Source organism: Sminthopsis crassicaudata, chromosome 5 (genome assembly GCF_048593235.1).
Source record: "Sminthopsis crassicaudata isolate SCR6 chromosome 5, ASM4859323v1, whole genome shotgun sequence".
Taxonomy (NCBI): Eukaryota; Metazoa; Chordata; class Mammalia; order Dasyuromorphia; family Dasyuridae; genus Sminthopsis; species Sminthopsis crassicaudata.
This window is the reverse complement of record NC_133621.1, coordinates 198,523,681-198,652,422: the sequence shown is the minus strand read 5'-3', so window position 1 is coordinate 198,652,422 and position 128,742 is coordinate 198,523,681. Positions and strand designations below refer to the sequence as shown.

General features: G+C 36.3%; 2 protein-coding genes across 8 annotated transcripts; both read left to right on the top strand.

Moving 5' to 3' along the window:
* The first annotated feature begins 8,506 nt into the window (after window positions 1-8,506).
* On the top strand, window positions 8,507-87,726 carry ADA2 (adenosine deaminase 2). 3 transcript variants are annotated; one of them, XM_074269410.1, is made up of 11 exons: window positions 19,260-19,333; window positions 51,956-52,146; window positions 54,994-55,315; window positions 56,724-56,949; window positions 57,762-57,972; window positions 74,817-74,944; window positions 76,657-76,747; window positions 78,432-78,540; window positions 81,063-81,220; window positions 84,393-84,595; window positions 84,789-87,726. In XM_074269410.1, the coding sequence occupies exons 2-11, from the start codon at window positions 52,060-52,062 to the stop codon at window positions 84,889-84,891; spliced, it is 1,638 nt and encodes a 545-aa protein (XP_074125511.1). In that variant the 5' UTR covers window positions 19,260-19,333; window positions 51,956-52,059; the 3' UTR covers window positions 84,892-87,726. The 3 variants fall into 3 exon arrangements, with proteins under 3 accessions (XP_074125514.1, XP_074125513.1, XP_074125511.1); XM_074269413.1 differs by lacking the exons at window positions 19,260-19,333; window positions 51,956-52,146 and adding an exon at window positions 8,507-8,635; XM_074269412.1 differs by lacking the exon at window positions 51,956-52,146 and having other exon boundaries at window positions 19,203-19,333.
* Window positions 87,727-97,513: 9,787 nt separating this feature from the next.
* Window positions 97,514-113,921, top strand: HDHD5 (haloacid dehalogenase like hydrolase domain containing 5). Of its 5 annotated transcripts, none has more exons than XM_074269405.1 (8): window positions 97,514-97,753; window positions 103,071-103,274; window positions 105,495-105,607; window positions 109,253-109,346; window positions 110,355-110,388; window positions 111,032-111,206; window positions 112,723-112,911; window positions 113,081-113,921. In XM_074269405.1, exons 1-8 carry the CDS (start codon window positions 97,625-97,627, stop codon window positions 113,391-113,393), a joined length of 1,251 nt encoding a protein of 416 aa, XP_074125506.1. In that variant the 5' UTR covers window positions 97,514-97,624; the 3' UTR covers window positions 113,394-113,921. The 5 variants fall into 5 exon arrangements, with proteins under 5 accessions (XP_074125506.1, XP_074125510.1, XP_074125507.1 ...); XM_074269409.1 differs by having other exon boundaries at window positions 97,546-97,753; window positions 103,038-103,274; XM_074269406.1 differs by lacking the exon at window positions 97,514-97,753 and adding an exon at window positions 97,777-98,307.
* The last annotated feature ends 14,821 nt before the right edge of the window (window positions 113,922-128,742 follow it).

The following is a 128,742-nucleotide window of genomic DNA, read 5'->3' as shown; positions in this document are numbered from 1 at the left end:
CTCTCAATTACATATCAAAACAATTTTCAACATATATTTAAAACATTGGATTCCAAATTATCTCCCTCCATCTGTCCCTCCCTACAATCCTGATTGAGAAAGCAAATAATTTGATATATATTATACATATGTAATCATGCAAAGAATTTCCATATTGGTCATATTGTAAAAGAAAACAGATGAAAATAAAAACCCAAGAAAAGTAAATTAAAAAAAAAAAACCTATGCTTCAAACTGTAATCAGCCTCCATCAGTTCTTTCTCTGGCAATAAAGAGCATTTTTCATAGGCCCTTTAGAGTTGTTTTGGATCATTGTGTTGTTGAAAATAGCTAAGTCATTTACAACTGATGTTCTTACAGTATTGCTGTACATGCACAGTATTCTCCTGGTTCTACTCATTTCACTTTGCATCAATTCATGTCAGTCTTTCCAGGTTTTTTTGAAAACATTTCCCTTATTTTATTATTTCTTATATCACAATAGTATTCCATCACAATCATATACCACAAATTGTTCAGCCTGTATGCATATATATGCATATATTGTATTTAGCATATACTTTAACACATTTAACATGTATTGGTCTATCTGCCATCTGGGGGAAGGAGGGGAAAAATTGGAACAAAAGGCTTTGCAATTGTCAATGCTGAAAAATTACCCATGTACATATCTTGTAAATAAAAAGCTATAATCAAAACAAAAAACAAATTGTTCAGCCATTTCTCAATTCGTGGCCACCAGAAAAAAAGCTGCTATAAATAGTAACTATAAATAGCAGAGTTCCAAACTGTTCTACATAAAGGTTGAATCAGTTCACAATTCCACCACACAGTGCATTAGTGTCTCAATTTTCCCACATCTCCTCCAACATTTATCATTCTTCTTTTCTGTCCTATTAGTCAACCTAATAACTATGAAGTAGTACTTCAGTGTTGTTTTAATTTGCCTTTAATATTGTTTAATTTGATTTAATTTTTCCAATCATTAGTGATTTAGAGCATTTAAAATATGATTATAATATATTTAAACATGCATTGGAATACTTGCCATCTAGGGGAGGGGGTGGGGAGAAGGAGGGAAAAATTGGAACAGAAGGTTTTGCAAGGTCAGTGTTGAAAAATTACCCATGCATATGTTTTGTAAATAAAAAGCTATAATAAAAATATGGTTATAAATAGCTTTGATTACTTCATCTGAAAGCTGTTCATATTTTTGGATCACTTGTCAATTGGAGGAATAGCTCTTATTTTCATAAATTTAACTCATTTTTCTATATATTTGAGAAATGAGACCTTTATCAGAGAAACTTGTTTAGAAAATTTTTTATAGTTATGATTGATAACTATTTCCTTCCATTCTGTTTTTTTCTGTTTATTCTATTCTTTCTCCTTTCACCCTCTCCCTCCTCAAAAGTGTTTTGCTCTGACTCCCCTAATCCACTTTCCTTTCTATGAGCATCCCCCCCTTCTCTCGTCCCTTTCCCTTCCTACCTTCCTGGAGGGTATTTAGATTTCGATGATACTCAATTGAATGTGTAAGTTTACTACTCTTGTGGCTTGTGCTCTGGTCTGAGAATGACCACAAGCACTCTTTTCTGCCCTGGACTGTGATGAAGCTCCACAAGTTCTGGTTTGTTAGTGCTCCTTCTCATCCAGGGACTGCTACCCAGTACTGAGACCTGGGTCGGATTGTGAACAAAGCACCAAAGTCCTGCCTCAGTGCTAGCAAAGAGAGCCCCTCTAGTCTCCTTCTGACCCCTTATATATATGTCTGTAGGCTGAGCCCTCTGGAAACAGCTATTGCAGCTGCTGATTCATTCACTCCCAACGGCTACTCTTGGTTTGCTGGGGCTCCACTCCCCCCACTGTGATTGACTTTTTCTGTCAAACTTTTAAATAGTCTTAGGCTGGTCAATTATTTCACCACATCTTTTGTGGAATTTGTTTTAGGTTATTATTTAAAGATCTTTGGAGGGGTTTGGTAAGAAGAGCTCAGTTCTGCCATCTTGGCTCTACCCTCCAGATTCTTAATGTTAGAAAAAAGAAACTCTGGGCAAGTAGAGAAAATGTGCTTGCCTTTGCTCCTTTCTCAGAAGTTAATAGCTAAAAAAAGTCAGCCCCTTCTTTTCTGTTCTTTCCTTTGGTCTTTTCCCTACCCCCCAGCTTTAGCTCCAGGAAATAAAACTGCTGAGAATTCTCCTCTCCAGTCTTCCCCAAAGAATTGCAAAAGGCTGGAGCCTCTGCCAGCCTAATTAAGCTGGCTAATGAGTAGCTAAGTAGAAAGGGATAAAAGAATCAGGTGGCTTTAAGGCTGGGACAGTCTCTGTGTGTGTGTTTGTTGGGGTGAGACTGGGTGGTTTGCTGATGATGGTGGTAGTGCAATATATTACTGGTAATATATATTACTGGTATTACTGGTTAAAGAAAATTTTTTTCTCATAAACATAGGGAGCCGATAGTGTTTCCTGAAAGCAGCTGATTATAGGGCCCTAAAGTAAGCTAGTAAGAACACTATTTTAAAGGGCAGGTTGACTTGAGCACCCTGATGAATGACTTTGGGAATGTAGCCCGCTGAACTGGATACTAGCCCAGACACTGGGGCAGATGCTTTCGATTTACAGGGCTGTGATGTCCTTGGTGATTTCACAGAATTCCCAGTCTCTGGGGTTTAGGTTTCATTCGAAGGATAAGATTATATAATACTTGTTAGATCGCAGAGTCAGGAAGTCTTAGCTGAACTCTGATTCTTCCCAATCCTCCTCTTCCAAAGGTGTTAAAAATGTACTATGGAATATATTACATGCTCCAGAAAAAAGGTTTGTGGGAAGAGCTGGGGCTCCAGTAGAAAGCACTTGTCCTTCTCTTTTTCAGATGGGTCATTTGGCTCTACATACAGAGTCAGCATTTTCAGAGAAATTTAGCAGTGAATCAAGATAAAAATTAAAAAATATGAAGCCATACTCCCAGCCTAGCAACTCTTAGCTATAAAACAAAATATGCACATGATCTTTCTCTTTTACATATATATCCATAGTTTTCTAGTCTAGTTATGTTTATTAGCGAAGGCTGGGGAGGCAGTAGTATGGTGAAAGCAGTATTGGATTGGTGATGAGGATTTCTGGTTTCTAGTGCTAGTTCTATAGCCACCTGAGGTATGATGTTAAGTAAGTTACTGAGGCTCACAAGGAAGAGGTTTGGTTTGGGTTTGGATTGAACCAAATTGGATCCTGTCAACATCCCTATGAAGTAAGTGTTATTATTTCCTCATTATAGTATTATCTCATTTTGGAGATACACTGAAATAAAGAGAGATTAAGTAACTTAGAAGTCAAAAACCAGGATATCGGTTCATAGTCAATAAGGATTTATTAAGCACCTGCTCTGTGTCACAGTGCTAAGTACTTTGGATCAAAAAAAGTAAAAAATAGACTATCTGATCTCAAGGAGCTTACAGTGTAGGGGAAAACAATATGCACACAACTCTTCAGACAAGATAAACTCAAAATATACCGGATATAAATAACAGAGGGAAGGCAAGCGCCCTTAATCTAAGAAAACATTAGAGAGTAGGATTTTAACTAGGATTTGAAGAAAACCTGAAAGGCAGGAGATAGATATTAGGAAAAAAGAGAATTTCAGGCATGGAAAAAACCATTGTAGAGTGTCTTCTGAGAGGAAGGGCAAGGAGACCAGAGTCAGTGAATTGTAGAGCTTGTTGGGGAGGGGGCTGGATTACGAAGGACTTGGAATGTGAAAGAGAAGATTTTATATTTGATCTTGGAGATTATGGGGAGTGTAATCCTACTGAATAGGAAGAGTGACATGGTCAGGATCTGTGTTTGAGGAAGGTCAGTTTGACATCTTAATGTAGGTTCTTTGGAGTGAGGAGAGATTTGAGGCAGAACACCAAATATCAGGTTATTGAAATTATCCTGGCATGATTTAATGGGGGCCTATATCAGTGTGGAAGTGTCAGAGGAATGAAGGCTTCTACAAGAGATGTTTTGAAAATAGAAATTAACAGGATGATTTCAGAGAGGCCTGGAGAGACTTACATGAGCAGAACCAGGAGATCATTATATATTTCAACAACAAGACTATACAATAATCAATTCTGATGGAATGAGATGATTCAGGCCAGTTCCCATGATCTTTGAGGAAGAGAACCATCTACATCCAGAAAGGGGATTTGGGAACTGAGTGTGGACCACAACATAATATTTTCACTTTTTTGTTGTTTGCTTGCTTTTTGTTCTCTTTCTTATTATTTTCCTTTTTGATCTGATTTTTCTTATGCAGCATGATATTTGTGGAACTATATATAGAAGAATTGCACATGTTTAGCATATTTTGGAAGACTTGCCATCCAAGGGAGGATGTGGGGAAAGGGAGGGAAAAATTTAGAATACAAGATTCTGTAAGGATGAATGTTGAAAATTACCTATGCATGTCTTTTAAAAATAAAAAAAACTTTAATTAAAAAAAAGAAAGTAGAAATTAATAGGATTTGGCAATGATTAGATATGATGGAAAGAGTGAAAAGTTGAAGATGACATTAAGTTGCAAGCTTGAGTTACTGGGAGGATAGTGATATACTCAGTAATAATTGGGCAGTTAGGAAGAAGGAAGAGCCTGGGGAGAAATGATTAATGGTAAGTAATTTCAATTTTGGACATGTATTTTAAGATGTCTACAAGATATCCAATCTCAGATGTCCTGTAAGTAGCTGGAAATGTGAGACTAGAGATCAGGGCAGAAGTTAGGGCTGGATAAGTAGATCTGAGGATAATCTTCATAGAGATGATAATTGAATTCACCAAGTGAAATAGCATAGAATGAAAAAAGAAGGTCTAACAGCTTTGGGGAGATATGATATAGATGAATGTGCTGAAAAGGTTGCTGGGCACCAATCACATAGATAGGAGGAGGACCAGGAAAAAAGTATCAATAAGAGAATGATCAAATGTCAAAGTATCACAGAAAAGTCAAGAAATACATGGACTGAGAAAAGTCCTTTGAGTTGGGTGATTAAGAGATCATTGGTAATTTGGAGAAAACAATTTCAGCTGAATGATGAGTTCAGAAGTCAGATTGAGAGCTTTCTCTAGAAGTCTGATTACAAAAGGAAGCAGAGATATATGGATCAAGCGAGAGATTTTGAGCAGGGGGAAGACACTGTCCTGTTTGTAGGCAGTAGATAGTAATCAGATGAGTTGGAATGACAAAAGATTAGTGAAAGAGTAGGGAATGATAGAGGAGGATAATTTTCTAGAGAAGAGGGGATGCAATGGTATCCCTTATGCAAGGAGAAGGGCAATCTGTTCATGTGGAATGGGTAAAGGAGGATATAAAGGAGAAAGCATTTCAGTGATATGAGATAAGGAGAAGAGAAGAGGAAGCTCTTAGTGAATGATCTTATCTCAGAAAAATATAGAAACAATTTTCATAACTAAGAAGAGAAGGGGAAAATGACTCAGGAGAGATTTGATTTGGAAAAGATAAAGTGGTAGGTGGAATAGAGAATTGATTAAGGAGGTATAAACAATGAGGTTATATGACATATATTAGTAATAGAGACAGGTAGTCCTATTTTGTGATTCTTTTTTTCCCCAGCTTTTAAAGTTGTTGTTTTTAAATAATAGCTTTTTATTTTCAAAATATATGCAAAGATAGCTTTCAACATTCATCCTTGCAAAATCTTGTCTTCCTTTCCCTCACCCTTCCCTTAGACAGTAAATCTAAAATATGTTAAACGTGTACAATTCTTCTATAATCTTTCCACATTTATCGTGTTGCACAAAAAAGTGTAAAAAAGTAAGAAAGAAAACAAAAAGCAAGCAAACTACAACAAAAAAGTGAAAACACTAGGTTGTGAAGCATACTTAGTCCCCATAATTCTCTCTCTGGATGCAGATGGCTCTCTGAGTTGTGATTTTTTTCTAATTGCATTTAGCATCTTGTGAATAGAATTGATGTCAATTGATGGTAGAAGTAATTTAAAGTTAGGTTTGGCAGGGCAAGATTTTCAAAAAGATAGAGATCAGGTTATGTAGAGAAGAGGACAGGATAAGATTGAACTGGTTCACCAATGGATCAAAATGGGTAAAAGAAGATTTGCAGGGAAGATAAATCTAGAAAAGAATTGAGGGTTGGAAGGATTAGAGGCCATAGTAAGGAATGAAGAACAGGGTCACTCTGCTTTACAAGTGAAAAAAATATAGACTGTGATCAGATGACAAAATTTCTTGAGTTCATAAACATGGAAGTGAAATACTTGTGAGGGATGACAAGATCAAAAGTATAATATCTCTGTGCAGAGTTAAAATGATATGGTAAGATTCTTTCCTATGATCATGGTCAGGAGTTGGGGAAAAGAAAAAGAGTATGAGTCAAGCATTGAACTTATTGAGGAAGGAAGACTGGACTGGAGGTCAATAGATAATAGCTACCTTATTCCTAGATGGAATAGTTAAATGTGGATTGAGTAAATCTCTTTCTGTCTTTTAAAGAAAATTTTGATTTTAGTTTAAATATTTCTCAATTACATTACATTTTTAACATTTAAAAATTGAGTTCTAAATTCTCTCTTCTTTCTGCCCCTCTTCTATCCTTGAGGCAAGCAATACAATATTGATTATACATGTGAAATCATGTAAAATGTACTTCTGAATTAGTCATATTGTAAAAGAAAACAAAAAAATCCAAGAAAAATAAAGTGAAAAAATTTTGCTTCAATTTGCCCTCAAAGCAGATCAGTTCTCTCTATGGAGGTGGAAATTTTTCCTTTGAAATTGTCTTGATTGACCTCTGATCTCCTATTTCCAACTGGGTATTGAATATCTGGAATTGGATCAGTCTTGATCAGAGTAGCTAAGACTTTTACAGTGAACATTGTTACCATATTGATGTTTCTGTGTACAGTGTTTTCCTGGTTCTGCTCATTTTGCTTTGCATCAATTCATCTGCTCAATTTTACTTTGCGTCAATAAATGCAATTCATCATCAATAAAACTTACCAGATTTTTTTGAATTTTATATACAATGGTATTTCATTGTAATTATTTATCACAACCTGTTTAGTCATTTCTCAATTGATGGGCATCCCCTAATTTCCAATCTCTAGAATCTCTAGAGAGGAAAGATTACTAAATCATGGAGATAGAAGTAGAGACTGAAGTCTCAATGGAGAACAGGGAGTATTTTGGGTTTGGGAGTGGTTAATAGGGGAGGAGACAACTAAATAAAAATGCAACCGATGCTGGAAAAGGTTGTCAGAGCTGTCATCCATCTGGAGGGAGCCAAGTGTCAATGAATACAAGATGATGATGGAGTATAAAAGAAAAAAAATGATATGAGACTAAGTTTGCCATCTATGGAGCAGACATTCCTAAGGGTACAATATCCTAGAGGTTTGGTATTATAGAGGCATCTCAGGATGTTAAGCAACAGTGTGCAGTTGGGAAAGATGAAGGGGCAAAAAGAATTTCCCCTTCCTCCCCTCCAAGTCAGGCAGGAAATTGATGCACCTACTTCCCCACAGATCCACTTAGAGAATAGAGAGACCTTAGATTTGTTCTAGTTCCAATCATCCTATTTTACAGATGGGGAAACTGAAGCCTGGAGAAATGAAATTACTTATCCAATGTCACATGGGTAAGTAATAGTGGCAGACTCCAAATTCAGGACTTTTAACCACTTTACCACATTGCTTCACTATATTTGGAATGTCCCATGTTAATATTACCAGAAAAATAATTTCTCTTGGATGAAACTCTGAAGCAGAGCTGGGTCCTGCACATAACCTTGCATACCACAGGAACTAGAAGGTTTTGGGTAATACTATTGATTCTGCTTAGCTCGTACCTAATTCTGAAATTAATATTTTTCCACTTTCCAATTATACCCCATTTTCATGTTGTATGCTTATTATTTTAACTCCCTAGTTAGCCAAGGTAACAGGGAGTGCTCCTGAGTTTTATCTATGTCTTCTATATTTCACATCATTTCCTATTTCCTTTCTCTCCATTCTCTTTGCCTTTTAGAAAGAAGGCAATCCTATTACTAAAAAAAAAAAATTAAAAACAATCAAACCAACCTTCCTTTCCCCCTTTTCTCCTTTCTGCTGTTCCTGGTGGGTAGGAGCGCTCAGAATGCAAAGTCAGAATCTGTGGCTCAGAAGCCTTGTCTAAAGGCTTCTCTAAAAAGGCAGCCAGGCTGTTACACTCAGAATTTCTGGTCCCTGCAGCCAGCAGCCAGCCCCCCTAGACTTGGAAGGACTGTACCAACAGGACAGGGAGATCTGACAATAAAATAGCTCCTCTGGACTCTGTTTAGCCCTCTGGCAAACAGCTGCTAAGTAGCCTGGTCCAGAAGCCCCCTGTCACTTAGTCCTGCCACTTCTGTACCAGATGGGTGGAGCTGGGAGTTCCTTGGAAAGTGTAATCTGAGTTTAAAAAAAAAAAAAAAAAAAAAAAAGAACTCATAATTCCTGAGGATACAGAATCTGAAACCTGAGACTCGACTAGGGAGTCCTTTCACAGAGGGAGGGAGAAAGAGGAAGAAAGAAAGAGAAAAAAAGGGTTAAAGAGAGTCTAAATTCCGTGGTCAGCACAAAGAGCTGAGCACAGCTTGAACCGTGAGTACTTTTAGTGTCTCCATAGTTATTTATTTGCCTTGTGTGAACCAAGAGAATCCACTACCTATTGGGGGAGAGCAAATTCAACTTTGAGGAGGCTTGGCTCCATTTAGGAATTTGCCTGCTGCAAGCCCACCTTCTCCCACTACTTCAGTTTTCCCCTGACTAAGTGAAAAGAATCCCCATCCTGCCTTGCAACCCTCCCCTCCCCCGTTACAGAGCCATTGTGAATGAGGATGAAACATTTTGTTCCATGGGTAACATAATTCATTCAACAGCAAAAATATTAAATGAACAAAGCAGACATCCTCTATAATTAATCTATATGTGACTAGAGAAATAATTGACTAGGATGACTTGAAAGGGATGATTTTCAACAGTAAATTGAGACCCATTTTTACATAATAGTTTTTTTTTCCTATTTAGGAGTAGTAGTAAATTTTCTATTTAGGAGTAGTAGTAAATTTTCCAATTTGGTTTACCAAATACTTGTGTAACAGGCTTTGCCATTGGAAAAAGTGCTAGACACTGTAATTTGAGAAATAAAAAAAGCATATGACACACTCCCCACTCTCAGCAAGCATGCAGGTGGGTTGGGAGAGCAAGAATTACCTACATTAGACAGTTGGGATGGAGAATGAAATAATGCTGAGAATCTGCTGAAATCATTGGTTAGCTTACTCAACCTCTCGTTGCCCAAGCCAACTCTTTAAGACCTTAAGCTACTAATATACTGGTGGAGGGATTCTCCATACCAAAGAATTCCTTTTATTTTTGAAAAATCTGAGCAAAAATGACAAAGAAATTATCAATTAAAAATTATCAAAGGCCAAAATTGTAGGGTATAGTCAATAAGTACCATGCGTAATCAGAAATTTCTGGCTAGATGGAGAGGGAAGGCATGAAAGCCATCCTGTAGACATCATATTCCCTCTTCCAAGGAGGTAGGAGTTCCTCTAAAGGCTGCTATCTTTCTCTGTAGACTCTGGGCCAGAAGGGTTTCTTGAGTAAGTTTACAAAAACAAGGGCTAATGTAAATACATTTTTGTCTTTGTATCCCAGCACTGGTCATATAAGAGGCAGTTAATAAATGTTTGTTGATTTGTTGCATCCCTGTGCAAATCTATAAGCAAATATATGTGAATATCTAATTGGGTCAAAAATTACAAAAGCATAAGATGAAATAGAAAATAGTTTAATAGTAATAATTGCAAATATTTATATAGAGCTTACTATATGCTAGGCAGCATACTAAGCTGTTTTTATAATTATTGTCTCATTTGAGCCTCACAAAGACCCTGGGAAGTAAGTATTTTTATCATTCCCATTTTACAGGTGAGGAAACTGAAGTGAACTATGATTAAGTATCTTGTTTAGGGTCATACATCTAGTAAGCATGGCCAGATTTGAGCTTAGAACTTCCTGACTAGTGCTTTATCCACTGTACTACCTGAATGTCTAAATTTTTATTTATTTATGAATAGTACAAAAACTTTTTTGTGCTCACTGAAATATTAATCAATTAATCAACAAGCATTGTGCTTACTAGGTGCTGTGCAACATTCTAAAATAGTATAATTTAATTTTGGTAGTATTGTCATTTTTATTTTATTAGCACAACCTAGCCATGAGCACTGAATATTTCTTCGGATGTTTAGATTGTTTTTAAAAATTCTTTTTTAATTTTTTGTGATTGAAACTATACAAATCTTACATGCTTTGATAAATTGATCCTTAGATTTTTAAAAATGTATTTTGTAGCTTTTTAGAATGAGGTCTCCTTTTCTATGATTGCTTCTTGTGTTTTGTTATTAGTGAAATATAGGTACTAACTGATCTTTAAAGTTTTGATAGAATTCTCCTATAGATCTTATCAGGTTCAGGAGTGATTTCTTTGTTAGGTCTTTTATAGTTAGATCTGTTTTTTTTTTTCTGAGATTGGATTATTTAAGATTTCCATCTAGTCTGATAATTTATATATATATATATATATATGTGTGTGTGTGTGTGTGTGTATATATATATATATATATATATATATATATATGTGTGTGTGTGTGTGTATATATATATATATATACATACATATATATGTGATATATATGTATATATATATAATATACATATGGCATTTCTGTACTTTTGTGTTCTCAGTTTTGTTAGCATATAAACTACATGATACTCATCTCAATATGGAATCATATCTGATTAGCAAGGGCAGAATATGGGCAACTTAAAGAAAGTGTTCAGACTCCTATCTATTTGGAGGAGTTCTGATTTTTTTTTTGAATACCTTTGGGTGGCCAAGAAGTTTTGTTAAGGGGAATAGATCCCACTTATGTTCTTTGTTACCTTTTAGGGAAAAATAATCTTATTGTGGGGACAGGGGAATGCAGGAACTCTGTTGTGGGGGAAATATGTGTTATTCACCACTTTAACTCTTGAGTCCTCATAGATATTTCTATTTACATAAACTATTCACTAGCAATGGCCAATTTTTTATGTATTAAATATCACTTCATTTGCATAATTCGCAAATTGTTTTTCAAAATTGTCATACTAATTCACCGTTCCACCAACAAATGCACCAGTATGCCCACCGTACCACAATCCCCTTCAATATTGTTACCATCTTATGTTATCTTTGCCAATTTACCAGATGTGAGGTGAATCTTAGGGTGTTTTTTTGATTTGTATTTGCCATTCTTTAGGAAACTATTTGTATTTTTTTGATTATTTATGTATTAAGGAATGACTTTTGTTCTCTGTCTCTATTTCTGTATCTGTCTCTCAGTTATCTGGATATCTTAGATTCCAAATCTTTTATCTGAGAAATTTAATACAATGACATTTTTCTCATTCAACCTTTTCCCTCCCTTATCCTAGATGCATTGACTTTGTGCAGAAGCTTTTCAGTTTCATGTAATTATAGTTATCCATTTTCTCTTTCATAATTCTCCATACTCCTTGATGATTATGACTTTATCTTCTAGTAATTTGGAACTATGTTCAAAGTGCTATAAAAACTGTATATACCCTTTGATCCAGCAGTTTCTTTACTAGATATGTATCCCAAAGAGATCATAAAAGAGGGAAATGGATCTGCATGTGCAAAAATATTTGTAGCAGCGGTTTTGTAGTGGCAAGGAACTGGAAATTGAGTAGCTGTCCATCAGTTGGGGAATGGCTGAATAAGTTATGGTACGTGAATGTTGGAATATTATTGTTTTTATAAGAAATGATGAGCAGGCTAATTTTAGAAAAACCTGGAAAGACTTATATGAACTGATGCTAAGTGAAGTGAGCAGAACCAGGAAAACATTGTATGCAATAACAGCAAGATTATGTGATGATCAACTGTGATGGACTTGACTCTTCTCAACAATGTGATGATTCAAGTTAATTCCAATAGATTTGGGATGGAAAATGCTATCTGCATCCAGAGAGAACTATGGAGACTGAATGTGGATCAAAGCCCAGTATTTTCACCTTTGTTGTTGTTGTTGTTTATTTGATTTTTTCTTTTCTGTATTTTTTTCCCTTTTGATATGCTTTTTCTCCCACAACATGACAAATATGGAAATTTATTTAATAGGATTGCACATATTTAATCTATATCAGATTGCTTGTTGTTTTAGGGAGAGGGGAGATAAGGGAGAGAGAGAGAAAAATTTAGAATACAAAGTTTTTTTAAATAAAAAGTTAAAGATTTTATTTTCAAAACATGTATAGATAATTTTCAACATTTCACCTTTGTAAAACCTTATGTTCCAAAATTTTTTTCCTTCTCTTCCCCCTATCCCTTCCCATAGAGAGTAAGTAATCTAATATGCAATTCTTCTATACATATTAGAATAAAAAATCCTACAAAAGAAATGTTGAAAACTATTATTTCATCAAGTTCTATAAAGTATCTTTGAAAATTAAATTAACTTTGGTAGTTTTGCCATTTTTATTATATTAGCATAACTCAGCTCTAATGACTGACTATCCCATAGCTACTTAAGTTATGCTTTAATTTTTAAAAAATCTTTTAAAAATTGCTTTGTAATTGAATCTATGCAAGTATTTTATGTGATTTAGTAGATTGATCCCTAAATCCCTTTATGCATTTGTAGTTATTTTTGAATTGGATTTCCCTTTAAATTATTGATTCAGATTTTATTATTATATGGAATTATTTTAGTCTTGTTATTATATGGAAATGCCTGGTTTTTATGAATTCATTTTGTAGCCTGGAATTTTGCTCAAGTCATTATCTCAATTAGTATCTTTTATGTTTCCTTAGGGTTTATTTTCTTTTTAAAAAATAATAATAACTTTTTATTTTTCAAAATACATGCAAAGATAATTTTCAACATTCACCTTTACAAAACTTTGTGTTCTAAATTTTTCTTCCTCTCTCTTCCCTATACCTCTCCCCTAGATAGCAAGTAATCCAGTATAGGTTAAACATGTGCAATTCTTCTAAATATAGTTACATATTTATCATGCTACACAAGAAAAGTCAGATCTAAAGAGAAAAAAAAATGAGAAAGAAGTAAAACAAGTGAGTCAACAACAATAACAAAGGTGAAAATACTATGTTGGCTTCACATTCAGTCCCCATAGTCCTCTCTCTGTATGCAGATGATTCTCTCTATCACAAGTATATTGGAGTTGGTTCCTTAAGATTTTCTAAGTAAACCTTTATGTCATCAGGAAATAGTTTCAGCAAGTTGAGATAATATTTTCTTTTTCTTTCCTTTTAAAAACTATCTTTAAGGTTTTAGTTCTTTCTTTTGTCTTATGGAAATTGTTAACATTTGTAGAATTATATCAAATAATAGTGGGGGAGTGTACATCTTTCCTTTACCAAGATATTTATTAGGAAAGTTTCTAGCATGCCCTCATTCTATGTGATACTTGCTTTTGGTTAATGTTTAATAAAGTCCCTTTATGCGTATATGTATATATATATATATATATATATATATATATATATATATATATATATATCTTTATTTATTTTTGAATTGAATTGTTAATTTAATTTAATTTTTAAAAAATTAAAGCTTTTTTAAATTTCAAAATATGTACATGGATAATTTCCAACATTCCTCTTACAAAATCTTGTATACTAATTTTTTCCCTCCTTTCCCCCATCCCCTCCTCTATATTGCAAGTAATGCAATATATGTTAAACATGTGCATTTTTTTCTATATATATTTCCACAAATATCATTCTACACAAGAAAAATCAGATCAAAAAGAAAAAAATGAGAAGGAAAACAAAATGCAAGTAAACAACCACAAAAATAGTGAAAATACTATGTTGTGATCCACACTCAGTTGCCACCATCCTCTCTCTGGATGCAGATGGCTCTCTTTATCACAAAACCATTTTATGCCTATATTTTATAATTTTTTAAAAATATATAATGATTGTTGTACTTTGTCAAAGACTTTTCCTATACTTATTGACATAATCAAATGATTTTGGATATTCTGATTTTTAATATTATCCCCTTTTCATTTTATCTGTTCTCTTTTAGTCTTTCCTGAGAGATTACAGGAATTATTTTTCCTTCATTATTTATCATTGACTTGATTAGGGTGTATGACTCATTCTCTGCTATTTTCTCCTTCCCCTCTTTCCTTTTCTAGTCCTTCCCATCCTTTAATGTAGTCCCCCACACATAAAAACAAAACAAAACTGAAAAACCAAATAAAAAACCACATTTATTCACCTGTAGGCACAGTGTTGTGAGGTTTAGCCCATTTTCTTTTCAGGCTTTTTCCTCTATCAATATTTTGCATTCCAGAGAAATTTTCTTCTTCCAGATTATCCATTATTTTTGTATATTTATATTCCCAATTTGTTGTTCTCTCTTTTGTTTCTTTGGAAATATTTACTATCATGGATTCAGGTTTTTCCTATTATGTCAATTATTTCTGCTGGCAAGCTAGAAATGCTGCTTTCATGATTCTTATTTCTCTCTGGAACCATTTGGGAACGTTTTGTGCTTCCATGGCATCTTGAGTTAGAAATTGATGGGGCAGCTAGATGAAGTCATGAGTATCTGAGTTCAAGTTTGACCTCAGAGACTAAACACATCTTAGCTATGTGACCCTGTGCAAGTCACTTAACACTTAAGCCTGGCCAAAAAAAACCCAAAAAAGAAATTAATTTCCTTTGTTTTTTCATATTTATTCAGAGATAATTGGACACATTTTTATGTCCCAAAGGACATCTTCTTTTCCATTTTCAATATTCTCAAAGTATATTTATCTGATTATATTCAAGATTTTTAACTCAATTTCCTTCTTCTAGAGATTTTTGATAATTTCAATCTCTCCCCCCTTTATTATTATTTCTATTTTCTTATATTTATTTATATTGCTTACTTTCTGATTCCTTCTCCTTTGATAATGTATACCTGAGTATTAGATCACAAAGCTATTTGGGACTCTCCCATATTAGGTAATTCACTTTTCATAGACTGCCCCAAGTGACTTCTGGAGAGACAGAACTGGCTTTGGCTGGATTTCAGTCTCCTTTCTTTCTGACCTTGAGAAGAGTCCCACAGGTGATGACACTGGGCTCCAGTTCCCTCTGCTTTGTAGTTTTCTCTGGCTGAACACTGCTGCATAGCATCCTCAGGGACAGCAATTTCCCACTTTCCCATACCATCATATCCTTTGAAAAGTGCCAAGTGCTTAGATGTGGAATTGACAAGTTGCTTTTTGTCTTAGAATGGAAGGGGCAAGAGCAGGGGTGGGGTGGGATGTTGGTAGAGACTGTAGCAGCAGCAAGGCAATTGTAGCAAATCGAAAAGCATAGACTGATAGATTCCAAATGAAGCCCTGTCAGAATGTGGGATGGGATGAGCATGGGTGAGCTGATATGAGTTCATTAGGTAACAAAATTGCCTCTATAGGTTCTTGGTGTCTAATAGCCTGTCGGTGATTATGATTATGCAATCACTTCAGTCAAGTCTGACCCTTTGTGGTTCCATTTTTTTTGTTTTTTTGTAAATATACGGAAATGGCAAACAGGGTTAAGTGACTTGCCCAAGATCACACAATTAGAATGAATTTGATGCTTGATTTTCCAAACCTGGAGCTTTTGCCATTGTGCCAACCTGTGTCTGTTTAGACAGCTGCAATTGCTTTACTTCTTTTCATAATCCTTTTTTTTAGAGAGTTTTGAGAAGTTTTGTGGATCAGAGAAAACGTCTAGCACTGTAACATTACTGGTCATATGGTCCTTGTTGTTGCAGGTCATGTAAAAGACACCAACAGTTCTTGGCTATGTGGCCAGTGGGAGAAAGCTACTCCCAAGCCACGACAGAGAAAAATGTGATGTCTATGCATGTTCTGTCCTGCAGGCACCTAAAGCAGTTCCCCAGGGACTTCTACATGGATAGTGCCTTCTTAAGTAGTCTGTACATGATCCTTCATCACAACGGTATTTTTATAACCATTTTACACATGGGGAAATTGATATTCAAAAAAGCTAATTATCTTGCCCATAGTTCTGAACCAAATAAATTGAGGAAATTAAAACTCAATTCTAGATCTTCTGGTCACCAAATGCAGGGTTCATTCCATTACAGCACCTAGGGATTGACAAATTATAACTCACAGGCCAAATTTAGCCTGTTTTCTGTTTTCCCATTGCCTGCAAAGCTATTAAAAAACAAAACAAATAAAATGCAAAACATCCTCAGCTGATGGTTCATACAGAAACAGGTGACAGGCTAGATTTGGCCCATGGGCAGTAGTTTGCCAATCCTGGCAATATGTTATACTGCTTCTTTTACATAAATAGTAATATAAATTCTTAAGAGAGAGACAGAATAGCAAATTTTATATCACAAATAGATCCACTTGAAGAAACTAATGATGGGATTTTTTTTTTTAATTAAGACCTAATTGCTATCTAGGCACACATAGTAGGTATGATATCATTGGAAAAATTCCAACCCCTCTAGCATATCTGCTCTTTGGCCCCCAGATCACATTATGGCTTTTGGTAGGGGCTCCTTAGGGAGGGTGTTTCTTGCCAGTACAGCATCCTGTGAGTAACAACATTGCTTTCCTCTCTGTTCATTTGGGTGGGACACAGTGAGTCACAAGATGAGTAGCCATGAGTAAGTAGTCCCAAATCCCTTATCTCATTACATTATCTTTTCTCCTAAATCCATTCCTTTTCTAAATTCCTAAATTACTGGGGAGAATGCCACTATCTTCCCAGTCATCCAAGTTCAGCTTTAACTTTTCTTTTTTTTCCCAATCTACACATCCAATAATTTACCTTATTTTGTCTCTTTTCCCTCCATTTCACTTACATCTGTCTCCTCTACTCACAGATACCATCATACTTCAGGTCCCCATCAGCTTTATCATTTGGACTCTTGCAATAATCTGCTAATTGACTTTGCTGAATTAAATTGTTCTGTTCTATACAGCTGCCAAAATGATTTTCCTAAATTACAAACCTCATCATATCAGTCCACTGCTTTAATAAATTCTAATAATTCCATAATGATCCTAGGATCGGATATTAAAATTTTCTATTTTTGTATAAGTTTTACAAAGTACATAATCATCAGTGTATTACATAAATATATTCATATTGGGTGTATATGTTTAAAAGTTTTTAACCGATATAGGTGTACTATCAAAAATCTTTGAACCACTGTCTTGGGCATTTTGGAATAGTAGTACTTGAATATATGAGAAGCTTGTTGGGGGGTATGGGAATATTTGATAAATAATCATTTTATCTTACTAAAAGTGATCTTTTTATATTAGTTCTTATGTATATAGTATGCCCTGAGATTTATTTCTTTTTAACACTGAAGGGGCAATATGGGAAAATTTGCTAAAAGTCAAGGGGCACAGGACCTGAAAAAATTTGGGAACCTCTGCTTTAGCTACATCAGTGGGGCCTACTACTGACTGGCACTAGGGACCTATTAAATAGCAACAATTGAGAGCTTCTGACTCCCAGACCTCAAGTCTGTTGTGACAACCTATATTTTGAAAAAGGATTTAATTAGTAGGGTGTGAGGAAGGGAGGGGGGACAGAGCCAGAGAGAGGGGGGAGGGAGAGACAGGGGGAGGGAGAGACAGAGAGAGAGAGAGAGACAGAGAGACAGAGAGAGAGAGACAGAGAGAGAGAGAGACAGAGAGACAGAGAGAAGAAAAAAGAGACACAGAGACAGATGAGAGAGAGAGAGAGGGAGGGAGGGGGAGAGAGAGAGAGAGAGAGAGAGAGAGAGAGAGAGAGAGAGAGAGAGAGAGAGAGAGAGAGAGAGAGAGAGAGAGAGAGAGAGAGAGAGAGAGAAGGAGAGAGAGAGAGACAGACACAGTCAGAGACAAATGAGAGAGAAGAAAAAAGAGACACAGAGACAGATAGAGACAGAGACAGAGAGAGACAGAGACAGACAGAGAAGAAAAAAGAGACACAGAGACAGATGAGAGAGAGAGAGAAAGAGAGAGAGAGGGAGGGAGGGAGGGAGGGAGGAAGGGAGAGAGAGAGAGAGAGAGAGAGAGAGAGAGAGAGAGAGAGAGAGAGAGAGAGAGAGAGAGAGAGAGAGAGAGAGAGAGAGAGAGAGAGAGAGACAAGGAGAGAGACAGAGAGAGACACAGTCAGAGACAAATGAGAGAGAGAAGAAAAAAGAGACACAGAGACAGATAGAGAGAGAGAGACAGAGAGAGAGAGAGAGAGAAGAAAAAAGAGACACAGAGACAGATGAGAGAGAGAGAGAGAGGGAGGGAGGGAGGGAGAGAGAGAGAGAGAGAGAGAGAGAGAGAGAGAGAGAGAGAGAGAGAGAGAGAGAGAGAGAGAGAGAGAGAGAGAAGAAAAAAAAGAGACAGAGAGAAGAAAAAAAGAGACAGAGAAAGACAGAGAGAGAGACACACACACAGAGACACAGATGAGAGAGATAGAGAGACAGAGACAGTCAGAGACAGAGACAGATGAGAGAGAGAGACAGAGACAGTCAGAGACAGAGACAGTCAGAGGGAGGGAGAGAGCGTGGAGCCCGCACTTCAGGGCGTGAAGCACTTCTCAGTCCCAGCTAGCCTGAAGCCTCTGAGACTCTGACCTCCTTTCTAAGACTCCTGTACCCTCTCCTTCCGGGATGGCTCCCCTCCCTTTTTGCTGTGTCTGGCCGGCTCGGTAGCTAGGAGCCCCGCCGGGCTGGAGCTGGCCTCCTGCACCGTGCTGTATTAACCCCTTCCGTCCTTCCCGAGCCCGGAGCCCCGGAACAAGGGCTGGGCACGGCGGCGGATAATCGGGCAGGGGGATGCCGTGAGTGGGTTCCCGGGACCGGGTCACTTTGGGGAGGAGGCACAAGTGTGTTGCTGGAAGGGGGCTCAGCGAGAGGAGGCCGGGGCGCAGACAGATCCGTGAGCGGCTCCTCGGTGGCCTGGGGGAGGAGCGCGGAAGGCCCGGGAGCGTCGCGGAGGGAGGGGATGTCAGCTGCCGCCGCCGCTCCGGGAATTTGGCTGGAGGGACGGACTGAGCGCGGGAGTAAGCCGAAGAGGGTGGGACTTGGGGGGGGTATCCCGGGCGGGGAGGGAGCAGGTGGTAGTTGTTTTTCTGCTCAGCTGTTTGTGTCCAGGAGCCCGAGAGAGACAGAAGCAGCTGGGAGGAGAACAAACAGCCCAGCCAGGGGCCCGTTGGTCTTTCTGCCTTTGCCACAGGTTCGTAAAGCAAAGCAAAACTACGGAGAATGATTGATGTAGGTAAAGCCCCGCGCGCTCCCCAGCGGAGCTCCTTTCTGATGCATATGCCGGCCGGAGCCCACGCGAGCACCAGGCGGGGCGGCCTCCCCACGTGCCCCGCTCTGTGCTGAGGGGCCCCGGCCGGGCGTCCCTCCGAGTGCCCGCGGCCCCCGAGTTAAACCTTGCCGCCTGCCCCAGGCTGGCCAATAGAAACCAAGGGGGGTAGTCGCAGTCCCTCCGCTGCCAGAGTCCCCGAGCTCTTCCTTTCATCCCGGCCCGACTCGGATTTGTTCCGCGAAGAGGCGGAGCCCTGGGCTGCTCCCCTCGGCCCCCTTCATGCCCCAGGGCTCGGCTTTCGTTCAGCCTTTTGTGACGAGGGAGGGCCCGCTCTGCGGGCCGGGGCGTTTTCCACGCCGGGCTCGGGAAACACGCGGACCGGGCTGCGCACGTCTTTCACCCCCTGGGCGGCGGCGCTGCGTAATTAGGGCGTAATCTCACTTTGCCCCGCGGCTTTCTCAGCCTCATTTATTCTTGTTTGTTTAAACCAGAGCACTTGCGGAGCTTCCACCGTGTGGAAGGCCGTTCCTTCACCCTCTTCCCGGGAGGAGAACCAGAATCTCCCCAGACCTTACCCTTTGCTCGGCACGTGTGTGCCCTCGTCTGTTTCTGTTCTTTGTCCGTCCCTGTCTCTCCAATCCAAGAAGCACAAAGCCAGGGCTCTCTGCTGACGAAGGCTCTGGGCCTGCCGGTCCGGGACGGCTGAGGACGGAAAACGCCCCTTAGAGGAGCCTGCGGGGCAGTCTTTGGCTGCCTCCCTCCCCTGCCGCCAGTCAGGCTTGTGCTCTCCCAGCGGTCTCTCTCCCGCTTTGGAAAAAGTGGAGGGGAGGTCATAACGCACCCGTGAAGGCGCACATCCTCAGAGTGTGGGCCAGGGTGATGGGGGCGGAGATAAAGGGACCGGGAGATAGTGAGCATGAGACTTGGAACGCTGGACAGACCGTAAGATGGCCTGGAAAAAGCAGGCTAGACCGGGGTCCGGACACGGAGCCTCGGATCCGCTCGCACGTATCTAGTGGCTTTGGGCAGGCCTTTCTGGGGGCGAACTCTTCTTCCCTATAACACGAGGTGTTGAAGTGTGTGCTCTTTAATGTCTTTTTCAGACCTTCATTCTAATGGCTTTCCAGAGTTTAATTTCCTCGTTTAAGCTACCCTGGATGGAATTGACTTTCTCAGAGACTTAGTGATCCAGTCACATTATCACAGCCAAGCATGGAGACGGAGGTGCCCAAACAGCTCTCCTTAGGCTATAGTGACGTGGGAGCATTGAAAATAATTGTCAGCTATTTTGCAAGCTCAATTGTGTTCTTCTGTAATCAGTTTAGGAAGTTTTCCTCCTGTGGTTCACAGTCCTCCCGAGATTAGCAGTACCATGAACCACAGTGGTTCAGGAAATCTTTCCTAAACCATCTTCCATGACTTTTCTTCCACTCTCAACCGAACCTTTTGAAGGAATGTATCCTAGTAGTAAAAAAGCCAACTTTGAAGTCAGAGGACCTGATTCTGGGACTTATTACCTGGGTGACCTTGGAAAAACCTCCTGTATCTATAAAATGAAGGGACTGAAGGATCTGCATTCAAATCCTAAATGACCTTGTGTGACTCTGGGGGTCTTGAGCCTCAGATCCCTCACCTATTTTTTTTATTTTTATAATTTTTTTGACAGTATATATGCACGAGTAATTTTTTATAACATTATTCCTTGTATTCATTTTTCCAAATTATCCCCTCCCTTTTCTAGATGACAGACAATCCCATACATTTTACGTGTTACAGTATAACCTAGATACAACATATGTGTGTAAATCCAATTTTCTTGTTGCACATTAAGTATTAGATTCCGAAGGTATAAGTAACCTGGATCCCTCACCTATTAACAAGGGACATGCATTAGATGACCTTTGATATCTTTTCTGCCCTCCTCTCACTTAATAGTACTTTTTTAAAAATCACATGCAAAGCTAGATTTCAACATGCACTTTTTTTTAAAGAGTTGAACAATTTATTTATGTATTTATATTTTAATAGTTTTTATTTACCAGATAGATGCATGGGTAATTTTACAACATTGACAATTGCCTTTTGTTCTAATTTTCCCCTCCTTCCCCCTCCCAGGTTGGCAGATCAACCAATACAGGTTAAATATCAACATTCACTTTTATAAGATTTTGAATTTTTTTTCTCTTTGCCTAACCTCCCATTTTTTTTCCCTCTCCCTAAGATAATAAACAACCTGATATAGGTTATACATAACCAATGATAATAAACATATTTCCACATTAGTCATGGGTGAGAAAAGAATCAGAACAAAAAGGAAAAAACACAAGAAACAAAAAAGAAACAAAATGTAGAAATAATATGCTTTGATTTGCATTCGGATTCCATATTTCTTTCTATGGGTGTGGGCAGCATTTTCCATCATAGAATTATCTTGGGTCATTGTATTGTTGAGAAGAACTAAGTTTATTTTAGTTGATTATCCCACAGGATTGCTGTTATTGTGTACAATGTTCTCCTCATTCTGCTCACTTCACTCAGCATCAGTTCTTGTAAGTCTTTTCAGGTTTTTCTGAAATCTACTTGCTCATCATTTTTTTCTTTTCTTTTAATAACAGCTTTTTATTTTTCTGAATACATGCAAAGATAGTTTTTAACATTCACTTTTACAAAACCTTGTGTTCCAAATTTTCTCCCTCCATCCTTCCCTTATCCTGGACAGCAAGCAATCCAATGTAGGTTAAACAATTCTTCTAAAGATATTTCTATATTTATCATGCTGCTCAAGAAAAATCAAATCAAAAGAGAAAAAAAAAACCTGAGAGAAAGAAAAGCAAGCAACCAAACAACCAAAGAAAAAGGTGAAAATACTATGATTTGATCTACATACAGTCTCCATAATTTTCTCTCTAGATTCAGATGGCTCTTTTCAGTTGATCATCACATAATCTTCTTGTTGCTATGTACAATGTTCTTTTGGTACTACTCACTTCACTAAGCATCAGTTTATGTAAGGCTGTTCTGAAATCAGCCTGCTCATCATCTTTTATAGAATAATATTCCATTACATTCATATACCACAACTTGTTCAGCCATTCCTCAAGTGATAGATATCACCTCAATTTCCAATTCTTTGCCACCACAAAAAGAGTTGCCATAAATATTTTTGTACTTGTGGGTCCTTTTAAATTTTTTTCATCTTTTTGGGAAACAGACGTACCTAATAGTGGTATTACTGGACCAAAAGGTATGCATAATTTTATAGCCCTTTGGGAACATTTCCAAATTATTATCCTGAATGTTTGGATCACTTCAAAACACTATCAACAATATATTTTATAGATCTTAATTTATAATACTATGATAAACTATTTAACTTTGGATCAATGATCTATTTGTCCCAGAATATGGATATGTCACAAAGGATACAAAAGTACATGACAACGATTCCTGAACTTATATGTTTATTATATCTTTATTAGGGAGAAAATCATGTACAAAGCAATTAGAATACATTGCAAGATAGCTTTTTCTTGGAATCTAAAGGAAGTGTAGTCAAACTTGACCTGAAAGCTGAGAATGATTTTTAATTTTTAAATATTTTAGCTCACTGCCTTGTGGGATTCAGAGTGAGTAGTAGACTGTCAACCCTTGACCTAGAAAAATCTATATTGTAAGGCATTTTATATGAATGGCATGATATACACATATACAGTGAATTTTTGCAAATTTATTTTATTTTACTGAGATTTTCATGCTTGTATTGTTATAAATATTTCACATTATGCTATTGTTGCATTTCTTCTTCCTGCATATATTATAAAGTATATATGCTTTTTGTTCTGTATATCCCCAAAGTCTTAATAATTTCAGAAGTATAAATGCCTCAAATTTAGCAAAACATCATTTGGAAGTTTAATTGTTTTATTTGTTACACTTATTTAGTTCTGTAATTTAAAAAAAATAACAAATTTTTAATTTTAATAAGATGGATCACCCTGTCATTATGCATTGTGTGTGTGAGAGTTTCTGGATGACACTTTCTCAGACTGGTAGATTAGCAGAGGATGCCCTCTTGCTTGGCCACCTCTGTCATCTGATCTGTTTCCATTAGACTTTATTTTAGTGAGTCATGTCAAAACTGTCATCCATGTATCAAAACCTCTTTCTTTGGATGATCATTAGGCTAGGATTACAAATGCAGTCCTTTCAGTCACCGAACAGCAGCTGACTAGAGTAATATATAGCACAAGATGGTGTATATGTTGAATTTTAATAAGGAATGTCAATCTTTTTAAAAATTTTAAATAAGTGATCTTTTAGATTTTTTTTGGTAAGTTTATGGCTTTTGTACTCCTGCAGTTATATAAAGCTTAAAACTGCATTAAGACATTTAAACATCCTATATTTTAAACACTTAATTTGTCAAGGAGGGCTTTGCATTGTGATATTTTGTTATATATAATATTAAAGTATATTTAATTTTTACTAATCATTTTCTAGAAACCAAAAAGTATTTTGCATGTAGGGAGAAATGTAACATCAGTGTCAAACGCCTTCTGCAGAAACTATCTTTAAAGGCTAGTACAATCTTGAGGAAAGTTGTAGTTTAACTTTTATCTGCAGACTATTAACTGTCATGGCTGGAGAGATTATGTGAAGTACAAAGAGAAGTATAGATTGATAGAGTAAACTTATCTTTGAGAAAGATTGAAGAAATCTCCTGAGGGATTGAACTCATGCTGTGAAGAAGGTATCCTAAAGAGAGAGAATTCTTGAGAGCCTTTGACTGCCTCTTGAGAGAGCTGAATGATAGGACTGCTTTTCCAGAGTTGAGGGAAAATTAGCAGTTGTCATATTTGTTATCTTTCTCACTGTGATACATAGTTGAAATATTAAATATGTCTGTTTTATTTGTTACAGTATTAATTGTATTACCAGAAATGTTGATGTTTATTTAAGCCTGTAAAACTGATGTCTGGCCATCATCTTAAGAAATAGTCTTTCAAAAATTATTTCTTACAGGAAAAGAAATTGTTTCCCCCCAGTTTAAATAATAAACTAGAAACTTATAACTATTTAGTGAGAGAAATTCCTATTAATTTGTGAAGAAAAGAGAGAAAAATATCCTTTAATTGTCCTTGATCCCAGGATCAGAATTAACAAGGAAATGAACCAGGAATAAATAGAGAGGGGATAAGAATTGATTTTGTTGTCAACTATCATGATGCATAATCTGACAATAGGCTACACATGGGGCAATGGATAAAACCCTGTTAAAATCAGACAAAAGGGATTACTGAGTTATGGTGGTACAGGAAGAGGCTGCAAGTGACAATGGGGATGAAAAATTATTTTAATTCTTTTGCCTTGAATGGGGAAATGGGGTAGTGATAGTGATGGTAGTATATGAATAAAACTGAAATCAGCACTGGAAAATGTGGCCAGGAAAATATTATTAGGAGGAAACCAGGTCTCAGTGGATATAGGATTATAGGAGTAAAAAAGGAGAAGATTTAAGGTGAAAGCTAGTTTGTTACCTGTGGGACAGGCACTTCAGAAAAACCCTTAGAATAGCAGAGAAGACCTGGAGGGGGACAATGGGGAGAGGGGAGATAGTTAGAGGAGAATAAGAACAAGGGAGTTGGTAAAAAGTGATGGACAATGAGGTTCAAACACTGATAGCTGAGAGTTCAGAATCATTGGAAAGTGGAAAATATGACAAAGTGGGAATATGCTAATTATTTAGGAATAAATCCAGGGAGATTATCATCTGGACAGGGTCAGTCAGCTAATGTAGAGAATAAAACAAGCCAGAGGATAAACCAGTAGTAGAGAGTGAACAGCATGACTAGGTCATCTCAAGAAATGGAAATTCCCTGGCAGAAACTCACCAATCAATGAGTGACTGAATTACAGAGACTCACCAGTCATTGACTTCAGGATAAAGTCACCCTGATAAATCAGTTAGAGATGTATAGGTGGAAAAGGGAGTTAAGGAATGGGAGGATACCTTTGTAGGTATCTGGTATGTAACTGGTGTTCAGTTGGGTGATAGGAAATGACCAATGAAAAGATTATTAGATTTGTTTTTTCTATTTCTTCTTGTCTTGTAAAATCATTCACTTTTGTTTAATCCATTATAATTTTCAGGGAATGTGTTACTAGGTTAAGGTTGCTAATTTTTCCTCCTAAATCTTTCCTTTAGTACTCTCTTTTTCAGTTATTTCTTCTAGGGCTCTCATTTCATTTATAATATTGCTTTTAACTTTTTTTTTTTAAACAAATGTTTTGCTTTATTCCTTATCAGAAATTCTAGTTGACCTTATGGCCAAGCTGTATTTTTCTCTTAGTTTTTGTAAGTTATTATTTTTTTCTGTGTTTATGCCTTGGGTGTCCCTGTCTCAAAAGCAGATCTTTATTATCTGTGTTTTTTGCTTGTTTATTATTTCTTTGGGCCTTATTTCCTAAATTGGGATTTTGTTTATGGGCCAGATTCTGCATACTTTTGAGGGAATATTGGGATTTGGATAATCTGTATCCCTTTTATCAAGGTTCTGCAAGGATTTCAGAGGTGGCTTAGGCCAGAGAGTTGCAACATTTAGTAGGCTGTAAATAGTTTGATTTTAGGCATATTCTGATTACTGCCCTTTAGGACTGAGCATGAGTAGTTTCTAGACTCGTATAGGTAACACAACAACATGTTTGTCTTTGAGTGGAATTTCAGTAGAATGTTGTTGGACCCATTCTTATCAACTTGTAAGGTTCTTTAGGGTGAATTTGTGATCTTGGGGCTGGAAAAATGACCCACTGTGATTACTCCTTGGATTTACTGATCAAGCACTCTCATTAAATCATTTTTGTAGTAGATGTGTGAGAAAATGGTGTTCGACTTCTCCATCTTTGCCAATTTCTCTTGAATTTCTTATATTTGTTGTTTCTTATTGTATAATAATATATGATTACATTTATGTTATATAACTTCTTATTCTGATCCTTTAAAACAAGAATATACTCTACCATCATCAGAAAAAGGAAAATTTGGAGGAGGATGGATTTAGGGAAAATGAGTTCAGTGGTAGACATTTTGAATTTAAGGTGCCAGCAGGACATAGATAAACAGTTTCAACAGGATTTGGAGGTTTAGGATTGGAATTTAGGAAAGAAGTTAAGGCTAGATATATAACTTTGAGAATCATTTAATCATTTGTATGGAGGAGATAATTGAACTCAGGAAAGCAGATGAGATTGCTAAATGAGAAAAGAAAAAGAAATAGAATAGGTGTATATTCGGGCCTAGAGAATGGGATTTGGATGATGAACCAGCAAATATGAGGTCAGCCATAGAGGAGGAGAATCAGGAGAAAATTAGTTAAAGAGGCCAAGGATTAGAGAGTACTTAGCAAAGAGGGGCGTGAGCCACTGTGTCTGAAGGAAGGGTCTAGAGAATGAGAATCCAGAAAAGGCCATTTAATTTAGCAATTCAATTCACCAATCATTTACTGAGTATCTGTTTTGTGCATAGCTTTCAACACTCATTTTGATAAGATTTAGAATTCCAAATTTTTTTTCTCCCTCTATCCCTTACTTCTCCCTTCTTCAAGACTGTAAGCAATTTGTGCAATTATATATGCATGGCTTTACGTTAGGTATCAGAACCTGCAAAGAAATAGACAGTTCTCTCCTCTTAAGGAGTTTACATTTTATTAGGGGGAATAAATATACATATACAAATACATATATATTTACATATATATAATATAATTTGAGGAGTAAGTGAGCACTCATATTTAGATGGAAAGAGTTCACTAAGAAGGTACCACCTAAACCAATCCTTTGAAAAAAATCTACAAATTATTTTATTTTATTTCATCATATTATAGCTTTTTATTTACAAGATATATGCATGGGTAATTTTTCAGCATTGACAGTTGCGAAACCTTTTGTTCCAATTTTTCCCCTTTCCCTCCACCCCCTCCCCCAGATGGCAGGTTGACCAATACATATTAAATATATTAAAGTATATTTTAAATATAATATATGTATACATGTCCATACAGTTATCTACAAATTCTTAAAAAAAAATTTGAGTAGTATTTTATTTTCTGAAACTCATGCAAAAATAATTATCAACATTCACTTCTGCAAGACTTTGTGTTCCAAATTTTTCTTCTCTCTCTTTCCTGCCTTCTTCTCAAGACAGCAAGCAATCTGATGTAGGTTAAATATTTGTAGTTCTTTTAAACATATTTCCATATTTATCATGCTGTACAAAAAAAATCAGACAAAAAGGGGAAAAAAACCATGAGAAAGAAAAAAAAAACAAATAAAAAAGAGATGAAAGTAGTATGCTTTGTTCAACATTCAGTCTCCATAGTTTTCTCTCTAGAATGCAGATGGCATTTACCATTCCAGCTCTTGGAATTGCCTTGAATCATTGCATTACTAATAAAAGCCAAGTCCATCACAGTTGATCATCCCATAATCTTGTTATTAGTGTGTACAGTGTTATTCTGGTTCTGCTCACTTCACTCAGCATCAGAATCTAGAAATTCTAATAGGTGGAGGAAAAAGAGGGAACTTTCCAGGCAAGGACAAGATTACGTATGAAGACATGTATCCAAGACAATTTGGAGACTAGCTAGTCGGCCAGTTTGGTTACAGCACTCCATATATAAAAGAGTACATCATAAGTCTAAAAAAACAGTTTTGGAATTTTCCCCAAGATTTGGAAAGTTTCAGATGCTAGGTAGATTAATCTGAATTTTATCATAAAAGAAATAGGGAGTGACTGAATATTTTTGAGTAGGGGGGGTGATATTTTCAGATTTTTTTCTTAGGATGATTGTTAGTAACTGTATAGAGGATATGTTAGGGAAAAGAGATGCTGAAGTTGGGAAAACTAATTAGGAGGCTGATGCTATAGTACAAAATAGAAGTGATGAGGGTTTGAACTAGAATCTTGTTATTAGAGAGAAAGGGAAAGATAATGAGGAGTTAGAATGAGATATGGAGGGAGAGGGGAGAGTAATGGATGATTCAAAGGTTTTGAACATGGGAGACTCAAAGGACGATAGGATTCTCGGCAGCAATAGAAAAGTTAGTTGGGAGATAAGGAGTACCATTTAAGTCATGTTGAGATTGAAATGTTAATGGGGGTTAGGTGGCTCAATGGACAGAGCACCAGCCTTGAATTCTGGAGGACCCGAGTTCAAATCAGGTCTCAGACACTTAACACTTCCTAGCTGTGTGACCCTGGGCAAGTCACTTAATCCCAGCCTCAGGGAAAAAAAAAAAAAAAAAAAGAAATGTTAATGGGACATCTTGGTGGACTTATTTACCAGGCAATTAGTGATACATAATTGGAGTCCAGAAGAAAGATTTGAGAGTCATATGCTTACACATGCTTATTAAATTAAAGTGGGTTAGATTACTAAGAGAGAAAGGAAACATAAAAAAAAGGAAAACCATACTTAGTGAGAGGCAGATGGATTCAGCAGAGGAGACAAGAAAGAAATATCTAGACAAGGAGGAAAAGCAAGAGACAGAAGTATTATTGAAGCTAAAGGAAGAGAAAGCCTTGAGTGAGGAAGATTGGGGGTACAATTTTGCCTCTGACATATTTTGGCTGTGTGATCCTGGGCATATTGCTTAACCTTTCAGGGTTATGCAATAATCGGAGTTTTTTTTTTTTTTCCCTGACAGTTCTCCTTATCAATGAAATCATAGATCCAGTAAATAAAAATCCGCAAAGAGGTCAAGTTGGAAGAGAACTGAGAAAAAACCTCCTTAAAACAGTTTTGTTAACCTTGGAAAGAGCAATTTCAGTTGAATGTTATTATTCAAGGCCAGGTTTCAAGGGATTTGACAATCAACAGGAGTGAGGAATTGGGGACAAATAACATATATGTCTTTTTCTAGTAGTTTGGCTATCAAGAAGAGATACAGGATTGCTTAATGAAAAGAAAGTCAGCCTTGAAATCAGTTTACAGAGAAGGTACCAACCTACGCTGGTAGAGAAAGTTCCTCATGGGGAGCTCCCATTTCCAATGAAATGATAGGTTTAATCTCTATCACTTGGCTATTTCTTCCCCCACCCCAACTCTCCCCCTCTTTTTTTGGCCTGGCACATAGTAAGTGCTTAATCTTGTTTCCTGCCTGCCTAATATTTAGAGTTCTAAGAAATCTTGTCATTTTATAGATGTAGAAACTGAGATCCATCTACTGGTCATTTTTGGACCACTGTCAGCTAGCCAATTTCCCTTACAAAATGTGTTATGCAACCCTTTGACCCAGCAGTGCCACTAATGGGTCTGTATCCAAAGGAAATCATAAAGAAAAGGACGTACATGTGCAAAAATGTTTATGGCAGCTCTTTTTGTGATAGCAAAGAATTGGAAAATGAGTAGATGCCCATCAATTGAGGAATGAATAAGCTGTGGTATATGAAGGTAATGTTCTATTGTTCTATAAAAATAATAAATAAGCTTATTTTGGAAAGGCCTGGAAAGATTTACATGAACTGATGCTGAGCAAAACAAACAGAACCAGGAATACATTGTATATGGTAATAGCATGATTGTGCGATGATCAACTATGAAAGACTTGATTCTTCTCAGAACTTCAATGATCCAAGGCAATTCCAATAAATTTTGAATAGAAAACACCATTTGCATCCAGAAAAAGAACTATGGAGAATGAATGTAAGTTAACACATGATATGTTCAATCCTTTTTTCTGTTTTTTTCTTTCTTGTGGTTTTTCTTTTATTCTGATTTTTCTCCCCCAACATGTTTCATGTATTTAAAAAAGTTAACATACATGTATAACCAGAAAAAATAATTTTTAAAAAATGTGATATGCATACCCAGAAAGTATTCCAGATGTGACTTGAGCAATGGGACTATTGTATGTAAAGTACTTTATAAACTTTAAAGCCCAGATGAATTTTGACTACCTCTGGCATTATCAGAAGGTGTTCAGTGCAATTGTGTTCTCCTATTTCTTTTTCTTTCATTCTTTGCTGAAGCAAGTGAATTGCCCAGGATCACACAGCCAGGAAGTGTTAAGTTTCTGAGATTAGATTTGAATTCAGGTCCTTCTGACTTTAGGGCTGATGCTCTATCTAGTTGCCCTCTATGTTCTCCTATTCTAAAAATTAGAACTCTCTAGACCTTGTAGAGCAATACTACTGGCCTGATTCAATATTGATTCAGGATTATAAAAACAGAATATATCTTCCTTTCCATCTGACCCTCCAATCTCTATTTCATATAATTTTATAAGTAGTTCACATTCTAGCCACATACATGGATCTGGCACTTTCAAATAGATATTCTAGTAGTGCCCAGACTGATTATTACCCACCAATTTTCCCAACCACACTTATCATGGTATGGGAAGAAGAATAAGGGTAAAGAATTATGGGTTTGAGATTTGCCAACAATTAACTATAGGCAAGCACTTGAAGAAAATGGAGTTGGATTTGGTAGAAGAAACATTAAGGTTTAGACCTGCTATCCTCTCTATCTCACCCAACTGGCTGAGTTTTATGACAGTGGATAGTCTCATCATTTTCCTCTCTACTTGAATTTAATCATCTTTCTGGCATCTTCATGGCTTTTTCTTTGCTCCAGTTCTCTCTGTGATCAGCAGTTTTTCAGACATTTGTAAACTTTTGACTCACTGGGAGTTCCTAGCCTCTTGGAAGGCAATCTGTTCCCAGTTATATTTATGTCTAGTTTAGAATGCCAGGTAAAACCTGTAAAAACTACCGAACTATGTACCTTTGTTCAAAATCTCATTCTGTTTCTGACTTTCTTATGTTGCTTTATTCTGTTCTTGGATCCAGACCTGGATGGTGGTTGAACAGATCATCTTTGTAATCTTAGGCAAATAAATCGCTCCATCTCTTTGGACCTTGGTTTCTTCATTTTTTTAAGTAAGGAAGCTGGGCTAATTGATTTCCAAGATCCCTTCCAACTCTAAATCTAAGATGCTGTAAAATATTTTGGAAAAGACAAAATATGACCGGTATAGTGAGGTATTTGAGACAAGAACCTGGAGATATAAATTTTAGGGATAAATTTTCAAAGTGTTCAAATGTCAAAACCTCAACAAAAAAAATCCTTGTAAATTGATTGATTAAATTTATTCTAAGCAGTCCTTGTGCTGAAGTTCCTGTTCCCTTTCATATGAGAAAATATTTCTCAATAAACCAAGGATACCATTCTGAAATTTTTGTTTTGAAGGTGACCATAATTCTTGAATGACTCAGAAAGACAAAATAATCACTTAGGCTAAAAATGGGCCATGCCCTTTTGGTGTTTTAAATAGCTAAGCCTTTCTGAGAGTTTTAGAGAAATTCAGGTGAGTGCAGTCAAAGAATTACTAATGGAGACATCTGTGCAGAAGAAATTCTCTCCCCCTCCCTCGTTCTGTAGGTAGAGCCAATAGTTAGAGAGTTGGACAGAATGGAGACAGTCCAGATAAACAAAAATATAGAGCAGTGGTCCTCAAACTTTTAAAATAGGGGGCCAGTTCCCTGTCCCTCAGATTGTTGGAGGGCCGGAATATAGTAAAAATAAAAACTCACACTCTGTCTCCGCCCCTCCCATTTGCCATAACTGGTGGGCCGCATAAACGTCCTCAGATGCTGTAGTTTGAGAACCCCTGGTATAGAGATATAGCCATTTAAGAGAAGAAACAACTTCAAGAATCAGGACTTTTGGCAACAGAAAAGAAAGTCAGTTTGGGATTCAAGAAAGTGGTAAGCCTGGTAATTATGAGTCAAGCTGAGTTCAATCTAAGGATCCCTTCAGCAAAGATGTGTCCCCCAAGGGGGAGCTTTGTGAGGACTCCACGGGCAAGAAAGAGTATTAGATTCTTGTGAGATTGGAATTATAAACTGCTTCTGCTACATGAGTCTCATTGACATTATACTTTATGTACCTACTTTCCTAGGGATTTTGGCCTTTATTGATGAGAGTGTTCACCTCAGATTTATAAAGGTATGGAGGAATGTTTTGTTGCTAAGCGTTAATTGTATCTGATAGCTGATTAACATTAAGGAGAAAAACACTGATGGGTTTCATGAGCTATTGTTTTAGATGAGTAACCCCATAGATCACCCGTAGAATCCAAGATCTTAGTTTCCTCTGGGGATCAAACCTGTGAGAAAAAGTTTAAGTTGGAGAAGTTACATTTGTATTATTCTGTCTTTCCTACTTCTAAACTCTTTCCTATAGATTAATGGGGATCCAACATTTCGATTCCCTTTACCAGACAGAAGCCAAGGTGGAAACCTGAAGGAAGCCCTTAAATAGAGGTACTTAGCCATCAGGATTAGGAAATTAAGATCTCTGGCCCCAGAATCACGTGCCCATACACTTTCGTGCTGTGGAGTTGTATATTAAATGAATGGATTTGGGCTTGTTTGTTTGTTTTGTTTTGTTTTGTTTTGTTTTTTTCAGTGTCATCACTCATGGATTAAAACGGGAGGATTCTCCAACAACAACAACAAAAAATCATGTTTGAGGTCTCACTGCTTCTTCTGTAACTGTAGATCTGTTTAACTTTTGCCATGGCAACATTGTTATAGGTTCCCAAATAATGATACTAAAGCTAGATGGTGCAGAGGATAGAGTTCCGGCCCGACTCAGGCACTTATTAGCTATGTGATGCTGGGTGAGTCTACTTAACCCTGTTTGTCTCAGTTTCCTTATCTGTAAAATCACTGGAGAAGGAAATGGCAAACCACTCTAATATCTTTGCCAAGAAGACCCCAAGTGGAGCCAGGAATACCGTGACATGAAAACAGCTGAACAACAGCCACAAGAAAGTGGGAGAATTTGAGGATTAAGCTCCACGTGGTTGCAGTATACCACAGGCTTAAGCTCATATTCTCAATACTTTTTGATATATCTTTCAGGCATTAAAATGTTGAAGGGTCAGCACCCAGAAGCTATTCATCTTTGGGTGGTGGAGAATGGCTCTGAGACTGGATAGTTCAGTTTGAGGTGGAAGGGAATAAATGACTGCTTTGAACAAAGATAAATTTGGTTCAAAGGTCAGTGTAAATAAACAAGGATGGTACTAATTCTTGGAATAAGTTCAAAAGGGCCTCAGGAAAGCACCAGGGAGATCCAAGAGTAGATTTCAGGAACTTCAAATTAAGGAGCCAAAATAACCAGGATCAGTGGTCAGATATTGATTGAGAGATTGGGACACAAGGATAGGACTCCAGTCTTATTAACCTGAATTAGGGCAGAAAAAGCAGTATCTGATTAAATGTGAAGAAGAAAATGACTAAGTGTGAATATTCTTCACAACTTTCTTGAGTATAGCACTGGGATTTGCCCGTGAAGGGGTATAGAAAACAGAGTAGAAAGGAACACACAAACACAAGACAAGAGGATTGGAGGTAGGGACAGCTGGCAAGATCATTATGACTGTGTTCAGTACTTCCTTTATCCCTTAAAGGAATAAAGTCATTTTCTGTGGGGGACTCAGATATATACTCATTGCCTTTAGATAGACCCGATGTGTCTGAATCCACTTCCCTCACTGACTCGGCAGATGTCAGATCTTGGAGCAAGGTGGAGACCCTTGGAATCTCAGCTTTTATTAGCAGCCATGACCCTAATTCCAACCCTTACTTTAGATTATCCACTTAAGTTTCCTCCCCTTAAAAACAAACACATTTTTCTTAGTTTTTCTTTGTCAATTAAAATTATAACTTTTTAAAACATATTCCTTTATCTTTCCTTCCTCATATAGCTATTCCTTATATCAATTATAAAAGAAGAAAGAAACAAAACAAAACAATCATCTTGTCTGACAGTATATACAACATCAGAGGAAGGAGCTATCTGACTTGGTGTTTAGAATGCTGGACTGAGTCAGGAAGAGCTGAGTTCAAATCAAGCCTTAGATACTAGTTCTGTGATCTTGAGCAAATCAATGGATGTTTGGCTCAGATTCTTTATCTATAAAGTAAAAATGATAATTGAATCTATCTTTTTAGAGTTTTTGTAAGGATAAAATCAGAGAATATTTATAAGGGTAAAACCCAAGAGTACTATATAAATGTTAGCCATGATGAGGATGTACTTCTTCAGCTCTTCCTATGGTTTTTGTAATTACATATCTGCCCTTGTTTTTCTAAAAGCCTTCTTTAACTCTGTACAAGTCCACATTTTGGCCACCATCCAGTAATGTGGCCTCTTTAGGGTTTTCATTTCTCATTCTCATATTTCCTTTACTGTATTCTACTTCAGGAATTCAAAATAGAAATCTGTATGTTAGCAGCAAAGGGAGCGTCCTTTTTGAGTTCTAGGATAACTTTTAAAATACTTAACACCTCATTTATTTCAGCACAGATACCTCTTATTTCTTTTTCTGGAAGAAAGGTGGTTAGGAGGTGATAGATGATAACCGATGGTCAGTTTTAGCTAAGTCACAGTAAACCCCTGTGTTCCTACCATTGCCATGACTGAATTGCCATCTTTCCTTCTTTCTGTCTATCTCTACTTGAATTGTATCTAGCCTTAAAGGACCATCTCTTCTGTCAAGTAAGTTTTCCTTCACTTTTGAAGTCTATAATTAGACATTTCATAGCATTGAACTTCCATGACATTTATCCTATTGCTTTCTATTGCTAATTATTTTTTTTATGAGCATAGTTCCTTGAGGGAAGGGACTGTGTTTTTTATATTTTTTAAGACACACAGACCCAACAAGGGGCTCAATAAATCAATATTGATTCAATGGTATAATTCAAAGCAAAGTCAATAACTTTAAGAAATAATATTGGAATTGAATAATAATAAAGAAGTAATTGTGGTAAAGATGGGTAAGAAAATGGAAAGAAATAGAAAAGTTGGATATCTTATTCCAGAAATATTTCAGAAATAATAGTGGCAACAAAGCTAAAGGAGAGAGATGGGTAAGTACCCTGAAAATCTATAAAGGGGGTTGTTGTTTGTGAATAGAGAATCAGAATGCCTGGAGTATATTCTGAGAATACCTGCAAAGAGATCAATGTCACCAGGCCACATAATATGTGGTGAGGAGAAAGGGATAAGATTAGAGGATTAGGGGGTAAAATTAGGAGGGACTTTGAATGCCTAGCAGAAGATTTTATATTTGTTCCTTTTAGTGATTAGGTACCAACTATAGTTTATTGAATGGAAGGGTGGAGGTGGTGTATGTAACAGAGTCAGAAGTGCTTTAGGAAGATAAATCTGATAGTCAAACTGGACTGGAGTGGGGGGAGACTTGAGGCAGGGAGACCCACCAGCAGATGGTTGGTAATGGGAGTGAGTATATTTGTAGTACATTTGAGTAATTCATTTTTAGGCATGAATAAAAGAAATAATATAACTCATGTACCAAACAGGCCTACAAAAAGTGAGCCACTTATTATTATGGTGTTAGATAGAAAAGGACTATTAAAACACGTAGAGGAAAGTAAAGGAACTTGATGTTCATGTGCTGTATAAGAGGAATCAATATTGATAATGATATAGATGATGTCATAAATTTTAGGAATGTCTGAAAATCCTTTACTTGCATTTAGAACAGAATAGCCAATTTTAAAAATCTATCTATTTTTTGAATACTTTCAGACTATGAAACTCATAAACCACTGGAGCTAAATAACCATAGCAATTCCCTAACTTAGATTTTCAATATTTGGGAATCATGAGGAAATTCAGTGATTGTGTTAAGGCACCCAATTTCTCTGAGTCCATTCATTTACAAATGAGTCATCATAGTATGAAAATAATCCTTGATTTCAAAAAGTAAAGCCCATAAACTATAAGTTCTGGCAGATGCTGCTATCTCCAAAAGGCTTAATTTTTGGTTAAGATAGTGACAAAGATGGGCCTAGCCTACCCAGCTCCTATATCAAATACCCTAGCAAAGATTTAAATGAATACCACAAGTTTATGATCCCATGCTCCATAGAAGGAAAGAGTAATAATAAAGTGGGGGATGATAAGATTATTGCAATACGCTTCCTCAGTAAAGTTAAAAATGAGAAGAAAAACTCAAGGTTATAGATCCAAATCAGACTTCATGCGAAGTACAGACACAAGAGCCAGTTGGCAGAATGTCACTTACTACCTTGTTCTAGGTCAGCGATCCAGGGCGGACTGAAGAGGGAACTTGCTTCTAGAAAAAGTGTTCCAGGATAAAGAATGGTTTCAGGTCCTAGGCTGAATACTGAATTAGAAAAAAAAAAAATCAGAAGCCAGGAGCAGTATGTGACTGAAATCCCAGGAGCAGAGTAAGGTTTCAGTTTCTAGTTAGCCTAGTCTGAAGCCTAATGAAGAACAACAGACTAAAAGAAAGACTAAATTTTTGTCACTGAATCAGCAGGATTTTCCAGTTGACTGTTAGCATCTGACTACAATACTCGTCTACTGACATTTCAAAGTAGGCAAGCCCATATGCCAGTTGCTCAGACCTAAACCAAAGTCGGAATTTAGAAAGCTCAGATCAGGGGATTAACAATTAGACTTACCCTTAATAGGACCTTTTTGGCAGTACTGAATGCTTTCAGCTTCCCAACCTGAGATGTCCTTGAGATGGCTAGAGTCGTACTTAATATCTTAAGAAATCATTAACAAAACCTAGAACAGGTCTTCCCTACAAAAGTGCTCAAAGCCCAGCCCTAATATAAAGTCTCAAGTAAGGCAGTAAACTGAAAGAATGAGGAAAAAAAAAGAATCAATCATAAAAAGCTGTCATGGGAAGTTCAAGACACAAATCCAGAAGAGAATGATTCCAAAACATCTGAAAGCAAAGCCTCAAAATAAAATACAGCTTGAATACAAATAAAGTTAGAATTTCTGGAAGACAAAAGTTTTTAACATTTAAAAACATTTTTATAAATGAAATGAAAATGCTGGAGGAAGAGACAGAAAATAAATGAGAGCTATAGAACAAAGATTGGAAAAATGAGTCAACAGTGTGGAATAAGAGGTACAAAATCTTAACTCAAAGCAATAAAGTCCCTTGAATTACACTAGATTGAATAGAAGCCAATGACTTTATGAGCTAACAAGAAATGTTAAAACAAAGAGAAAAGACTAGAAAAAAATTTAAATTTCTCATATCAAAAACACAATTGACCTGGAAAACAGATCAAGGAGAATTTAATGATAATTAGATTTTTGAAAACAATGACCAAAAAACCTGTACATAAATTTTTAAGAAATTATAAAAGAAAACTTTCAGGGTCTTTTAAAATCAGAGGGCAAAGTGAATAATGAAAGAATCCATGAGTCACTCTTGGAAAAAACCTCCAAACTCCCAGTTCAAGGAAAAATTAAAATTACAGCTCGTAGAGAAAGAATTTAAAGATCAAGGATCACATATCCTTTAGCAACCTTTACTGTAAGGAAGTAGAGAACTTTTGGGATATGATATTCCAGAATGTATAGAATGTAAGTTTAAAACCAAGAATAACTTATTCAGGATAAAATGGAGTATCAGTCTTACAAGGGAAAAGGGGTCTTTAAAGAAATAGAGGAGAAGTAAAAATTGTTTTTAAAATAGTCAATGAAGAAATTTTTCACTTATTTTCTTGGTTACAACAGAGATTTTGTTTTTCTTTTTCAACAGGGGAGATAGGGGGGGATGAGAAGACAGATTTTTGCTGATTAAAAAGAAGAAAATTTAATGAAAAAGAGAGAAGTAGTATAGTTAAAGGAGGGTAGAAAAGAAGGACAGATCATAAAGAAAAAAAGTATAAAATCAGTGTTTGATCTAACATATCTAACGTGTATTGGTCAACCTGCCATTTTGGGGGGGTGGCGAAGAGGGGAAAAATTAGAACAAAAGGGTTGGCAATTGTCATTACCCATGCATATATCTGGTAAATAAAAACTATTAAAAGAAAAAAAAAAAGAATCAGTGTTTGAGATCTGGGCTCAATGAAGTGAGGGCAAGCAGAAGAAAGGGGATAAGACCACTTTAATTATTGATTATTAATGTTGTTTCTATTAATTTTCTTTCCATAAATGAAAAAATAAACAGAATCTAAACCAGGTTGTTTTCCAGAAACATACTTGAAGCATAAATATTCATGCAGAAATAAAAAGAGAGGCTGGTACAGAATTTATGCCTCAGGTAAATTTTTTTTAAATTTTTTTTATTCATTTTTCCAAATTATCAGGTAAATTTTTTAAAAAAGAATAAAACCTAAACTTTTGCCCCATATCCACAAAATTGGCAGTGTTTGAAAAGGATGGAAATAGATAATGTAGCAAGACTTATGGAAAAACAGGTACATTAGCATGCTGTTGGTGGAGTAATGATTTAGTACAACTATTTTAGAAAGCATCTTGAAATTATTGATTTCTTCTTTTAATTTTTGTATTTCAAGTTTGATTTTTGGTTGGGGGTTTTAAATTTGGTCTTTTTCTAGCTTTTTAAGTTGCAGGCCCAATTCATTAATCTTTTCTTTCTCTATTTTGTTCAAATAAGCCTCTGAAGATATAAAATTTCCCCTTATTACCTCTTTAGCTGCATCCCATAGATCTTGGTATGATGTCTCATCATTGTCATTATCTTGGGTGAAATTATTAATTGTTTCTATAATTTGCTGTTTCACCCAGTCATTCTTTAAGATGAGATTATTCGGTTTCCAATTACTTTTTGGTCTATTTACCCCTAACTTCTTACTGAATGTAGCTTTTATTGCATTGTGGTCTGAGAAGAAGGCATTTATTATTTCTGCCTTCCTGCATTTAATTTTGAGATCTTTATGTCCTAATATATGGTCATTTTTTGTATAGGATCCATGAACTGCTGAGAAGAAAGTATATTCCTTTCTATCGCCATTCAGTTTTCTTCAAAGGTCTATCATACTTAGTTTTTCTAATGTTCTATTTACTTTTTAAATTTCTTTCTTATTTGTTTTGTGGTTTGATTTGTCTAAATCTGAGAGTGCAAGGTTGAGATCTCCCACTATTATAGTAATACTGTCTATTTCTTCTTGCAACTCTCTTAACTTTTCCTTTAGAAAGTTAAACATCTTGAAATTATGCAAATAAAGTGGTTAAAATTTCCATACCTTTTAACTCAGAGATTTCAATACTAATAATAATATCTCAAAATGGTCACTGATAAAAAGAAATTCTTTATATGGGGAATTTCTGCCTTTAGTGAATTGATTTGTAAGGCCACGGTAAGAATAGACTTGATTGAAAGAGATTAGTGGGAAAAAATAATAATTTTAAAAATCATTAAACTAGAACTTCTAGATCATATGACCAACAAGATAGAAGACTAAACATTTTCTCCAACCCATGTAACTTCTCAAATCTCATCCAAACAGAAATTATGTGCCAAAGATAAAATAATTTTAGCTGTCTCCATGATCTAGAACACCCAGAATCTGAAGGAAGTTAAAAAATTTCACTCATCACTCCCTCCCCTACTGCCCCCCCCCTACAATTCCAGCAGCAAGGCTGCAATATCTACTCAAGGACTAAACATAAGAAACAGAATGTATCTGTGCTTGAAATAGCACTCACTCCTCCCATTTTACCCCTTCTTCCAATGTCAGAGGCCTAAACTACAAAAATCAACCTTCTAGCACTAGTGTGGTAGCTCTCCAGACTAATGGTATCAATTCAGTGAATGGAGAGAGCAGTATGGTCATTGGGACAGGCATTCTGTGAATATGGGATGCGAGATATGGGATCTCTGTGTATATACTCTGTGTATATGGGATAAGAGAAAGAGTTCAGCATTCAATTGGGGCCAATTATGTCCCTCCAAAAGTTATCTGAGGCATCTAGGGTAGTGAACGATCAATTGTCCATCATAGGAGGAGATTGAGAAACATTGAGATCCAGCTCCCTGGGAAGTCAATGTTAGAAAGGAGGGAGTTAAAAAGTGAACAGTGAGGAAAAATAAGGTGGGGAGTAGCTGAAAAATTAGCATGAAGGAAGGTAGAATTGGGAGGCAGATCAAAAGACAGATCAAATAGACAAAAAAAGCAGATCAAAAAATTAAATATAGGGCTGAAATTACCAAAGATCTCAGGAAGAAGAAAACTCAAAAACCTAGAACATAAAGAAATAAACCAAAAGGGAAAAGATCAACAACAGAAAATAAAGCCTCCAGATCTAGCAAACAAGTTCAGGCATCTGTGAATAAATGCTATAAACCAAAGAACGACCTAACAACTTGATGAAACAGAGGGCCCTGTGCAATTTATAGAGAACACAGAGCCACAACACATTGTTCCTGAGTGGTTTAGAATGGGAAATGAGAATTATGAAAGCAAAATTTATGGATTACACGGCAAAAATAATGGGCAGAATAGAAACCTGGAATCTGTGATGGCAAATGTCACCAAAGAAATGAGAGAATAATAGTTTGGGATGCAAGTACACAGAAGTGAAAGACAATCTAGTATATGAAAAGTAAAAAAAAAAAATAACATTACAACAAAATGTGGATGTGTTCCCTCTCCAGTAGAAACAACTGATTTTGGAAACAGTCGTGTAAAGAGAACCTAGGGATCATATGTCTTCCAGAAGAAGATGACAAGACCAAAATACTTACGTAACAAAATGCAAGAAATTATATGCGAGAACTTCCCAGAATTTCTAGACACAGATAATAAAATACCAATTGAAATAATTTATAGATTGCCTCCAGAAAGAATTCCAAGGCTTCAAAGTTGTGATTAAAAGTGACTAAATTTTAAAGACACCTAAAGTGATTAAATTTTAAAAGTCAATTCAGAAACAAAGTCTTCAAGTGATCAGTAGAAAGACTTTCACATACAAAGGAAATAAAATTCAAATAACAAGATTATTCTGCACGATATATGAAAATGGAAGGGTACATGAAAAGGGGGAGAAAAAGAGGATAGAGAAGAGTGTGTAGTATTCTTAGTCAAATTGAAAGCTAGCAATGAAAGGAAGTTGACATTTGTGGTCTCAAGAAGAGAAGTCTGTAGGGACATGAGTGAGGAGGAGGGGGTAAAGATTGAAGAGGTTAGGGAAAGGAACAAGTCTTGCTTTACTGATGAATGTTCGTGTGAATGACAAAAGATTTTCTTTGAAGGGATATGGAGGCTGTGCTGAGTGTAGTCTGGGGGATTTGGTACTTGAAAAGTCTACTCGATGCTGTATTCTGGAGGGGAGTTTGAACACCTGGAGGAATGGAAAATTGTGGACTGGGGGAGATTTTGAAGCAAATAAAATTAAGATAATTAGAGAAGTAATGTATTGCATAAGCAGCATGGTGGAGAGAGGGAACTATTTGTTAATATCCTAAGAACTATTTGTTAATAGACTTTGGCCTTTTATTTATTGAGAAATAGCCAGTAGTCTTCTTCACTTAAAATTTTTTGAAACTTTAATGTGATATTTTTGTCATTCAGTCATTTTTCAGTCATAACTGACTCTTTGTGGACCCCCCCCTTTTTTTTTTTTTTTAAACAAAGATACTGGAGTGGTCTGCTTTTGCCTTCTCCAGCTCATTTTACAGATGAGGAGCTGAGGCAAGCAGGGTTTAGTAATTTACCCAGGATCACAAAGCCAGTAAATATCTGAGGGCAGATTTGAAGTGTTCTCTGCACTGTACCATCTAGATGCCCAGTTATTTATATATCGTGAATACCAAACCCTTATCAAAGAAATTTTATAAAAAGATTCTTCTTATCTTAGATGCATCAATATTTTCTGTGCAGAAAGTCATTTTGAAATTCCTATGAAACATAGTTGTTTTCATAATAGAACATAATGTTCTATTAGTTTGATTTTTAAGATGACTCTCTTCCCATTGTCTCTCTTACCTTTACCCCACTGATCCATTTTTCTCATCTGATAGTCCATCTTTCTCTTTTCTTCTTTATTTAGTCCTGTACTTTAACTTTTAAACTTCATTTTTCATTCCCCTTTCCAAAAGGGATTTTCTTTATTCTTTTTATTATCCGTTTTCTCTTTCTGTTTATTCTAGACACTCATTCTTGGATTTATTAATCCTATAATTATCCAATCTATCTCTTTTCTCTGTAATCTTCATGCTATCTAAGTTTCAAAGTATCCATTTTGGCTCTGTCCTCTAGGTTCTTTCTGCCTCTTCCTTGTAATGCTCACCCCTTGGAATCTCCCATGTTGCCTCATTTCTAGAACATGCCAATTATTAGTATTAATTACTGTCAATTAGCATTTATATAATACTTATTATGTGCCAGGCACATAATGTTTTATAATTATTATCTCCTTTGAACCTCACAACAACTCTAGGATAATACTATAATTTACCCCCATTTCACAATTAAGGAAACGGTTTAAGTGACTTGCTCAGGATCATACAATATGAAGGCAGATTTCAATTCATTCAACAGCATTAATATGCAATAATAATTAAATACAAGGAGAAAGGAAAATACTATCCCAAATAGCTGTAAAATGCATAAAATATTTGAGGGCCAATCTCTCAAAGCACATATAGAATCAGTTACAAAATGTTCCTTAAAGAAATAAAAAAAAATTTAAATAAGTAGAGGAATATTTCATGTTCATGGCTAGGCTGTGTCAACACGATAAAAATGACAATAGTATCAAAGTAAATTTATATTTTTAATTTTATATATATATATACATATATGTAGATATATGTATATATATATGTGTATGTATGTATGTAAAATTACCAAGGAGCACTTAATAGAAATTGATAAAAGAACTTAAAAAAAAAAAAAAGATCTAGAATATTAAGGGAAATGATAAAAAAGAGTAAGAATAAGAAGAATAGCATTTCCAGACCTCAAACTATATTATAAAGCAGTAGTCATCAAATCATTTGGCATGGATGAAAAATAGAGAGATCAATGGAACAGATATGATATATAAAATACATACTATAATACAAAATACAACATATATGTATTATATGTTATATTATTACATTATATTTAGTATGTAAACAGCATATTTCTTTATTGATTTCCCAAATACAAATTGTCTGTCAAAATTATCTTGTGTTTGTTTATCAAATCAAAGCCTTTCTTTCCTTGAAATAGATGATCCTAAGATCATTTCAGTGAAGGAGATAAGATATGCCTATATTCCTATCATTCTGATGTTCTGTCTGGAGTCTGTTCTTCAAACTCCCTGAAGACAATTGCCAATTTTTCCAGTCTGTTATCATTTTGCTGTTTCAGAGCAGCATTAATAAGGAATTTTTCTTCTGATAACTGAGTTTCTTCTCCTTGAAACTGAATTTCTCCTTTTATATCCCTAAAACCATGTACAGTGAGAGGAGTGGAATGAAATGAGCTTTGCAAATATTATTTCATTTGGTCATTTGACTGGCATTTAATAATTGTGTTGAATAATTGAGACTACCACAGATCATAGCAACCTTTCTGGATTTTAGCTTATCTTGGAAAATATCCATAATAAATCCTTAACCTAATTCTTCTCCCCCCACCCCTGTGACAATTTCAGGTCATAAAATTTTCACTGTCACTTTATTATCCCAATCTAACATTTATGTGGAAACTCCTGGTTATTTAGTGATTTTGAGTTTTAAAGGTGGTCCTACAAGATGTTCACAGTTGATTTACATATCAATGTCTTCCTGAAAAAAGCTTTTCCAGGAATTTCCTCTAGATTTATTTCTGCATATCAAAAAGCTTTAGCCATTACTTTTTTTTTTTTCCTAATGGGAAACTTAAACATACATTTTATAATCTCTAACTATTATTTGTAATTTAGCTGTTTAAAAGATTTTGAAGCCAAAGTCCAATTTTTTCTTAATTTGTTGTAAATCATGCCTGAACTTTTATTTGGAAAAAAAAAAAAAAAAACTTTTATTGATGCCTTTTGCTTTTATGTCATGGTAATTTCAGATTATATTTCTATTGCTTCTCTATGTTTTGAACCTTTACTTGTATGGTTTAAAAAAAAAGGTTAAGCAAAATCAACTTATATCGACCCATTTGACAGCATATTTAACATTCTGTAACCACAGCCTACCTTTTTTAATTTTTTTTTTTCTGAGGCTGGGGTTAAGTGACTTGCCCAGGGTCACACAGCTAGGAAGTGTTAAGTGTCTGAGACCAGATTTGAACTCGGGTCCTCCTGAATTCAAGGCTGGTGCTCTATCCACTGCACCACCTAGCTGCCCCCAGCCTACCTTCTTTCACTGAAAGGAAGGTTTTTGTTGTCTTCTGTCTTTTTCAGTCATTTTAAAATCATATCTGACTCTTTGTGACCCCTTTTGGGGTTTCCAGAGATATTAGAGTGGTTTGTCATTTCCTTTTCCAGATTATTATAAATGAGGAAACTGAGGCAAACAGGGTTAGGAAACTTATCCAGGGTCACACATCTAGTAAGAGTTTAAGACCAGATTTTCACTCATGAAGATGAATATTCCTGACTCCTGGTCTTACATTTTATCCACTGTGCCATGCTAGCTGACCTGGCTTCTCTCTATTAAGTAATCTTTTCTAAAATAATACTGGTTGATCTGACTCCAACTAATGTTTCCAAGTATATTTTGCATTATTCTGCATTAATCCCTTATGTTCAAGCCAAACTGGCCTGTGGTCCTCCAAATCAGCATTCTATCTTTCACAACCACAACTTTTCATAGGCTGTTCCCCATTCCTAGAATGCACCTCTTTTTTTCACATTAGCTTCAGAATTCTCCAAGACTCAGCTCTTTTTATTAGAATCCTTTTTAAAAAATAGCTTTTTGTTTTCAAAATATATGCAAAGATTCAACCTTACAAAACCTTGTGTTCTAAGTTTTTCTCTCTTCCTCCCCCCACCTCCCTCCCCTCGAAAGCAAGCAATGCAATATATGTTAAACATGTGCAGTTTTCTATATATACTTCCACAATTATTATGCTGCACAAGAAAAATCAGATCAAAAAGAAGAAAGAAGATAAAAAGCAAGGAAACAACAAAAAAAGTAAAAATGTTATGTTGTGGTCCACACTCAGTTCCACAATCCTCTCTTTGGGTGCAAATGGCTCTTTCCATTACAAGTTCATTGGAATTGGCCTGAATCATCTCATTATTGAGAACCACGTCTATCAGTGTTGAGCATCACATAATCTTATTGCCACTTTGTTCTCTTGGTACTACTCACTTCACTCAACATCAGTTCTTGCAGGTTTCTTCAGGCCTTTCTGAAATCAAAGTATTAATATGGAAAAATATATATTGCATAATATTCATATACTAGCACTTATTCAACTATTTTCCAATTGATGGGCATCCACTCACTTTCCAGTTTCTAACTGTATTTGGCAAAAATTCCTAAGAAACTAGAAACTTATATTTAATTCATATCAAATAATTTACCTTCTTAAGAAAGGAGAAGAGAGGGAAAAAATTTGGAATCCAAATTTTAAAAAAATCCCAACCAAATGTTAAATTTTTTTGTTTACATGTAATTAAAAAAATTAAATGTAAAAAAAGAAAACATTTTAAACTAGTTTGGTGGAAATTAGATTGAGAACAATATTTGCTGACACCACACCCTACAATAAGCTCATCTAGATACATGACTTAAATATAAATGCTAATAACATAAACAAAGTGGAAAAAAAAGGAAGGAGATAATTTTGATAACTATAGATACAAATTTTTTTTAAACTTAATTATGGTTACCTTTATTTTTTTATATTTTATTTTTTTTTATTTTATAATTATAAATTTTTTGACAGTATATATGCATGAGTAATTTTTTTATAACATTATCCCTTTTATTCATTTTTGATAATTTTGATTATATAAAGAAAAGCTTTTGCACAAACAAAAATAATGCAGTTAGAAAAGAAAAAGGGTGAACTGGGGAAAATACCTTTGTGGCAAATTTATCTGATAAAGGTCTGATAGACAAAATATTTAGGGAATTGATATGAATATATAGAAATAAGAGCCATTTTTCAATTTGTAAGTGATTAAAAGATCGGGACAATGTTCATGGAAAGAAATACAAGCAATTGGCAACTATATGAATTAATGCTTCAAATCATTAATAAAAAGAAATACAAATTAAAATATCCCTGAGGTTCCCAATTCATGCCCATCAGATTAACAGAAATGATAAAAAAAAAAAAAAAGCTAATTATTTGAGAAGTTGTGGGAAAATAGGCACATTAATATGTTACTTGTGCAGTGGTGAATTGGTTCCACCATTTTGGTAAGCCATTTCTAACTATATTAAAAAAAAAAAAGTTAGTAAGTTGTACCTATCCTTTCACTTAGTGATACTTGGATAAATGGACAACATATTAAAAAAGCACACAGAGGAGACCAAAAGGAAGTTCAGAAGGAGATTTAGACAAATAGGACAATTTTGTTACCATTGTATTAAATTTAAAAAACCTCTATAATACTAATTTAGTTTCGTATACAAACTTCTTTTTCTTTTTTATATATTGAAATATTCATATTTTCTTATTTTCATGAATTCATTATAGAATTATTTCTTTTATGTTATAAAGTTACATTCATAATAATTTTATATTATGTAACCCAGACTTTTTAAAAATTTTATTTTATTTTATTTTTTTATGAAAATTTTATACATTTTTCATCATTGACAATTGCAAACCCTTTTGTTCCAACTCTTCCCCTCCTTACCCCAACCCTATGCCCCAAATGGTAGGTTGACTAATACATGTTAAATATGTTAAAGTATAAGTTAAATACAATATAGGTATACATGACCAAACAGTTATTTTGCTGTACAAAATAATTGGATTTTGAAACACTGTACAATTAGCCTGTGAAGGAAATAAAAAATGTAGGCAGACAAAAATATAGAGATTGGGAATTCTATGTAGTGGTTCATAATCATATCCCAGAGTTCTTTCGCTGGGTGTAGCTGGTTCTCTTCATTATTGAACAAATGGAACTGATTTGTTTTATCTCATTGTTGGAGAGAGCCACATTCATTAGAATTGATCATCATATAGTACTGTTGTTGAAGTATATAATGATCTCCTGGTCCTGCTCATTTCACTCAGCATCAGTTCATATAAGTCTCTCCAGGCCTTTCTGAAATCTTCCTATTGGTCATTCCTTACAGAACAATAATATTCCATAACATTCATACACCACAATTTATTCAGCCATTCTCCAATTGATGGGCATCTACTCTGTTTCCAATTTCTGGCCACTACAAAAAGGGCTACCACAAACATTCTTGCACATACAGGTCCCTTTCCCTTCTTTAAAATCTCTTTGGGATATAAACCCAGTAGTAACACTGCTGGATCAAAGGGTAAGCACAGTTTGATAACTCTGAGCATAGTTCCAAATTGTTCTCCAGAATGGCTGGATGTATTCACAGTTCCACCAACAATGTATCCATGTCCCAATTTTCCCACATCCCCTCCAACATTCTGCATTATCTTTCCCTGTCATTCTAGCCAATCTGCCAGGTGTGTATGGTATCTCAGAGTTGTCTTAATTTGCATTTCTCTGATCAATAATGACTTGGAGCATCTTTTCATATGGCTAGACATAGTTTTAATTTCTTCATCTGAGAATTGTCTGCTCATATCCTTTGACCATTTATCAATTGGGTAACACAGACTTTTAAAAATGCTAGTTAGAGGCTCTTTCTTTGATTTTTTTTGGGGGGGAAACCTAATAATTTTTATACTGTTACTCTAAAACTCTTTCTTGTAGCTCTACTAGTCTTTGATTTTACATTTTACAAGTGTTTTTCCTGAGTTGTTCTTAAATCTTGTTTTGTTGAATGTTCAACCACTCCTGCCAATTTATCTTCTAATCCAAGAATTTTATATTAATTTCATTTGATTCAGATCTCTCCCTTTCTGCTCCATCCTTCATATACTACTTCAAACTGTTCACTTTTTATTTTTATTTAGATTTGTTCTAATTTTTCTCATGATAGCTCTCTTATTAAAGACAAATCTCTCTCTCTCTTGTTTGGAGTCACAAACCTCTGCCATTATTCCTGAATAGAGTGTGTCTGTCTCCTTCATTTGGTTCCATTCACCATCCCTGTAACTTTCTGAACCAAAGTATCCCTTCCTGGCCAACCTCTTCCCTTTTTGTGTTACCTCCTTTATAAGAACATAAGCTTCTTGAGGTCTTTGGTCCAAAAGGAGTTGGCTTTTCTATTTGTATCTCTAGGACTAAACAGTAAAGGTTTACTAGATGTTTTCCCACTTACTCATTCTTTATTCATCAATAAATTTGTTAAATATTGTCTGATGAAACAGCTCTGTTTAAACTTCATTCCAGTGAGATTTCGTCTTGAGGCAACTGATGGCTCAGTGGATAGAGTGGTTAACCTTGAGTCAGATATATTTGAGTTTCAACCCAGTCTCAGGCAGTCACTAGCTATGTGGTCCTGGGAAAACAGTTTAGCTTCTGTTTGCCTTAATTTTTTTTCTATTGTAAAATGGGGATAATAAGAACACCCACCTCATAGGGTTGTTATGAGGATTAAATGTGATAATTTGTAAAATAAAACCACTTTAGCACAGTGCCTGGCATATAGAAGGTACTATAAAAATGTTTATTCCTTTCCCTTCCATCTATTATGCTAAGGAAATCATTGGCTCAAGTCTAATCCTGCTGTGCTATAGTTACAGTGCCTATCTGGAACTTTTAGGTGCTCACAAAAGGAAAGATAACACAAAATGAGAGAAGGCAGTCAGGGCCTCCCATTACAAGCCCATATGGTTGAGTTCACAATTCAGGTGGGGAGTAGCAGCCCTCAGGGCCATTGTGTAGAAAAGAACTCTTCTTATCTGTCCCTGATGGAATCCTTTATTGTCAGTTGGAGCCAAAAGGCCCATCAAACAAAAACTGTTTCTTCTTCTAACAGGTGTATTAACCCACGTAATTAGTTCTTCTGGCTTGAGTCAGTTAGGAGATTCTCAGCAGATGAGTCACAAACAGCAAAAAAAAAACAGCCTTAGTTTGACATAGAATAGTGACTTTACATGGTAGAGAAAAGACTGAAGGGAGAAGGGCCCTATTAAGTTTAATAAATTTTTATTGATATTTGTTTTATGCCACTGATAGCCTTTCTTTATGACAGTCCTCCAGACTCATAACTGATGTGGAACAGGAACTTTAATGAGTCTATCCTACTTCCATTGTTAGAACTTTATTCATCCATCCTGTTCCCTTTGTCACCCAGCTCCTAAGACTGTCTTGATAGGATATCTAAGACTCAATCATTCACATTCACTTAGCTGGTCACTCACAGTTTTATTGGTCATATAGGTATTCATGCCAATTTGTTGTTGAATAGGACCCACTCTAAGTGCTCCCTAATTCTCTAAACCCTGCCCTTACTTTTCTATCTCTCTTCCCTCTGACTTGGAAAAATCCATGTCTCCTGAAGCATTTTGTTTAATCATTTTTGATTTAGCCTATGAGTTATTTCATATCAACAGATGGCATCCTTTGTGACCGATAAATGTCTCATATGGATTCTTCACATTGCCAACCACTTTCCCACCACCTGTTACCTAGATACCTTATCTATTGGATATAGGAGTATTCCCTACTCCCTACTCTGATCTCCAAAATTTGAATCTGTTGTCAAGGCCCATTGATTTCACCTATGCAATAACTCTTGAAGATTCCCCTTCTCCCCTCCAATTCTGTTACCACCCTGTATAAACCTTCATTACTTCCTCATCACATTTTAGACTTTTGTAATATCCTTCTGATAGGTCTACCTGCCTTGGATCTCTACTCTAATCCATCTTCCATTCAACCACCACAATCATTTCCCTAAAGTACAATTCTGACTATATTAAGTTTCTGCCAAACTACTTTCCAGTTTTCCTAGAAGTTATTGTCAAATAGTGCATTCTTGTCCCAAAAGCTTTGGGTTTAGCAAACACCAGTTACTATGGTTATATGTGTCTTGTGTATATAATCTATCCCCCTGATCAGCACTCTTATTTCTTAGCCAGTACCAGATAGTTTTTTTAAATTAAAACTTATTTTTAAAACATATGCATAGATATATTTGCATAGATAATTTGCAGCATTCACCTTTGCAAAACCTTGTGTTCCAAATTTTTCTCCCTCTTTCCCCCACCCCCTCCCTTAGACAGTTAAACATGGGCAATTTTTCTATACATATTTCCACAATTATCATGCTGCACAAGAAAAATCAGATAAAAAGGGAAAAAACCCGAGAAAACACAATGCAAGGAAACAACTATAACAAAAAGAGTGAAAATACTATGTTATGACCCACATTCAGTCACTACAGTCCTCTCTCTAGGTGCAGATGGCCTTCTCCATCACAAGACCATTGGAACTGGCCTACCAGATTGTTTTGATGATTGTCATTTTGTAAAACACTTTGAAATCTAATATCATTCAATTTTTTTTCATTAATTTCTTTGGCATTCTTGAACTTTTGTTTTTCTAGATGAATTTTGTTATTTTTCCTAGCTCTATAAAATAATTTTTTGGTAATTTGATTGACATGGCACTGAATAATTTAGGTAGAATTGTCATTTTTGTTATATTGACTCTACCTATCAACAATTAATTTTTCCAATTGTTTAGATTTGACTATTTGTGTGAAAAGTATTTTGTAATTGTGTTCATCTAGCTTCTGGGTTTGTCTTGGCAGATAGATCCCTAAGTATTTTATATTATTAACAATTATTTTAAATAGATTTCTCTTTCTATCTCTTGGTGCTGGTAATATATAGAAATGCTAATGATTCATGTGAGTTTATTTTATATCCTGCAACTTTTAAAAAAAAGTTGTTAATTATTTCAACCAGTTTTTTAATTATTTTCTAGAATTCCCCAAGTATACATCAATCATAGTTTTTTTCTAAACCTTTAGGCCTATTTTCTAGATCCTTAGGCCTAGATTGAGAAAATTCAATTCAATAGAACACTGTGCTAAGCATTAGGAAAATGATAATGTTTAAATGAGTTCCAAAAATACCATTTATTAGTTTCACTTCATCTTTCTTCTTCTTTTTTTAATTTAGTGTTTTATTTCCCCTCAATTACATATAAAAATAAAATTTGACATTTGTTTTGAAAACTTTGAATTCCAAATTCTTTTCGTTTTTCCTTCCTTCTACCCCCTCCCTTTAAGAAGACAAGCAATTTGATACAGATCATATATATGTGGTCATGCAAAACATTTCCATAATAATCATGTTTTCAAAGAAAACATAAGCAGGGAAAAACCCTCAAGAAAGGTAAAGTAAAAAAACAAAGCTTCAATCTGTATTGAGACACCATTAGTTCTTTCTTTGAGGATGAATAGCAATCATCTTCCTCCTTTAAAAAAGTTAAATAAAATTGAAGACTTTTCTCTCACACTTAATCGTAGTTATTTTGTAATCGACAGTAATTTTAGAGATAGGAAGTGTTTTCTAAGAGTATTGTGAATTTGGTAGTAAACATCCCATTCTTCTTTTTTGGACCTCATAATTTAAATCCTTAATCTTCTGTCACTTAGTTCTAACTTTCTTGGAACTAATGATTTGACTCAGCCATTTTTGGTTTTCAGAGGACCTTCTCCTCAACTCTGTTTCATCCCCACTTTGAAGGCATATATGCTTGAAGTGAAACTGAATAAATTGGGTGAAGTGAAACTTCCTCACAGGAAGTTAAATGAGCTGGTCAACTCAATTTGATTTTGTTGAAGCAGCTGTTTGGGGGAAGAAGCTTGCTGTCTACATTTTCTGGAGCTGCCTTGAGGTAAATCAAGTTCTGTGGGACAGGGGTCTGAGATGCAATAATTTAAGAAGGGCTGGAGAAATGCAGAAGAATGCTTTTCAGTGGGGTATCTGGAGATTGTAATACAATCCTTGCCTTCAGGGATTTGTCAGGACAAGAGTTCGAGTGACACAGGCATAGATGATTAGTGTTTGTTTTTAAAAAAATTCATATTTAAAGTCATTTCCCTCTCCCCCAGTACAGATTTTAATAGGAGTGGAGTAAAGTGAAAATGGAACTTTGTGAAGGTAGACTGTTTACCACCGTGTCTTCCACAGTAGCCAAAAATGTTATGATTTAAAGTTACTGAAGAGAGAGAAATGCTGATGTTTTTCTAGGTTGAGGAATCCAGGGTAATATCATCAGGAGAAGCAAGCATAAGGCACATAATAAGCACAAAGGACTCAAGAAAAAGCAAATGTGGAACCTGGGGATTCTTGAAGGCTCCTGGTTAAATATCTAAATAGTTTCTGGTATCCTTCCAATACTGAATTTGGTGACTTTCTAAGCTTAATTTCAGTATACCATATCACACTCCCCTCCTTTCCTATTTTTAGTATTTCTTTAAGACTTCCATTTCATAAAAGGATTATTGTTTTTTTCATTCTTTATAATTCATCCCCACCCTAAGTGGAAGATTTACCTCCACCTGCACTATTTTATAGCTTATTTCATTGTTATGATAGTTGTCCCTTCTCTCCCCATCACACTCCCCATCACCTTACTTAGAGGCCCTAGGGCTAATATGTCAATACTTCATCATCAACAAATATTTATTTGGTGCTCTATTCAATCGGGCAAGTAGTAAGAATTTAATTATTGTAATGTGCCAATTTAAAATGTAAGGATTATGATGTGTTTTCCTTCTAGTAATTCTGAGATGTAGGTGCATGTATGGTTATCCTAATTTAATAAATGAGTAAACTAAATCTCAGAGTTTAGATAATTTGTCTAGAATCACATAGCTCCTAGACAAGACATGGACATGAAAATATAGATAGCAATACTTTATCCTCACAGCGTTTAACACAAAATGATAAAATCGATGCTCAATATATATATGTAATACTGGTTATCTTGGTCATCACTTCCTGAAAGTTAGGTATTTTTAGGTATTTCACTTTACCACAGGGTTGTCTGGAACCTTAAGGTTCTTAGGATATCTTGAGATGTTTGCAAATGGCTTCAGCTACTACCATGATGTTCCACCAGGAGATGCCCTTTGTTCCCTAGTTGTATTTAGCCACTAAAAGATTAACTTCTGCTAAGGATTATTGACATAATCACAAACACACAAGTTTACTCCCAGAATATGAGTATATGAGAATCTTTAGTTTCATAGCTTAATTCAGTTTCCAAAGAGCAGAGTTCCAAGTCCCAAACCTGCCATGGGCTCAAGTCCCAGGAACCATCATTTTTTAGGGTTTCCCTGCTAGGCAGAATGAATTCCTAGTTAGAACCTTTGCTGTAAGATGACCGTGGTTCAAACTCCTGGGTCTGGTAAAGATTACCTCATGCACTTTAAATTGAGGACAAAAGAAACAGCATGGAGACTCTGAACCCATTTCCTTAGAGCTGGGAGAGGGAGAGAAAGATATCTCTTCCCTATGGTTAAGTTCACGGCATTTTGCTTTGGATCAACTGTGAGCTTTATGCTCTAGATGCAGGAGGAGTATGTAGGAAAAGAAAGTGTGTGTAGGAAAGTCTGACATTTTTTAAACATAGCCTCCTTTCTCTCTATAGCAAATTAAAAGAGACCACTCTCACCCATGTTGTAGGAGAATGCAGGATGCAGGGCACCTCCATGTTAGGTCCCATTACATATAGTAATTGATAAATTGATTAGGGAACTTGAACATCAGAAGAGTAAAGTGATTCACCTAAGATGAGAGGTTAAGAAAACTAAAGCCCTGAATTTTAGCAAAATGACATGATGGGAAAAGCTCTGGAATAGAAGCCAGAAATCCTGGTTTCTGGTTCTGACTTTACCACTTACTAACTACATACCTTAGGGAAGGCATTTCATTTTTTTGACCATGTTTCTTCATCTGTAAAATGGGGATTAATTATATAACTCTTCTTCACAAAGTTGTCACAAAGAACAAATGAGATGATTAATAAAATACTTTAAAAGCTATTAAGTGTTATTCATTTACAGCATTATGATTATGTGGTCCAGTGAATTGGATGACTATTTTCAAATATTCTGCAATCCCTTTAGCTGTTCTTTTTTGTTATTCTCCATTCTCATTTTTTTTAAAGTATTGACTGGTTTATTCCCCATTTCTGTGGGACTGCATGGTAAATCTCTGAACTGAAAGAATTATTTTTATTAGTCAAAATTTTCCATGGTCCCTGACTTAACAATGGCCTCTTGGTTGTTCTTCACAATGCCACACCTTGTCTTCCAACTTCCAGCATTTTTACTGGTTGACTTCTATGTCTGAAATTTTCCTCTCATCTCTGTCTCTTAGCTTCCTTCAAATTTCAGCCAGTCTTGCTTTTTTTCAAAGTCTTTTTCAATCTCCCTTAATTCCGGCATCTTCCTTTTGTTGATAATCTCCAATTTATCCTCTGATATATTTTACTTATAATTGTTTGCAGGTTGTCTCATCCATTACTCTGTAAGCTCCTTGAAAGCAGGGACAACTTTTTTGCCTTTCTTTGTACTTCCATCATTATTAATTCTTCATTCTCATTTAATTGTATTCCCTTAACGGTTTCATTTTCAGTTAATTTGATTTTTACTTCTTGAATCACCAGATTGGTTCCAAGTAATTTTGATTTATTCACAAGAGGTATTCACCCAAAACCTTCTTCTTTTTCTAGGTGTCCCCAATGGTGCTTATTGGCCAGATTAAATGGTCAGCCCTGCTGCTGTCCGTAGTGGTCTCTTCTCTCTGCTTGGCCCTTCCCTTAGATGATGAGCGGAACGTTCTTATAAGGAAAGAAGAGATGTTGCAAATTGGGGGGGAGCTGTTGTTAACGGAACAAGAAGAGCTGGCTAATGAGAAACTAAAGGCCCTCAAAAAAGTGGAGATTAATGAGGCAATGAAGAAAAATCAGTTTCCACCTAGTATGCACTTCTTCCGGGCCAAGAAACTCATTGAAGAAAGTAAGGTGTTCCATGTCTTAAAGAAGATGCCAAAAGGTAGGGGCCTTTATCTAGGGGTTAATTTCAAGAAGAGATGGGGAATCTAATTATCTCTAAAACTTGAAGTCAAAAGTACTCCTTTGGAATTCTTTTCTCCATTACCAGTTCTACTGAATGTGAAAGAACAGTTAGAACAGATGAACTAGCAAGTGCAGATTGAAGGATACTTTTTAAACTTTATTTTTCTTGGAATTTTTTGAATGTTTTATTTTGCAGCATAGCTTATATGGAAATGTTTTACATGATTTCACATGCATTACTGGTTTATTGCTTGTTTTCTCAATAGATGGAAGAGGGGCAAGAGAGAGGGAAAAATTTAGAACTCAAAATATTAAAAATGAATATTAAAATTTTTAAATAAATATAAACAAGAAAAAAGAAAAGGATAGGAAATAATGGGAAACTAATGTTACTAAATCCCCATTCTTGCCCATAGACCTGAAAAGGGCAGACTAAGGATGATGATCAGTAATGGTACATTCGAAAACAAAAGACTACTGAACAATGCTGTTGTCGCCTCAGAAATTTGAGGCTGAGCCTTAAAAGATATTAGCTATTCTAAGGGATGAGGCATAATGCCTAGCATAGTGCCATGTACAGAATGGAGACCTGATGGCTCCTTCTCTCTTAAACTGGTACATATTTACATATGTCTGTGTACATTTGTGTATGTTGGATTGGACTCTTTAAAAAAAAATAGGATTTCTCAGTGATTACTTCCCTACTCCAAAAGAACGCTTTTTATAACAAAGAAGTAGCACTAAGAAAAGGAAATAAATAAATTGGCTGTTTCTGGGGAAAAAAAAAAGAAAGATGAGGCTGTACCTGAGATCTTTGGACCCAGATGAACTTCTAGGACAAAATGGGCTGGAAAAATGTCTGGCCAGATAGGTTTCCAGGGACAGACTGCCATTGTTACTCCTTTCATATTTCAGGAAAATATTCCCCAAAGGCAAGTGTCTCTGTGGAGCCATTCTCTCACTGAAGCCCTAAATAAAAGCTTCCTGAGTGATGAGGAAGGCACCTTAGGAATGGTCACTCTGGGAGCTGGAGCAAATGAAGTTACAGTTATGATCTGAGGCCTCCCAAAACACAAGGGAAATGCTCCAAAGCTCATCATTTCCAGTTGCTTGGAAATCAGGTATATCTCACTGGCATTCCTACTTGGACTAGACAAAGTAGGTTTTAGGAGACTCTAGCCAGAAAAACTAAACAAAACAAAACAGGACTTTGAGAGAGTAGTTAAATAAGGGTCTTGCACTAAAGCCAGAAATTTCCATTAAGGTTTAGATTCGAGGAGACTTGGCCAAGGAATCCAAGGAATTCCTGGACATAAGTAACATGATCATCTATTCTCTACTTCAGTGAGACATTACCTAATTTGTAGTTTTTCCTCCTATCTCAGGAGCTGCTTTACATCTCCATGACTTTGGCATCCTGAGTGTTGACTGGTTGGTGAGAAATGTCACCTACAGACCCCACTGCCATCTCTGTTTCACTCCATCTGGCAACCTGAAATTCAGATTTGCTGACCCTGCTCCTCCAACCCCAAAGCCAGAGGACTGCTCCGAGTGGATTTTGCTAGAGAAGTATAGAAGGCAACTGCAAAATGTCACAGAGTTTGACAACAGGTGAGTTCTGACATTTATATAGAGCTTTAAGATTTACAAAATGAGGTAAACAAAACAAGAAGTATCATTATGCTTGTTTTTGTAGATAAAGAAATTGGGAATCAAAATGATTGTGATCTGTTGAATATGCCATAGCTAGTAAGGATCTAAGGAGGAACTCCTCTCAACTTTAGAGTTAGCTAGTCAAAAAACATCCATTTAGGGCTTAGTATGTAGAGAAAACATGTACACGTAATGTATCTTGCTTCAAGCAATTTCCTTATATAAAAACCTGCAACATTGAGCTTTTTAATATATTTGAAAACTAAAATAAAATTATAATCATTGGGCTGGAAATTGAATCCCATTTGATGTACAAATAAGATAATTCTTCAGGAACATGTTTGTAACATAAAGCGAATTAGCCCTAAATGTTTTATGAGAAGATGCAAAAGAAATTATTTCAGTCTTAAGGTGCTTACAATATGATTGGGGGATGACACATTTTCACAAACCTTTCAAGGATATTATAATGCAACTCTCCATTAGAGTCAAAATAACTTGTCAAATAACTTGAGTAGAATCAAATCCTGAAAGGATGTGGATTTTTTTGATTCTAAGTCTTTCAGACATTTCAGAGAATTCTGAGGAATATGCTCCTAGTAAGGGAAACTATGACCCTTCTTTGTCAATTTTGCCTGACTGGAGAGAGAGATTCCTCTGGTACTATGCAAGAGGATGTAGATTCAGCATTTTACAACTTCACAAGGAAGTTCACAAGCCTCCTTACCTGAATCATCTCCCTGGTGTGATTCCCTTTTGCTTCATGACAGCTTGCTACAAAACTTCACACTGGTGTTGGAGAATCCCGAAAAAGCATATTCAGATCAAGCTGTCATTTGGACAAGGTTTGAAAACATCTTTATCACTGTTAGTGGGCTTGTCCATTATGCACCAGTATTCAAAGAGTACTTTGCTAGAGGTCTGGAGGAGTTCTATGAGGACAATGTGCAGTACTTGGAGCTAAGAGCCACACTGTACCCGGTAAGTCTGGCACCTTCCTCTTAGTTCTCATCCTTCTCTTTGTTGCTCTTTCTACATGCTTGGTTCTCAATTTTACCCTTGGGATCTTCATTGGCTCTTTTTTTCCTGCTTCTTAAACTTATGAACTGGGTGAAGGATTCTTGAGTCTACCTTCTAGGTCCAGCACAACTCCACATCAGGCAAAATTATGAAATAGAGATGACATTTCTCTGCATTGTCCTACTTTTCCTTTCAGGGCCACTTTCTTTCTTAGTGACCTTTTCTCCTTCCTGCTCCTCGAGAGCCTAGAATCGTTGTCCAATTTCCTTGCTGCCCAGTCTTTCACTGGGAGCCTGGACAAGTCTCATTCTCTAGAGACCTTTCCTTGCTGTCAAAAGTACTGTTCTTCCTTTGGGCCATGAAAAGTATTAGGTGACAGCTAATGAACTAATTTGTATCAACATGTTAATGGGTCCTGATGAATCAAACGTTATACCTTCCAAGAAATACATTTATATTTTTGCATGGGTATTCCAGAGGATTAGTATCTTAATCCTATTTGTAATGCAATATGGAACAGTGTGGGAGGAGAAATAGGGGTGGAAAAAAAAGGGCATTAAGAATCAGGCTTCAAATCGGATATTTCTGATTCTGCCGAGAGAAGAGAGAGAGAACATGATTTTTTTAGAAGAGTTTTGCTTTACCAAAGAGTTTAGGAGTCTGTCAGTCACATAGGGCTGCTGCTGCTAAGAGTTATGTGGCTAAAGCTTTGAGGAGTAGTGGTAATAACTTTATGAATGATGCTGATAATAACAACAATAAATTGCTATTATTCTTATTCTTTTCATTCTTCTTTATGGAATTCAGATAAAAGTAGTACTTGAAAAAGTTGCTATCTTGCTTTTATGTTGAACATCATGGGACTATTTAGCAGTAGATAAAATAATTGCTTTTTCTAATTAAATATAGGCAACCACGTGGCATAGTATACAGTGTACTGGACCTAGAGTCAGAAGACCTGAGTTAAAATCTGGCCTCAGATTCTCACTAGTTGTGTGATCCTGAACAAGTCACTTAACCCTGTCTGCCTCAGTTTCCTTATTTGTAAAATGAGCTGGAGAAGGAAATGGCAAACCACTCTAGTGTCCTTACGAAGAAAATTCCAAAAGGGATCATAAAGAGTCAGATATGACTAAAAATGACTAAACAACAAATTACATTGAGGTGGGACAATCCCAGTAGCAAACAGAATGTTAGGAGTCTACCTGATGCTGAACACTGTTAGTCAGGTTTGATATTGGGATGAAATAAAGCATGAAATAAAGTCATGCCCAGGAACCTCATCATCCTGCAAAATTCAATTATTGATATTCACCCCTTTATGACTCCTCTCTGTCCCTCTGTTTGGAGAGTGGAGCCATGAACTCCCAAACCTCTATTTAAGGACAGGGCTCAGCACATCTGTCTCTTCAGTTCTGACTTGGCTATATTATTTTGGAATTTCTCTGACTTTTTTACCATTCACTCCTCTACCTCTTTTTTGTTTCCTTTTGTTTATTGTCTTCCCCGAGGAGATTATAAGTTTCTTCTTTTTATCTGCTTCCCCACTGCTTAGCACAATGCCTAACTAGTACCTCTGGTGTGAAGGCTACCTTTATTAAGTATTCAGTATGAAGGCATCTATCCAATCCACAAGCATTTTTATTATGTGCCAGGCATTGTCCTAAGTGCTAGAAAAAGCACTAAGGACATGGTAGAAGGGAGTGCACGTCCAGCGAGCTGGAATTCTGCAGAATCTGCCACTTAAGCTCAATTTTGAAGAAATCTAGGAGTGCTAAGAGGCAAAGATGAGGAAGGAGAGAATCAGTGCAAAAGCTCAGCACAAGATGAGGAAGGGCAGAAAGCAGTGTACCATGGCAACTGTGTGAATGAACTGAATTTGGGAAGAGACTTAAGGTGGAAAGAGCAGTTAATAGTAGGCTGTTGAAGCTTTCAAGTTTGGTGAAGGGTACAAAGGAGCTCAGTTCATTTTCTATCCCATCAGTGATCTAAATGAGCACCAAATTGGATAATGAACAAAAATTCCAAAGAGAAAGTTCACAGAACTCCTTCAATCCAGGACTGAATCAAAATAAGATATAGATGCTTGAAGAAGGGTCTTATCTAAGAAACAGATTGGAAGCCCCCTCCTTCCACCTCTCGCCCAGTATCCTGACTGGGCAAATCTGAAGAACAGTAGTAGATCACAGCAGTGGAAGCCCATGTGAAACAGAAAAGGCAGCACCCTGCCAGGAAAATCTAGAGGTGGTATTCAGAAATCCTAGTAGATAAAGGAAGCAGGATACTAGAAAATTATACTAGAAAACTATGGGGGAATAGAAGATGACCTAGTTTCCTGATCATAGAAAGCCAACCACAGGGCTCTGTCCAAAACACTGAAGCCTGCAGTTGAACACAGACACACCAAGGGAAGTGGAAGCCAGAAGAAACCCAGGAAGTGATTTCAAGACTAGAAAGTACTTGATCACCTAATCTAGCACTTGGAAGGATAATGATGTTTTGTTTGTTTTTTTTTTTCCCCCTTGAATTATTTATTTTTTTATATCATTCATTAGTTTGTTTGTTTGTTTGTTTTTTTCTTTGCTGAGGCAATTGGGGTTAAGTGACTTGCCCAGGGTCACACAGCTAGGAAGTGTTAAGTGTCTGAGGCCAGATTTGAACTCAGGTTCTCCTGACTTCAGGGCTGGTGCTTTATCCACTGCGGCACCTAGCTGCCCCTCATTCATTAGTTTTTTTTAAAATTTGACTTTCAAGTTCTCCATTTTGCCCCTTCTTCACCTATTCCCTAGACAGAAAATAATCCAATATAGTTTAAACATGTGCAATTCTTCTAAACATATTTCCGCATATATCATTCTGCACAAGAAAAATCAGATCAAAATGGAAAAAAATTGAGAAAGAAAAAAACAAGCAAGCAAACAATAACATAAAAAGGTGAAAATATGTTGTGATTGGATGTTTTCCTTGATCACACTAGCTAAGTCTTTCACAGTTCATCATCCTTACAATATTGCTACTACTATTACTACGTACAATATTCACCTTGTTCTGCTTATTTCACTGGGAATCCATTCGTGTAAGTCTTTCTAAGATTGTCTGAAAGCATCCTGCCCATCATTTATTTTTTTTCTTTTTTAAAATAATCATTTTTCTTTTCAAAATATATGCAAAAATAGTTTTCAATATTCACCCTTGCAAAACCTTGTGTTCCTTTTATGCTCCCTTTTCCCCATCCTCCTCCCCTAGACATCAAGTAATCTAATATATTTTAAACATGGGCAATTCTTCTATACGTATTTCTACATTTATCATTCTGCCTAAGAAAAATCATATCAAAAAGGAAAAAAAATGAGAAAGAAAACAAAAAGCAAGGAAACAACAACAAAAAGATGAAAATACTATGCTGTAATCCACATTCAGTCTCCACAGTCCTCTTTCTGAATGTAGATGGCTCTCTCCATCACAAGTTTATTGGAACTGGCCTCAAGCACCTCATTGCTGAAAAGAGCCACATCTATCAGAATTGAGCATTGTATATTCTTACTGTTGCCGTGTATAATATTCTCTTAGTATTAGTTCATGTAAGTCTCTCCTGGTCTCTCTGAAATCATCTTGTCAATTATTTCTTAAAGAACAATAATATTCCCTATCATTCATAAACCATAACTTGTTAAGCCACTCTCCAATTGATGGGCATCCACTCGAGTTTCTAGTTCCTTGCCACTACAAAAAGAGCTGTTACAAACATTTTTTTGCACGTGTGTCCCTTTCCCTTTTATATGATCTCTTTGGGATACAGATCCAGTAAACATACTGCTGGATCAAAGGGCATGCACAGTTTGATAGCTCTTTGGGCTTAGTTCCAAATTGCTCTCCATAATGGTTGGATTGGTTCACAACTCCACCAGCAATGTATTAGTATCCCATATCCCCTCCAACATTCGTCATTATCTTTTCCTATCACCTTAGCCAATCTGAGAGGTATATAGTGATACTTCAGAGTTGTCTTAATTTACATTTTTCATATGATGAAAAATGGTTTTAATTTCTTCATCTTAAAATTGTTCATATCCTTTGATCATTTATCAATGGGAAAATGGCTTGTATTATTACAAACTTGAGTCAATTCACTATATATTTTAGAAATGAGGGCTTCATCAGAACTGATATATAATTTTTCCTTAGTTTTCTGCTTCCCTTCTAATCTTATCTGCATCGGTTTTATTTATACAAAAATTTTTAACTTAATATAATCAAATTATTCATTTTGCATTTTATAATGTCCTCTAGTTCTTTTTTGGCCATAACTTGCTTTCTTTTCCACAGATTTGAGATAGTCTATTATCCTTGGTTCTTCTAATTTGCTTATAGTATCATTCTTTATGTCTAAATCATGAACTCATTTCAACGTTTTCTTGATATAAGGTATTAGATGTTGGTCAGTGCCTAGTTTCTGACATATTATTTTCCAATTTTCCCAGAAACTTTTGTCAAATTGTGATATCTTATTCCAGAAGCTGGGGTCGCTTTGGGTTTATCAAACACTAGATTACTATAGTCATTGACTATTATGTCTTGTGAACTAACCTATACTACTGATCAGCTACTCTATGTCTTAGCCAGTACCAAATGATTTTGATGATTGCTGCTTTATAATATAGTTTTATGTCTGGTACAGCTAGGCTGTCTTCATATACATTTTTAAAATTAATTCCCTTGAAATTCTTGACCTTTTGTTCTTCCAGATGAATTTTGTTATTTTTTTCTAGCTCTGTAAAGTAATTTCTTGGGAGTTTGATTTGAATAAGTAGATTAATTTAGGTAGAATTATCATTTTTATTACATTACCTTGGCCTACCTATCACTCATCATTTTTTATAGTCTGATAGTATTCTATCACAACCATATACCACAACTTGTTCGCCATTCCCCAATTGATGGACATCCCTTCAATTTCTAATTCTTTGCCACTACAAAACAGCTACTATATACATTTTTGTACCTAAAGGTCATTTTCCTTTTTCTTTGATCTTTTTTTGGGATACAGACCTAAAAGTGGCATTTCTGGATTAAAGGGTATATATAGTTTTATAATCTGTTAGACTTAATTTTGCATCATTCTCCAGAAAGATCGAACTACTTTACCAACAGTGCCTTAGTGTCCCTATTTTCTCATGGGACAGTCTTTTAAATGATTGTTAATCATTTGCATTTTCTTCTTTTGAGAACTATTCACATCTCTGACCACCTATCTACTAAGAAAACCTATTCTCTTTATAATTTTCTTTCTTTTTTTTCCCCTGAGGCTGGGGTTAAGTGACTTGCCCAGGGTCACACAGCCAAGAAGTGTTAAGTGACTGAGGTCACTTTTGAACTCCCGTCCTCCTGACTTCAGGACTGTCAGGACTGGTGCTCTATCCACTACACTAACTAGCTGCCCCTGGAAACCTATTTTTTTAATTCCCAGATCAGTGATCTGATGTTGACATGGTAATGTCACCATGATTGAAGTGTTCATTTTATCTAGTCAAGTGGAATTTAAAATTTAATATCTGAATTCAGAAAAAAAGTGGCAGTAGAAACATTTTACTACATCCTAATATTTATATAATATTTTAAGATTTCTGAGGCATTTCCCTCAACAATAACCCTGTAATTTAGAGAGTAGAACTATCATTTCCATTTTATGAACGAGGAAACATAAAGTGATGTAGTATTGGAGGCTAAACTTAAAACCTGATCTTGGACTCCCGGTCTTGCTTTCTGAGACTTAAAATTCTAATTATCAAAGGACATGCTCTTTATGACCTCAAACTTTGTTATTTTTATCTTCTTAGACATTCTATCAGTATCTTCTCATTTATTATTCGGTTACATTACTTTGTAACTTCTTTGACTTTTCTATGAAGCCCATTATATCTTTGGAATAAATCTTGTAAGATCTCATCACTTCTCTCTGCCTCTCTGCAAAGAGGGGCCATGGACTCCAAACTTCCATTGAAGTAGAGGGTTCAGTTCACACAACTCATTTCCCATCTGGCTGCTGCACTATTTTGAGATTGTCTGACTTCTCCATTATGTTCCCTATCTGAATACTTTTTCTTCACCTTCTCTCCCTCCCTCAAGTTTCCTATTGTGTTTTATCTTCCCTCATTACATTGTAAGCTCCTTGAGGGCAGGGACTATCTTTTTTTGACTCCTCCCCCCCAACCTCTATTTTTGTATGTCCAGCACATAGCACAGATCCTGGCCCATAGTAGCTGCTAAATAAGTGTTAATTTATTGATTGATTATGAACTTAAAGGGTCTTCTTCAATCTAAAATTAAAGATCCCATAAGAATGGCTTAGATTTTCTGTATAGCTCTACAAAGAAATCTGATATCTAGCTCAGATTTTGCTAGATGAGCAGATAGGGGAATAGAGGTGAAAGATTTGAGGGGAATCGAGAGGAGATAAGACCTTTCTGGCTTCTGTTGCCTCAATGGAATAAGTAGCTTTTGTTACAGGGCTTTAGTAACACAAATAGACCGAGTTGCATAGGGAAATTTCATCGACTTTGGTAAGAGCCTTTAATTGTCCACACCAGTCAGAAAAGGAGGTTCTGTTTTTAGTTGTAAATGTGTCAATAGTTCTCTTCCGGACTTCTGGGCATGGAATTTGCTAGAGATTTTTGTGAGGGGCCCAAACTCAGAACAAATGACTAAATCCTAAAATAGCCAAATTCCCCTCAGCTATTTAGTTGTCTTCAGAATCTTGATGAGGGAGTAAAGAGGATGAATTATGAGCAACTTTAATGTGACTCTGAATTGTAGCGCCTATGTAATGCAAAAACCAAGAAACTACTGCACTTCCTCTTTCACCTCTGCCGATTTATTTTTTTTTTAATCAGCTACTTCTGCAAAAACTGCTTCCCTGCCAGGGCACTGTAGATGGAAAATAAGTCACATCACAGGAAAAATGAAAGAATGCCCAATGTGTATATTTATAAAACCTAGAAAAAAGTACATATATGATATATGTGGGAAAGAAGAATAGATTTATAGTCAGAGTAACTGGATTTGACTACTATCTATGTTATTTTTAACCTTTGTATAATCCTGTAATCTTCACATGTGGTCTTAGGCAAGTCTCTGGACCTCAGTTTCCTTCCACACTGAATGTCAGTGTAAAATAAAGAAATTGCACTAGGGGTTTTAAGTCTCTTTTGTGTCATGGATCCCTTGGCATTCTGTTAAAACATATGGACCACTTAGCAGAATGTTTTTTAAATGATTGAAAGAAATGCTAATTTTTCAATTAGAGGTTAGGGAAAATAAAGATGTAATTGCCCATTTTCTTGAGCTTCAAGTAGTGCAGTTAGGTGAGAACTCTATGGATCTCTTGGGGCAAGGTCATTTTACCTTAGTTCATGTATTAATGAATAGCATAATAAAACAATTAATAATAGTGTTTATATTTATTGCTCATGTTTATGGTCTATATACACTTTCCTCATGATGTCCATTTGGCAGAGAGTAATCAAACTTAAATGTCCTTATTTTTCGCATAAACAAATAGAGGATCAGGGAAGTTATCAAAAATAAAAGCGTTGGGAAAGATCCTCAGAGTCAATTAGTCCAATTGCCTTATTTACAGATGACGAATACCTGAGACCACAAGGGATTAAATGATTTATAAAACTCATGCTCCTGATAAATGACAAAGTTACAATTTGAACCCACATCTTTCAGATTCAAGATATCAGTCTGTCTGTTTAGGTCTAAACTTTTTTTTAAAGTCTCCTCTGTCTTTAAAACTCGAAAATAGGATCATGGATTTAGAGTTGAAAGAGACAGTTTATTCTTCTCATTTAGAGAGGTCAGGTAATTTGCCTAAAATCATACAGCTCAAAAGATGGAAAAGTCAGCCTCTGAACCCACTATCCTTTCTGTTATATAATAATTTTTCTCTTTAGTGATATAATAGTAAAACTTTGCTAATACCTAATTACTTAAACAATATAGTATGGAAACTGTTGCTCTATCAAAAAAAATTATTAATGATCTACATCTAAATTAGAGAAATACAAAGGATAATTTTCCCTGTTTATTGAAAGCCTTTTTTTTCCCCCCTGAGGCTGGGATTAAGTGACTTGCCCAGGGTCACACAGCTAGGAAGTGTTAAATGTCTGAGATCACATTTGAACTCGGGTCCTCCTGAATTCAGGGCTGGTTCGCTATCCACTGCGCCACCTAGCTGCCCCAAAAGCCTTTTTTTTTTTTTTTTTTTTTTTTTTTTTTCCAATAAAAGTATCTCAAGTATCTTTCTTTGTAATTTCATAGTAATCATGAAAATTAAAGAAAAATTCTTCAGTCAAGATTAAATAATGATACAGAATTTAGGTTAGAGCTGTTGATTCAATTAAATAACATAATTGTCAATTAAAATGTCAGTGTTCCTTGAAGGACAATTTTTTGTTTGTATAAAAACTTTAAAATGTTATGTAAGGAACATTTTTTTGTTTTACCTTTTGTGATTCTCTCTATTGTTTGATCATGAAAGTTTCATAGTTCATGATACTCTATCGATTCCATAGATCTAACATGTAATTTCTTTGGTCCTCTAATTTATTAAAAAAAGTTTTGCTGTAAACTTTTGTTTTTATGTTATAAATATTTACATATCACACCCTCTCTATGAATGGTCTCTTGTAATAAAGTTAAATAATTCACCCAAAATGAATAATATGGTGATCTCATCTGAAAGTACATATAGTATTCCATATTACCTCCACAGATCTATACTTTTTAAAATGATCAGAATTCTATTTTTTCCCTCCCAAACCCCAAATCCATTGGATAAAAAGAAGAAAAGAAAAACATACTCCTTGGAACAAATATTTATAGTTAGGAAAACAAATTCCCTCAATCTTATATAAATATACATATATTTGTGAGATATTATATATATGCATGTCTATGTGTATGTGTAGAAATAAATGAATTAAAGTGCATTCACACATATTTCTTTACCCTAAATCCATCATTTCTTTTTTTTATGGATAATATGTTTTATTATCAGTCCCCTAGAATCATAAATATTCACTATTCTTACATAGTTCATGGTTCTTACAACTTTTAAAATTGTTTGTTGTTTTTGCATAAATTGTCCTCCTGGTTCTTATTTAATTCTTTATCAATTTCTAGAAGTTTTCAAAATTGGTCCTTTTTATATCAGTGATTTTATACAGAATGTCCCCAAAATGTTTCTGCAGTTTAAGGCTATATATATATTGTTCTTATGCAGTCGTTCAGTCTTATTGGACTCTTTATGACCCCATGGACTATAAAATGTCAATACAGTCCATGGGTTTCATGGGTTTGGTTTGCCATTTATTTATTGAGAGGATTAAGGCAAATAGAAACTTAAGTGATTCACCCAAGGTCACAAAGCTATTAAGTGTTAGAAGCTGAATTTGAACTAAGATCTTCTTTATTCCAAGCCTAGTACTCTATCTAATGAACCATCTAGCTGTCTCATTTTAAGTTATGCAATGAAATTAAATAAAAAAGCACTATATAATATAAAATAGTAAGCACTATACAAATGTTAGCTGCTGCTATTGTAATTATTATCATCATCACCAAATTGGTTTTATAAATGTTACTTTGTATTGTAGTTTGATATCTGGCACTGTTAAGCTCCCTTCATCCTTATTTATTTTCATTATATCCCTTGATATTATTGACTTTTTTCTCCCATATACATTTCATCATTATTTTTTCTAGTTCTATAAAGTAATGATTTGGTAATTTCATTGGTATATCATTGAATAAAAAATGGATTTAGGATATATTGTTATTTTATTATATTGGCTCCTCATTCCCTCGAGAAATTAATAAACAATTAACTATTATAATTGTGAATGTGAATGGGATTAACTCTCCCAGAAGATGCAGAAGGTTAGCCAAATGGATTAGAAAACAAAATCCAACAATATGTTTACAAGGAAATTTGAAATGAAAATATGAAATTTGATAATATAAAGATTTTGAAATATGAAGGCTTACCTAGAGCTAAAATAAGAGTTTGAAGATATATCATCTTAAGCTTTTATTTACAAAAAAATAAAACAATGAATTGGGAATACAACTAAAAATGATAGAAAATTATCAAATTAAAAAACCCCAACTGAGCACTAGAAATCCTGAAAATTAAAGAAAAGTTAACACAATTAAAAATAAAAACCTTTTGAATTTATAAATAAACCTTCAATTTGATTTAAAAAATAGATAAAATCATCATTTAATTTAATTTTGTTTGAGAGAAGAAAGCAAGATTAGCAATATTAAAAACAAAGAAAAAGAATTCATAAGAAAGAAGAAATAAAATGTTATTAGAAATAATTTTGCCAACTATATGCAGATAACTATAAAGAAGATGTCTTAAATGAAATAAATATGTACAAAAATGTAAAATACTCAAATTAATATAACAAGATATAGAAAATTTAAGGAATTTAATTTTAGAGAAAAAAATTGAACAAGCCATAAGTGACTTTCTTTAAAAAAAAAAAAAACACAAAACTCCAGGACTAGAAGGATTAACAATGAATTCTAAAAAGCATTCAAAGAACAATTAATTCTGATATTATATAAATTGTTTACAAAAATAGCAAAAGAAGAGATTTTACCAAATTACTTCTGTGACACAGATATGGCCTATACGTATACCAGGAAAAATCAAAACAGAAAAAAATACAATAACCACTATTCCTAATGACCATTTTAAATAAAATTTTATTTTATTTAAAGATTTTAAATAAAATATTTCTCTAGATATTTAGATCTATATTTATTAATTTAAAAGTTTTATTGTTATATTCATATAATTTCTAGGATTCAGCTGGTGATTTATTCATAGTGTGATAGCCACACAATTCCTAAATTTATTTCTTGCTTAGTACCCAGACTAGGGCTGGTGACCCACTCCTCACCCTGGAATACCACCATAAATGGAGGTACCCTCCTCAATCTGCCCTGGATCTGTGACCATGAACTAAAGTGAAAAACACTTTTTCTATAGGTAGGTAGTACTAGTATTACTATAATCCATTTAATAGATAAGAAAACTGAGATTTAGAGAACTTGAGTGATTTGTCAATGACCCACTTAACCAGTAGTGTCAGAGTCAAAATTTGAATCCAGATCTTTGAATCTATGTCCTGGGTTCTTTGAATCACACCCATTTCTTTTATCTTTATTCTGGTACAATCCAGCTGTTTCCTAAGCTCCAGCTTCTTAAACTGTGATTTAAGACCCCATAGGAAGTCTTGTAACTGAATGGGAGGGTGATGAAATTATGATTTATTATCAGTAAATATTTGACTCATTTATCTGTTTTTTATATCTATATATCTAGGGTCACATAAAAATTTCTCAGGTGAAAAGAGGTTGCAAGTGGAAAAAGTTTAAGAAGTCCTTTTTCTAATCCAAATCCACTTTATTGTTCTGGGCTATTTTTTAGCTCTTAGCCTGCAAGAGGTTAATAGTTAGCTAAAATAGTTAGCATTTATATCTGCTTTTTTTGGGAGACAGGGGTAAGGCAATTGGGGTTACTTGACTTGCTCAGGGTTATACTGTGTAACTAGTAAGCTAGTAAGTGTTAAGTGTTTGGGACTGATTTTTTTTTTTTAAATCATAAAAAACACTTTATATATATATGTATATATATATGCATATATATGTATATATATATGTCAATGTATCTGACTCTTATAATATCCTTATTCTTATTCCTCTTTTTACAGATGAGGAAACTTAGGCCAATAGATATTAAGTGACTTGCTAGGGATCACACAGCTAGTTAGTGTTTTTGGTTAGCTTTTGAACTCAGGCCTTTCTGACTCTAGTTCCCTCTGATGCCTGCATCACTTGCTTATGGAAAGGCTGTAAAAAGGACAATTTAAGCACTAATTTTACTGGCGAGATTCAGTAGGCAAGGAAACGTTCTTGAAAACATTCATTCCAAACCTGACTCTTTCCAACAATGAGATGATTCAGGCCAGTTCCAATGATCTTGTGATGAAGAGAGCCATCTACACCCACAGAGAAGACTCACATAGCATTCTCATTTTTTTTTTTTTTTTTTTTGCTGTTGTTTGCTTGCATTTTGTTTTCTTATTCATTTACTTTCTTTTTCTTTTTTTTTTTTTTTCTTTTTTTGATCTGATTTTTCTGGTGCAGCAAGAGAATTGTATAAATAAGTTTATACATGTTGGATTTAACATATATTTTAACATGTTTAACATATATTGGATTACTTGCCATCTAGGGGAGGGAGTGGGGGGGAAGGAGGAGAAACTCTGAAACACAAGGCTATGCAAGGGTCAATGATGAAAAATTTTCTATGCATATGTTTTGAAAATAAAAACATTTAAAAAACCCATTTATTCCCCCTGAAACTCTGGAGTCATATTTCTTCTTGGTGGTATTCTGTTCTATGGGAATCAGCATTGGGGTTTGGACCATGAAAAGCAAAGATTCTTAATCTTCTCCAGCAGGTAGCAGCACAATAGCAATAAGGAGTCACTGATTTTACTCCCCCTCACTGCCCACCAAGATTGTAAAGATTGTAATTCAGTTAATCACTGAATCTTACAGTTGGTAGAGGACATCTAGTATAATCTGTACCTGAGCAAAAATGCCATCTACATTATACTTAGCCTTTGTTTAAGGACTCTTTACTCCTCCAATGAAATAAGGATCATGTACTCTCTCATAGCAGCTCAAAAGGCTCTCAAAGCTTTGGATAGGCTTAATTATTAGAACATCTTCACTAACATGAAGCCAAAATTTGCCTCTTTTTGACTTTATTCTTTGTCTTTAATTCTGAGCTGTGGGCCTAAGCAAAACAAGTCTCCATCATCTTTTTCTTTTCTGCTGAGACAGTTGGGGTTAAGTGACTTGCCCAGGGTCACACAGCTAGGAAGTGTTAAGTCTTTACTGTCTTTTCCCTTTATGTATTTGAATACCATTATCCTGTACTCCTTAAATCTTCTCTTCTCCAGACTAAACCTCTGTGAATCCTTCAACAGATCCTCTCATGGAAGGAGCCCCAGGCCCTTTATTTTCCTGGTTACTCTTCTCTAGATACTCTGTAGCTTATCAGGGTTTCTCCCAAAATATGGAGCCTAGGACTGAATTCCATCCTTCACATGTGCTCTGTCTGGGACATCCCAAATGTTTGATGCTATGTTTCCGTTACAGCTCGATATACTGAAAACAGAAAGTGGTTTCTACCATAATAAGTTATCCAAATAGAAGTTTAGTGAAAATAACATATAATTAAGATGTACCTGTGGGGGGATGTTGCAAGAATTCAGGAAGGGGGAAGATCAATAAGTCAGTTGTAGTACAATCGAAAGGACATTGGATTTGGAGTCAGAGGTTGTGGAAAAGTCCCTTTGCTTTGTCATTCTGGGCTTTAGTTTCCTCACCAAGAAGATGAGAAGTTAGATTAAATTATCTTAAGCTTTTCCTTTTCTAAATGCTATAATCTTATGAGCAGTTTAGGGAAGACTTCTTGGAGGAGGTACTCTTAGAACACATTGAGACCTCAGGAAATCTCCAGTAGTAGCTTTAGTATATTCTCTCTCCCATCTACAAGTCAAGCAATAGGTCAGCCTTCAGAATGCAGGGACAAAATGCTTTGGTGCTTTTCTTTTGGGCATAGAAACTAGTGTGGGGGGCTGGGGTTTGGAAATGTCAAGCAATGTACAGTAACAGAGGAAACAATGAGGCTGTGGGGCTAAAAGAAAAAAGACTGCCCCTCCCCCCAGTTTCTACAGCTCTGGGAGGAAATGGAAAGTTGAGGGCATCATTCTGGGAACAAAAGAGTACTTGGGTAAAAGAGGTATTAGTGGCATCAGCCAACAACTACTAGCTTGTTGAAAAATGAGTGGTAACCTGGATTTGTCATCATCATCATTCACTGTTAGCACCATACTTTAATAAATTTCACTTTAAGGTGAAACTTTAAGGTTTTCCCCATAACAAAGCAATTCTGTAAGAAAAATAATGGAAGAATTAGAATGTGACTAAATAAAATTAATCTACAGGATTAAATGGAATCGTATTCAGAACCTTCAACCCATTTTATAAATTGATTCCTCTTTCTCCATTTATTTTCTGTTGCTTTTTTTTTTTTTTTTTTTTGCTGCGGCAATTGAGGTTAAGTGACTTGCCCAGGGTCACACAGCTTTCGTGTTAAGTGTCTGAGATCAGATTGGAACTCGGGTCCTCCTGACTTCAAGGCTGGTGCTCTATCCACTGCGCCACCTAGCTCAAAAACCAATTGTCAAGATCACATAGTTTGTTGTACATAAGATAAAGTGAAAGGGAAACTAGATCATATTCAACTCCAACTGTCTATGGACTCTGTTCCCTTGCCTTTCCAGATCTTTGGGTGTGGCTGGGTGGGGGGACCCAAGACTTATATTATAGGAAATGGATAAGAGGAAGGACTTCTCTTTCCCATCTCATACTCCCAACTAAAAGAGAAATCAACTTTCCCAGCTAACCCTCTCAATGGCATTCCTACTTTCTGAGAGTCTTAACAGCTCTGAATCTTCTCTCGCTGTTACTGAGAGAATTCCTTTGGGTAACGGTCATTATTGCAGCCCTGGAGGCTGTCTTCATGTTACTGCGCTTTCATGGTACTCCTCTCCTTGTGTTCACTAGTTATCCAAGTTCTCCTTGGAAGTCCAAATCAGCCAGACAAAAGAAAGAAGAGAGGAAGCAAAAGGGAACAGCTCAGTGCCACAAAGTACAGATAAATTTCTCCTTTTCTCTCATATGATTTCTGCTTTATTGCAAGTAAGAGGTCACAAATGTCCTCAGGTGAAAGGGGGAAGGAATAATCACCCTCTAACATTCAGTGACATTCAGAAACTATTTTGTCAGTCTTTCTCTCTGGATATCACCCTCAGGAGTGTGTGTGTGTGTGTGTGTGTGTGTGTGTGTGTGTGTGTGTGTGTGTGTAAGAATACTTCAAAGAGTTAAAAGATCAAAGCAACTTTACTCAGATTCAAAGAAAAAACCAACAAAGCCTTTTGTTTGCCTGGGAGAGGTTTAGATTCGGTCGTTCCTATGGACATCAAGAGCTTATGTGTGTGGGGTGTGTGCAATATTTCTGCCATACTTGTCATTAAATATATCGTTGGCAATTGCTCAGGGTGTAATTCCATAGATTTGTACCCAGTTTGTGTTGACAACAGCAAGAATTCTGGTAATGAGTTAGAGTCAAGAAGGGGATCAACTCTCCTGATATGGGGGAAAGAACTGAATTTATTTTTTCTATCAGTATGTGTTTTTCTTTAGCTTATCATTGCTTATGCACTCCCTCCTAATATTCTTTAAAAATTATTTTGAACTGAGGCAATACTCACTAAAATAAACATTTCCATATTAATAGTAGAACAGAGAAAGAAAAGTATGCATGAAGCTGAAAATATCTATTATGTTTGGGTTTGCTTTTCTTTTTAGGAATGTTATAAATTCATCATGTGATTTTCAGGCTGTACCATTTGGCTGTGATTCCTTTGGGCTTTCCTTCTATTTTTTCCTTGTATTTAAACATTTTTTTTTTAATAAACCTCTTTTTCTTTCCTTTTTTATTTTTTGAGGGGGGAGCACAACAATTCTATCCTAACCATTGCCTGCGAGTTCATGAAGAAAGACACATAAGATTTTTATAGTTTTATAACAAATATTCATAGTTAAGCAAAATTAATTCCCACAATAACTATAAGCAAAACTATGTCTTATTCTGCATCCTAAATGCATCATTTTTTTGACAGGAGGTGGGTAGAATATTTCATCCTTGGTCCTCTAGAATAGTAGTTGGTTGTTGCATTGATTATAGCTCTTAGATCTTTCAAAGTTATTTGACTTCATTTTTAAAAATTAAATAAATAAATTTCCTTCACTTTATATCAGTTCATACAAGTCTTCCCAGGATTCCCTGAAACTCTCTCTTTCATCATTTGTTATAGCACAATAGTGTTAGATAGATATTCACTAGTATTGGATAGATATACAATAATTTGCCAGCTAATCCCTAATAGTTTGTAACTCTCTTGGTTTTCAGTTCTTAGCCATTACAAAAGGGGCTGTTATAAATATGTTTTCACTTTTGGTTACTTTTCTCTTTTTTTGGTCTCTTTGTAATAGTGGACTAGTAGCTAGGTCAAAGGTTTAGTTAATGACTTTTTGGCATAGTTTCAAATTGCTTTCCAGCAATTCACAATTTATTCACAACTCCACTAATGTACCTTTCCCCCCTCAGCCCTTCCAAGATCTGTTATTTTCAGTATTTTTCTTGGTCATCTTTGAAAATCTGATGGATATGAGATGGAACCTCCATTGCTTTAATCTATATTTCTCAAATTCTTAATGATTTGGAGCATCTTTTTAAATGTCTTTATATATAGACTGAATTTCTTCCTTTGAAAATTACCTATTATTATTTTTTGATCATTCATTGATTATTTTTCCCCAACTATGGAGGAACTCCCATAACTTGTTGTGATATTGCACTGAACATTGAAAACCAGGCCTTGGACATTTCAGATGGAAGAACAGAGACCTGCTCTGGAGAGATGGATTTATAACAAACATAGGGAGCCATAGGGAATATACCCCTTTCTTCTGTTCCTTTCACAGAAAGTTGGGGAGGGATAACTTGTTAAAATCAAGCCCTACTTTTTTTTTCTTTGAGATCCATTTGGGTTCATGTTTTCCTCTCTTCTCTCCATTGCTCTCAGGTATATGAATTGAATGGACAAACATATGACCAAGAGTGGTCACTGAAGACTTATCAAGAAGTAGCCCAGAAGTTTGCCAGAGACCACCCTGATTTCATTGGAGCCAGAATCATTTATAGTGATCACAGGTGAGAAAAGGATGGTTGTTAGGCTTTGGTGTAGACAGAGATTCAGAGCCCGTATGAAAAAGAGGAACAAAGATAGAAAGTGAATGGACACAAAATAGTAATGTGGTTTGTGAAGATGATGGTTATGTGTGTGAGAATGTAGACATAAATAACTTTTTAGCTAAATGTTTCATTCTAGGTATCACCATCAAAATGTAATCAACTGAGGCATTTTCCTGCATAATTTTGGGTATGAGCCCATTCAGATACCAGATCTGAGTCTGGAGAACTCAGATCACAAGAGAGCTGTCTATAACCTTATATGGAAAATTTGCTTCATTTTTCATTCCAAGATACGATTGAAACTTTGATTCTGAGGTATTCACCAGCAAAGCACTTACTGCTAGGTGTGGGGTAGGGAAGATGTGAAGTGTGGCCTTGATCTTGTATAAAGGAGGTAGTGGTAGTAGGAACAGCAGCAGCAGCAACAGCAACATTAGTATTATTATTATTAGCAGCAGTAGCAGTAGTAGCAGCAGCAGCAGCAGTAAAAATATTGATATTAGCAGTAGTAATAGCAGCAGCAACAGTAACATTATTAGCAGCAGCCCTGGATGCACTGGGAGATCAAACATTCTTACACCTCATGTACCCACCAAGAACTCTGATCCAATGACCTTCTTGCTATTTATTAGCTGTAGCAATAGTAGCAGAAGTAGTAGTAATAGTAATAGTAGTGGTGTTACTAGTATAATATTATCATTTAATTGGACTTTTAGGACTCTCTCTCCCAGTTACAAATGATAGGAATAACAGAATCTATAATCTTTCAAGTCCTGGTTCCCTTCTCATAATTTCCCTATCCCTGCCTTTTTTTTAGAATCCTAGAGAAGTTGTTGGAAGAGACTGACACACTTCATCCAATTAATTAATGGAACTATTGTCTAGTCAAATCTGAAGGGGATCAGTTCAAATCAAATGCCTCCTCTATGCAATGTGCTATCCTGGATGATGGAGCTACAAAATATGGCAGGAAGAGACAAATCAGAAACCCTATCCTCAGGGAACTTACAGTCAAATTGGGCGATGTCACATACAAAAATAAGTATAGTACAAAGTAGTGCATAAGAGCAAAAGAGAGATTCAGAGAAAACCGGGAAAATGTGCCCCCTCCCCAAGCTGGAATGTCAGAGAAAACTTCATGGAGGAGGTGGTATCTGAGCTGATCACTGAAAGAAGAGAATTTCAATGGGTGGAGTTGAGAAGGGACAATTTCAGTTATAGGAAATAGTCTGAAAGAAATCAAAGATATAAGAGAGCAGCTCTATGATTAGAGAACAGCTAAAAGTTTAGTTTAATTAGAATCTAATATCCATGAAGAGGATTTTGTGAAATAAGACTGAAACCAAATTAGCGGGGGTCTTCAATGTGATCTGTAAGAAAATTTCCACAGATGCAGAACCTAATGACGTGTGAAAAAAGTTTTCCCTGTCCATAGTTCCAAACATGGTGGATCACTTTGGAGCCAATTGATGGTAAATTTTGAAGAAATTCTATCACCAGGAATTGAGAAATAATAGTGCTTCTGACTATTGGAGGTAGGGAGTCTTAGGAGTGTGATGAAAATAGGATACCAGCCCCAGAAGCAAGAGGTATCACTTGGGAGAAATATCTAACACATTAACATCTAACACACTAACAGATGCTTCTTTCTTTCTTTTTTTTCCCCCAAGGATGAAAGATGTGTCTCACATTGCTAAATCTGTCCAGACAGCTATGAATCTCAAAGTCAAGTTCCCAGAGATCATGGCAGGATTTGACCTGGTAGCTTTTTTGTTTTTACTACTCACAATATATGGGGTCTGGGAGCTGGAACCAGTGTTGGGGTAGAGGTGGAGTGTAGACTGAATGGAATACCTGAGGGATGATTAAAAAATCATTTGAGAAGAAGATTAAAAAGGAGTTTGGGTGGGTTGCACAGAGGAAGAGCAAAAAGAAACTTCCCAGAATAGGAAGAATAGGATGACTTGGTCATGGAATATGATCATTTTTTCCCTTTATTCTTCTCTTCCCTTTACCTTTCTCCTGGAAATAACTGTTATGCCCTCTGGCACCTAAGATAATCATGGAATCCTATAGAGAATGAGAGGCAGGAATAACTAGAAAAATTATAAAATGGATGAATTTTTTTCTTCAACATCCTGTTTCTACTCCTAGTCTCCATTGAACTTGCCCCATCCAACCTATTGTTCTCTCTTCCCTTTTTCCTCCCTTCCCCCATCTTTCTGAGATCTCAAGACCAGAATTTCACTGTGAAAGCTACATAATTTAACAAAGGAGTCTAACTTGCTAATCAGCCACTAGGGAGAACTGACTTCCTCTAAATAAGTACATTTTAGCTGTGAGTTGACCAGGAATCCTGAAAAACCTGGGTAACATCTTACCTATGACATATATTATGTGTGAGATTCTGGACAGTTCAGTGCTCTAGAACCCAGCTTCTTAAAGTATATTTTATGACTCCATATGAGGTCTTATAATGTGGAGGTCACAAAATTGTGATTTTTATTATCAGTAAATATTTGACTTGTATAACTATATGATTTTATATGCTTATATACCTGGGATCATGTAAAAATTTCATGGGCAAAAAGTTTAAAAAGCCCTGGTCTAAGCAATTCTCTAAGGTTATAAATCACAAAAAGAGAAGCTGCCACCTAATATTGGTAGAAGCATTGGTAGAAGCATTTCCCTATGCTAATAAAATCACAAATAGTTTTTATACCTATATTTTCTGGTAATAAGGCTCCATCTAGCTTTTATTGTGTAACATAGAATAGCCTAAGCCTCTGGGAATTTACTTAATTCATACTTCTCAACCCTTTATGCCTCTAGAGAGAAAAACGGATAGAAAAACACAAGCCTAGAATATTGGGGGAGAGGGGTTATTAAAAAGTTTTGGGATGTTATCTTGGTGTGGTGTAAAGGGAAAAAAAGTATTGGGAATCAAGAAGTTTTAGGCTCAGTTCTTAGCTTTAACATTTACTGGCTGTGTTCCCATGGGCCACAAAGCCTGGTTTTTTCTCCATAAAATAGGAATAATGGTACTTATAAACTTTATAACTCTTTATAAATTTAAGCTGTTACTATTATCTTCTGTTCACACTTCATATAGAAAATTGTATAGAATGTTAGAAATGAAAAAGATTCTATGGTTTATTTAGTCTAATTCTTTCACTAACTGAGGGAACTGGGTCCCAGAGAGACAATGTTATCTCCCATGTCCAAGATCACACAGTTGGTTATAAACAGAGCTGAGTCTAGAACCAGGTCTCCTGATTCTCAGCCCAGTGCTTTCTCCCCTGGGCTATTGGTCGCTCTCTCCTTGTCCTACTGGCAATGATGGCTGAATATGGAAAAGTGGTGTTGATGGAGCATAGGACTCATCAGCAAAACTAAGATCTAGATGAGGTAAATGGGTCAGTGTGTCTCCTTTTCTCTCTCATAGGTGGGCCAAGAGGACAAGGGTCATTCCTTGTGGCAGCTGAAAGAAGCTTTGCTCTTCCCAACCACTCAAGGCTTTGACCTACCTTACTTCTTTCATGCTGGAGAGACAGGTGAGCTGTAGCATCTTTAAGAGCCATAAGACACATGACCTCTGTGTTCAACTTTATGGAATATGGGAGACTGTGAATTCATGTACTTCATCATCATTATCCAAAAACACATGTGAAAATTGCTCCAACTGTATATTAGGCCAATGATGAACCTAGCAACTTCTTGCTACCCTGTCTGTTTAGTGGTTTTTTTTTTTTAATTTTATAATTATAATTTTTTTGACAGAACATATGCATAGGTAATTTTTTACAACATTATGCCTTGCACTCACTTTTGTTCCGATTTTCCCCTTCCTTCCCTCTATCCCTTCCCCTAGGTGACAGGCAGTCTTATACATGTTAAATATGTTATAGTATATCCTAGATACAATACATGTTCTTTAGTCTTAAGATGCTGGTAATCCAGTTTCATCCTCTGCTTTCTTAAGACAATTCCACAGACTCTATCAATACTCATAATATTTCCTTCTGGCCTCAGTTCATGAAGCACAGCCATTTCCTCAGACTATTTGAGTCTAGGGAAAGTTGGCTAAATGAGAATTCAATGCAGAAGTCAGGCAATTTGCTCTATTCTTTAATCTGATTCGATTCTATTTAATTCAGTTCAGATGGCCAACTGGAGTTCTGGACCTGAAAATCAGGAAGACATCTTCCTGAGTTCAAATCTGGGTGACCTTGGTCAAGCCACCTAAGCCTATTTGTCCCAATTTCTCCATCTGTAAAATGATCTGGAGAAGGAAATGGCAGACCATTCCACTGTCTTTGCCAAGAAAACCCCAAAAGAGATCATGAAGAGTTATACAGGATTGAAACAAGTGAACAACAACAAACTCAGTTCAGATGTATTGAGCTCCTCTTTTGGGGGAAGATTCAAAATAAACTTGTCAGTTTCTTTGCTCTTAAAGAGCTGATAATCTAGCTGGGCAAAGAAGAGTTCCAATATATGAATCAATATACTAAATACAATATAATCAAAATTCCAAAATAGTCCAACATGGTATAGAATGCCTGAGATTACTGAGTGTGTCACCCTTCTGGGCTCGATGCTTTTGTTTTTTGGAATTATAGTAACAACAAGAAACTATGTGGTATAGTAGATAAAGGATTGGCCTTGGGTCCAAATATTTTTATTTTTTTAAATTTTAAAATTTTTTTATTAATTTTTATAATTATAACATTTTCTTTGACAGTACATATGCATAGGTAATTTTTTTTTATACAACATTATCCCTTGTACTCCCTTCTGTTCCGAGTTTTTCCCCTCCACCCCCTTCCCTAGATGGCAGGCATTCCCATACATATTAAATATCCTATAGTATATCCTAGGTACAATATATATGTGCCAAACCGCATTTTGTTGTTGTTGTTGTTGCAAAGGAAGAATTGTATTCGCAAGGTAAAAATAATCTCGGAAGAGAAACAAAACAAAACAAAAAATGCTCACAGTTTACATTCATTTCCCAGTGTTCCTTTTCTGGGTGTAGCTGATTCTGTCCATCATTGATCAATTGGAATTGGATTAGATCTTCTCTATGTTGAAGATATCCACTTCCATCAGAATACATCCTCAATACAGTATCATTGTTGAAGTGTATAATGATCTTCTGGTTCTGCTCGTTTCACTCAGCATCAGTTGATGTAAGTCTCTCCAAGTGTTTCTGTATTCCTCCTGCTGGTCATTTCTTATAGAACAATAATATTTCATAACCTTCATATACCATAATTTACCCAACCATTCTCCAATTGATGGACATCCATTCAACTTCCAGTTTCTAGCTACCACAAACATTTTGGCACATACAGGTCCCTTTCCCTTCTTTAGTATTTTCTTGGAATATAAGCCCAGTAGCAGCAATGCTGGATCAAAGGGTATGCACATTTTGATAACTTTTTGGGCATAATTCCAGATTGCTCTCCAGAATGGTTGGATCTGTTCACAACTCCACCAACAATGCATCAGTGTCCCAGTTTTCCCACATCCCCTCCAACATTCATCATTATTAGTTCCTGTCATCTTAGCCAATCTGACAGGTGTATAGTGGTATGTCAGAGTTGTCTTAATTTGCATTTCTCTGATCAATAGTGATTTGGAACACTCTTTCATATGAGTGGAAATAGTTTCAATTTCATCATCTGAAAATTGTCTGTTCATATCCTTTGACCATTTATCAATTGGAGAATGGCTTGATTTCTTATAAATTTCTTATAAATTAAAGTCAATTCTCTATATATTTTGGAGATGAGGCCTTTATCAGAACCTTTAACTGTAAAAGTGTTTTCCTTGGGTCCAAATCTTGACTTTGGCAAGCTCTTAAGGCTCCCACATAATTCTCTAAAAGTATATGTCACAAATTGAGTAGTTAGTCTGTATTGGTAGACGAAGTTTCCATGGACTTCCCATGGACAATGAAATTATAGGTCCAGATCAATAGCTTCACTTTCACCTTATATCAGTCCTATGGTGCTTGTGGTCCATAGAGTTGCTTCCATCCACTAGTAAAATCTTTGTTCTTAATCTCCAGATTGGCAGGGCACTTCCATAGATGAGAACATTCTGGATGCTCTAGTATTGAACACCACCAGGATTGGCCATGGATTTGCTCTGGGCAGGCATCCGGTAGCCAGAAATATCTCTTGGAATAGGGACATTCCTATAGAAGTGTGTCCCATCTCTAACCAGGTATGATTCTAAGTTTCATTTTAGACAAGATCTCCTCTGGAAATGCATGTAAAATTCCTTTTAGTCCCTTATAAATAAGTGCTTCATGCTAATCACTTTTAGAGAGAGCTCTGTTTATTACTAAGACCTCTATTTCTGCTCTGACTCACAATCCTTGGGGCGGATTCAAGATGGTGGAAAGTAGGCAAGTTTGTTTTTTTTTTTTTTTTTTTCCCCTGAGCTCTTCCTGGCTTTCCTCAGATCAATATAAGATCAAGGCTTTAAAGTTTTTGGAGTGCTAGAATCCACAAATATTTGGAGTGTAAAAAATTTCCAGCAGACGATATTTTGGAAGATCTTCAGGAAAGGTCTACCTCAATTGGGCAGGAGAGGTTGTACCCCAGTGCAGGTACAGCACAGTGCAGGGAGACCCAGGATAGAGAAGTTTCCAGGTGCTGAGGGAATCTAGTGGAAAATGTAGCCAAAATACAGCAATTTTTGATACTCTGTTTGGTTTGGAAGCCAATAGATCAATAGACTAGCTGTGTGACCTTCAACACATTCCTATTCCAGGCACAGGTAAGCATGGATCCACTGGGGAATCCGTCTGCTTGGTCCTGTTCCCCAGAGTCTTTAATTACAACTAAACTGAGGACCAGAATCTGAGCCAGGAACCTACAGGTTTGGATTCTAAATGTAGCCAATAGTAATGGGATATAAGATAGATGTCATACTAAGAGGTGTGAGTAGAGTTGGAATGGAAGAGGAGGGTTGTGGAGGAATTGTGGGAACCCTCATATTTCTCCCTGGTTTTCCTCCTCTCTCTCCTTTATTCCTCTTCCTTCTCATCATGAATTTGATGGCAAGTAATGTTTTTTATCATGCCCTGGGAATACCTTGATCTATTCTTTTTAGATCAGTGGTTTCCCAAGGAACATCTGAGGGGCTGGAAGGCACCCAACTGGTTTCTGGTTCTAATGGGGTGTCTTAGGAGAACAATACAAGGAAGAACTCCAACTAAGGCACAGGCAAGAAGAGGGATGGGGAGAGATAGAAGGGTAAGACTGGGCTGGTCCTGGTTGCCTTTTATCCACTCCCCCGACTCTGCATATGTAGACCACTGGGAAAAAAAGCAACGAGATGTAAGATGGGTATGGAGGAGAAGACATCTTTGAGAGGGTGCTGGGGAATGGATACCACTGGCATAAACTCAACAGGCCAACCCTTCACTTGGGTAGGTGGGCCTTCCCTCTTCTTCAGGGGCTGGCAGTAGACCTGATTGCTGTTATTATTATTTTTAATAGGGGTGGAGGGGTGGGGGAGGGGATTCAAAATGGTGGTGTCTTCAGCACAAGGCAGGAGATTTTTAAAGGCAAAATTATATTTCTTGTTTGTTGTTTCAGAAGAACAATAAAGACTGTATTTTCCTATAGCCTTCCTAGTGTCATTGGCTTGGGAGAGAATGTAGCATTTGGAAGGATTGAGTGACAGACATATAACTCAGTCTCCCCCACCTTCTTCCTTTTCTTTCTTGATTTTTTTCTCTGTTCCTTCACTTCCCCCAGGGCCCCTTCTTTAATATCTTTTTAATGCTCTTTACTTTGTTTGGTCATGAATTCTTCCTTTCTTCATAGATCTAATAGGTAGATTATTTTCTGTCTTCTCTTTTGCTTATGATATCACTCTTTCTGTCTAAATCATATGCCCATTTTGACTGTATCTTGGTATATGATATGAGATGTTGGTCTACACCTGTTTTGTGCCCAACTGTTTTCTAGTTTCTTAACAGTTATTTTTTTTTGTCAAATAGTGAATTCTTTGGGCTTATGAAATACTTGATTACTATGGTTATTGACTACTGTGCCTTGTGTACCTAATTCATTCCACTGACCCACCATTCTGTTTTTTAATCAGTATGAGATAGTTTTGGTGATTACTACTTTATAATATATAGTTTGAAATCTGGTATTGCTAAGCTATCTTCCTTTGTATTTTTTATTAAATCCTTTGAAATTCTTGACTTGTTATTCCAGATGAATTTTGTTGTTGTTGTTGTTTTTTTATAGTTCTCGAAAATACTTTTTTAGTAGGTTTGATTGGCATGGCACTGAATGGGTAAATTATTTTTTTTCATTTACATGTAAAGATAGTTTTCAACGTTCATTTTTGTAAGATTTTTAGTTCCAATTTTTTTCTCCCTCCTTTTTCCTCCTTCTTCCCAAGACAGCAGTTATTTTATTTTATTTTCCTGAGGCTGGCGTTAAATAACTTGTCCAGGGTCACACAGCTAGGACGTGTTAAGTGTCTGAGACCAGATTTGAACTCCGGGTCTCCTGAATTCAAGGCTGGTGCTCTATCCACTGCTCCACCTAGCTGCCCCCTCTTTACAGTTATTTTAAATGGAATTTCTCTTTCTATTTCTTGCAACTTGTGGCTTCCTTTAATGCTCAGTTTGAATCCCACCTTCTGTAGGTCTTTCTTCCCCTCCCTTTCCACTGCTAGTGTTTCCCCCTGAGATTACTTTCCATTTGCACTGCATATAGCTTGAATTACAATTATTTGTATGTTATTTTCCTCATTAGAATATAAATTCCTTGAGGGCAGGGGCAGTGGATTTTTTTTTTTTTTTACCCTTACTTTAATCTTACTTTGCATTCCCATGGCTTAATATGTTCTGGCATATAGAAAACATTTAACAAATGTTTGTTGACTTACCTGACGAATCTGTAATGAATTAGTTCCTTACATTTGCCTTGTAGGATCCCTTTCTATTTTTAAAATGAAATTCAAACATCATATTCTGCATTAAGTATTTCTTGTTCCTTCCCTCTCAAACTGCTGCCTTCCCTCTCAAATACTTGGTATTTAACTATGTTGTATTTAATTATGTTATATAACTATACAGACATGTGTTGTTTCCTCCATTAAAATGTAAGCTTCTTATGAATAGAGCTTGTTTCATTCTTATTTATATCTGTGGTGGCCAGTATAATCCCTAGTACATAGTAGTTGTTTACTAAATGCTCATTGACTGATATTTTCTTTAGTCCGATCAGTCTCTAAATATAGCCTGGTAATCCAGAATAATGATAGAAGTTGGAAAGGAGTTGTTTATAATATCAAAGATCTTCTCTACTTTTTTTGTGATTGTGACTTGTAGTATGTTTTTTGCCTTCCTCTTTTTCCCTGGCAGGTCCTTCAGTTGGTATCTGACCTAAGGAACCATCCAGCGGCTTCTTTAATGGCCAGTGGCCACCCCATGGTGGTCAGCTCTGATGATCCATCTGTCTTTGGGGCCAAGGGCTTGTCTTATGACTTCTATGAAGTTTTCATGGCCATTGGAGGAATGAAGGCTGATTTGAGGACCCTCAAACAATTGGCATTGAATTCAATTAAGTGAGTATCCCTGCTCATATCCCATCTCTTTCTCTCTAGAAAGTGCAGTTTACCAATCCTGGGGTCGTCTGATTTCTCCTCCCATTTTCTTGAACAGAGTCCTTTCCTTGGTACCCCACTGCTCCCAACTCTGATCACTGAAGAAGACCAGCGCCCTTTCTCAAGGCTGATAGTATCTTTTTTGTTCCTGCAGGTATAGTTCTCTGTCAGCAGACAAGAAGAAAACTACTGAAGAAGTCTGGCAGAAGAAATGGGACAAGTTTGTGGATGAACTGGCCAGGGAGATAAAGCTATGAAGTAACTCAGATCTACTGAGAATTTTCCTGATGTCATAACTGTCAGAACTGAGTCTTCCTGGACAAACATCTCATGTATCTATGTCCTCACTCACATACTGATCTTTAGAAGAGAAAAGGAATAAGATGGCTCTGTTACTTTTCTGCAAGTAAATGAATCATAGGACTCTTCAGAGCCATGGGGCAAGTGGTCCATAGAACCAAACAATGACAAATTCTTTAAAGCTCCAGGAAAGTGAAAGTTTTCCTGTGTGCCAATCATCTTGCATCCTGGCTGACAGTCAGCCCTTTCTCCTTAGTCTGTGCCCTTTGGGTGGTTTTGCCAAAATTTCTTTCTTTTTTTTTTTTTGGCTACTGGAAGAATCAGATAGTGGAGTAAAAAGAACATTGGATTTGGAGTCAGGGAATTTGTGTTTGAATCTGGCTCCTGAAAATGAGTTATATAGCCACGGAAAATTTACTTCACCTTGCTCATTTTTTCCCCCCAGACAATTAAGATTTACACTATCTACCTCACAGGATGATAGAAATGTGAGCTATTATTATGCTTACCTGAAATGCTCCAGCAGAGCCTATCAGATTTGGGGAACTTATTCCTATTCTGATTGGAAGATTTGATTGGGTGATTTCTGAGATTCAAAGATATAGTTGTTCTCTGATGATAACCCTCACCAATGCTCAGGATAATCTATTTAGATTAATAATATTTTTAGTTATGAAAATGGCAAAAAGTGGGATTGACACAATGGGACATATAGTATTGCCACTGCAGGCTACCTTGACAGTGCATGGGGGCAGGCAGTCAAGATTCAAGTCAAGATCTTGCATAGCAAGATCTATATAAACTGCTGCAAAGTGAAGCAGTTTTGGTCCTTAGCAAATGAACAACTCAGGCATTTAGCATAGCACTTGGCTTTTAGCAAGTACTTAATACATTTTTTATTCATATTATTTTCATATTATATGCCAGCTGATACTACCTCCTTCCCAAATATGGGAAAACAATTATCCAAACTCAAGATACAGTTTGTATCAGCATCAACTCAAATCCCCAGCTCATGAATTTCAGTCTAAGTTTTTAACTTAATCAAATTAGATTCCACATTAATATATTAAATGCACAAGGAAGCAATCAAAGCAGAATAGATATATTCAAATAGCTCTATGTTCTCATCAACTTGGGAGTTTCTTCCAGTGAAACCCATTTATACCTGTATAATTCTCGAATACATATTATCCCATAAGTTTATCACATGAGTCTGCCCAATCCTTGATTTCTCTGACAGGGAGGATACCAGTGGCACACTCTGGCCATCCACTAATCATTTTCATTCTCACCACATGACCAATCTATCATTACTCTCCATTGTAAAATTTTGATGACATCCTTTAATAATAATAACTAACATTTGTGTAGAGCTTTAAGGTTTTAAAAGAGCTTTTACAAATATTTCTTATCTTCACAACAACCCTGAGAGGTAAATGCTATCTTACAGAGGAGGAAACTAAGGTAGTGACTTGCTAGACACACAGCTAGTGAGTGTCTGAGATGATATTTGAATTCAATTCTTCCTGACTCTAGGCCCAGCACTCTGTTTAATGGACTACCTTTATACCTGCCGTTTCTTAGTTATAGAGTTTACATGCTGCTCACACCTTCCTACCAGACGCCTTTCATTTCCCGCTGTGATATTCATATTAAGTTATCCAAATTCAACGTTGATGTTCCATGGTTTGAAAAGGTGAGCCTTTGCTGCTCAGGAGGGGAAAAAGTGCTTTGTAAGTCCCTAAAAGCAACCCAGCCCACTTGTCCTCCTTTTTATTTCCTTTGTCTATTTGTATCATCTGCCCCAGATATATAACTGTTGGGCAAGCTTATGAATCCATTTGGATGCATGTTGAAATCCGGGCAATAGACATGGTAAATAACAAGGAAAATCCTCTGGGTACACATCACTGAAAACGCCTCAGGACATACATCACTGGTGGAGAAGGAACACGTAGCTTGGACAGCTTACATCCTAAGGACCACGTTCCCAATGAAATAATGCTCTGTCTCTAAAGCAGCTGCTCGCTGTCTCGACCAAAGCTGCTAGTTATCTACTGGGCTTCTTCCTTTCTTACATTGCCATCTGCTGTTCTGCTGATGAACTACTACTTTGCACTTGTCACCTGTGGCTTTTACAATTCCTAATTTCTCTTCCCCAATTGGAAAAAGTCCCAACTTGTTTGTAAAATAGTCCGTAGCCTCAGGGATGCTTCAGCTCTTTTGTGAGCCTGATTGCAGCCCACCCAACCAGTTAAGTCAGATCTGTAGTTTTATCTGCCCTTGCTTCCACTCTACTGCTGCAGTAGGCACATAGTAGTCACTGGATACATATCATTTGTTGCATGGATTGAGAGTAGAGAAGCAAAGATGGAAGATTGGGGAAGGTTTTTCAACTTCTACTGTATAACTCAGCTATCCCTCAGGACACCAGTGACTATCAAAAGCATCTTGTTAGCTGGTCTACTCTATAGCCTCTCTCACTCCACCAGAAACAGAATGAAATGAGAGGACCTGGAGGAACAATTTATACAATAATAATAATAATAATATTATAAAGAATGACTTTGAAAGGTTTTTAAGAACTCTGATCAGGACCTGGAGGAACAATTTATACAATAATAATAATATTATAAAGAATGACTTTGAAAGGTTTTTAAGAACTCTGATCAGGACCTGGAGGAACAATTTATACAATAATAATAATATTATAAAGAATGACTTTGAAAGGTTTTAAGAACTCTGATCAATGCATTGTTACAATAAACCAATGTTTGATAAAATCCAAAGAACTTGAGCTGAAACATGCTGTCTACCTCTTGATATTGAGAAGAAAGCCTGAAAAATGCAAAAGGAGACATGTTTTTAATACATTGATACTCATGTAAAGCTTTAAAGAATTGTACTTTTTATTCTCCAAGGTTAATTGATTTTCTTTTCTTCCCTTTCATATAACTGCCCCTATCAAAGCTTCCTTTCTTGGCTACCACTACATAGTACGTGTTAAATCTCCTAAGTCAAATATAAACTCCTTAAGGTCATTTAGTACAATGTCTGGCATATAGTAAGTGTTTAATAGAAGCATATTGATTATGCAGATTACCCTGAAGCTTCACTTAGCAAGACATAAGGGGACAAGGTGAACCTGATGATGTTTGTCCTATTTTCCTACCACTATTTCCAAACTCTTCCTACATCTGTTTTAATAAAGGATATTTTCAAAATAATGTGCCCCTTTCTTGCCTCCCCACCTCAGAAGTAGCAAGTATTAGAAGCAGTTTTGGAACCTAAGTATTTTTTATTACAAGTCTAATAATACTCTTAGTGAAGTGCAGGACAGATAGAATGGCGAGGTGAATAGTTGTGTGAGCAGGACTATTCTAGTTACTGTGGAATGGAAATTGGGTTGGAGTGGATTCTTGGGGCTAGAATTCTATCAATTAAAAAGCCAGGAATATTTGCTAGATGCCAAAGGAGAAACATGTTACAGTGATGGTAGTGGGATGTCATGGTTTAGTCATTGTAGATAAATATATTTTGAGTTGAAAGAGTCCTCAGATGTTCCAATTCCTCCATTTTACAAAAGAAGAAACTGAGTCATGGAGTGGATTAAGTGACTTGCCCACAATTACATAGGTAGCACATCCATCAATAACATTTCAAGATTGAGAACAGGACAGGAGAAAGTTCAGTACCTGCCCATTTATCGCTATTCTCCCTTTTGGAAAAAATGCAGGTAATCTGGACAGTGGCCACTTCCCCCACTACTTAGATGGTCTTGGAATGGATACTACCACACAGAGGGCCTTTGCAGAATAACTGTCTAAGGATCATTCTACATCAGCTGCACCTAACTCACTTCAGACTTGCATCATCCAGGACCTTTCTTATTTTGATTAACAGGAAGTTGGGCCCAAACAAGATTGTGGCTTGCCCAATGTCATACAATGGCAGAGATAATATAGTACACACATTCCCTTTTTCTCAGCATAGTGAACTCTTCATTACACCCTACAACCTTCCTCGGTTTTCCCATGTGTCTAAATCATAGTTTGAGGGTGGCTACATGCAATTCTCAGTAGGCAGGGGATATTCCCCTCACTGTCTATAGAATTCAGCTCACGACTTACAGAATAACTTTCAGAGGACTCTCTTATACTTCCTGATTTTCCTCTTTGACTGGAATCCACTGATCCCTTTGGGAGCAACTGTTTGTCTCCCGTTCCAGTGTTTTTGGCTCAGGCTGATCCTTTGACTTTCTTCTGTAGCCCATCTTTATTTAAAATGAACTCTATCCTTGAAAACAGCATTAACTTTTTACTTTCTTCAAAGTTAGAGTGATCAGTAAGGTCTGAACACAGAAAGCCTGTTGTTTTTTATTTTATTTTTCTTGGTCTAGGAATTGGGGTGGCTATGGGAATTTCTGAAGATTGTCTTATGGCCTGGTAAAGCCATTCAGATGAACAGACCTCTTCCTTCTTCCTTCTCTATTACCTTCCCTATGATATAGAAACTCTCTTCTTAATTCTGAAAATTGCTATTAGGGTTTAAGAGCTTTGTCCTAATGGAGCCCACTTCTTGACCATTTCACCCCACTCATTCCCCTTCCACCCCTTTTAGAATAAAATAACAAAAAGAAGAATATGGAAAAGAAATGGTGATTAGTAAGACACTATCTCTAGTCTACTTTTTTGTAGGAGGTTGTATTTAGTATATGCTGCTGTCTCCTGGACAAATGCTTCTGGTGGCCTCTCAGGATCTAAATTTTCAGATCCTACATGGGAAAAGAAAGTTGACTCTTTAGTCAATTCCTTGTTCCTAATTAGCATGTCACCTAATGCCTGTATACACTAATGCATCATAGAGAATGATTTAAACTATATCACAAGGAAAAAAATGTCCTGCTGATTGATAAGAGAAGTTCAAGAAAGCCTCTTTCCCTCAGATCCAGAGGAGAAGCATACAATGAGACACTGACAATGTAGAAGAAAGTAGAAAGGGAGCTGATCAAGCGTTCAGAAGACCTGATTAAAGTCCCTGGTCTTAAACTCTCAAAATCTCTTTGGCTTGGACTTGGAATGAAGCCCAATGGATGCAAGTTTTAAACAGCAGATTTCAAAGATCATTATAAAGAAAAAGATACTTTAAAAAAAGTTAAAGCTTTTTATTTTCAATATATACGCATAGATAATTTTTAACATTTACTTTTGTAAAACTTGGTGTTTCAAAATTTTTCCCTTCCCTTTTCCCCACCCTTTCCCCTAAACAGCAAGTAATACAATATATTTAAATATGTGCAATTTTTGTAGACATACATATTTCTACAATTATCATGCTGCATAAGAAAAATCAGATCAAAAAGGAAAAAAATGAAAATGAAAACAAAATGCAAGCAAACAATAATAAAAAAGTGAAAATATTATATTGTGATCCACATTCAGTCCCTACAGTCCTCTCTGGGTGCAGATGATTCTTTTCATCACAAGACTAATGGCCTGAATCATCTCATTGTTGAAAAGAGCCCTATCAGGGGCAGCTAGGTGGTACAGTGGATAGAGCAACAGCCCTGAAGTCAGGAGGACCTGAGTTCACATGTGACCTCTGACACTTAAAACTTCCTAGCTGTGTGACCCAATTGCCTCAGCAAGAAAAGAAAAAGAAAAGAGCTTTATCCATCACACTTGATCATCACATAATCTTGCCATTGCTATGTATAATTCTTTTGGTTCTATTCACTTCATTTAGCATCAGTTCATGTAAGTCTCTCCAGGTCTTTCTGAAATCATCCTGCTGTTCGTTTCTTACAGAACAATAATATTCCATAACATTCATATACCATAATTTATCCAACCATTCTCTAACTGATGGGCATCCACTCAATAGGCAAAAGATTCTAACATTATATCTGTCCAAAAATTGAATTGATTACTTTAAGAACTCATTATCAGCTTATTTGTACATGGTGCTTTATAGTTTATGAAATACTTTTCTTATAAATAAGAACCAGTATTTAAACTCAGGTTCTCTGACTTTCAGTCCCAGGCTTTTTTTTACTATGTAGTTTCAAATTGTATAGCCAATCATATTTCATGAATTCATAGTAGTTTTTGCTTAATCATTGCTTATTACAAAGTAATATTCCATTACATTCACAAGCCATAGTTTTTGTGGCCATTGTCCAGCAAATGGACACTTAATACTTCTAGTTCTTTGCTATTATAAAGAGTAATGATATAAATATTTTGGTTAACATTGGACTGAACTCAAACTGATCTCAAACTGATGACTACTTACCACAAATAGAAGACCCTATCATTTAATAAGAGACTAGGAAATAATCTACCAGCATTTAAGGTGTTTGGGGATTTTGCCACACAAAAGCTATGCATAACATATCACATGCAATCTCTGCCACAGATGGTGCTCAACGTTTAATCACATACATCCAGTTCACTGTTGACAATAGCCACTGTCAAAGTGAAATGAAGAATTAAAGTAATTTTCCAGAGAATTCAGGCCAATACACAGTTGAATTCTGAATAATTCCAGATCAGTTATGTATGTAATTCCTCAATTCATCATTCATTCATTCATTCAAGAAATACCTGTTAATTGTTTACTAAGTGTGAGGTACTGTCACTAGTCATGAATAAGACATCATCCTTGATCTCAAAGAACATTTACAATCACAACATTAACAAAAACTTAAATTTCTATGGCATTTTAAAGTTAATTAAATACTTTTCCACAATAATCCTGAGAGGATGGATAGGGTGCATATTATTGTGTTTATTTTATAGCTGAGGAAACCGATGACTTGGGCACAGTCACACAGCTAAAACATGTCAGAGCCAAGATATAGTTTTAACTCTCATGCTAGTGTTACACCCACCATACTGGAGGTATATAGCTCTCATGCAGGTGTGTGGGCTCTCTAGACTACTTACTCACTAAAACCTAGATTCTCAGAGAAAGACCATTACCATGTGGTTACGCTCAATTTTCTTCAATGCTCTACTCCTATTCACCACCTTACCCCTTGAGCCCTTACTGACATGCCACTCATGATAATTTAGCTCTCAAACATAGTTACTTAGCCATTAGGCATATGAAATAATAATAAGACCCCTGGTATTTACATATTAAAACAAGTTTATAGAGAATAAAATGCATTATAATGAAGGCTATATTGGAACTAGCCTGTACCACTTCTCAAAAGACAATTATTAAATTAAGCATTTACACCACAGAAACTGGTAAACACTACAAACTTAGGGCTTGATTTACTGTTTTGTTGATTGTCCAAATCTTATGAAAGCAATGGAAAAATATTAATAATGTAGAGTAAAAATGTACCATGGGCACATTTCTTTCTTTCTTTCTTTTTTTTTTTTTTTTGGAGAATTAGTTTTTAAACATTTATTCATAAATAAATCTGGATCACTTAGTATCTGTGGAGAAGAGGAGATACTTATAAAAACCTAGCAGGTTTCTATAGAAAACTGAGTGGGAAAAACCCACATCTTCAGGATTATTCACAACTCTGGACTAAAAGCTTTAATGTCATTGACCCATTCAGGAACATCTGAATGATGATTAAGTCACTTAGCTGCTATGTGCTTTTCTCATGTTTGCTACTCACAATGTAGGCCTTCCTTCCTTTCCTTCCTTTCCTTCCTTTCCTTCCTTCCTTCCTTCCTTCCTTCCTTCCTTCCTTCCTTCCTTCCTTCCTTCCTTCCTTCCTTCCTTCCTTCCTTCCTTCCTTCCTTCCTTCCTTTCCTTCCTTCCTTCCTTCCTTCCTTCCTTCCTTCCTTCCTTCCTTCCTTCCTTCCTTCCTTCCTTCCTTCCTTCCTTCCTTCCTTCCTTCCTTCCTTCCTTCCTTCCTTCCTTCCTTCCTTCCTTCCTTCCTTCCTTCCTTCCTTCCTTTCCTTCCTTTCCTTCTTTTCCTTCCTTCCTTTCCTTCCTTTCCTTCTTTTCCTTCCTTCCTTTCCTTCCTTTCCTTCTTTTCCTTCCTTCCTTTCCTTCCTTTCCTTCCTTCCTTCCTTCCTTTCCTTTCTTCCTTCCTTTCTTTCCTTTCTTCCTTCCTTCCTTTCCTTCCTTCATTCCTTCCTTTCCTTCCTTCCTTTCCTTCCTTTCCTTCTTTTCCTTCCTTCCTTTCCTTCCTTCCCTTCCTTCCTTTCCTTCCTTTCCTTCCTTCCTTTCCTTCCTTTCCTTCCTTTCCTTCTTTTCCTTCCTTCCTTTCCTTCCTTTCCTTCCTTTCCTTCCTTTCCTTCCTTTCCTTCTTTTCCTTCCTTTCTTTCCTTTCTTTCCTTCCTTCCTTCCTTCCTTCCTTCCTTCCTTCCTTCCTTCCTTCCTTCCTTCCTTCCTTCCTTCCTTCCTTCCTTCCTTCCTTCCTTCCTTCCTTCCTTCCTTCCTTCCTTCCTTCCTTCCTTCCTTCCTTCCCTTCTTTCCTTCCCTTCCTTCCTTTTTTTCCTTGAAATCAACAAATCAATTTTCACAATCACATTTAATAGGATATTGAGAAGGAATTATCTCCTAATTTGGAGGGGTAATGGGTGGCCCTGTGGATAGAATGCCAGGGCTAGAGTCAGGAAAACTTATCTTCCTCAGTTCAAATCCAGCCTCAGACATGAATTAGCTGTGTGACTCTGGGCAAGTCATTTAACTCAGTTTGCCTCAGGTTCCTCATCTGTAAAATGAGCTGGAGAAGGAAATGGCAAATGGGCTGGAGAAGGCAGCCTTGGCTGAAATGACGAAGTACTCCAGTATCTTTGCCAAGAAAATACAGCAAATAGGCAGTTGAAATCAGACATAACTGAAAAATGACTGAACAGCTGAATTTGAAAAGTAGTTCATTTGAAGCCAGAAAATTGAAATAAGCAATAAACAAAAGCTCATTAGGTTGGCTCTGTCTGGCACTACAGATCCAGAATAATTAGAACTGTCTGATTAGAACAGTTTGTAGTAAGTACTTTTGTTTGACTCTCTAATCAAGGCAAATAAATCTAGCCACCTTTTCATTTACTGAGTTGTCTTTAAATCAGCATCAGCAAAGTGGTTGCAAAAACCTTTTTTTTTTTTTTTTTGCTTTTCTTTCTCAAATGAAAGCTGACAGAAAAAACAACAACAACAACAACAAAACAACAACAAAGCAAAACAAAACAAAAAAACCTCAAACCTCAACAGGTACTTAGGAGAGACTTCATTTCCTTTAAGCTCTCTCTAGTGGATGCTGAAGAGCTATGTCTAGACCAGAACTCTGGTCCAAATGGGTTGAGCCTTCTCAAAATTAACAGAAATCATATAGGTTACTTCCAACTAATTATTTTAAAAGCTAGACTCCAAAAAAAGCTCCAACAGTGCTGATTTTGACACCCAGCTATTTTCTTTCATCTTCTTTTGTCAGGACATCTAGTCTTCAGCCTCTATCTCCTGTATCTTTCAGTGGCTTAAATCAATGATTCAGCATTCAATTAAAAGGTCACAAGTCACAAAATTGCATTTATGAAATAGACCAAATTATGAAATTTTAAAATAATACCTTAGTTTTTCTAAATAATTATATGAGAGATTTGAGGTCATATGGTAGAGGATCTCAATTACAGAGGCAGATTAAGCATGATATAAGAAAAAATGTAGAGCTGTTCAAAAGTAGAATGGTCTGTCCTTCATGGAATAGTTTCATACTTCCAGCCAAACAATACTGTGACTTGCCAAAAGTCTTGAAGATTTAGATTAGGCTCTTGTGTGATCTTGGGCCAAGTTTTACACTCTAAAATGAAGGCATTGCTTGAAATGACCTTTAACTTTCTTTTCAAGGATAGATCTATGGTCCTATGTATTTTACTGTGAGTTAGATAATCACTTGTCAAGCATTGTTAGACATCTAAAATCCCTTTAAATGCAGTGATTTTTCAGAGAGGTAGACAAAAGTCAGCAATCTAACCCTGGATCGATTTCTGGGCTTGGAAGTCAGAAGCCCTGAGGGTATGACAGTTTTAATCTCAGGCAAATCATTTCATTTCTACTTCAGTTTCCTCCTCTATGTAATGGGTATAACAATAACACCTATCACCCAAGATTGTTATAATGACTAAGTAAGATAATATTTGTGGAGCACTTAACACAGAGACTTGTTCCTTATACTCATTCCCTTTTTAACTAAAGTAATTTCTCAACTTGAGAGACAGCATAATATAGTGGGTAGAGAGCCCAGCTAATATTGTATTTACTTAACCTCTAGGTGCCTTAAAGGAGAGTTTACAAATTATAAATGAGTTGGAATCTGTATTAATTTACCAAAAGGCTTAATGAGTCTGTTTTTTTTAACCAAATAACTAACTTAATTTGGTATTAATTTACTAAAAAGTATAATAAAGGTGTTATTTTACCAAATAATGAATTTGCTATTTGTTTAATAAAAAGTTTAATAAAGGTATGTTATTTTGTCAATTAATTGATTATTAACTTATCAAAAAGCTGAATAAAGGTATGTTATTTTTGCAAAATAATGAAATTAATTTGCTATTAATTCACCAACAGATTTTTTTTTTTCTTTTTCTGAGGCTGGGGTTAAGTGACTTGCCCAGGGTCACACAGCTAGGAAGTGTTAAGTGTCTGAGACCATATTTGAACTCAGGTCTTCCCGAATTCAGGGCTGGTGCTCTATCCACTGCACCACCTAGCTGTCCCAATTCACCAACAGATTTAATAAACATGTGTGATTTTACCAAATAACAATTAATTTAGCATTAATTTACCAAAAGGTTTAATAAAAATACACTAAGGTAGCTATTGTGCAGTTCCAACAAAAGTTCCCACCAAGATGAAATCTCCGGACTGGGAAAAGTAAGTTTCCATAGGATAGATAGCCACTCCCACCCCTCACATACCCTGGGATCTAAAAATACTTGTTTCATTGCAGTTCACCTAAATTTAGGCATTTTCATTGGTTGTCCTCCAAGCCTGGAATGCTCTTTTCCTAAAAAAGAATGCTTTTTCCTCTAGCTAAAATCTTACTTACAGAAAACTGTTCTCAATCACCCTTACTTCTACAATCTTCTGTTACCTCCAATTTATTCTGATTATAGCTTTTTTTTGTACATTAGTTGTTTTCCTGTTATCTCTCCATTAGACTGAGCTCTTTGAGTTCGGGAATTGTCTTTTGTCTTTCTTTGTATCCTTTGTATCAATGTCTATGGCACACAGTAGTCACTTAATAAATATTTATTGATGATAAGTTTATTGTATGTTTTTCCACCTTTTAATTGGCAATTTACCAAAATTTTCCATTTGCATGAACCGGAGAACAAGATTTAAGCATATAAGCTTAAATATATATAAGTAGTAACACTGAGTTACTGGGGTACGCACAGTTTGATAACTTTTTGGGCACAGTTCCAAATTGCTCTCCAGAATGGCTGGATGTATTCACAACTCCAGCAACAATGTATCAATGTCCCAGTTTTCCCACATCCCCTCCAACATTCTGCATTATCTTTCCCTGTCATTCTAGCCAATCTGAGAGGTGTGTAGTGGTATCTCAGAGTTGTCTTAATTTGCATTTCTCTGATTAATGACTTGAAGCATCTTTTCATAAGACTAGAAATGATTTTAATTTCTTCATCTGAGAATTGTCTGTTCATATCCTTTGACCTTTTATCAATTGGAGAATGGTTTGATTTCTTATAAATGAACCAATTCTCTCTATATTTTGGAAACGAGAAGGCTACCTAGTCTTAATCCTAAGGCCACCTGGTCTTGGGAGCACTAGACTTCCACAAACAATGCTGGCTGTCAGATAACAATCTATTGGTCAGTAATTAACAAAGTTTCTTAATTCTTCAAACCCACCTCTAAGAACCTCCTCAGTTCTACCTGGAAGCCATAAAACTAGCATATCAGTGCAAAAGCACTTGATCTTTGTCCTACAATTTCATATTCTTGTTCCAGATTCTCTGCTAAATCCTTGCTTACAATTACAATAAACTCTGCCCTTGACTTGGAGATGGGTTCATCTGCAAATTCTTTTGAGACACTTCATAGCACCAGCCCCACCTTTCGGGGTCCCTTCTGTACCTCAACTCTATGTATATGCTTTTCTTGGGTCTAAAGCAGGTGGGCTTGAGACACTTACTGAGACTTGTCGTAACTTCTCTCGGCCTCAGCTTCCTGACATATATTCTAGAATAATAATAATGAAAGTCTGATAGGATGATGCTGACTTCCCAAGGTGGTTGCGGAGTTTAAATGAGATAATCTATGTAAGGTACCTTGGGAAGCTTAAGGGGCTATATAAATGGTACCAGTTGCATATTATTACTCTGGGTTGGATCTGTTGACCCAAAAAGTCTCTCTAAATCGTCCAAAGTAACTCTTTTCATTCCGTGGCTAGCTTAGGTAGGGACCACGTGCCTTTATTGACCAATGGGGCCCATAATTCAGCCCCATCCGGCAAATGACCTCCGCGTCTTTCCAGCCCTGGAAAGCAAAGGACAAAAAGAACGGGAATCGAAGGACTACTACTCCCGGAATGCTTTGCGACATCTACTCGGTCCCGAGCGGAGAGAGCAGGCCTCTGATTGGCTGAGAGAAGGGACTGGGAGAAGAGGAGTGGGGAAAAGGCCGGAGGAAAGTGAGCGCGGGCCAGTTAGTGGCACGTGCTGCGGCAGCGGCTTGCACGGCTGGATGGGGTTGCACACTTGCTTCAACGCGGTCCGAGCCGCTTCGGGTCGCTGGCTTCGGCAGCGCCCCCTCTGCAGGGCATGGGGTCTGCAGGGAAGCCCCGGGAGGAGCTACATCGGCGGCTTCCCCCAGGTGAGCGCGCGCTGGAACTACCGAGGGCGCAGAGATCGCGGGGGCGCGGAGGGAGGAGCTCGGGTCTCGCGTCGGGTGGGCCTCGTTTAACCGCTGTTCTTGAAGCCCACCGGGGAGGGAGCCGCTTCTCTGGCCCCAGGAATTTAAAGATCCGCGGCTAGCTCCGCCTCCTCCGCCTGGCCCTGCCACGCCCTCCTCCGCTCCGCCGCTCTCCACCCCCCTCCCTCCCGGGAACTCTATGAATCCTAAATAAGATACCTGCTTCCCTTCTGGGACTTTCTGGACCCCTGGGCTTGTGACCCATCCCCACCCCCACCCTCTTCCAGCTTCGGGTGCTTTACGTGTAGCTTTCCTTTCCTTCTATCTGCTTCTATTTCCCTTCCCCAGCCCTATTTGCCCTTTCTGTTTCCATTTTTAACTTTCCTTTGAACCACAAGTTCGAGATTTGGGAAATTGATCTCTCCGCTACTCCTTAAGCGGCCCTCCTCCCCAAGATGTCAGTGAGTTGTTCTGCCGCTCAAGGTGGAGATTCCGCTGCAGGAAAGGAGGGGAAGGTGGGTTAGCGTGAGAGGTTGTAAGTTTATAAACAGGGTCAAAGATGGTAAGTGATGCAAAGATTCTCCTCCCGCTGTCTTTTCCTATAATTCTACACATATTATCTGTGCAAAAGCTCTTACACTTTATATGTTCTCTCTCCTATCCCACGTCCTGTTTTTATGTTACCTGTATTGTATGTATGCTTATTTATGCACAATCTCTAACTTTCAGCCTTAGTCTTTCTCTGTGTGCTGATTCCTTCTGGTCGCCTACAATAAACGTGCTCCTTTCTGAAGAAAAAACCCCAAACCAAATCCCGCCATCAGTTACCTCCTGTGTCCTCCCCTCTCGCACAGCCAGTCTCTGTCCCTTCCATTTCCTCTTTTTTCACTGCTTCAGACCTCACCTCTCAAATGGAGCTTCTGCCTTCAGGGTTACCAGGGTTCTGTCGGTCTTTTCTCAGTTCTCATTCTTCTTGCCTTCCATGCAGCAGTGCACACTTTGGACCACTATCCTGGGACTCTTACTTGTCTCTAAAGTCATGACATTGTTCTCTTTTCATTCTCCTACCTGTCTAGCCTTTTCAGCCCCCTTTGCTGTTTAATTACACTTCCTAACTTCGGACTGTGTGGAGACTTGTTTTATTATCTCTTTAAATTTCATAAGCTCCTGTGGTCTTAATTAATTATCACATATTTACAAATCACTTAAAATTGTGTATCTTACTCCTGCTGCCTGGATAGTTCAAAGTGCAGGGCCCAAGGACTTGTCAATTTCATGGTGTCCAAAACTGAATCTGATTCTATGTTGCCTAGACTGTTAAGTTGTTCCCATGGTGGGGTTTTCTTGGCAAAGATGCTGGAGTGGTTTGTCATTTACTTCTCCAGCTCATTTTACAGGGGAGGAAACTGAGGTAAACTGAGACAAGTGACTAACACAAGGTCACACAGCTAGTAAGTGTTTGAGGCTGGATTTGAACTCATGAAGATGGGTCTTCTTGATTCCAGGTATATGCACCATCAAACTACTTCTTCCCTGGGGATAGCAACCTCCTAATTGGTCTCTGCTTCAAGTCTGTTTTCTTTTCAATTCATCCTAAAGTGATTTTCCTAAAAGTAATAGGGATGAACCCTTCTCTCCTGTTTTCAGTAAGCTCTAATGGATTACTATTTCTTTTATGATTACATGTAAGCTATTCGATTTGGCCTTTAAATCCCAGACTGAGCCTACCTTCCCAACTTTTTACACAAGATTCCCCTTCTTGCATATAGTTTAGCAAATGGACTTTTTCAGTCCTCTTCATATATGACACTCCCGTCTCCTGTTTCCGTGCTGCTTTGGCTGCCCTCCATGCTATACTTCAGCCTTTTAGAATCCTTTGTTTTCTTCAAAAATCCGCTCAAGGGTCATCTATATCTAATAAAGCCTTTCCTAACTTGCTCCACATTCCAATGTTTTCCATGTTCAATTTGCCTTATACTTATTTGCATATATTCTGTATATATTTATGTATGTACACAGTAATCCTCTAATAGAATGTAAGCTTCTTGAATGCAAGGACTGTTTTACTTTTGAATTAGGGTGTCTGTCCAGGCTCATAGCACAATGTCCCTAAAATTGCCAGTTATAGCAATAAAAGAAGAAAAAATTGAACCAATAGCTATAGGCAAAGAAGAAAGAAAATCATTGCTCTATACAGTTGATAAGATATTGTTCTTAGAGAGCTCTAGAGTTAATTTAAAATTGTTTGAAATAATGATTAACCAGCAGTTTTGTTGAATATAAGATAAACCTATATAAATTATCAGTATTTGTATAAATGATCAATGAAACCCAGCATATGTATCTAGAAACAGAACTTCATTCAAAATAACTAGAGAAGCTTTAAAATATTTGGAAATATACCTACCAAGAATCCCCCAGATATCTAACTGTAAAAATTTTTGCAGAAATTAAACTCAAACACTTATAGAAAAATTACATATGCATAGATTGAGCCAAAATAATCATAATGACAGTACATCTAAATTAATTTACTCATTGTTGTACCAAATCCTAAAAGAATATTTGGACTAAACAAAAAATATTTTATAGACTTAGAAAAAAATAAAATTACATTATTCTCATAGAAGAACAATAGTCAAGAATCTCAAAGGTAATCATGAAAAAACCGAGAAGAAAGGGAATCTGTGGCAGATCTCAAATTGTTCTATAAAGCAGTAATAGGATTAAAATGATTGCTACTGATTTGCCAAAAAGAAAAAAACTTCTAGTATATCAGTGCATTTTCTGATTTCTTTTTCCTATAATTTTCAAAGCCAAGTTCACAAAGGACATCACCAAACTAGTGAACTCTTGAGAAAGAGTCTGTTTTGGTCATTTTCTGGAGTTTGATGTCTCTTTGGCACTGCTCTCTAGGGCAAAAGGGATTGCAAGAAGGAATAGAATTCCACACAGGAGGGGACAGACTAGAAAAGCATGGAGATGAGAGATGAGGAGAAAATTCTGCTTTCAGAGAGTTGACTAGTAAGACATTATTTTTGGTTTGAATACACAAAAGAGGAATTAAATAAGGCTGGAAACATCATTGGAATTAGGTTGTAGAGAACATTAAAAACGCAAGACAGAAGAGTTTAAACTTTTAAAGTAGTATTCAGTGAAGATTTTGGAGCAGGTTCTGTATTTTTAGGAAGATTCATTTGGCAACTGTGTGAAGATGGGATTGGTGCAGGGAGACCAATAAAGAAGCTGTTATAATAGTCTAAGTAAGAAATGAGAGCCTGAATTAGGTTTTGAGCAGTGTGAGTGGTGAACAGGAAATTAATAATAGGAATATTTTGGAAGTAGATTCGACACAATTTGGCATCTTGATTGTATTTGGGGATAGGGAGTGAAGGAAAAGAAAGTTTTGATTGACTTATTTTATACACCTGGGTGATTTGGAAGTTTCATTTTGAGAAGGGCTTTTCCAGATTGCTAATAAGATCTCTGACATTACTCTAAAGAGAGTTGTTTTAGAACTATTCTGTGTCTTGGAATTTATTAAACGGGACAGTTACATAGTTAGATTTGTAATTATACAATTATATAATAAAACCTGTAATTAAGGTGAATCACTTTGGCAGTTGTATGAAGAGAATGAGTTGGACTAATGAAACACTTGATATGGGTTAGGAGGTGATGGCAACAGTACAGTATTATGTGTGTTTGTATGTATGAATATATCTATTGTGTTTGTTGTGTATATAATTATGTACATTTACTTCTCTTGATGGACTTTAAACTCTTTGAGAATAGGGTGTGTATATTTTTTTTTGGTCTTCATATCTCTAACACCTAGCAGGTAGTAGGCATTTTAACAAACACTTATTGATTGATTGAGAGGAGTAGAAGTGAGAAGAAAATATCTGGCATAGCTGCTTGATTTAAAAAAAAAAAAAGACATACAGAAGTAAAAGGTTTGCTTCACAGTGGTGAAGGTCTGTGTTAACAAAGTGAATTTGGAGTAGAATGATTTTATGAATTTGTGTAATTTTTTTTTTTAATATTCAGGAGGCTTGATGTGGAAGCAGAAAAAGCTTAGGGGGGAAAGGTTTATCAGGACTGAAGATCTAAAAATTGAGAATAGCTATAGAACAAAGGAGCAGGGCATTCAGGGGAGAACAATTGAACTGGGTATTTATTAAATCTATTGTGAAGGGAAATAAGACCAGGTCAAGAAAAGGATTGGGGCAGGTATGTGCTGGAGCCAGCTCCTAGTCCTGAGTGCTAGTTGTTAAATTTTCAGCATGGATACTTATACTTCAGAAATCTACAAATTCTACAATTCAAGGCTTGATTTATCATTTTGTTGGTTGTAAAGACTTTAAAAAATTTTAGAGAAAATGTTAATGATGCATCGTTTGTCCTTTTTTTTTTTTTTTTTTCCTCATGGAGAGCCAATTATTAAACATTTATTAACTAGCACATGTTTTGAATGGAGATCATGGTGAGAATGATTTGGGAAAGACAGAAAGATAAGGAATTATGATCAGACAAGGGAATTTCAGGGGTCAAGTAGAATAGTTTCAGATGATATTGAGATTTAAGGTATAATTATCTTTCTTGGTATCTAAGATAAAGAAAAGAAGAGGTCATAAAAAGTTTGTAGAATTTAATTCAAAGACTAGGATATTTTAAGGACAGATATCAGCATGTATATTGAAATCTCCAAATATGAGAGCAGGAGTAAGGGTGGGAAGATCAAGAAAGGAAAGTGTTCAGACTATGTAATATAAGAGGGATAGAATAAAACTAAGAAAAGGAGTTGTTGCTAAGAGAATCTTACATAAATTTCAATTTATGTTTCAGTAATTTAAAATCTAGTAGAGTAGAACTATTATTGTTATGCTTCCTTGGTTGCCATGAACTCTTTAAAGGTTTGTCCTGTAAATTGAGGGTGATATCTGAGCATGATGAAGTAGTTAAAAAAAACTAGGCTTTGAACAGCTGGACCCTGGCTCTGCCATTTTTTTCTTTTTTTAATGCTAGTTGACCATAAATAAATCACTTAAAAATTAGTGCCTCAGTTTCCTTATCTGTCAGATGGAAGTAATGATACTTATTATATACCTCATATATTTGTTGTGAGGAAAGTATTTTGCCATAAAGCACTATAGAAATACCAGGTGTTAATCTGTTGAGCCTCTTTCTCTTATAACTTGAATTTCCTTTCCTTTTCCTTTCTCCCCTTATCCCTTTGATGCAGTGGTAATTCCCCTTTCCTGCCCTTTCTGTGCAGACCCCTCCAACCTTTGGATTCCTCTTTGACATTGATGGGGTGTTTGTCCGTGGCCACGAGGTGATCCCTGCTGCTTTGGAAGCTGTCCGAAAACTGGTTGATTCTGAAGGACTTCTCCGAATGCCAATTGTTTTTGTCACTAATGCTGGAAATTGTGCACCACATATGAAAGCTCAGGAGCTGTCGGACTTCCTGGATTTTCAGGTAAGGAACAGAATCCTAGAAGAATGCAGCCCTCAGAGACCAGTCTTTCTGGTCTTTTCAAGGACATTACCCACAGTTTGAACATTCAGTGTTCCTCCATTTTATGGTATCCTCTTAATTTGGGATTTTCTAAAATTTGTACCCTTTGTGTCAAAGCCCCTTTTCAGGCCACCCCAGAGTACCTCATTTTCCTTGTGTTCTTTATACTCCTCAGCTCATTCAGCAAGGCAAGGACGGTGTATGTTCAGCTTTCTAGTACAAATTGCAAAGTTCCAATATGACTGATTTGTTGGAAAATGTATCAGAATGCCTACGTTTTTTGAATGTTTCTTTAGTCACCTTAGAAAGTTGTGCTTGTGTTTCAGTGTTAGTTCTGTTGAGAACATTTGTGGATGTTCTTGAATAGCCTTTAGAACCTGCAGCACTTTCTTCTGAATATATTCAGCAGTAAGAAATCGTTTGAGATTGAATTTGATTTTTAGAAATAGCTAAAGGTCATTAGGAATCAATTCTGGTGAATTAGCAGTGTAAAATTAATAGAATCATAGGCTTTCAATCTGTTAGGGACCTTAGAGGCTAACTGGTCCAGTTCCCTAATTTTATGGATGAAGAAATTGAGCCTCAGAGAGTGTGTGACTTGCTGAGCTTCATAGAAGAAGTAAGGAGCAAATCAGACATTCATACCTAGCCCTTTTGAATGCAAGTTCAATACTCTATCCACCATTTTGTTTCTTTGTTTCTTTCTCTCTCTGTCTCTCTGTCTCTCTCTCTCTCACTTTTAAAAGACTCATGTTCTTTGTATAGCTTGGGAAATGATCCAAAATGACATTTCAAAAAGACTTACAGAATCAATATGACTGCTTTGAATGATAACATTGGCCTAACTGCAGAAGCAACAGAATGTAGTGGATTGGATTTAAGGTTGGAGAACCTGGTTCAACAGATATCAGTGCGTATATTGAAGTCTCCAAATATGAGAACAGGAGTAAGGATGGGAAGACCAGAAAGGAAAGTATTCAGACTAAGTAATAACTGTAAAAGGAATAGAATAAAACTCAGAAAAGGAGTTGTTGCTAAGAGAATCTTATATAAATTTCAGTTTATGTTTCAGTAATTTAAAATCTAGTAGTAGAGTAGAACTAGGTTGTTATATTTACTTGGTTGCCATGAACTCTTTAAAGGTCTGCCTTGTAAATTGAAAATGATATATGAACTTGATGCAGTAGGTAAAAAACTATGCTTAGAACACTTGGGCCCTGGCTCTGCCATTTTTTCTTTTATAATACTAATTGACCATAAATAAATCACTTGAAAAATTTAGTGCCTCAGTTTCCTTATCTGTTAAATGGGAGTAATAATACTTATTATATACTTTCGGCAGTTATTAGCTCTTTTTGTGCTTATGTCTTTGGACCAATTCACTTAATTTCTCTGATTTTATGTTTCTTTGTTTGCAAGAAGAGTAGGTCAAATTAGATGATCTCTAAGGTATATATCTCCCAACTCAAAATCCATTATTTGGTTCCAGCTTTCCATATATGTTCTTTTTTTAATGTTATATTGAAACCTGGTCTTATTACTTTATAGTTATACCATATAAACCCTTTTTTTGTGGGGAGGGAGAAAGAGAGTAAGACAGTTGGGGTTAAATGACTTGCCCAGGGTCACACAGCTAGTGAATTAAGTGTTTGAGGCCAGATTTGAACTCTGGTTCTACTGACTTCAGGAACAGGTGTTCTATCCACTGTGTTGTCCCCCGTGTAAGTTCTTAAGAGTTCTCTTAAGATGAATCTTTTGTGAAACTTTGCATTAAAAAACTAATCTCCCAGTGGGAACTGGGGGGAGAGGGAGGTAAATTTTCATGAAAATGAAGTACACACATATAGCTGGGATTTTGAAATTAAGAAATCTCTGTGTCTTTCAGGTAGAGGGACAGCTTCAGTAAAAGAGTATTTACCTGAAGTTGACTTCCTGATTCTTTTGTTTTGTGCAAGAAATGAACTGGAAAACTTTTGTCTCCACCCTGCAAATGGCTTCAATAGGGTGTCAGGTGCCAAGTGGGGCTTTTGTTGGGCTAGTTTATTGTTCTTTTTTTTTTTTTTTTTTTTTTTTTTAATGCATCAGAGGAGACAAAGCTTAAAAGACTATATCTGCTCTCTTGCCTCCATATTTATCCTCTCTCATCATATTTACCCTTCTCCCAATTCTGTCTCTCTGCAGGTTGAACCAGAACAAGTAATAATTTCCAACAGCCCCTTGAAGTTCTTTAAGAAGTTCCATAACAAGCGAATGCTAGTATCGGGGCAGGGACCTGTGGTGGACCATGCCCGGAAGTATCCTTTTGGTGTTCTTCAGGATTGCGAATAGTATTAGAGTCTTTGTGCAAAGGTTAAATGAAGATATCTTATTGGAGAATGGAAAGGTGACAAGTTAGTGTGGAATCAGTGGATCATTGGAAGGTAGTCTTAGCCACAAAACAGTGATGGGGAAGATTATCAGGAAGAAAAAGTTGACCTGGGTATGGGGAGGACCTTCCCTGCCCTTGATAAATTTTCTAACTTTCCTCTATGAGCTGTCCTAGACTCAAGGAGTCAGTGCTTCTGTGAGAAAGAATAAATGAAATGCTGTCCTTCCATAACTCTCAATTGGAAAACCAAAACATACCTTGTAAAACTGTTATATTTATACAGATGAGTATATGATAAATTTATACAGATGAGTATATGATAAAAGTTTAACTCAATAAGTATATAATGTTAATAGTGTCAGATTCATCCAGAGAAATAAAGGAAGAGAATTGAGAAAATATCCTTGAATTTGATGATTAAGAAATCACGATGACTTTGGAAAGAGACATTTTCATAGATATAGTCACAAAAACCACTTAAAAAATTTGCATCAACAGAAAATTAAATCTCAAACATTATGAAGATTTGATAGTTATCGTCAAATATTTGTTCCAATTGGCTCCCTCTTAGGGAGTAGGACTAGGAGAAGTAGATTGAAGATGCAAGGACAGATTTTTGACTTGATTTAAAAACAAAACAAAACAATAAAACAAACCTATTATAACAGAACTACTTAAAAGTGACCTGGTCAGTAAATCTTGAGCTCTAAAGGTCTCCAAATGGAGTCTGGATAATATCTTGATAAAGAATCTTTTGAATGGATTCCTATTTAGGTCTGGATTGTTCTTAATGGTCTTTGAGGCCCCTTTAACTTGAGATTCTATGGTTCTTCTTCCTCCAGGATTCCCATGTTCCCCATGACCTACTTCTCTATCCCTTATGCTCCTACTGACATGCATCAAGATTCATATACTGTAAGTTGGGAAGTCCTAACATGACGCTTTTACTTTGTTTTGCCCATATAGTTTCTGTGGAACTCTGCTCTCTTCCTGAGGTTGGGATTGGAAAAGGGGAAGAATTGCTACTGGGGAATGGTAGTTAAGGGGATAAGATCGGGCCATGGGCCAGCATGAAGTAGAATAGGAAAGGCAAAGAAGAGAATGAATAGTATGGTGACGGAATAGCATTTGGATGAAGTCCAGCTGTGGGCTCTAGAGCTTCATGAGGATTTTGTTTCTGTGCTTCCATTGTTTGTGTAGCAGCATCATTGTTTTGGCAGCACCAGAGCTGTGTGAAGCTCTGATAGGAGCCCTTTATGGAAGAACTGGGTGGGGAGGTGGCAGATGGGACTCATTGTCTTAAAGCCTTTGGGGAAGTTCCTGTTCTTTGATCTTCATACACACAGCCTGGCAGTCTCTTCACCCTCTTTTCCTTCCCTTGGGCTCCTTTCAATCTAGCTGAGTCCTATTCATCCATCAAGTCTTGGTCCATTCTGTTTGTAAAGCCTTCCCTGGCTCCCTGGACCCATGTTATTTTTTATCTTCAAGAATTAGTAATGCTTCTTGGCTGTTCCACTCATTTGGCACATTTAGAATCATGGTATTTAGATTGGTAAGAAATATTGGAGACCATCTAGTCCAATATCCCCATTTTACAGATAAAGCAATAGAGGTTTATAAAAGGAAGGTGACATTTGCAAAACAAGTAGTTCAAAACAATTTGAACCCACATCCTCTGACCCTTTAAAAAAATAATAGTTTTTTATTTACAAATATATGCAAAGATAGTTTTCAACATTCACCTTTGCAAAACCATGTATTCCACATTTTTCTCCTTCCCCTTCCTCCATCCCCCTTCTAAACATATTTCCACATTTACCATGCGGCACAAGAAAAATCAGATCAGAAATGGAAAAAAAGATGTGGGGAAAAAAAAAAAAAAGTGGTATGCAATTCCCCCTGACTGTTTCAGAGAAGAAGCTGATCTGCACAAGGAAAGGGAGTTTCCTCATTTGGGAATGCCCTATACATATAACTCTAATAAGAATCTATGAATGAGGGTCTTTCCTTATTCCTGTTGCCCCTCATGCACTGAACGTTCTAGTCAAACTAGCTTAACCTATGGTTCTTTCCCCATGACTTTCTGCCTCCTTCACATAGGCTGTCCCCACATCTGGAATACTCTTTCTTGCCTTGAATCCCTAGGTCCTAGACTCAGCTCATCTTTCACCTCTTATGCAAGCCCTTTCCCAAGCCTCTTTTAAGTTGTTAGTGTGTCCCTCTCCCAATCTCCACCCCCTACCATGACTGTGTTTACTTCCTATGTATTTTATATTGTGAAAGCTAGTGTGGATAGGAAAACCTGGCCGCAGAGCCCGCTGCTCACACATCCTGGCCAAGTCAGCTAGCTACTACATGTTCTAGGCTACTCTCAAATAAATTTCAGAGAAGGTTCTACCCTATATTGTTAGAGCTTTTCTACTGGGAAGTTCTTTGTATTTGTGAAATCACAGGTCCAGGACCTATTCCTTTCTCTTTATTTTATATTAGTTTGTTTTTCTATACTTTTTCTCTCCTAGGAAGTTATAAATTCATTGTATTTTTCTACTCAGAGCCTAACACAATAGCCTTGTCATGTAGTGGGTATGTAATAAATAAAAATTTATTGAATTGAATTGAAGCTTCAGACCTACTTCACACCACTTCAGGTTCTGATTCCTGGTCCACTGTTCTTTCTCCCATACATCATGACCTAGCCTCCACATCCTGCTGGCTGTGGACAACCAAGGTCACTTGTATGTGAGGAGACTCCTCCCCTCTGCCTTCATCCCTTGACAAATTTTAATATTATCTAGGTAGCCTCAATGGAAGGTAGCAAGAATCCCACTGATACATAATCTCTGAACAGTTTCTTTGCTTCCTTTTTGGTAAGAGTTTTTTCTTTTGTTAAACTCTTAGGCTAATATGACAGGAAGGGATCCTTATGATTGATGTGCTTCACAAATAGTATTTAATGATAAACAGTGTTTCCTTTAACAGTATTATTCAGCTACCAATTATATACATTGTAGTAGTTTTTTGTAACTTAAGGCTTTCTTCCCCTGCTGCCCAAGCTTCCTAGTTAGACTGACTTCTTTGGTGTTACAAAGGTATTCTAAAGACAAACCTAATTAAGATCCATTGTTTTAAGAGAGAACATGGATATAAACTGGACAGGAAGGCCTAGGTTCAAGGTATGCTTTTGACATAGACTTGTTGTTTAATCACTGGGAAATCTATTTATCCTTGGTGCCCTAGGCTCCTCTCTTAAGATTTTAAGAATTGTTGATGGAATATAGTATCTTTCCACACACAGACATCCTTCTACTGATAAAATCTCAGTCCAGATTCCCTCTGTCCCCCCTCAAAAATACTGCTATAAGTTATTTGCTCTCTTTTTCTCTGATGATGTAAATAATAGAACTAATATATTTGCTCATTCAGCTTGCTTAGTACTGCATTGTTAATAATTTGATGAGGAGCTGCAATAAGTAAAATTATTATTTCTCGTTTTGACTTGAACATGGCCTTCCTGATGAGGTGGCAACAAAATATATGTATCTTATTTTTCTTCCTTAAATTCATGGCTCAGCTTGGGTTTCCAGAATGTGATTACCGTGGATGAATTGAGAAAAACATTTCCTGTACTTGACATGGTTGATCTTGAACGACGGCCAAAGACTAGGGTATTGGGGACATCATTGGGTTGGAATCTGTCCTTCTCTATAACCTAATATCCCATTGTTCTCTCCTTTCCCTTTCCTTCCACCAGTGTCTTCAATCCGTCTTTCTCATCTTATGGCCTCTCCCATTAGGATTTTTGATAGGTATCCTTAGTGTTGTAAGTGCTTTGTGACTCCTCATATTTCCTAGAACTCTTCAAATAGTTTTATTTTTTATTATATCCAACACTGTTTCAGTCACTCCATTGTCTATACCAGGGCTAAGTCTACTTTCCTCCCTTCCAGAAACTAATATTTTTATGATATTACCCAGCCAACTTTTAGACCACGAAAATGGGAAAGATGTCCCCAAATATCTTTAATTATCAGAATCTGCCTGCTACACGTTCCAAAACAAATAGTGGGCTAGCCTATTCTTTTTTCTTATTTATTTATTAGATTTTCCCCCCAATAGTATTTTATTTTTCAAAATACATGTAAAGATAATTTTCAACATTTATTTTTGTAAAACTTTGTGTTCTAAAGTTCTTTCCCTCTTTCCCTCTTTTATTTTCTTTCTCCTCAAGACAGCAAGCAATCTGATATAGGTTATACATGTAAATATTTTTAAACATTTCCATATTTGTCATGTTGCATAAGAAAACTCAGTCTAGCCTATTAAAGCAAGTACCTATGGATTCCCATAGTAGGCTTTTCCAGTGTCACCAACCCACACCTTCAACTCCCTTCCCAAGTATCTTGCTCCAAGACAGACCCATTTCCCACAATTCTTTATTTGTTAAAGAGAAATTATTTCATGTGCTTTAAGGGTCCTTTGCTTTAAAAAATAGCCCTAACTCTTATTTCTATGGTCTTATTTCTCAAGCCTATCCCATCTAACAGCTTTGTTTTTTCTTCTGTTGTTTTTGGTTGGGCTGAGATGCTCCCTTCTCAAACCTGCAATTTGAATTGGGTGTGAAGTTTCAGTTGACTCAGTCCCATTGACAACTTCTGTTCTTTATCTCTTGACAGCCTCCCTTGGTGACTGACTTCCCCCCCATAGAAGGTAAGTGAAGTTCTCTGAGTTGGTCTCTCTGTCTCAGATTCTCAATTTTGTAAACTAGCTTAGGGGGATTAATTTGTCTCTTCCCTCATTCCAGGGAAGATCTAACTTTTCCAAAGCAGTTAGACTCTGAGTTTAGAAGTTAAATAGCCCAGGGCCTTCATTGTCCAAAAAAAGAAATAGGCTCAGAGTGATTTCAGCTGTATGCTGATTTCCAGTAGCAGAACCAAGAACAGAATCCAGGTTTCCTGATTCTTAGTCAAGTATTCTTTCAGGGACACTATGTTGCTTTCCTCTTAACATGAGGTAAAGTGGTAGGAATGGAATAGATAGGTGCAAAGCCAGGGCTTATTTCTTCTACAGTGGCATGACTGCAAAGAAGAAATTCCCTTTTTAACTCTGGGATTTAAATCAGCTCAAGTAAATAACTAAATGGCTTTCTACAAAGTTTATTGAGGTTGCGGTGCCAAAGGCACAATAACTTAACTGGAGCTGAGGAATTTTTCAGTTGAATGGCATTGAGTCAGTTTTCATTAGGGCTTTGTTCCAAATCCATTGCAGAGAGTATATAGTAAATGTCTTGCAAAACCCTTACCTTTATGTGGTTTTGTTTTTGTTTTGTTTTTGTTGTTGTTGTTGTTTAAAGGGGTACTCCTCCTTGGAGAGCCAGTCCGCTGGGAAACAAGTCTCCAACTTATCATAGATGTCCTTCTCAGCAATGGGAACCCCGGTACAGGACTAGCAACAGCCCCCTACCCTCATCTTCCTGTACTGACCAGCAACATGGATCTCCTTTGGATGGCTGAAGCTAAGATGCCCAGGTGAAGAATCGTGGCCTTTAACTTTGGAGCCTTGATCTTGGCCTCTGGTTGTGTCCTAATCATCTATAGCCACTGTCTTCTAGGTTTTATTCTGATACTATGAGAATTTAGCTCCCAAACTAGGAAGGGCTTCTGTTTTTCCCCGTTTCTGGGAACCTTGGAGTTGGTTTCATATTTTCCTTTAAATAAATCAGTCAGTTAGCATATACTTAATGATCAAGACACTTGTTAGGAGGATATAAAGAAAGTCTTCGTCTTAAAGGAGAAGGTCACAGAGTATTAGTATCTTATAATAATTATTGTAAGGATAAGGAATAGGGATTAGACCGAGGTCCTCAAACTACGGCCCACGGGCCAAATGCAGCCTTCTGGGTTATGGCAAAATCAGACTGGAAGTGATGTTCGACCTAAACGTTAGCAACACACACTTCTGGCACTGGGCTGAGGGGCGGAGACAGAGTGTGAGCTTTTGTTTTTACTACACTCCAGCCCTCTGACAGTCTGAAGGACAGTGAACCTGGCCCCTATTTAAAAAGTTTGAGGACCACTGGATTAGACTTGTGTGATTTCATTGATATAGGGAACTCCCAAGTTAGATTTCTTCCATTATTGCGGATTGCCACCTTGTCTTGGGAGAATTGACTGGGGCATGGAGGCAGTAAATGATTTGCTCAGAGTTACACAAGTATATGTGAGAGGCAGCACTGGAACCCAGGTTTTCCTGAATCTGATGCCAGCTCTTTATCTGATTTGCCAGGTGGATTTCCATAGTACAGATACTTCCTGATCTCATTTTATTCTAAGAGGAAAGTTGGAAGAACCAGAACTATTCTGCTGACTCTGGAAATGATAGAAACTATCTAAGTCATCAAGTGAAAGTCTTGGTGTCATAGGAAATTGTGAGGTTGGAGGCCAGACCTCCGTCAGTATTCACAATGTTATGTAGAAATCACCAGATTCTCTTCTCAAATGAAACAGGTTTGCTCAGCAGCAGAAATGTAATCCTTGTCTAGATTTCCCCTGCTTCTTCTGCTTCTTGTCCCTTTCTCTGTAATTGCTACATAGGGAGTTTGTAGCTTTTCTACCTGTCCTGACAATAGTTTTCAGTAAGTAACTGGTTAAGTTACCCTACTTTTTTCAGCCAGATAGCCTTTAGAGTGGGATCAGTGCTCTGACATTTTTGGTTTAATGGTTGTGAGTCAGGCATTTTCTGAGTGCTTTAGAATCTGGCACTCAAGAGGCTGGTAATTTGCTTGAAATTAGGATAATCGTTGGTTATATGGGCTGTGGGTCAGTCATAGCAAGGTATGAATTTTATTGTGAAATTCTAAGATCTGTGTCATAGTTGTGCATTTTCTATACATTTTAACCAAGTTAAAAATACATCTTTTTCATATAGTTTTATGCCAGAATACAACTTTTATTTTTAAATTAAAAAATATTTTATAATCTTTCCCCCCTCCTCCCCCCCCGGAGACAATTGGGATTAATCTTAATTAACTGTCTTCTTCCTTAGGTTTGGCCATGGAACCTTTCTTCTCTGTCTGGAGAGCATCTATCAAAAAATAACAGGCAGGGAATTGAAATATGAAGCCCTGGCAGGCAAACCCAACATCACTACCTACCAGTATGCGGAGTCCCTGATCAGGAAGCAGGCAGAGAGAAGGGGCTGGGAAGCCCCCATCCGCAGACTCTATGCTGTTGGGTAATCTCCTCCTCAAAGCCTCTGACCTTAGCCCTGTACTTTCTGTCCCCTGCTACCCTTCCTCTCTCCCCCTATACACACTTAGAGGCTCCCCAGTTCTCCCCATTCCTTTCCAAAGTTCTGTCGACTTGAACTGATTTGCTCTCTTCTTCTGGCTGCCTTTGCCCAGTGATAATCCAGTGACTGATGTCTATGGAGCCAACTTGTACAACCGCTACCTGCAGAACCACGGGAAGAATGAACTAGAGGAAAGCTATGCCGTGATCGAGAAAAATCAGGGACCGCCAATGGCAGAGAGATGCCTGTCCATCCTTGTACGTAGTGGGGTATATGATCCTTCCCAGACACAAACAGAGACCACGTTCCATGGCCACCGAGACTTTGTCTTTGACTCCAGCCTGCTAGAAGCCTCCCATGTGGTGGACGATGTACATGCGGCAGTACAGCTGGCTTTCTGCAAGGAGGGCTGGGATCATGTATAGGAGGAATGGCAGGTGGGAAGGATAAAAGGCGTGGCTAAGGCAAGGGAGGAAATGTGTTGAGGGATCTATGAATATTGCTTGTTGGGAAGTCCATGCAAGATAATCAGCACATCATACAGAATTCTCAGGGTCTGCTTACCCAAAGCCTCTCCAAATGGACCCTTCAGAAATAATGATGATGTTGGGCATGAGAGACTTTGCTTTTAGTCCTTGCCATAAGAAAATAGGTTAGACGGCACCTTGGTGGAAAAGTCAGATTTCTGACACTGGTACAGAGTGACTTACATTGTCATGACTGATCCCTTCACCTCTGTGCCTCATTTTCACTGCAAGTTAAATGGGATTAGATGTCTCTACAAAAGAAGGAAGGGAAGAGAAAAGTAATTGTTTTAAAGGACTTTTGCCCTCATTGAAATATTCTGTTGCATGTGTGTAAAGTGCCACTAACATTACATAGTATATTTTGAATGGTATCCAGAGGACTTTGCACTGATTTTTAAAAATTATTAATACCAAAAAGAAAATAAATTTCCATTATCCTGTCTAGTAAGAGGTTCTCTATCTAGATGCTACAGCAAAGCTTCATTATTTGGGAGGAGATTGTTGGTGAACTCAGGGGAAAGACTTTTGTAACATTTTCCTTCCCAGATATACTATGACCTAATTTCCCAGAGAAGACTGTGTGAGTGTGTGAGTGCACGCTTGCGTGTGCACATATCTGTATAGCAGGCTTTATATTCTGTTCTTTGCTCTCCTGTAATGATTAAATGATGATTATTTTGGGTGATTAAACTTGTCTCTTTATAGTAATGAATTATCACCATTGCTTCATTTAGCGTCTGCTTTGATAAAGACCCCTTCCCATAATAGCTGTCACCCTAGAATATGGGTGCTTCCCCTCCCCTTTTTTTGCTACCATCTACAAAGATATATAGCCCCTGATTTTCTTGACTGAGAAGAGTCTCATAAAATAGATTTTTATCCTTATTATTAGCCTTCCCTACAGGGGTATAACCCTTAATTTTCTTGACCCAGAATGTCTGATTTCCCCATTTACAGTTTATGTCTAGAGCCCCAGAGTCCTTTCTTACTGGATCGTAGTCCTATATCCCCACATATTTTCTCACAGATAACCCTGGCCTTACATAGTTCATCCCCAGAATTCTTGATCAGGTAATAATAATAATAGCAGTTTCAGCAACAATACTATTGTTGATATTATTGTATGATACAATATACTTTTCGAAGCATATTTATATATTTTGTTGGAATTCCACAATAATCCTACAAGATACAAACTTGGTAATATTAATTTCATCTTTGTAGATGAAGCAACTCATGAGACAGGTAGATGATTTGTACAAGATCCCACTGTGGTTGAATTGGAATTAGATTATGAATTCTCTTTCTCCTTCTCTGGACAGTTCTTTGTTCCAGAGTAAAAGCTACCAGCTTTACTCTTTGTGGTGTATTTTTTTCTTTTGTGTACTCAGCCTTGGTGAGGAAGATTCTAAGGAATGCCATGAAGCTGGACTGATACAGCTAAATTGATCAATTCAGAATCTATTCATTCATCCTATTATCCATTCAATGTATATGTAACAACTGCTCCCTTTGAATGAAGCATTGTACTATATTCTGTAAGAGATACAACTTCCTTCCCCCTCAAAAAAAAAAAAAAAAAAAAAAGCTCTCATGAAGCTTAGTCTAGTAAAATTATATGTATCCATCTATATAATATATAATGCTGAAGTGTGTGGCATAATGGATAGAAAACCAGCCTTCAAAATCAGGAAAACCTGGGTTCAAGTCCCACCCTTGACACATCTTAGCTATTTGATCCTGGGCAACTCAGTTGACCTCTTCAAGATAGAGAAAATGCTAACCTACATGGGAAGAGTAATTTTTTCCCCCCTATATCTTGGAAATCACAGGTTCAGTCCCTGTCCTATGGAGGATATTATATACGGTTTAAATTACTCTTATTTCTTCAAAGGTTCTGAGTAGGAAAGGCAATGAAAATTACATGGAAGAGGCAGGCCTTGAAAAATGGGTAGCAAATGAACAGATAGAGCTAGAGATACAGTAAAATCAGTCCCAAGAAGAAAAACCACCAGGATTAGGAATGCCTAGTTTAGGAATGCCTATTAATATAATTTGAGTTAGAACTTTTCAGAGTTTATGAAACATTTTTCCTTCAACAGACTTTTGAGATACATGTAAGTCCAAGTCCTTCATCCAGACTAAATTTTTTCTTTCGTTGACAAAACGGGAGGATGTGTGTGTGTGTGTGTGTGTGTGTGTGTGTGTGTGTATCTCCTGCTTGTTTTTTTTTGTTTTGTTTTTGTTTTTGTTTTTTTTTTGATTCAACTGTGAAGCAAATGCCACAATGAACTGGATTCATTTGCTGAATCCTGAAATGAAACATTCATGCCTATTTCTGAGCAAACTAAAGTTATTTGAACCAATCTGAGCCAAAATATTCAGAATTTCATCTGTATATTTTCTAAAATGATTGAGCTGAAATTTCAAATTGTCTTCCACAATATTATTAATATTTTGTTTGGATCAGGTTTATATATCTATATAAATATGTACACATGTATGTGGATATGAATATATGATAGATATACACACATGAATGTATAACATATGTGTGTAGACATTAATATATGAACATGATAGATCTAGGCACACATACATATATGAATGTGACATATGTTTGTAGTTATATTTGAATATATGACCTGTGTGTGTGTATGTGTGTGTGTGTGTGTGTGTAGTGTATCCATCTATCTTTAAATTCCTGGTGATCATAACAGCCACATTTGGCATTGGGAAGAAGCCGTTAGTGTCCTAGAATAACCTTTTTTTAGTAGAAGCATCTTGTGGCATTCATGGCTGCCTTCTGGTGTATGTAGCTAGCCTGAAGTGGGGAACAACCACATTAGTTGTTGGGTTTCCTTGGAGAGCTGATGTTGTCATAGCAACTGGATACTGCCTTGGGACCCAAATTTTAAAATAGCTGTAATTGTTTTTAAAAGCTTGCTGTATCACTCCCCCCAGAGCCAGGTGACTGCTGTTGTCACAAGGATTTACAGTAGGCATCACTTCCTCACATGCAGAGATCCAGGTACTACTTCTCATGTAGGAGTGTTAACCCCTGGTGTAACCTACTAGGAGCAAGAAGCTACAGTTTAGTTTCTATGATCCTTTGACACACTGGTTTAAAAATCTTACCTCTCCCTTTTGGAGGTCTATATAAAAAATCCCTCTATTTTGAGGCTTTTCCTCTCACTGCCTAAACCCTTTTAGCTTATATGCTTCTAGGGGCTTTGAGTTGGCCAGCCCCATCCTTTATCTGATGAAGGCTTTTTCCTTTTTGTAGTCCACCCCTCAGCCACACAAACTTGATCCAACTTCTATTAACTCTTTGAACACCAATGGAGGGAGCTTGGACTTCAAAAATATAAATGGGGTGATTTTGACTTACCTACCTTAAAATATTTCTCTGTCTCTAATCATGATTCTGAACATCCTTAGCATTCCACTCACTCCTTGATGGTTTCCTTAGAATTTTTAGATGAAGGCAGAAGTTTAGCTGGGTAGGGATTGGATTGTATGAGCAGTGTCAAACTAAGATTTTAGTAGGGATTAATTTATAGATTAAATTAAAGCCTTTATTGCCAAATACCTGATCTTTGAGGGACTGGGATAAAGGATGTCAAATTTTGATGGAGCAGGTAGAATGGAATAGAACTCTCTTTACCTGGCAGGGTACCATAGTAGGAAGGCCTGGATGTCCAAGATAGATATATGTGTACTGGAAAGAGAGAAGGTTAAAAGGTAAGTAAATATTTAAAGGAAGATCGGGAAAATTCTAAAGACAAACTTTGCTATATGAATAAAGGTCCTTGGAAAGATGGGACAACTTCTTATTAAATTGTAAGGTTTCCCCAGAAGCCTTCCTTTCCTTTCACTTTCCTACCACCAATACGTGAGGATAACAGAAAATTTGATCCTTGTCTGTGAGGGCCAGAACTATGTTTTATCTATAACCTTTTTAACTGGGCTCTGACCCCTGTAATGGGGCATGTTATTTTTTGCCATTGTGGCCCAAGGATGTAATGAGGCTCTTATAAACCTCTCTAGTAATGTCAGTTTGTTGTTTTTTTCTCACCAAAAAACAAACTTGAAGCAAAACATAACAAAAACAACAAAAGAATACCTTCTGGTTCATGTACCTTAATGGGGAAATTTTATTTCTCTTTCTCAGAAAAAACCTTGAATAAGTGCTTAAGCTAATGAAAAATCAGATACAAATGTTCCTTAATCTGACAAAATGACTTTGTCTCTGAGCCATAGACAGTTCAGAAGATTCTCTGACCCTTCCCACAGGGAGCCATACAGGCTTTCTAGCATAGAGTCTTACCTTTTTTTTGGTCAGGGTTGTTAGTAAGTTCACCAGACCTCCCTGGAAGACCCCATCTAATTGAGGAAAATAACTCGAGGTATGACTGACGTTTCCATTTCCCTTTATCCTGAGTGACTTATAGTTCCTGAAAAAGGTAAAATTTGGGCTTTTGCTCCTGCACATTGACTCTGTACTTTTTAGCTCCTCAATGAGCATGGCTCCTAGTTCCGCAGCTTTCTTTCACTCCAGCTTCCTGCCCTGACACTCTCTGAGACGCTTGTCCCTCTTTATTTTTCTTGTTGAAGCTCCAACTCTTGACTTTTTTATGTGTCGAGGCTCAACCTGTCCAGGGAGTGGCCCCAGAAAGCTTGCATTGAAGCCAGCTTTGGACATAGCCCCACTGCATGCATATGTGCACAATTCCTTCTCTCTGTCTCCTGTGTCTCTGGTCATTTTAACATCTTTGGGGATTCCTACTTGGTGCATGTAGTTCCCTCTAAGCACTGTATGAGCACATAGACCTCTCTCCAGGTTCCTGTACAGAATCTTCCTCTTCCTGGAGTTTGTGGGTTCCTTCATAGCCATAGACACACAGAGGGGAGAAACTTACCTGTCTCCTCTACATGTCCAAACTTTTCATTACTAGCTAGCCTATCAGAGGGCCCTGCACACAGCATACTTAGTAAATCTTAAGTTGAATTGAGAAGCTGCACTGAAAGGATTTACTTAAGAATTAAGGAAAGAAGCAAATTGAAGAGACTAGAATTAGGATCTGAGCTCCAATAGCGAGAATTAAAAACTTTGTAATCTTTGCCAAAGTGCTTAACCTGAAGGCTTTAGCTCCCTCATCTGTAAAAATGAATGGGTGTATGTGGCCTTGATTATTAGTGTCAAACTTAAATGGAAACAGATCCCTGTAGACTATGTGGGTTGACTTAGAAAACCACAGATTAGCAGCATTTCTGTTGTATATTTATTTTGCTAAACATTTCCCAATTACATTTTAATCTGGTGCAGGGCACTGGGAGTTTTGCTGCCAGCTTCCCTGAGTTTGACACTTCTGCATTAAAAGCTAGCTTCCTCCTAGCTCAAGGATTCTGGGTACACACTGACTGGATTTGATTCTTGGAGTCTAACTCCACGGGGTCAAATTGCTCGTGCTCTGATTTAGATTTTTCCAGGAAAATCTCTCGGAAACAAAAAGCTTTGGTATGATGTGTTTAGGATTTAACATTAGTAAAAGTGCTCTCCCACAAAGATACTCAATGGAAAATGTAGGTTTGGGGTATGAGACAACTTTTGATTTTGACCACCACAGAAAATACATAAGAGGCAAGGGATTCATAGGAGTGCAAGGACAGGTACAGAAAACAAAACACTCAAAATAGATTTTATATATAAAAATTTTTCACTCACTTTGAACTTGCACCGAAGTGCTGACGAGCTATTTGACTTCTCTCCCAATGATCCTCACAGCTTAAAGTCTTTCAGCTCCACTGAAGTCACCTGTAACCAGAGGAGGAAGACACCTGGATGATCCTGCCTACCAATTTGCCAGGCCATCTCTGTCATATTTGTCTCTCCACCTAGTGGGGTTTTGCTCTAGGACCATCTCCAGCATGAGGCTGCCCTCTGGGCCAAGACCTCTCATTTCCTTCCCCCTAGGCCTTTTTCTAAGATAACAAGGCACCTCTATCTCTTGACTAGGTGGACTTCCTCCTGCTTCTTTTACCTGATGTGATGCATGCCATTTTCCTTAAGTCTTACTGGTGTCAAAAGGCTGAACCTTAAGGAAAGACTTTGAACAATAGAATCCTCTACCTCCCTTATTGAATTTCTCTCCAACTACTGATATTCTGTCAGGACTTGATGCCAAATGTTTTCTCCTACCCCATTCCAGTAATTATTTTTAACTGACAATATACAAACCCTGTTTCCCATATTTGCTTATATACTTCAAACCTACCCCCTTCATCCCATTTCAGATCTAATAGTCCTTTCCAATGTGCCTTCTGCAATGTCTGTTCCATAATGAACACAGTTCCTTTCATCTTAAAACTGTTTTTTCTTTCCATCTTATTGCCTTCACCAAGACATTGCTTACTTTCCAGTACATATATATACCTGACTCACTTCCCATTGGGAAAGTGAATAGTCCTCACTCCTCACTGTCACTTCTGGACTCTCCCTTTACCACTTTGCATAACTTCTTTACTTCTTTAAGGGTTCAATCTGAGATGTCTCGTTTCCTAACTGATTTCATGCCTTTTCCACCATTTTTATCTTCCTGTCTTTTGCCATTATACTAGTAGACTTCAACATATAGGTATTAATATCCTTCAAATGTTATAATTTCTCATTTTCTCAAACTAAAAAATTCTCATGACTTACTCTTCCATTCCACAGCTATACAACATGGTCACAACCGTGACTTTGCCATCACCCACAAATGTTCAATTTCCATTTTTATGATCTCTGTTATTTATTTGATGACAATCTTTTGTCAATCCATCTTAATTTATGTATTATAATCCCCTAAATTTTTTAACCAGATATTAAAATTGTATTCAATAACTAATATAATTTAAAGTTGTAGTAATAAAAGGCTTTGAAAGAAAAGATGAAAATTAATGGGTGACTAAATAGCTTAGTTCTAAAGAATTATTAGGTCAAAGAACAAGAACATAGAACCAACAGATAATTTTATTAAAATTAATGAAAATAAAGCAACATGCCAAAATTTTGAAGATTTGGCTTTAGCAATTATTAAAAAAAATTTTAAACTGCAAACTTCCATCAACAAAAGAGAAAATGCACAGACCAGTGAACTGGTCATTCAACTAAAAAAATCCAAAACGTGAAAAATGCTATTTTCCAGAGAAAGAACTATTGGAATCTGAATGTGAATTGAAAGATACCTTTTTAAAATGTTATTTTTCTTGTTTTTTTTTTTTTAATTCAAAGTTTTCTTTCACAACATGACTAATTTGGAGATATCTATTATATGACTGCACATATATCATCTGCATCAAACTTCTTCCCATTTTAATTGGGGGACAGTAGAGGAGGCAAGGAGAGAGGATTTGGGACTTAAAATTTTAAAAATGAATGTTAAGAATTGTTTTGACATGTAACTTGGGGAAAATAAAATATTAAGAAAAAGATCCCTCAAACCCAAACCAAACCTAGGAAATCAGTAAACCTTAAAAATCAAATTAAACATCATAATATAACTTTTGAAATTCAAAAAAGAGACTAACAGAATTGAAAGCAAATTGACTTAATAAATATGAGAACTCAATTTAAAAGAAACATATAAGTCATTAGCTAATTTGATTTTTTTTTAAACAGAAAAGGAAAACTAACATGTAAAAAATGAAGAATTGCTTATTTTACCAAAGTATATACCAATAAGAATGCATAAACAAAGTGAAACAATAAATGTTTCTTAAAATATTAAATACCCAGATCAACAGAATAAGAAATAAACAATTAAAATCGCAGGAAAAAAAAAAACTGGATAACCCATAAATTTTTAAAGAAAACCTCTCTTGGATAAGATTGATTAGCAAGTCAATTCTACTAGATGTTTAAAAAACAATTCCAGTATCATAGCTGTTTGAAATAGGAAAAAAAAAAAAGTCTTACTAACTTCCTTCCATGTTACAAATGTGTTAATAGTTAAATGAGAGAAAGGTAAAAACTAAGAAAAAAATGATAGATCAATGTCTTTAATGAACATTGATGCAAACATTTTACATGAAAAATTTTACATGAAACAAGGAGATGCAGCAGATCACAAAGATTATTATACTTGACTTAATTTAAAACAAGTCTTTATTGTCATGGTAATATTAAAAAAACTACCAATATAGAGCAATATTAAATAGATTGATAAAAGCAACAAAAACTATTTCATTATATCAATGGATGCATAAAAATTTTTTTTATGAGATGCAATATCCATTCCTATGAAAAAAACATTAGAAAAGATGAATAAATTGGCCTTTACTTATTAATTGGCCTTCCTGATAAGTAGTATCTAAAATTATACATAATAGGGATAAATTGGAGGTCTGGTATCATTGAGGGAGTAAAAAAATGTCTATTGTTATTACTATTGGATATAATTTTAGAAATGCTTTCTATAACAAGAAGAAAAAGATTTAAAGAAATATAATGAAACAAAATGGTTTCTCCTTAGAACATAGTTGGTTTAGTTAACACTAGAGAGTCAACTAAAAATTAATCAAAACAATAACTTCAAGCAAAACTGCAGGGCAAAAAAATAAATATACATGAACACTAGTTATTCTGTATACTAACCACAAACCTTAGCAAGAAGAGGTGAGAAGTTCCACTTAGAATAATTATAGAATGTATAAAAATTTTAGGAGTCTACCCATGAAGACACATTCCCAGAAACGATATGAATACAACTTACAGAAATGGGACAGACCTAAGTAATGGGGGAAATTTTATATTTGATGCCAGATGGAACTACTGGAGTTTATGGTGGTGGTGGTGGAGGTGCTGCTTCTGCTGCTATTTTAAAATTACTTGACTGCTAAGTGGAGAATAGGTTGGAGTGGGGAGAAATTTTTTTGGCACTTATTCAGAGCATACCAATCCATCTATTAAAGGATTATTTTATGGAGCTAAAATCTAGAAAAATTTAGAAATCTAAAAAGGTGAAGAATCTTGAGGGAAATAATGGGGGGGAAGATGGGGGAATGAAGGGGGGAAAGTGCATAGCAATACCAGAATATTACAGAAGTATAATACAAAATCATAAAAATTATTTTATCCTAGTTAAAAAGTAGAAATATCAATGGATAGACTAAATGTTCAAAACATAGAAACAATAAGAATTGCTAAATGTTTGCTAAATCTAAAAAATGTTTGCTATTTGGGTAAGAATTCACTTTCCAGCAAAAATTGTCAGAAATACCAGAAAGCAGTTTGGCAGAAACTAGGTGTCGACCTACGTCCCATACCATGTAGCAAGGTAAATTCCAAATAGGTACATTATTTAAACATAAAGATCTAAATAATAAACATATTAGAAATAAATTATTCGAGTTATGGAATATTATTGTTCTGTAAGAAATGACCAGCAGGATGAATACAGAGAGGCCTGGAGAGACTTACATGAACTGATGCTGAGTGAAATGAGCAGAACCAGGAGATCATTATACACTTCAACAACAATACTCTATGAGGATGTATTCTGATGGAAGTGGAAATCTTCCACAAAGAGAAGATCTAATTCAGTTCCAATTGATCAATGATGGACAGAATCAGCTACACCCAGAGAAGGAACACTGGGAAATGAGTGTAAATGTTAGCATTTTTTGTTTTTCTTCCCAGGTTATTTTTACCTTCTGAATTCAATTCTTCCTTTGCAACAAAAAATTCGGTTCTGCACACATATATTGTATCTAGGATATACTATAACACATTTAACATGTATGGGACTGCCTGCCATCTAGGGGAGGGGATAGAAGGAAGGAGGGAAAATTCGGAATAGAAGTGAGTGCAAGGGATAATGTTGTAAAAAATTACCCATGCATATGTACTGTCAAAAAAAGTTATAATTATAAAATTAATAAAAAAAAATTTGAAAGGGAAGCAAGAAAGCCATTACCTTTCAGGTCTATGAACAGAGGAACAGATCATGATAAAATAAATAGAGAAAACAAAGATAAAATTAATACTTTTGATTACATAAAGTTAAAAGTTTTCACACAAAATGCAACTAAAATATAAGAGAAATAGATAACCGGGGAAAATATTTGCAGCAAGTTTACCTGATAAAGATCATTTTCAAGATATTTAAGGAATAGATTTATTTAATAATTTTTCCCAACTGATAGTCAAAGGATACACAAGGCAATTTTTTCAGAAAGAAATCTAAACTATCAATAGCCATATTAAAAATGCTCCAAATCACTAATTTGAGAATTGCAAATAAAAGTAATTTTGAGGTTGTCACCTCACACTTCTTAGATGGGGAAAATTGACAAAAGAAAATAACATGTTAGAGAGGCTACAGGAAAACAGACACATTACTGCATTATTGTTTGAGTTGTGAATTGGTCCAGTCATTCAGGATTGAAATTTGGAACTATACTCCAAAAGATACTAAAACTGTGTATACATGCAGATTTTAGTATTAAGTTGATACTCCCAGAGAGATTTTTTAAAAAGAGGAAAAGCATCCATATGTGCAAAAATATTTATAGAACTACTTTTTGTGGTAGCAAAGAACAGTAAACTAAAATTAATTTTTAAATAACTGAATAAATTATGGTGTATAAATGTAATAATACTATTTTGCTGTGAGAAATTATGAAAGGGACAGATGCAGAATGAAGGGGAACCAGGAGAATAAGTGAACAATAACAGCAATATAAAGGGAAAACCTGAAAAATTTAGAAGCTTAAAATTAATGCAGTGATAATCCAAATTCTAGGAAACAGAGAGGTAATTGACTCAAGGTGCAGAATTTGGCTTTTTTTTTTTTTGACATGACTAATGTGCAAATTTATTTTGCTTGACTATGCAGATTAGTTATGAGGGTTTTGTTTTTATATTTTTTTCAACAGAGGAGAAAGAGAGGAAGATGAAAGAATAAAAAAGATGTCAATTGAAATTTTTTTAAAATCAGCTACTTACAAACCAATTACCTTTGAATTTATTAAACTACTTATATTTTAAAAAAAACTATGTTTGATCCTACCATCCCCACTAGCTATAATCTCTCCTCCCCTTCATGACTAAACTCCTTTAGAAAACTGTCTATAATTGATGCTATTATTTCCTTTCTTCTAAACTCTGTAGTCTGACTCCTGATGACTAGGATGAAATAATAGATCTATTGTTACGTGTAAGTTAAAAAAATCGACTATTCAAATATAGGTTGAGACTTATTGCTAGGCAATACTGCTTGTATAGCCTGGAAGGACAGCCACATTAGCTAATAGAATCTTAGATAACATGGATAGAAACACAGTGTCCACAAGGTGGGAGGACACCCTTTGTACTCCTTGTACCCTGGCTTGGTCTGATACCTGAAGTATGAGTTTTAGTTTGGAGGAACACATTTTATTTTATCTTTCAAAATATTTGTTTTTAACATTCTTTTCTTTTTAAATTTTAAGTTCCAGATTTTCTTTCTCCCACCTTTCCCCTACATACTGAGAAGGCAAACAAGCTCTTAAACACTTATACACGTGAAATCATATATAATTTCAAATTAACTGCTGAAGTTTGCAGAATCTGAAAGCATAATTTTTCTGGAATATGTGACTTGGCCAGGATCACATAGCTTCTAAGTGTCTGAGACCAGATTTGAACTCATAAAGATAAATCTCCCTGATTTCAGATCTGGTGCCAGATTCATTGTGCCATCTAGCTCCCACTACAGAGAAAGGGAAATTAAAAACTGAGATACTATCTCATCTGTCAGAAATAACAATTCTGCAAACTTCAGCAATATGTGAACTAAGAATTACCAGTCTAGTATTTTTTTAAAAGAGGCAGAGGAATTAGAGGCCAAATTGCCAACATTATACAGAAAGCAAGGAAATTCCAGGAAAAAAGTCAACTTCTTAATTGCTACACTAAATTCAATTAGTGTGGATTTAATAAAATGTGACAAAGATATGCGAGTACCAGATCATCTTGCTTCTTAAGGAACTTGTATATAGTTCAGGAAGCATCAGTTAGAACTGAACATGGAGCAGCTGGTTGTTTTAAGATTGGAATAGGAGTATGATAAAGCAGTGTATTGTCATATTTAACTTACATGCAAAGCAAATAATTGTGAAATCCCAAATTGGATGACTCAAAAACTGGAATTAAAGTTGCTAGGAGAAATAGCAGAGGATACCACTCTGATGGCAGAAAATGAAAAGGAATTAAGCCTCTTGATGAGGGTGAAAGAGGAGAATGTAAAAGCTAGCTTGAACCTTAACATAAGATTTTGGCAACTGGTTCCATCACCTACAGGCAAATAGAGGAAAAATAAATGGAATCTATGTCAGATTTTATGTTTTTAGGTTCAAAGATCATTGCAGATGGTGATTGCAATGACAAAATTAAAAGACATTTGCTCCTTGGAAGAAAAGCTATGGCAAATCTGGACAGCTTACTAAAAAGCAGAAATATCACCTTGCCAATGAAGGTTTGTGTAGTCAAAACTATAGTTTTTTCAGTATCAGTTTATGGCTGTGAGAATTGGACTATAAGGAAAGGTGCGATGCTGGAGATGACTTTTGAGAATCCCTTGGACATCAAGGGACAAATGAGAAATACTAAAGAAATTAATTTAGGCTATTCACTGAAATGTCAAATACTGAAGCTGAAGCTTAAATACTTTGACCTCATAATGAGAAAATGGGATTTATTGGAAAAGACTTTGATACTGGAAAAGATTGAAGGCAAAAGGAGAAGAGGAAGGCAGAGCATGAGATGGAGAAATGGTGTCATGGAAACAATGAATATGAACTTGGACAGACTTTGAGAGATAATAGAGGATAGAAGAACCCGGTGTGCTGTGATCCATGGTGTCTCGAAGAGTTGGACATGCCTGAATTACTGAATCATAATAATAGTGATTGAGAGCATTTTTCATATGACTATAAATGGTTTTGATTTCTTCTTGGAAACACATTTTAGAAAGTTCATTGGCAAACTGAAACACTTTCAGAGGTTGCCAATCAAGATGCTAAAAATCATGCCATACAGAGGCAGGTTGAAATAGCTGGAAATATTTCATCTAAGGAACAAAAAAATTAGTGAGAAATAAGATAGTTTTGAAAAAGACATTTAAGTTTTTGAAAGGCCAAGGAAAAGCATTTATTCTTGGTTTGCTTAGACCTAGATGGTGGAACTGAGATTATTAATCAGAAGTTATAGAGTGTCAGATTTCTGCTCAATATAAAGGGGAAAAGCTCCCTAATAATTAGTTTTGTCTAAAAGAGAAGGTAATGTAGGTTGTGGTTCGCTTTCACTTATTAAGTACAGATTACATATAAAAGATGGTGTAAAGAGGATTGAAATAAGTGGGAGGGGGAGGAAGAAAGAAACAAGCATTTATTAAGTGTCGTCTAAGTGCCAGACATCTAATAAATGCTTCACTACCCAGCTTACAACTTATAACTACCCAGCATTAATAACCCCACATTATCCTAAAAAACAAAAACAAAACCCAAATCCCATAACTATGCAAAGAATAATATCTGAGCCAGCCACACAGATTCCAGGGTATATCTTCAAAATAAGTATAATCAATAAATTTTCCAGGTCTTCAGAGCTGGGGGCTTGTGCCTGAGGTTCCTGCCGTTCAATTCTCAGTTTTCTTTTAGTCATAATCAAATTAAGAACAGTAATTCATCTTGTTGCTTCCTCCACTTTTTAAAAGATGAAATATTAAAACAAGTTACAATTTTATCAGCCATTTTGTTTTTGTTACACTAGGTTTGTGTAGTTGGATTTCCTCATCACATCACATTATGCTTCTGTATCAGGTTTGTTTTCTAACCTTCTCATTTAAATTCCACCTTCTGACCTGGTGATTTGTAGTTTTCTCCCACAGTAATATAATTTATTTTCTCTATTCATCTTATCCATATGTTTACTGTCACCTTTCAGCTTTCAGGTTTCTCGACTTCCTCATATTAGAATATTTTCTTAATACACAGTACCGCTCTATCACCTTCTGAGCTTTAGTTTTTATTTATTCCATTCTTTTAGAAGAAGGTACACATGTTGGGAGCCATTTTCACAAATCCCATCCAATTTAATTTCATTGATATCTATGCAGTCAAATTTGTTTCCTTGCATTCATTAGGAAACTTTTTTTTTTAAACCACATTGATTTTTATATAGACATGGGTTGATTGCTAATTCCCTTTTTATACATTGTGTTCCATGGATTATAATCCAATTATGATATTCTTGTTATAGTATACTTGTTACTCCCTATCTTAGTGGGTATATTTTTAACCTGGTATTCATAGATCATATATAAGTTTTAGGGGATTTGAGATCTTGGAAGAAAGAAAAGACAAAGATGGAAATAAATATTTCTTACAATGTCTGTTTTGTGTCAGGCACTATACTAAGTGCTTTACAAATATCTCATTTGGTTATTTGAGGGACACTACCATTAGTATAGCTTTTGGGTTCAGCATGTTTCCATCAGGGTCTGTGGGGAGATAGTGGTCAAGAATGTGATGAATGGAAAAGATTGAAGGCAAAAGGAGAAGAGGAAGGCAGAGCATGAGATGGAGAAATGGTGTCATGGAAACAATGACTTCAGTCTTCATTTCCTCTTATTCCTTCCTTTGTCATGCTAAGTCCTGTGGCTTTTTACTTTAGGTGGCAATGCAGAAGCAGGAAAGATACAAGCATATAAGATACAACACAGTTATTTCCCAAGTCCTTGCTTTACCTTGTTATTTCTGTCCAGACTCTTCACTCTCCTTCTCTGAAAACTGGGATCCATTTTTTCCTTAGTAGAATTCAGTTTTTGATTGTATTATCAAAATTCATTGTGAGGGGCTTTCCTTCTGTCTTTGACCAATTCCCAATACCTCTTCCATCTAGTTTTGAATCATAGGTTGCTTTTATTGTTGTGACTTAGTTGTAACCAACTCTTCATGATGCGATGGACCAAAGTGTCCTTGGGTTTTTTGGACAAAGATACCAGTGGATTTGAACTCAGATTTTCCTGATTCTAGGCCTAGCATTCTATCTACTAAGCCATCTGTCTCCTACCTCTCCTTTTTCTGAATCTGTTGAAATATGCTATTTTTGTAATAAATGCTATTCCTATTTACAGGTAGAGAAATTAAGACATTGTAACTTGTCTAAATTAGTAAACAATGGGACTACAACTATGGTCTTCAGTCTCTAAGCCTAGGGCTG

What these genes read in the sequence shown, in the direction of transcription:
- ADA2 (XM_074269410.1), top strand. Translation starts at nt 52,060, where the DNA reads ATGAGCTGGTCAACTCAATTTGATTTTGTTGAAGCAGCTGTTTGGGGG. An exon ending in GTCACAGAGTTTGACAACAG is followed by an intron (nt 56,950 to 57,761) that starts GTGAGTTCTGAC and finishes GCTTCATGACAG; the next exon opens with CTTGCTACAAAACTTCACAC. An exon ending in TGTGTCCCATCTCTAACCAG is followed by an intron (nt 81,221 to 84,392) that starts GTATGATTCTAA and finishes TTTCCCTGGCAG; the next exon opens with GTCCTTCAGTTGGTATCTGA.
- HDHD5 (XM_074269405.1), top strand. Translation starts at nt 97,625, where the DNA reads ATGGGGTTGCACACTTGCTTCAACGCGGTCCGAGCCGCTTCGGGTCGC. An exon ending in ACATCGGCGGCTTCCCCCAG is followed by an intron (nt 97,754 to 103,070) that starts GTGAGCGCGCGC and finishes CTTTCTGTGCAG; the next exon opens with ACCCCTCCAACCTTTGGATT. An exon ending in CGGACTTCCTGGATTTTCAG is followed by an intron (nt 103,275 to 105,494) that starts GTAAGGAACAGA and finishes GTCTCTCTGCAG; the next exon opens with GTTGAACCAGAACAAGTAAT.